The sequence below is a fragment of the Canis lupus genome, chromosome 3 (assembly GCF_011100685.1).
Source record: "Canis lupus familiaris isolate Mischka breed German Shepherd chromosome 3, alternate assembly UU_Cfam_GSD_1.0, whole genome shotgun sequence".
In the NCBI taxonomy this organism is placed as follows: Eukaryota; Metazoa; Chordata; class Mammalia; order Carnivora; family Canidae; genus Canis; species Canis lupus.
This window is the reverse complement of record NC_049224.1, coordinates 68,387,487-68,531,665: the sequence shown is the minus strand read 5'-3', so window position 1 is coordinate 68,531,665 and position 144,179 is coordinate 68,387,487. Positions and strand designations below refer to the sequence as shown.

Here is a 144,179-nt window from a genome sequence, read left to right as displayed (position 1 = left end):
AGCAGTGCTCATTTAAAATAGAAAACCAGGTTAGGCTGCCCTTCAATGTCACTGATTTTGTGCATGGCCTGATTTTCCTCCTTCCAGAGTTTTCTCTTTTATTCTCAAAGGAAACGGATGTGGACTTTGGATCCACATTCATCCCAGATAACCAAGGGTGGACCTTACTTACCAGGGTGGAAGAAACATAACAAACTCTTGGTTATGTAAAAGTATTTATTACTATCTGACTGGGGTAAAGGTGTGGTGGCTTTATCATCCTATTACATGTTTCCTATGACTAGAGGAGGAAGCATTCTCTACTAAATTTACTGTCAACATTAACCTTTCCTTGTTTTTCCCCTCTAGAAAAAGCTGACCAGACACACTATTTGTCATTAGGAGAGAGTGCTGTTTGAATTATTATATACTGAGGTCACCACAGTATAAAACCCAGAATAATTGAATAATATTTACTGAGTATCTTCTATGTTCCAAACACAACATTGAGTGTGGTTGAAGCAACAAACTTTTGTACAATATTTCTTATAATCAAGAAATGGTCATTCTTATAGAACAGACAGTACCCATTTATAGAAAACTACAATCAGATTTGACATGTAATCCATATCCAAGAAAGAATAGATAATACAATCTCTAGAAATTTAGAAGAGACTTTGGTCACTGGGGTTGTGATCTTCATTGATTAAAGGAGAAGATAATGTAGTTGAATGCTGAACATTGACTTGCAATCTAATGGAGTCTGGGTTGCCACATACCATTTTTTTGCAATTGAAATTAAAAGAAAAATACATACAGAGATCAATTTAAGCTTTTTTAAAAAATATTTTATTTGTTTATTCATGAGAGAGAGAGAGAGAGAAAGCCAGAGACATAGGTAGAAGGAGAAGCAGGTGTCATGCAGGGAGTCTACATGGGACTTGATCCTGAGACTCTGGGATGGCACCCTGAGGCTCAACAGCTGAGCCACCCAGGCATCCTAATCAATTTAAGCTTAAAGGAACTGTATAAATAAATAAATAAGCAAAATCAATGAAATTGAAACCAGAAAAACAATAGAGAAAACTCAACATAATCAAAAGCTGTTTTTTTTTTTCCAAAGATCAATAAAATTTATATACCTCTAGTAAAATAACCCAGGTGGGGGGGGGAGAAAAGTGAGAAGACACTAATTACCAATATCAGAAGTGAAAGAGGATCATTGCTATTGATCTCATCAACCTAAAAAAAAAAAAGATAAAGATAAAAAAGAACAGAATGCTGTGAATAACTCTACATACACGCAATATTATAACATATGAAATGGATGGATTCCTTGGAGGACACAGACTACCAAAATTCACACAAGGAAATACAGATTATCTATATGGGACTAAGCATCTTAATGGAACTGAATCAATAATTAATAAACTCCAAAAAGAGAGAAAGAGAACATCAAACCCAGGTATTTTTATCTCCTAATTCTTTCTCTGAGGCTAGTATGACATTAGTATTAAAACCACATAAAGACATTACAAGGAAGGAAAACTATAGGCCAGTATCTCTTCTGAACATAGATGCAAAAATCCCCCCCATGTTAACAACCAGAACCCAAGAATGTATAACAATAAGTATACAATATGACCAAGTGAGTTTTATTTCAGAAATGTGAGGCTATTTTGACATTTGGAAAGCAATTAATGTAATTAATAGACTAAAGAAGAAAAAATCAGATGATCATATCAATTGATGCATCAAAAGTATTTGACAAAATAAAACAGCCATTCATGATTTTTTATTTATTTATTTATTTTTTTCATTCATGATTTTTTAAAAAAGAAAGAAAAACTGTCAGAAGTCTGATAGAGGCAAACATCTTCAACTTGACAAAGAACATCTACACAAAGTCTGCAGATAATATCTTAATTAAGGATGAGAAACTAGATGCTTTCCCAAGATCAGAAACAAGGCAAGGATGCCTTCTTTCATCGTTTCTACACAAGATTTTCCTGGAAGTCCTACATAGCACAATATGATTAGAAAATAAGATAAAATATACAAGTTTCAAGACAGAAACAAAATATTTATTCATATATATGGTTGTCTATGTAAGAATTTTTTAAAAAATGGACAAAAATGCTCCTGGAATTACTAGGTGAAAATAGCAAGGTTGCAGGATACAAACTTAATATAGAAAATTCTGTTGATTGCTTATATATCAGGAGAGAATGATTTTGAAATTAAATTAAATTTGAGTTTGACTTTAAAAGAAATCAACACCAGTGTCCCAAACTGGAACAATTTGAGCAATAAAATAAAGTAATATTGAATTATCACCCAAAGTATAAAAAAAACATCTGTGAGTACACACTGATATAAATATATGACTGAATAAATGTGTGGGGGAGATGAGACAAATCCCTCAAACAGAATTCCAAGTAACTTATGAAGATTGTCCATGCTTAGAAGGTGCAGCATCTGCTCTTCCTTCCCATGAGTATGGTGTAGAGAGAAGATAGAAATCACTCTATAGTAGAGAAATCTGAAAATTCTACCTCAGATGATGAAGGTTAATATCAACAGTAATAAATCATTTTGAAGCCTTAGAAAGTATAGCCAAGAGGAGCCTTAAAGTGACTAAATATAATATGGCATCTTGGAACAGAAAAGTCACATTAAGTAAGAAGTAAGGGAATCTGAATCAAGGATGGGCTTCACTTAATCATAACTACAGTAGTCTGAGTGGTAACAAATTTCCACCTTAATGTAAGAAGTTAATAATAGGGATAACTATGTTGGCAAGACATAGGAACCTGTTCTATTATTTTTCCATTTTTTCTGTAAATTTAAAGCTGACCTAAATATAAAGTAAAACTTAAAAGAAAAATAAAAAAAATAAAAAATAAATAAAAAAATAAAAAAAATAAAACTTACCTGATGATTCCAAGACATGGTCAGGACTTAATGCTATGAACGAAGCTGAAAAAAAATCATTCATTTTGCAATAAAAGTATTTAGCTTTTTCCTTTTTCTGTTCCTTACAAGAATGATGACCTTGGAAAAGTTACTTAATATTTTCAAACATCCCTTTATTCATCTCAGGAATAATAACAACTGTATTTTCCCACTTCACAGAACTGTTGCGGGGATTAATTTATATAGTGAATAGGAAAAGTCAGCTGTGGTCATGTGGAGACATAGAGATACAACAGAATACAAAGTTCTCCAGGAGAATTAACACAGAAGGATTTAACACCAGCCCAGCAGAGTGAGAGTGAGTTAAGTAGAGAGGCACCCTAGTCTAAAAAAAAAAGAAAAAGAAACCTAAAGAAAGTCCCAAGCTATTAGTTATGTCTTAAAATAATTGCACTGCTGTGTGAGTGAGCTTGTTCTAATTTAACTTCTGCTCCAGAATAGTTTTATAACCTTCAGCAAATCAATTACCTTCTTTTGCTTTTCTTTACTCATCTGTAAACTGGACATGAAAATACTTTCTCCTTAAGCTTGACGTCAAAGAACTGATCACCTAGCGGTGTAAGTAGCAATGGTGTAACTTCTCTTGATGATAAGATCTGGCCCCACTCTTCTTATGCAAATCTTATCAACTCAATTCTCTTAATTTCTGAGAAATCATGCTCATTTCCTCAGGGTATCCCAGCTGTCCTTCAGGTAATTGAATTTTGTGTATGTCCAGAGTTTAAAAACAAATAATTGTTCAGACTCATAAAAGTTTTTGAAAATTGTTTTTATTTCATTCATTCAATCTGCATTTTAAAAAATGAATTATTAAGTTTAAAACACCTTAAAAATAAGTTGATCTTACAACCTATTGCCTAGTGTATAAGATCATAAACCTGGAATATTATATTCCTCCAGTGAATGAAATTCAATTTATTCTTCCACATTAAGCTTAAATATTAGCTTGTTCAGGAAAGATTTCTCATCTATCTCAGCATATTAAGATCCTATTCAGTACCTGTTGTAACCACAATTAATTTTCTAAAACCTTGCTCTAAGTTGCCATGTACTGTCTCTATTCTCCCCACTAGGGGGCAATTCAGTAACAGAGTGGGTTAGAGCTACTCTATACTCTCCTTAACCTTTTCGCACAAGAACGCCTAAGCACCTAGCATGCTTTCTACATACTGGTGTTGCATTTGTGGCCTAAGTGCCTGTTGAGTTTTATCATCTCCTGCTACTAAACTTTGGGTTCTCCAAGATGATCACAGTGATAGAAATCATGCTTTCATTTATTTGTTTGCTTGCTTGTATTTATCCAGTGCTCTTTAAAGTACTTGGCACATAGCAATCATTCATTATACATCTAAAGGATAGGGGGAGATACAAGGAAGTAAGAGAGTGAGAAAGAGAAGGTTAAAAGCAAGAAAAGGAAATTGCCCTGGAAATGACCCATCTTGTTAAACATGATTCTGTAGCACCAAGAATCAAGCAAAGAGGACTGCTTGGATCCTCACTTGGGCTGAAGCCTGGGAAACAATTTCTAAATGGGAAGCAGGAGAGGAGAGATGAATGTAAGGGGAAACATTTGGGAAACCAGTTAAATAACCAGGGCTGACCATCAAAACAACTAGACAAGGAAAACTATCATAGAAAGAGCCACACATCAACCCATGTTAGAAACTGGGAAAGCCAGAAAAGAATGAATATTCTGAACAGATCATGTGGCAGGGCCTGTTGACAACCCTGAGTTGGTCAGCACAGCCCTGCAGGGCCACTTATCCTAGAAGCCTGGGACAGGCTGTCTTAAATTTAGTGATATTAATTGAGAAACTGAATAACTGACAGGTATTCCTTCAACTCCATGAGATAAGAACCTAGCTTTCCCACTTCAAAACAACAGGGACACTGACAAGAAAGAATATCAAGAACTGAATGAACTGGAAATGGGCACAGTAGTGGTTAAGCTGATTAGGGATGAGCGACACATGGAGCCTCCAGGAAAGGGTAGCATAATCTCACATATTTACATGGAGCCATTAGAGGATTAGAATGAACTTCACTTTCCAACAAATGATAAGATTTTCAAGTGATGGGTTACATGGGTGATAGATCCTTTCATCTTTTGGGAAACAGAACTTGAGGACATACGCAGGTCTATTTGAAACTGAAATAATTGCCCTTTTTATCAGCTCTGGAAAGTTGGGCAAGCTGTAACTGCTATCTTTCAGAGGTCTAAAATCAAATTAGCATTTTTCTCCAAAGCAGGAGGTGTGTGTGGGGGGAGTGTAAGGAATGTCAAGAAGCCAAAGAACTTCTAAGACCCAAAGTTGAATATGGGGTGCTCTCCACAGTACTCTTCAAGGGTGAGTGGGGGTTGCTGCAGTGCCTGGATGGACCCGTAAGTGAAGCTCTTCCATAGCCAAGGACACATCTCACTATGGAAGACAGAAGCTGACAGATGGAAGTTTAGCTTTGTGTCCTTAGTGGTTTTGAGACAAATTGTTTCTTCATAAAACACTTATTGAACTTGCCATGGAAAGCAGAGAAAACAAGAATGGTCTTGGGCCAGAAGAGTTACCATCTGAGCATATTCATTCTGCTAATTAAATACTCATCACCAAAGTCTATGGAGATTCTACTTGGCAAGGCCATTGAAATATGCAAATTATTATTCATCCATAGTTAAAATGTTTATCACATCCCAGATGCAGCAGTGGGACCCTGGAAAAAAGATCTAAAACACTCTCCCAACCTTTTCTCTGTTTTTCACTCCTCAACAAGTGAACTAAGTATTTTGAGACATAATCCATCGTTCTTGTCAGATTTCTGAAATGTGAGTGTTGGCTTTCCCACAGGTGTTAAGAAAAGCTTTATTTTACCTTTTTGAATTTTTTTTTTTTTAATTTCAGGTTGATGAACACCTGTTCCCTGAATCCTGAATCGGTAAATCATAAGATTCAGTCCCATTCCCTTCTAAGTTTAAGCTTTACATTCAAACCAGAAAAGAAAAATTGACAAATAGACCCTTATACTCAAAGTACAGAAAGAATATTAATTATTTTTCAATGTCTCAAGTGAATTACCAAGCACAGTTTTAACCATTATGAAAAATGTTATTTATTGCAAGACAACTGTGAAATGAAGTATTTTTGTAAGAACTTAAGTATTATGGCTATTTTTCTTCTTTAGTAATAGCCTTAGTTCCAGAGAAATCTTTTGGTGTGGCAAGAATACAAGGAAAATATAAAACTAACAGGAAAAATACAAATGATTTTTTTTCCACTGGGCTCAGTTTAAATAACAAATCAGTTGCAGAATAAGAGCAGCATGTTGTAACTCTCCTATTGTTATATGTGCTGCTGTGAAACCCTGCTTGTATAATTCAGAACACATGACACATAATTGACAGAGAGATATAAAACAGGCTCATAACGGAGAATCACTAACAATAACAGGAAATATGGAATTCTCTCTCTCTCAAGCCTGTCACAGCACTTCTTGACTTAGTATTAAAAACCTCCCTCAGAGCTAATACCAAAGACTTTTAAAGAAAACAAGCTTCAAATCATAGAGTAGTAGTTGGTAGGTGAACTAGTAAAGTATGCAGGCTTATAAAAGAGAGGGAGAAAAATAAATAAATAAATCCTAGAAAATTCTTTTTCTGGATATACTCATTTCCTTTTCTTTTAAATTAAAAATAATTATTTGGGAAATATTTATTGACTGTTGTATTAGTAGCACCAGGCAGCAAAATGAAGCATGTAATATTTATTCCAAGAATATTTGCAGAACACCTGCTATATGCCAGGGGTCTCTCTAGATTCTGACAATGCAATATTGAAAAGTTAAATAAAAATACAAGTAAAATAAGGAGCATATGAAAGTACATTCAACCCAAACCTTCTAGTTACTTACTTCTTCTCCCACAATCCCTCACCATCTTTTTTTAATTCTGTGAAGCATTTCTCTGAGTGGAAAACATACTCATACAAATACTTGTACACAAATGTTCAGAGTTCTACTCAAAATACTCGAAGGATAGAAGCAACTCAGATGTCCATTGACAAATAGATAAATAAAATGTGTACCTATACAATGAATGCTATTCATCTGTAATAAGGAATAAAGTACTGACACATTCTACTGTTGTATGTGAAGTTTTACATTATAAGTGAAAAAAAAAAAAAACCAGGCAAAAAAAACACATACTGTATGGATTCATTTATATGAAGCCTCCAGAATATGTAAATTTCCAGAGACAAAAAGTGTATCAGTGGCTGCCAGGGGCTGGATGTAGGAGTGAGGAATGGAGAGTGACTGCCTAGTGACTAGGAAGTCTTTTTCCAAGTGAAGAAAACGTTTTACAATTTGATAGGGGTGGTGGTTTCATGGCGTTGTGAATCTACTAAATGCTGCTGAGTTATACACTTTAAAATGAGAGTGTTGTTACATCAATTTTACATCAATAAAAACATCAATTAAAAATAATGACAAGGGACACCTGGGTGGCTCAGTAGGTTAAGCAGCTGTCTTTGACTCAGGCCATGATCTCAGGGTCCTGGAATCTAGCCCTGAGCTGGGCTCTGCACTCAGTAGGGAATCTGCTTCTCCCACTCCTTCTGCCTCACACCCCGTCCCCCTTAGTGCTCTCCCTCTCTTTTTCTCTTTAAATAAATAAATAAATAAATAAATAAATAAATAAATAAATAAAATCTTAAAAAAAATAATGACATTATCCTAATGTCTGGTTGTGCTGAGAATATAAATTGCTTTGCCAACTAAAGTAGATCATCATACAATTGATTCAATAGGAGCAACTGTCAAGATTGTAGAAATCATTGAAATAGCCAAGTCTAGCTGGGTAACCACGTCTAGACATTGTCCCAGCCGGGAGTCTCTTTACTTTAAAATCATTACCATGCAAGTTGTTTTAGGGGTTTGGACTTGGCCCTTGGTTGACAAAATTTGCATGGTGAGGAGAATGTTGCATAGAAGGCCGGAGATAGCAATTCAATTCTAATTTACTTGAAGACTTCAAAGCTTGACTTAAAGCTTGGAAAAGAAGCAGTGATTTCCAAGAAAGAAATAAGCTATAACATAATTTGAGAGGCCTTCAAATCCCCAGTTTGAAGTAAATTAGTAAACTATTCATTCTACATGCTAAATATATATACATAAGAGATAAACGATCTTTAATTGGAAATTAAAAAGCCACTGCTAAACTTGTCTTTATCCATATAAATCATATCAATTTTTATTTCTTTTCACTGTGTAGATTCTTAATAACTGTAAAGTGGAGATAGTCACCTTTCTCACAGGGATTAGATGCCTATTGGAAATGACAAAAGTTCTTGGAAAGGACATACTTTATTAAGTCCATAAAATGATACTTAAAATCCAGGGTTTTTTTTTTTTAAGAGATAACAAAAGAGAGGAGAAACCAATTTGAGTCTTCCAAGTGAGACACAATTTGGAAAATGAAAGAGAAATAAGCCCCACCCTATTGATCTCTACATCTGATTTATGTTAGTTTTGTTCTATTTAGGCTCTCAGTGGATTGGGTATGATACCCACATTGGTGAAGGCATCAATCTACACTCAGTCCACCAATTCAAATGCAAATGTCTTCTTGAAGCACCCTCATGGATACACTCAGAATGATGTTTACCAGCTGTCCAGGTATCCTTACAGTCAAGGTGAGACATAAAATTAGCCATCACCATAGGTAAATAATCTTTACTTAGAAATTAAAATGTCAGTGCTAATATATGTCATGATTTATATAAATCATACCATCTACTGCTATATTTTGCAAATGTTAATTCATTTTGTCTGTAACCTGGTGGTAAGTGATTCCTTCATAGGGATTTTGTATATATTATAATGATAAAGTTCTTTGAAAATGACCCATATAAAAAAAATAAATAAAAAAAAAGAAAGAAAATGACCCATATTATTAATTCCACTGCAATACTGCTAAAAATACTAAGTTAGTTTCTTGAGTGATGTTAAATGTTGTATTGGTTACCCATGGCTGTTACAAATCACCCTCAAACTCAGCCACTGAGAATGAGAACTATTTATTATTTCAAAGTTTCTATGGATGGTAAATTTGAAAGTAGTTTAGCTGAGTGGTTCTGGCTCAGGATGTCTAATGAGTCTGCAAACAAGGTATTGGCCATGGTCATCTCAAGCCTTGACTGGAAGATTCTGTTTCTTTGGCTGTTGGTAGGCCTTGGAAGATCCTTCCAATTCACTCAGCTGGTATAAAGCCTTCAAAACTCTTCAGAGTTCACTCATGAGGGCCTCTCTACAGAGCTCCTTAATGGCAGGGTTTCCCCCAGACCAAGTAAACTATGAAAAAGTAAGAAAGAACACCTAATATGAAAGTCACCATATTTTACAATTTAATCTTCAAGTGGGAATCTATCACTTGTGCCACATTCTATTCATGAGAAGTGAGTCGCTAAGTCTAACCAACACTCAGGTGCAGATGATTACTCAAGGTTATCTCTATCAGGAGGCAAGTGTCACTGGGGCTCTCTTGAAGGCTAACTCCCACAAATAGAAAATATATGCTATTGATTTTAACAGCTCTTTGTGAAAAGAGCCTGGGCTTCGAATCCAGAATTGGTCACTAATTATCTTCTGAAAACTTGAGTAATTTTGTTAAACTCTTAGAACTTCTGTTTTCTTCTCTTATAAATTAGTATAATAATACACGTCACAAAGTTGATGGGAAAACCAAATGATGATCATCATGGCAGATGCCATAAAGTGATGGCAGAGGGTTGTCATAGGCAATCACCACCAAACAGAAGAGAGGCATCTGCCTAGTGAAATCCCTTAAATGTTTCCAATATATACATACCACCATTCTCAGAAGGAGGAAAGAAGTTTTCATGACCATCTGAGACTGGCTGCTGAATTATATAAGCCTTAAAAGGCTTGCTTCCTCATCATTTCTCTCGATCCTATCTCAGTGGCTGCACTCAGTCTCCATCTTTTTTAGCCGTTGAGTCATTTTGGATGTGTCACTGATTGGTGGGTAGACATACCATGCATTCACGCATACACAATAAATTTCCAAATTTTAAGAGCAAATGTATTGCTAGTGGATTCTCTGTGTAAGAATCATCCTTAAAGACTGGGAAAAATGGAATTTTTACTATGCCCTTTCAAACTCAGAGTTTGTACCACTGTGCCAGGAGACCTGCCAATCTAATTATTTCTGTTAAGGGAATGTTTACAAGCTCTAAGTCTACAAAAACATGTGTTCATCTAGGTTAAGACATGCTGGGGGAGTGTGTAAATGTGTTAGAAACATGGCAATGTTTTTATATAGCAATGATGTGGATGTAGTAATAGGCCTGAAATATCTCTGCCTCTAACTTTCCCTATCATTGAAAGCACTAGGCTTGGAATCCCTCTTTATTCCTATATTCTTACCTCCATTTAGTTCGATGAACCAAGTTCTAAACAGCAGCCTTGCACTTTACTGAGATGCTGTTCCTAGGAATGACCCTTCTTTTTCATGAAATTTAAGGATTGTCATGAGGTAGCCCAATCCATGCCTTGCCTAGTCTTTTGCAAAACTACTTTGTCCAGCTGCACAGCACCTATAATCTTGACCTACCCAGACTAAGAATCTCTAGGGTTACCTTTTCAGTGAAATCTGAAGATAGGACTTGAGTTGGGGAGAATCTTCTGCTCTCACTATTGCACTGATCCAACTGTACCCACACACAGGCACATCCTACAGAATCTTGAATTATATTGTTTATGTGTCTGTCTCACCATTTATTCAAGTCCTCCTGCTTCAGACTCTGTGCTAACTCATCCCTACCATCCACATGCTGGGCATTTAAGAAATGCTCAGTAAATGTTTTATCCAATGTAACTATGTATTGGCTATAAAATATAGCAGATGTGTAAAATAACTACAAAGAGCTTTATAAAATAAGGAAGACCATTGTAGAAGCCATAAGTAATGCACAAAAAGACTTCCATGGGGACCAAACAGAAAATAATTGCCACCCATATGCTTACCATGCAGAGTTTTGTGAGGATCAATAAAATAATGAAGAAAGAGGTGATTTTAAAACTTAAAAAGTCAGTGCCAGTTCTTGTGTTTGAACATGAAAAGTGACCAGAGCATCTCAGCTAAAACTTCCCAGTCTGCACACAGACAGCAACTAGTATCAAGCCATATTTAAAAGCTAGATTGATCTTACCAACCATTTTCCACTGATCAACACACAAATATTTGTAAACATACCATATATTTATAACCATAAATTCTCCTAGTGCAGCATTAGCCACAGGGTTTCCATACAATGTCATCTCTGTCTTTGAGAAACATTGACATTTTGGTCAGAAAGAGCCATGATTTTACCTCTACTTCAAACAACTTCTACTACTACTAATAATAACAGGAAGAAGAAGAGGAATAAGGAGGAGCAGGAGGAGAAGGAGGGAAAGAAGAAGGAGAAGAAGGAGAAGGAGAAAGGAGAGGAGGAGGAGGAGACAACAAAATTAGTAGTAGCAAACAATCCCTTGCTTATATAGAGCGCTACATTAAGGAATTTATATGGGTAAGCTCACAGTTACCTTACCTCTATGAAGATACTACTTTTCTAATTTACATTGGGGTTTAGCAAAGAGGTACCAGGTTAGCAAATTTAAATAACTTGGCAATGGTCAGAGTTGGTATCAGGATATAAGTATTCAAAGGCAGGCTGTCTGAATCTCATAGTACGTTATGATCACTTTACAGATCACTCAACTTCATTTTGTGGCTGAGGAAACTGAAGCTCTACACAATTGCTCAAGTTCCAAAATGCCAGGATGTGAAAGAGATAGCCATGCAACCTAGTTCCCTGGGACTCCCAAGAGAAAGCCCTTCCCCTACTGAGTGAGGCCCTTTATCTTGCCAATGATCTGATCGTAGGTTCAATGTTGGCTACCCCTTTCCAACACCTGGTGTCTTTACGATTTAAATGATCCTATGACAGAAAAGTGAGTTTAATTTGAAGCAGTGACAGTATAGGTTTGGAATCAAAATTTACTTCAAATTTTGTCTAAACTTGTTCAGTAGCTTTGCAAGCTTGAACAAATTATTCACATTTTTTGTGCTTCCACTGGCTCAGTGCATTCCTTCAACCATCTTGACCTGGTCCCAATTCTGTTTGAGCATCTTTGCAGACTCCAGAGAGCTAGCAGTAAACAAAACTAGGGCCTAGCCTCAGGCGACAGATAGGCTCATGGAACACATAAATAATAATATAGATGTTAAAAATGTAAAGGATATTTTAAAATAAAGAGAGGCAACGAATAAGTGAAAGAATGTAACTTAAAAACAAGATGGCCATAAAAACTGGTAACCCAAATACTATTATTTTACCTTGTGCTGAAATGCAATGGCAATAAACCATGGATTATGCATTTCCTTCTGTTTCTAGACTTGGAGGCCACCCTGTAGAGTGACTGGTTAAGGTCTTTCTGGAAAGAGAACAGTTGAGAGAGTTTTGAATAAATAGAAACTGCGAACCATGTGGTTATATGGAGGGACAGAAAAGAACAAACAGCAAATGGTAGATACTACAGTTTGTGCAAAAACATGTAAGGTGCCATCGCCTGAAAGTGAAGGGCTGGGGTGGGAGGGGTGGAGCATAAGTCAGGCAGGTGTGTGGGTCCCAGTGGCCACAGCTGGGTCTTGGGGTTTTTGTCTGTAGATGATGGGAAGTCACCTAACAGTTCTGAACATAGGAGTTGCATGTTCTCATTCCCTGTGCAAAATGAGACATTTTACACAGGAGATGATCGTTACTTAATTTTTAGGCTGTATACAGCCATTATTTGAGATAAACCATAAAAAAATGGATCCCTCCTCACTCCTGGCACAAAGAAGATTTCAGCAAATATTAGTTTTTGCCAGTCTCCTTCTCTTATTTATTCCTTAGGCTTAGATGTCTGTAGACAGGAGGTGGCATTTTTTAGAAAGGGGACACTCAGAAGTGCTGTTTCCTTTTTTTTTTTTTAAGATTTTATTTATTTATTTATTTATTTATTTATTTATTTATTTATTTATTTAATTTATTCATGAGAAACACAGAGATGTGTGTGAGAGAGAGGCAGAGACACAGGCAGAGGGAGAAGCAGGCTCCATGCAGGGACCCCGACGTGGGACTTGATCCCGGGACTCCAGGATCACGCCCTGGGCCGAAGGCAGGGGCCAAACTGCTGAGCCACCCAGGGATCCCAAAGTGCTGTTTCCTTAGAACAGAGTTCACTCTTCTTTGGCTGCCAGTTGGGCCTGGGTCTGAAAGAGTGGTCTTTCAGCACTGGCTTTTGCAAAGTCCCTGGGGAGACTGGCAAATGCAGGGCCAGGATGAGGACAAAAGTTGGAGAGGGATGTGATCCAAGCGGGAGGCAGAAAATGAGAGGATTAATTCAGGTCAAGGGAAAAAAAAAAGTGAGGGAGGGAAACACAGGCAGTGGATGTATATTGGAATGGTGAGTGACTGAATGTCACCTTCCCTTCTGTAGACGCATGGCCCACTAGCAGGGCACTCTGCAGTGGGCCACAGGGCCTACTGGAAAGGCCTATCTCTCAGGAGGAGGCAGGAGGGGTTCCAACAAGCATAGAGAGGTGGGCTGAACCCTCCTGCAAACAGCTGATGAATGGCAAAACTGACTTTCAGCTTAATAAAAGCGCCCTTGAGGGAGCTGATGGCTTATACAATTGCTTCCAAAAGGAAACTCTTTCCCTCAGATGATTACAAACTGGATCAAATTGAACTCTACAAGCTGACTACATTTTCAAAAGTAGTTGGCTCAGGGAAGGATGTTGCTTAGATCAGGGTTTGCAAATTCACGAATCCATCACTTATTTTTGAGAACTTTCTATGTGCCCAGAGCTCCCCAAAGGAGGCTGCAACTGAGTACGATTCAAAATCTCTACTTTCTTAGAATGGAATTTATTATATACTTTGAGGGTCAGGAAACCAACAAAAAACAGAGAGTATGTTAAATATGAGGCATTACCAGTGGTGATAAATGCTGGGGTTAAGAGAATTAGCAGGTGGGAGGGGTGAAGGAAGGGTTTGATGGAAACTGCCTGAGAAAGTGGCAACCTAGCCCCTGGGGAGAGGATTAGTCTTGAGCTCTCTGGGGGAAAACACTACCTTGGTTGAAGGATGAGCAGGTACAAATGAATGAGGTGATCAAAGGAGGGAGGCTCAGTTGAGGTCGGAAAAGGAAGAGCCACAGGTCTTGCAAGCATTTATGGAAGTAATGAGATAGGATCCACATTCGTGTGAGCAGAGCAGTGATGTGAGGCAGTCCAAACTTGCTTTAAAGGATGACTCAGGCTGCTGTGCTGAGAACAGTCTACTGGGGACTTTAGAGCAGAAACGCAGAGACTGGTTACAGCAATCTGAACCAGGAATGATGAAGACCTGGGCCCAGGAGTTGTGCTGCATGCAGTAAAAAAAAAGGGGGGGGAGGATTATGGAACTATTTTAAATTTAGAGACAACAAAATAAGTTAATCTATTAGATTGGGTATCTGAGGAAAAGATAGGGGCACTTCCTTGAGAGTAGAAGGACTCTGAAAGCAAGTTGGATGTTGGCATTGAAGGGGATAAGGAGTTCATTTGGAAGTCTACTGAGCTGGATGTGTCTAGTATATATTAGGGTAGAGGTTTTCTGAAGGCTGAACAGTGTTCAGAGGAGCTTCCTTCTCTCATGCTGACTCTGAAGGTAGGTAGGGCCGATCGGAGTGCTGGAGGTTCAGGATTCAGAAGACTCAATTTGCTCAGAAGGAGAAAGACATGGTGAAGAGCAGGGCCGACCATGGCTGTGGCAGTTGAGAATACTTGGAATGGGCATCCCTTTGTAAAATATCAGTCAGTCTTTTCCATAGATGAGTAGACTCAAGTAGTTTAAATTTTAGAAGTGTAATTTTGAGCTCCAGTGGCTCTAGGTTAGCCCATCTTTCCCAGTGAACCTATTACTGCTCAGAGCTGGATTTAAAGGAGAACTTTTTCTGCTCCTAAGCATATTTGGTAGTAGATACAGAAACCCCCTCTGACTTTTATCAAGCGGATGCCCCATCCCATATTTGTCACAACACCAGAAGCCTCAGCTGAGACACCTTACCCCTACAGAAGCTGTGATTAGAACTGATGATCTGCCTTTTGGCTGAGCCCCATTAAGCCTGTATCTTTATCTCCTGGTCTCCTAATCTCTCTTCACCAGCCCTTTCTCTAAGGCTACATAGAGGACTTCTCAGATTTGGCTTCTTCCAAATTCATTATAGTCTCACATACACTTCCAAGTCTCACGTACACTTCAGAAAGCATTGCCTCTCACTAACAAACTGGAAGAGAGCCCTGTAATTCTGTGCACCCCCAAATTCACCCATCCATCTACACCTGTATATCCCCTTCCCTACCCATTCTAACCTCCTTCCCTACTGCAATAGATTAATTTCCTCCTTCCTGTGAAGGGTAAATCCTGGATTTATGCAGCAAATTCTATAAGCAATTATTTACTCAGGTATTTCACTTCCATGATTATCTCTTTCACTCCTGCAGTATCAATATTTCTTTGCTCAATCACTTCTAATATCCCCTGTTGCATTGTACAGAACATTCTGTAACCTGTAAGCACCTGCCTCATTTCTAGCTGACTTTGAATAAATGATGAGGAAACCTAGCCCTACTTACTGTCTCCCCAACCATGCCGACCCTTCTTTCCTGAACTCACTCCCAACTGCTCTTTCCCTCCAATTTACCACTGGGACTGCCTTGGTCAAGATTACTGGTGACTTTCGGACACCTGGGTGGCTCAGTGGTTGAGCATCTGCCTTCTGCTCAGGGCGTGATCCTAGGGTCCTGGGATTGAGTCCCGCATCAGGCTCCCTGCATGGAGCCTGTTTCTCCCTCTGGCTGTGTTTCTGCCTTGCTCTGTGTGTCTCTCATGAATAAATAAATAAAAATCTTAAAAAAAAAAAACATTACTGGTAACTTCAACATGGCTAATGTAGTGGTAAGTTCAAGTTCTCACATAGTTGACCTGTTGGTGGTGTTAAGAGAACTAACCTCTTCCTTATCTAATGTATTTTATTTGTTTGATTTCTCCTGATTTCCTTCATATCTTACTGGCTGAATTTCCTCAGTCAGCTTTGTTGGGCTTCCTATATTTTATAGAAAATTTGCTCTTCTGAAAATAAAGCAAAGTGCTGTCCCTAAACTAACAAATATACAACATGATCAGTTGTCTCCACCCCATCCCTGTGTGTGTGTGTGTGTGTGTGAGTATGTTGATTTTATTTTGTTTCCCTTGTCTTTCATGGTGATTCAATTTATTTCTAAGCACTCCACTGAGCATGGATCTCCACTGAGTTTGGAGCTCATGTTTTGAAAGTTTTTTACTCTGCCTCACTGCCTGGATGATCTCACTGAGTTTCTGGCTTCTAAAACAACTAACTGTACACTTAACATTCATAAATTAAATTTCAGCCCATCATCGTTCACCTGAGCTTTACACTCAATGCACCACTAGTATTTTTAAGAGATTCCTCAAAATTCACATGTCCGAAGGAGAACCGTCAGTTAGAACCTTGCACACAACACTTTTTCTAGCACAATAAATGGCATCACCCTCCAATCAGCTACTCGGGTCAAAAATCTAGTGGTCATCTTCAAATTCCTTCTTTCCTTCAAAATCTTTATGCAATACTCACCATACCCCATGAGTTACATCTTCCTAATTTAGATTGCATTCAACTATTTTTTGCTATTTCCAATGTTGCTTTATTTCATCCTTGGGCTATCACAATATTCTTACTGATCTCTGCACTTCCACCCTTGCTCTCCTGAGGATTTATAACATAGCACTCTGTTTTCTAGTTTGCTGTCTGTTTTTTGTTAAACTAAGATGTAAGATGTATTGATGAAAATCACTTGCTTTTGTCTTCCAGTATATGCTCTGTGCCCTGAGGTATAGTGTGGTACACAGGAGGTACATAATATATGTGTTGAATAGATGCTTAGCTCATGAATGAATGAATATGGTTTGAAGATGGATTACGAAAACTTATTTGAAGAATAAAAACATTCAACATTATTAAGGTGTTATTTTTCTGAAATTGCTTGTTTAATTTTATTTACTTGAGCTACTGATACAGTAAACAAAGAACCATCCAGATATCTAGAAATTACAGTCTTAACTATGGTGTAAACTTGCCATTCAATTACAAGCAAAAATATTCATCTATCTGGTACTCAATATGCCTTTCTCTAAAATAAGAGGGTTGATTTCTCAGTTCCCATTCAGCTTTCATAACCTAATTTTGATTCAAATTATTGAGTCTAAGCAGCTTATATGTTTATAATTGTTCTTCTGTCTTACACCAAATAAATAAAACCAGTTTTAAGTTAATAGTTTGAAAAAAATTCTCACTACCTCTTTTTGTATAAGGAACTATAATTTCTGCCCTTAAAAAGTATCTCTATTGGGTGAGATGTTTTATTTAATAAATGTGGCTAAATAAATTATATATAACATATATCTTTAATATTTAATATATGTACTAAATATGCATTATATGTATTATATATACATATGTACTGTGTAAAATATCACTCAAAAGTTCCAGTGGCCTACTGTAACCCACTTGTTGTAGGTCATGAAAATTCATTGTTAAACATTTAGGAATTTGGGGAGCTAGATATCAAATATTAGTAGCTTGAAAGTAGCCAAGGAGGAAAACACAGAGGCCAGCAAACACTACAAATCAGGGTTTTTTTGTTTTGTTTTGTTTTCTTTTGTTTTCCCCGGAAGGCTGGTTTACCAGCAGACCACTGCCAGTGACTATTTTTGTTTTTGTTTTATGTTATTTTACTTTATTTTAATTTTTTGTCACTAAAGCAATTAGGGATATCTATCTTGTCTTTCTTTAGGAGAAGAAACACACACTCACAAACATACACATGCACTGAAAGAGAAAATTACTAGCAGTGTTTTAACTAGGTACTTTGTAAAGTCCAAACTTTTGACTTTCAGAAAAGCATAGTATATTATATGTGTTCATTATGTACATGTGGAAATTGAAGGCAGGAGACACGAATCATTCCCTCTATTGTGGTCTCTTTGCTTTCTTTCCTTTTCACCCTCCTTCTTTCCCTCCTGCACTTATCCCCATTTCTTTTTTTTCTTTTAACAAATATATTGTTTAGAGAGGAGATTGGATTTTTCTAAGACTTTGAATTACCATATACATTTTAAATATATATATATATATATGCTTAAAATCCAGAGCTATCAGTAGAAGTGGTAAATGAGACAAGGAGAAATTAAGAGAAACTATTGGAAATAAAGTAGGTGAGACACCAAAATTAAGATCAATGAGGGAAGGGATGTGGAAGGAGGCAGGAGAATCCCATTATCAAGGTGTGAACTAACAAGAGTAAGAGTGGGATAGTAAAGAGAGGACTTGCTTAACACTCTTCATTCATGCATTCAGCAATTAAATATTGCATATCTGTACTGAGTCTCTTTGACAATTGGGACATTTTGAGGTGTTTTAGACTTGGACCTTTTTCCTAAATAAATACATATATTTAGATAATAATCTGTATGAGACAGGCAATGTAAGATTTAAGAATGCTCTGTTTGATCAAGGATAGAATAGCAGTCAGAGTTTTCTAGATAACAGAAAATAGAACCAGTAGTTTTATTATAAGGGACAAACTCACATGATATGGAGGCTGAGAAGTCTCACAATCAACTGTCTGCAAACTGGAAAGCCAGGAAAACCAATAGTATAGGTTCTAGTCCAGACCTGAAGACCCAAGAACCAAGAGTGCCAAGGACAGAAGATCCAGCTCAACAGTTGGACATAATTAGTTCAACCTTCTTATGCCTTGCCTTTTAGTTCTATTCAGGTCCACTCACACTGGATTGGATTGGTTGAGGCCCACTGAAGAAAACCATCTGCTTTACTCAGTCTACCAATTCAAGTACTAATCTCTGAGAAATACTCTCACAGACACATTCAGAAATAATGTTTAACCAACTTACCTGGGAATTAACACAACCCAGTCAGTTGACAAGTACAATTAACATCATAAGTAAGATTCTGGGATGAGACTATAATAATGTTGAAAATGTTTTGTACAAAAAGATTAGAACTTTCCTGGGATGGGAACCTTTAAATCACATCTCAGAACAAAGGCATCAAGAAATCTGTGTTGTGGGTTCAGTGAAGTGCCTACTAGGAATCTGGATCACATACCACTACCCAGTAAGTACCATTGTAGTGGAACCAATGGGACTACAATATCCCTTTATATGGAATTGGTCACACTAAAATAATGTATTAGTTTTCTATTGCTGCTATAGCAAATTACCACAAGTTTTGCATCTCAAACCAAAACAGATTTATTATCTTATAATTTGGCAGGTCAGAAGTCTCACCAGGGTAAAATCAAGGTGTTAGCAGAGCCATGGTCCCTTCTGGAGTTTTTAGGGATTGGGACAAATTAAAAGAACTTATTAAACTCAACAGCAAAGAAACAAACAATCCAATCATGAAATGGGCAAAAGACATGAACAGAAATTTCACGGAGGATGACATAGACCTGGCCAACAAACACATGAGAAATTGCTCCGCATCCCTTGCCATCAGGGAAATACAAATCAAAACCACAATGAGATATCACCTCACACCAGTGAGAATGGGGAAAATTAACAAGACAGGAAACAACGAATGTTGGAGAGGATGTGGAGAAAGGAGAACCCTCTTGCACTGTTTTTGGGAATGTGAACTGGTACAGCCACTCTGGAAAACTGTGGGAGGTTCCTCCAAGAGTTAAAAATAGATCTGCCCTATGACCCAGCAATTGCACTGCTGGGGATTTACCCCAAAGATACAGATGCAGTCAAATATAGAGACACCTGCACCCCAATGTTTATAGCAGCAATGTCCACAATAGCCCAAACTGTGGAAGGAGCCTCCGTGTCCATTGAAAGATGAATGGATAAAGAAGATGTGGTCTATATATACAATGGAATATTACTCAGCCTTTAGAAATGACAAATATCCTGCTTCGATGTGGATGGAACTGGAGGGTATTTTGCTGAGTGACGTCAGTCAACCGAAGAAGGACAATCATCATATGGTCTCATTCATTGGGGAATATAAGAAATAGTGAAAGGGATTAAAGGGGAAGGGAGAGAAAATGAGTGGGAAATATCAGAAAGGGTGACAGAACATGAGAGACTCCTAACTCTGGGAAACGAACAAGGAGTGGTGGAAAGGGAAGTGGGCAGGTGTTGGGGTGACTGGGTGACGGGCACTTGATGGGATGAGCACTGGGTGTTACGCTATATGTTGACAAATTGAACTCCAATAAAAAAAAAGAGAAAAAAAAAAAGCATACCAAGTTGAGATTGGATTGCTAGAGACCCACAGTATTTGCTCACCTACTGTGTAATTATAGGAGATGGAGAAAATGAGAAAGCAGAGATGGTATGATGGATTGACCCTCTGAGCTTTTTGAGATGCAGGGAAAGTATACTTTGCCATTTCCCAGGCACTATTGATGTATTCACTCAGGTGAACAGATGAACCTCGGGCTGCAGATATGCTGCAGACCACTGCAAATGTGGGAAAAGCAAGCAGTCCAATCTTACAGAGCACCACTAGCAAAAATACTCTTTGACCAAACTCTTCTGAGGCTCTTTATTTTTAAAGATTTATTTTATTTATTTGAGAGAAAGAGTGAGGGCTGGTCAAAGGAAGAGGGAAAGGGAAATCTAAGCAGATTCCACACTCTGATGTGGGGCTCAACCCCCTAGATCAGGACCTAAGCTGAAACCAGAAGTGGGAACATTTTCTTAGGGTCTTCTAGTTTGTTCAAGTAGTCCTAATTTTTGGTCTTCATCTCTGTTTTGTCCAATATTAGCAAGAACCTTACTAAGGCAGTTTAGTCAGAATTCTCTATCCTTTGTGCCTGGCTACCCTTGATATGAAATTGAATTCCTCATCCTCAATCATGCCCTGGATCCAGGTTCCACCTGAAAACCCTGGACTGCCTTCAAGAAGAATCCTGTTAAGCCATTTTATTCAGATTTCCATCTCACCCCTGATGTGTCCTCTCAATATTTTCTTTTTCCTAAGTAGGCTCCATGCCCAGGGTGGAGCCCAATGCTGGTGGAACTCATCACCCTGATATCAAGACCTAAGCCAGGATCAAAGGTCAGATGCTTAACTGAATGAACCACTCATTATCATGCTCCTGCTTAGTAATTCTCCATCCACTGACTCCCACCCTCCCTCCTCCCTGGCTATGAACATTAATACTCACTTTTCCTTATTGTGTTTGAAGTTGAGCCTAAACTCTCTCCCTCACTTTGCAAAACACCATTACAGTGGTCCCTTTTGCTGTTGTGATGACCCCTCTTCAAAAAAGCCTACCTTACCTTTCTTTAACAAGTGTCAAAAATAGGGTTTTGTTAGCACCATCAATAACTAAAGAAAGGTAAATCACAAGTTTCTCATTAACAGGGCTCTCACTCACCTACAGTGAACCAGGAGGTATGAACCTGGCGATGCTCGATAGAGATCATTGTAAAGGAGGCAGATACCTAGTCACATCCACCATGCAGTTGAGTTTAAGCGTCACCATGTCACTGACTTCTTTCTCCTTTTCAAAACTGGACCAACCATAGAGAAAGGGGAGGTGATAGTAAAAGAGAGGATCATGCCTCAATCTATATTCTAGGCTGTAGTGAAGCCTGTGCTGGAAAGAAAAGAGTTTAGCATTAGTGGCCTCAACTGAGAAAATAAAGCTGTGTTTCTATTATAGAATTCAGTCTCTTCAGTTAAACTAATTAAAATAGGCAAGAGTAGATGGCAAAGGTGCACAAATAAGAGTGAATTAATAAGACAATAAGAAGTCAGACTGAAACCAGTTCACAGAGGACCCCACCTCTCTAGTTTAATAAATGTGATTTTGATGCTGTCAGCTACAAAGCTGAAGATGGAAATAATTGAAGGAGTGACTTTAGAAACAAACAACTGTCAGGATACCTGCATTCTTTTTGGAGCTCTACCACTGTTTAAAAAACTGGGGCCAAGTCATGGTCTAATGCTTAAATCATCTCTATTGTAAAAGAATGTTGCTATTGCAAAGAAGAAGGTCATCTCAAATACAGGCACGATGTAAGTGGCTGGCACAGGGGCTTGAAGAGGTAGGTGATGAAGTCAGAGGTGAGTAAGGGATCTGCGCTCTTATAATTTGGAAGAAATAGGTACCCACATCATCAGAAGTGACAGCAAGGGAAAGAGAGCCCCGGTAGAGAGATCTGGATCATGGTAGATAGGAACACACATCATGACTTTGAGATCTAAGTTTTGGGTGTTTTCTTACAGGACAATAGAAATTGAACAGTTAAATTTGCCCTCTGAAGCATCTTCACTCTCACTTTGCCAGCCAACTCATGTGCTGTTGGAGAGACCATGGAATTATATCGGGAAGGAATTTTGCACGTTCTCAAACAGCCTATTTTTGGGAGCATGAATAATTACTCCAGATGGCTGTTTAAATCTGTTGGCATTGTTTCTACTGTACATTCATTGTTTAGAGACCCATTTTGTTAGATCTCAAAGAGAAGTACAAAGTTGCAATAGTCGTCATATTTAGCATTGATCTCTTGTAAGCTTTTTAAAAAACTTCCACTGAGAGAAGGTTAACAGAGATGCTGATATGAAGATTTTTAATAAATTATGATGGCAGTGGAGCCAGAGAGCTTCTTTTATAAGAACACAGTTTTAAATTCTAATGGTTGTGCTGTGTGTGTGTGCATGTGTGTGTGTGTGTGTTTGCAGAGATATATAACACCTTGTATACTTCCTTTGATTTAATTTTTTATGAATTCAAACTATTTAGGATAATTTTATCAGGGTTATTCAGTAGAGTCACTGACCTTCTTATTTTCTGCATCAAATGAAAACATTATTTTTGTTCTCTCTATTTCCTTCCTTCCTTCCTTCCTTCCTTCCTTCCTTCCTTCCTTCCTTCCTTCCTTCCTTCTTTCCTTCCTTCCTTCCTTCCTTCCTTCCTTCCTTCCTTCCTTCCTTCCTTCCTTCCTTCCTTCCTTCCTTCCTTCAAACAATAGAATGTTTTCTATTCCTCCCTTTCTCCCCCTCCTCTTTCTTTCTTCATTTGTTCATTGGCTCATTCATTCCTTCATTGATTTGTTCATTCCGTACAAGCTTCTCTTTCCCACACACTCTAATTGGTAAACCATCAATGAAAGTTCATTTTTGGTAAACTATTAAATATGTAACAGAAAATAGGCAGAATAAATAGTTATTTCTTCTGTCAGAGCAGATTCAGGGCCAGGCTCTAATAGTATAGGATGAATCTAGATACTAGACCTGCCTTTAAGATTTTATTTATTTATTTAGAGGAGAATTGGGGGCCAGGGCACAGAGAGAGAGATAGAGAGAGAGAGAGAGAGAGAGAGAGAGAATCCCAAGCAGACCTCCTGCTGAGCACAGAGCCCAACTCAGGGCTTGATCTAACCACCCTGAAATCATGACCTAAACCAAAATCAACAGTTGGGCACTTAACCAACTGAGCCACCCAGGTGCCCCTGGAACTGCCTTTAAAGTAATGTCTCTCAACCCGTATCCACAAGAATCCTCCATTGCCTGATGGTTACATCTGAGAAACATGGCCAGCAAAAGCACAGTAACAGATGAAGTTTATTTTTTTAAAGTTCATACAAGCAGTAAATACCATTCAATTGTTCATACACTTGGTTCTACATTACAGGGGAGCCATCTCTACCCGGAGAAGTATTTGAAAGGATTTAGAAGCAGCATGACAAAATCACAAGAGCACTGTGACAGATGATAGTAGATGGATGAAAGCATAACTTGTTCTAAAAGAAGAGGGGAGGATAAAACCTACAAATTTATAAACTTGGAGACATTTAGTGGGAGAGAAAAGAGCTCTATAGTAGTCAAAAAAGTCTGCAGATTTTAACAAATGGAGTTTATAACCAGGAACTTGAGTAAGTAAGAAAGTATTTCTGCATAGTTCTGATGAGAAACAATTTTTAAAAAATGAGACAGTTTAAGACTAAAATAACAATACAAAGGAAGCCATCTTTCACCTATGTTATTGATGTTATTCAACATTTTTTCCTAGAAATTTTAGGTAAAGTAGGCAGAAAAAAGCCATACAACATAATTATTTAAGGTTAAAAAAAAAAAAAGGTCTGTGCCATTTGGAAATAATTGAATGCATACTAGAGAACTCTAATAGATTCAGCTTAAAAAAAAAAAAAAACATTTGCGCTAACAAATAATAGTGAAATGGTTAATTTTCAAGACAAAAAAAAGTTTCCTTTATTACTTTATAATCACTCCAAAATATAAGACCCTAGACACAGTGGCACAGTGGAAACAAAAATGTAAATAACTAAAAATAAATTGATCAGGAAATCTTCAGGGACTATAAACATAATTTTAAATATCAAAAGGCATTAAATTGGGGATATTCAAGATACATTAAGAAATATAGATAGAGTTTAGATTATAGACTTACTGTGAGAAGAATTAAATGACAAAGCTTTTAAATCTGTCCAAATTAATAATGTGTTTTTGACAAACAAAATATTAACTTAAATGTCAATGGAGATTTTGTATATATTTAACAAAAATATCTTCAAGCTTCTCTGGAAGAGCAAACAGTAGAAATGCAAAGAAATAATATAGGATGCCTTGTCTTACTATTATTAAAGCTTATAAAATTAAAATAATTAAAATTCTATGATAACTATGCAGAAATAAACAGGCAATTTAGAATGTGTTGAAGGTCACCATTCAAATGACTAGGAAAGAATGGACTTTCCAAAATACACAGTGGAATGATGTTTCCTCTGAAAAAGTAGTATTTGATCAGTATCTCAATATCTATACCACAATAACTTACACATGGACTAACATGTTTTTTGTTTTGTTTTATTTTTTAAGATTTTATTTAATTATTCATGAGAGACAGAGAGAGAGAGGCAGAGACATAGGCAGAGGGAGAAGCAGGCTCCATGCAGGGAGTGCAGTGTGGGACTCGATCCCAGGATCCCGGGATCATGCCATGAGCCAAAGGCAGATGCTCAACTGCTGAACCACCTAGGCATCCCCATGGACTAACATGTTAATGAAAAATGTATACAACAATTCTGGGAGAAAATACAGACATGTATGCATGTTAATCTGTAGGGAAGAATTTCACAAGTCACCTCCAAAGTCAGAAAGGAAAAAAAAAATGTGAATAGACTTGAGAAGTAGAAACATAAGAAATATTATATCATAGAAATCATTAAAAAGTTATAAAGTAAGTGATTGCTTAGAGGAATATTTAAAAGAAATGTCAGGAGAAGAGTTAATATTGCCCATATGCCAGAGAATTTTTATAAGAGGTGAAGAGATGAACTCCAATAGAAAAATAGACTACTGTTATGAATAGACAATTTATTATAGAAGGAACAAAAAGAGAACATTCAACCCATTCAATCATACGATATGGACTTATTGTCAAGGACATGGCTAGGTGCTAATGCAGAATGGAGAACATAGACAAGGTCTCAGCTATCTGTTTACAAAAGGGAATCAAATAAAAATACAAGATACTTCCAGATAGTAGTAGATGCTGTTAATGGAACAAAACAAGGTAATCTTACAGGGTCACTGGAAATGGAGCTGGGGCTCCCTTGGTTCAGATCCTCTGGGACAGGCTCTCTGGGGTGGTTATGTTAGCTGAGTTTTGAATCAGGAGAAGGCACCGAAATACAGCTATTTCAGGAAATGTTCCAGGCAGGGAAGGAGAAGGGCCATACCTTAAGAAACAGGAAAGAAGTTTCAATAAAGCTTGAGATTGGGAGTGGGAGTGGGGCATGACAGGAGTCATAGGAGGGAGTTAATAGACAGGGTGTGAAATTAGATCAGGCAGGTAGGAAGAGACTCTATCTAGTAGGAACAATTAGGTTTTATTCTAATTCTAATTTACTCTAGGATGAAGATCCTGTGGGAAGAAAGGAGAAAATACACGTGAATGGAGGGGAAAATTTAACCTACTAACCTAGCATCATTTTAAAACAAAGCTAGATATCTTCTAGCTAATAACCCAGCAAGGAGGGCTGTCCAGCTCTGTCTCCCCCATTCCATGAGAGATGAGAAGTAACAGAATTTTAATGGAAGACTTTGAGGAAGGCGATAAGGATGGATTCACTCTATGAAGAGATCCCTTAGCTGCTCTGTACAGAATGTATTCCCAGTGACAAGAACTGAAGTGAGACAGAATTAGGAGATAGAACTTTGGACCAGGCAAGAGATGATCATGACAAAATAAAACAACCCTGATGTATTTTCTGTCTTTGATATTGAAAAGCATTAACATAAATAATACAAGGAATATGAAAATGAATGCTCATGGATATATATATATATGCATACTTGTATATACTCATATATTTATATGTATATGTACATTCATTATTGTCATATTTTTAGACTTATTTACTTATTTACCAATATTTATCAAAGCCCTACTAAATAGGTGCATACATTTTGACCCAGAAACTTAACCTCATAAAGAAGAATCCTAGTTAAATAATTGAATTGGTTCCCAAAGATTTAATACCACAATTTCATCTCAGATCTATTTATAATATGGAAAAGTGGAGGTGCCTGAACTAACCTTCAAAGGAGAATAGGTAAATAAATCATGCTTTGTTCATTTCACAGATTGATTACTCAGAAGTCATTAAAAACGATGTTGCAAACCTCCATTTAATGAAGTGAAAGAGCATTTAGTGATCAATATTCTTAATACAAATGTCTATACATACATATTGAAAACATGAAATATTATAAACCAAAATATTAATTACCATAATTTATGACTAAGATCATTACCTAATTTTTAATATGTTTGCATTTTGTTATGTTTCCATCATGTAATAGAAATTTTTTAAACTTGTTTTAGAAGAATTAAGTTAAAAAAAATAAAAGAGTCAAGTTGTATCTAATATAATGGTATTATATTACTAAAGCCACATGGCATTGCCATCAAAACTCTTTATATTTCATGGATGGATATTAAGAACTTTTCTAATGACCAGGCTTAATAAGTAAATAAGCCTATCCTATTGGGAAATGGACTTAGATATGGATATTGCTTTCATAGCCAAATAATCATCAGTATTCTTTATATCGGTCAGATCTTACTGCTGGCTTATGTTGACCTCCATGATTATCTCTCATGCATGTTTGCTATGGCAATACTCCTGAACTTTACTTCTCTCCCTGAGAGCCCAGGCTGGATGACCCAGGACTTAAAATTACTGTCATCAGTTGATAAACTTTTCTGCCTTGTTTTAACTCAGTTCTAGGATTCCTTACTTCAGAAGGTTCTCTGAGTCCATTAAGGAAATGAAGAGCGCTCATGGCTCCATATTTCCTTTTATCACAGCTCAGCTTACATATCCTCTGTGTTAGACCGTGAAGTCATAGAAGGAGAGGAGGTGCTCTCAGAATCACCTGTTTCTTCAGTGCCTGGTGTAGACACTAGAGCATCAAAGCTACTAAGTATATGTTGGTTGAACTAAAATAATAGAGCATCACCATCACCAGTTTTATATATAAAATTATGGTGATGCTCTATTCTTTATATGTTTATACACATATATTTATTTATATATAACTGTGTATATACACACACATATATATAGTTTTGTATATATAAACACATACACACTAAACATATATATGCATATTTATACATATATATGTATGCATATGGTATTATTATAGGAAAAGCAATTTATACATTACTCTTTAAGAACAAATGAATTAAAAAATACCCATATCATATGACATTAGAGAGTTGCAGATTAAAACAACTAGATACCACTACACATCTACTAGAATGGGTAAAATCCCCCAAACTCTGAAAATACCAAATGGTAGTGAGAATATGGAACAACAGGAGCTCTCATTCATTGCTGGTAGGCATACAACATAGTACCGTCACTGTGTAAGACAGTTTGGCAGCTCCTTACAGAGCTAAGCATACTCTTACCATAAAATCTGGGAATCATGCTCCTTGGTATTTATACAAATGTGTTGGGAATTTATGTCCACATAAACACTGCACACAGATACACCTTTATTCTTAATCACCAAAAACCCCTAAGCAACTGAGATGTACTTCAAAAGATGAATGAGTAAACACATTGTGGTACGTCCATACACTAGAGTACATTTTTTTCAATGATAAAAAAGAAGTGAGTGTCAAATCATGAAAAGACATAGGGGATCTTTAATGCACATTACTTAGATAAGCCAGTCTGAAAAGGCTGCATACTACATATAATTCTAATTATATGACATTCTATAAAAGTCCAAACAAGTTGCAGTAGCAAGATTAGTGGTTGCCAGAGATTTGGGGGTAGGGAAGAACCAGTGTGTGTGTGAAGTACAGGGCATTTTTAGGGCAATGAACTATTCTGTATGATACCATAATGGTGGATAAATGGCAGTGCATTTGTCAAAACTCCTAGTACAGAACAACATATGAACACTAATGTAAACTATGGACTTTAGCTAATAATTGCGTGTCAACATTGGTTGATCAGTTCCATCAGTTCCAAGCATACCATTCTAATGTCAGCTGTTGATAATAGGGGAAATGTGAGGGGAAGAGGGGGCATATGAGGACTCTGCCTTATTTGATCAATTCTGTAAACCTAAAGCTACTCAAAGCAGTAGTCTATCAATTTTTTAAAAAATTGTTTTATTGTTTAACTGAGGTTTGTTCAAAGCTTTCTCGACCTTACCATTAATTCAAGTAGGAACCTGAGTGAATACAAGATTGGGTAGGAGTTACATTCTATAGTGTCTGCTGCTAGAGTGCTCTGTAGCCTAAAAAATCACATGTCCTGGGATAGACCATGTACCATTAGGTGCTTAAAATCGGAGTCTATTGCTCCTTTGTGTAAATCCCTCCAATGGTTTCCCATTGCACTTAGAATAAAATTGAACTCACCGGGCCTTGCATGAGCTGGGCATCTTCCACACTGCTCAGTGTGCTGCAGCCAATCAACTGTCTTCTTCTTCCTCTCCAAGCTCATATGAACATTACACTTGCTATTTGTACTTTATAAAAGCATCTTTAATCACTCTGTTGGCTCCTTTTGGTAGTTATGAATATGAACAGGATTGGCACATCCTTCTTTATCCTACTTCTATTCTATTCTACTATCCTACTGCGTTTTCTTCTTTGCACTTGTCTTTGGTCACACACATTTCATTTATGTCTGATGCTGACCACTACAAAGTAGCTCCCTCAAAAGCAGGAATCTTTCTTATCTTTCCACCACTGTTTGTGGAATGCCTAGGATAGCACCTATCATACAGTAGGTACTCAAAGCTTAACTTGTGAGTAAAAAAAAAATGGGAGGAAATATGAAACTGTGATTAAGGTCATAGAGCATAGAGGTCTGGTTAGGTAGTCTTGGGGTCTAGAATCAATTATCAATGTTACCACATATAGGTTAAAAAGTTTATGCAACATACTTTATCTCACTGAGCCTTAGCTTCTTCTTGTATCAAATGAAACTTTCAGACTACCTGGGATCTAAAGTCTGTTTTAACTCTAAAATCCTACATTCCTTGTGGTTCAAAATGATTGAGGTCTCACTAGAGAGCAGCTAATTCGATATATTCTATTAGCAGTGCAATTTCTGTGATGATATATGCCAGTTCAGCATACTGTAACCACCTTTCAGAGTGACATTGTCACACATCTGGTCGAATAAATTAATGTTCCCATCTGGATTGATGCTTTTGGCAGGGACACTGAGTACTAATGCCACATGACCTCTCCATCATAAAACAGAAAATGTGTTATGATTTTACACCATCAGGCAGTGAAACTGTTGACTTTCCATTTCCCTATTTTTTTTTTCATGGAACCATTGATTAACCTACACCTGGCACTCCAAGTCATATAATGGGATAGAAAATTTCACAGGTCTTCTTGAGGCTATGTGTGTGTTTGCTCTATCCTGTTTCTGTAGAAAACATTGGCATGTACTAGATCAACAATTATTTTAAGTAAATGTGTTCCAATATTACAAAAAGCAATGTCTGATTTGAAACCCTGGCAGAGGGGTATCTGGGTGGCTAAGTTGGTTAAGCGTCTGCTTTCGGTTCAGGTCATGATCCTGGAGTACTGGGATAGAGTCCCTTGTCATTGGGCCCCCTGCTCAGCAGGGAGTCTGCTTCTCCCATACTCTCTCTCTCTCTCTCTCTCTGTCAAATAAATAAAATCTTAACAAATCTTTTTTTCTTAACAAAAAAAAAAACCCTAGCAGATATTGAAAGGAGGCCAGATCATGGAAAGACCCCATATAATTTCAAGTTGTTGCTGCACTAGGAAAAGACAGACTTCCTGCAGTTCTGCTTTCTAGGTTACATGAAAACTTTCCTCCAGGAGGATCATGGACACATTTGTGTCTTTCCCTCACAAAGGTGGGTTCTGCTAGTAATGAGAGAACTTTTGGTTGTTTCCATCAATCCGCCTGCGTTGTGTGAAATCTGCTTCTTGCTTCAGTTTCAACTTAGATGATCACAAAAGACTTGAGCCAGCACCTAAAACACTGTCACATCCCGAAGACTGTATCCTTCACTCTCTTGCTGAGGGTAAAACAATTTGTGGTAGATGAGTCACTGGTAGCAAAATAATGAAAGCTTCATAAAGATAGTGCTGTCTGCTGAAAGCTCCAAAAAGCCCACACATCAGGGAGGTAAATGACATTAAGGGACCTTTCTAACAATGGTGTGAGATCATACTGTTCTCTCTCAACCAGAGCTGAATCAGGACAATACCAATGGTAAAAACATGAGAGGAGGAAATTGAAGAAACAGGATTAGCTCTTAACCCTAGTCAATTTATATGCCATAAGAATCACTTATATTTCCCAAATATAAATGAGAAATAGAAACTCCTGCAGGGAGATAAATAATATACTTTACAATGTCTGACACTTATATTTGCTTGGTAAACATTAGTTTTCTTTTTTATTGTAAAATGAACTTTGTATTCAATTTGCTTAACTCCAGGAGCAGCTGTGGCTTTTGAGAGCTTTCCATGCACTTTAACACCTGAGGTGGACGGAGCACCATTTCACAGAACTTTCAGGCTCTGGAGGAGGCACACATGCAAACATGCTTGAAGATTACATGAAATGGGTTCTGAACAGTGGTTTGGCAGGGCAACTTTAAAAGCCATAGGATGTATGATTAATGTGAATCAAGAAATTGGAGATGGGCCATGAAGAGATCTGGTCTGAGCTGAGCTTGAGGAATGCTACAGTTGTGAGCAGAAAGGTTAACAGAACAATGGGAGTGAAGATGGGATGGCGGAAACATACTAATTATTACATTTAAGTTACCTGGAGCAGAGAAGGCTGTTGGAATACCTGACCAAAAAAGAAGAAAGGAGAATATTTATAGTGTTAGATAAGCCTGGACAGTTAGGGGAGAGCTAGACCATGGAGGATAATTCATGCTGCCCTATGAAGTTCTAGTTTTATTCTAGAACTAAGGAAGAACTTAATGTAAGAGGTTTTATTTATTGTTTGTATTTGTTTACTGACTTAATGAGGGAAGTGCCTCCAGTTTGAGAGAGAAAACTTTGTTCCAAGATTGACAGCAAAAAAAAAGCATACGTACATGAGCATGCACACACCGTATCACAGACACATAAGCAAATTAGTTAAGTGTGTCTATTAAATTAATTTAGTGTGCTACTATTTACTTTATTATAAGATGTGTGTATTTACTCTCACAAACTGAGCTGCCCTAGTTACATGTTTCCAAATTGAGATTTCTAAACCGCCACAAGCCGTCAATGATGAAAGCTTGCTTCGTGCACTAAAGAACAGAATTTGTAGCAGACACTAGCTCTGTGGCCAGGAAGAGGGAGTACGAAGGAATGAGTTGACAAGGCACACTCCATATTAGTAGGAAGCCACCATGGGAAGTAGAAAGCAGGGTGAGGCCAGGGGTGGGTCATGGTGCCTGACTCCTGTGATAGGGCTAACATAGAAAGGTGGCAGCTCAGTGGACACTTGGTTTCTTAAATTTTCTGCATCCATATTCAGGGATGTGGGTATGAACAACTTCACAATCTTCTCAGACCATTCACTAATAAGAATGGAGCTCCTCAAGTCTTGTAAGGTACAATCTTGGTGGCTTCAGGGACTGAATGGGGTCAAGGAAGCCCATGAGAACCATCTGTATTCTATCTGGTGACTGTGCTGGAGGTAAGGGTAGAACTAGGGGTAACAAAGGAGTACAGGGTGTAATACATATTCTGTGAGCTCTTATCATCCAATTGAAGAGCTAAGACCTACTTTGACACAAAGCTTTTAGCACACAAGCTTTTAGCATGTACAAGTTCAAGATAACTTTTGTTTATACATAACTCAAGCTCTTCTTCATGAAATTTTGCTTTGTTTCACATCCACCGCACCCCTTTCCCCTACTTTTCCACAATGCCTTATCATTTATTTACAATTTACTCCATTTTCACATAATTAAAAAATAATGTAAGTACAGACAGATGCAACTTCTATTGCTAGGGAAACTGGCATGTGTGGTTTTGGTAAAGTCACTTAACTCAGCTTATTCTTTTTATTATATTTCCTGTTTATCTCACTCATACTTATTATAAACTTTATTCTTTCTATGTCCCCATGTTCTGACAAATCAATACAATTCTTCTGAATAAACCAACTTAATTCTTTTTATTTCTACTTGATAAATTTTGATTTAACCTTTCCTTGACCTCTCAATTGTCATCATAAAGAATCATTTGCATTTATCTTTAAAATTATGTAAATGCCTGAATTGGTTATTTTATATGCATGTATAGCTATATTTATATGGATACATAAAAGGTTAATGTATATGAAATTAGTCTCAAACTGAAAAGCATTAAAATTTTATATTTGTGATCAACATAGTGTGACCTCAATGTATTAGAAAGGGCATTTTTATTGGTTTATTGTTATTTATGTCTAACAAATTGACCACTATGTAAAAATGTCTCATTATATTTAATATACTAAGTACTGGTTAGTATGTTGGTGAGATGAAACTTAAATTTTATTCCTGGAAAACTTGTTTAACTGAAAAATTGGTGTAGCTTTTGTCAAAAAAAAAAACGTAATATGAAATGGTTCTTGAAAACTTAATATATATTGATTTTTAAAATCTGATTTCTATTAATTAGCCCTTAAAAATATAAAGGCAATATTTAGACTCATATTCATAGCATTACTTTTTAATTAATTCACTACGTGTTTTTTGAGTACATACTGTGAGCTGGACAGCGTTCTAGGATTTGGAAACAAACATCCATTCTTCTGTAGACCTTGTAGCTAGGGAGTCTGACAATGATGAGTGTGAACATATGATCACATAAAAGTCATTATTTTAGATATCAGGAGAGACTTTTCCAAAGAGATGACACCTGAGCAGAGATTGAACAAGATGACCAAGTGAGTCATGAGATATCTGGGGTTGGGGGGAAGACACTTATAATAACAAAAATGTGTAAACCACTCCAATATCCAACAACCATAGAATGGCTGAATAATCCTTGATATCATCACATCATCTTGGTTCCCATGTTGGTGTATACCTATCGGCTCAGAAAAAGTACAACAAACAGCACCCTATTTTGCTTTCATTAATGGTTAGGTATATATAATACATTTTATGGACATCCTTCAAAAAATGGATTCCCATATAATAAGTTAGGGAACTCTTTTCCTTTCTGACAAACCTTATTTCCTTACTTTGGTATCCTATACTTCCCCCTCTTCTCTCTAAATATACACTCTTACCAAGGTTCACAACACATCCTATTTTTTAAAATCCTCTTAAGTTATGACTTAATTCAATTCTTTGGTCTGAAAACTAACATGTTGTTTGTATTCTAGTCACAACAATTTCACTGAGCACTCGCTCTGAAAAGTGTTGAAGACACATAGAAGAAAATATGAATGATCCTTGCTTTCACAAAGCATACTATGTAAAGAAGGAGATGAATGGGGAAACAGAAGCTCATAATACAAGTTGAAAAGGGTCTATGATATGCAGAGGATTCCACTGGACCACAGGGCAAGTATTTCTAAATTGAGACAAGGGCTCTGAGAGGAGGTCACTATGAATATGGTAATATTTTGCATTTGGTTTTGAAGGACAAGTGCAATTAACTAGTTGATGAAGGAGGTGGGTAAACGATTCCAAGTAGTGGGATTGGAGTGAGTATAATATGCAGGAGAGCTCATGGTGTGGAAAAGCAAAGGTGAGTATTTTTGACTCAAGAAAGTGTTGGAGAGGAATAGCTGCAAAAGAGGCTGGAGACTCAGGCAGAGATCAGATAATAAAGAACACGTGTTGACTTTGTGTTTGACATTTATCCTATAGGTCTAGAGGATCTGTTATTTTATTTTATTATTTCATTTTATTATTTTATTTTATTTTAAATATTTTATTTATTTATTCATGAGAAACACAGAGAGGAGAGAGAGAGGGGCAGAGACACAGGCAGAGGGAGAAGCAGGCTCTATGAGGGAGCCCAATGTGGGACTCAATCCCGGGACTCCAGGATCACTCCCTGGGCTGAAGGCAGTGCTAAACCTCTGAGCCACCCGGGCTGCCCAGGATCTGTTATTTTAAACTGATGAGTGACATAATCAGAGTTTGGTATTGAATGGATTACTATTTTTAGCAAGTAGACACATAAGTTATCAAGTTCTCTTTTATTGAGCTATAATTCATGTATCATAAAATTTACCCTTTTAAAGTGTGTAATTCAGTGGTTTTTAGTATATCTACATATTTCCTCCCATGGGTATATCATATCATAGTTCTCAGTTATCTGAGCATCAATTGATGGAAATTTGAATTGTTTCCACTCTTTGGCTATGAATGTTGATGTTAGGAACATTTGTGTGCATGTTCTTGAGTGAACAAATATTTTCAATTATTTTGAGTGTGTATCTAGGAGTGGAATTGCTAGTCTATATGGTGAGTCTATGTTTAATTTTTTTGTATGGCCTGATGCTGAGTTGGGTTACACTCATTCTTTAATTATCCCATTGAGTTTTTGCACCTCAATGCAGAACATGACATTAATCCCAGTATTAGAAATATTCCTTCATCATCTCTCTCTATATATCCTACTGTTCTGTTTGAGCATTTATACTTGTCTACACTTTTCATGCTTGTTTATTTTTTCACTTGTTTTCCCCAACTAGAATACAAGATTCTGAAGGGTGGGTTACTATTTATTATTATTGTTACTGTTGTTGCAGTTGTTATTTTTATTCAATACTATATTGAGTACCTCTTTTAGTGCTTGACACATAACTCATAATCAATACTTGTTGAATGAAAACTTAAGCACTGTTATTATTCATATTATTAGTTTCATCATACTGTTTTACCCATTACATATATTTAAAAATTGTGTAGTTGCTATCCAAAATAATAGCAAGTCTTTTAATGGATCCATTATTATAATAATTTTTTAAAGATTTTATTTATTTATTCACGAGAGACAGAGAGAGAGAGAGAGGCAGAAACTCAGGCAGAGGGAGAAGCAGGCCCCATGCAGAGAGCCCAACGCGGGACTCCATCCCGGGTCTCCAGGATCATAACCCAGGCTGAAGGCAGCGCTAAACCGCTGGGCCACTGGGGCTGCCCTTAATGGATCCATTATTAAGGGACATGGGTTACCCATTTCTTTAATGCTGACTCCCTTTCTTTGTCTACCTCAGTGAAATTTCTAATGACTGGAAAGACAGCAAAAGTCAGACATCAAGAGGGAGAAGAGGCCATGGAAGATTGAATTATTCTTGACATGGATAGAATAATATAGAGGGACTGTGCATAAAGTCAAGGGAAAGGAAGAGGAGTTATATATAATAATCATCCCTTTGAATGGGTTTATTTTAAGTATCTCTGGTGTAATCCTCTGGAGATCATCTGACAGTATGGAGTTCTCAGACATTAGGGGACATAATTCTCATAGAGTCAAGAGGCATTATAGCCAGCTGTGGATTTTCCTACCTTGCTTAGCCTTCAATATGGCACAAATACAAATCCTCTGTACTCACGGCACAGATAGTTATTCTACAACCAGAAACACTGTTATAATTCACAGAATCTGGTTGTTTCCAAAAAAGAAATATACCACTTTAAAAAGTCTGAAAAATCTCAGAGATGAAGATAATATGTGAATCCTGAAGACCAATGTAGGTACCCCTTCCCTTTTTTCCTGAAAATGTTCAATCATTTATAGCTCCATGTTGTAAATGTCTGTTCAAATGATTCACCATCAATACATTGCTGCTCTGTATTCATGTTTTTTGGTGGGTTTTTTTTTTGTTTGTTTTTGTTTTTTTGAAAATTTGTGACTAATGTCCTAGGTTAGATTGAGGACACATATATTTTTTAAATTTAAATTCAATTTAATTAATATATAGTGTAATATTAGTTTCAGATGTAGAGCTCAGTGATTCATCAGTTGCTTATAACACCCAGTGTTCATTACATCATATGCTCTCCTTAATGCCCATCACCTAGTTACCTGATCCCCCAAAACCCTCCCCTCCAGCAACTCTCTGTTCCCTATAGTTAAGAGTCTCTCGTGGTTTGTCTCCCTGTCTTTTTTTATCTTATTTTTCATATTAATTAGATCAAAAGGAAAATACGGTATGCATCGTTCTAACCAGACCTATCAGAGTGACCATTGACATCCAGGTCCAACCCATGTTTGCTGAAGTAGGGACAGGTTAAGATTACTACATCTCCTGGAAAAAGTAAGGGAAGAGAATTAAAAAAGAATGAAAAGAGCAGCTTTAGAAGGGTTTAGAATCAAAGCTGAGTGGTCCCATTTGACCTCAATTTGGCAAATATAAGCTGTCTGTTATATGTATGATGATGTACATATAACATGGTTATGGTTGTTGTATGGTATGTACAACAACCATACTGATCTAAAGGGAATGAAAAAGTTAAACACTAAGATCTCAGCAAGAAAGAGACAGACAGCTTTAATTCCTGCTGTAGTGTCAGTGAGAAACAGAGGGTTGCAACACAAATAATTGTAATGTGAGTATAAGTAGCAGGAGAATCTCACTTAGGTGACATCCACCATGAAAACAAGGACTCCCCTTTGATAGTAGCTTAGTATGAAAGAAGAACTTGGGTAGCAGGCAACTGTATTGAGTGAGTTTTCTGGGGGGTGATGAGAGAAAAACATGGAGAAATCCTTGTATTTCAGCAAAACATTAGATAGTGCATGAGAAAGCAAGTAAGTAAAGCTGTGGCAACACAATTAATGACAGCTTTCCCTCTAAGCACAAGACTTGGAAAGAGAGGGAAATGGTTTCTTAATGAAGGCATATTCACCATGTGAACTGGGATGTTTCTTCTGTTCTTTAATGGGAACTTTGATATTATAGCAATGCTTCATTGCACTTTGAAGAAGTAGGATTTGCAGTATCCTTTCTTCTATCTAAAAGGAAAGAAGGGATGAATAATATGTTGGGTTTAGATAAGAGAGAAGGAGGCTGACACACAGAGCTCCAAATCTGTGGTTTTCCATATGATCTTTGTGTCAGGCCATCCTTACTGGCTAAAGGGAAGGAAAGTCAGTGCTTCTGGATTTGAATAGAAGGAACTGAAAAGTCAAAATTTTATGTGATATATCTCACAGTTCATGACATCTGGCCTTTGTAGAAATAAATGTTATTGTTGTTCAAGATTTTCACACTGTTTAATATAATAGCTTGGATATTGACATCCTAAGCAGCTCTGATTCAGATTTATTTACTTATTTAGCAAATTTTTGTCTTTGGAACTTTTCTGACCACTACAAATACAAATACAGTGAATAAAGCAAAGTCTCTCCCTTCAGGAATTTGATATGAACAAAGTCTATAAACAAAGGGGCAACTGCAATTAAATCAGAACATGGATACTGACAAGTGTAAAAAAAAAAAAGGTGTGGGGGGGCAAGAGGTGACTAACACAGGCACTGTTTCACATGGAATTTGGTGAAGTTCCTTCCTGCTCCAGCACCACCAGATACACTTCTTTTTTTTTTTTTTTTTTTTTTTTTTACTTCATTAAGAACTGATTTAAAACTAGTATTTTGAGCAGGAAAACCATGGTTAAAGTTGATAATGACTTTGATTTATCAAATCATCTTCTTAATCTGAAGGATATAATAATTTACTATAGCATATGTGTTTCTATGGTATTGTTAAATTTCCACATTCAACATAAACTTCCATTCAAAACTGGAAGTTTTGTGAGAACAGTGACTATGTCTATCCATTATTATACTTCCACTTTTTAGTAGGCTAACAATAAATTGCTGGAGGCATGAATGAATGAAACAATCTGAGTTTTACTGAGTTTTACTGTCATCAGTTATTCCATGGTAGCCATGAAGCAATAAATTCCACATTTTTAAAACTTAAAACATATTAAGATTCAATTTTCCCAGTGTCCTCACTACCCAAGGTTGAGAAGTCGATAATCAGATATTTTAAGGGCCTCCTCCCATTCCTAGACTTCTGTTGTCCAAGAAAATGAAAAAGAACCATTATTTGCACTACATGCCTTGGGGCTCATAGCTGGGTATCTCCAAATCTTTTTCCCTTAGTTTGGCTGTAGGGACTTCCACTTGGGTTCTCATGGCCTCAGTGCTAGGGTCCAGGGTTCAGAATCACCCATGTGCTCTTATCAGCTCAATGTGGATCAAGGTTGTTTGATTGCAGTTAGTTTATTGCCATTCCTCAGGGCTTTCCCAGGTGTTTCTCTACTAGAGTCAGTCTACTTGTTTAAATGTATGTATCTTTCCTTTTTTGAGACAACACAGTCTAGTGCTATCAAGAGCTCTGCTACCCCACCAACATGCATAATGTGATTCTGAAAGAAGGGACAGAAGAAGAATGAGGGTAGGACTCAGCAAAAACAGAGAAGTTTTTTTTTCCTCTTTGCTGGAGAGTCCAGGCCATGTTTGGAGAAAAGGTACCCCACTGGCCAATTTATGGCAGCCTGGCTTTTAGGTGCCTATAACCAAATTTGAGTTAATTTTCACTTTGATAGTTAACCTTATTACAGAGAAGATGCATTACGTTTGTAATTCAGAGTAAATTTAATGAAGTTGAGGGAAGTAATATAGTGCTAAAATATCAGTTTAATATTATGTTAAATTAATACTGATTTTAAAAAATGGAACCTAAAGAGAAATGGAAATATGACTCTTCATTTGTCTAAATAAACAATGATAGTAAATCAAAAAGCAGTAAAATGATACATTTAGGGTGAAGTATCAAGAGATTTAGCTTGGTTCACTTTATTGGCAAGAGACAATCATATCATTTCAAAATAAGATGAGCATAGAATTTCAAACAGAACAAGAAAATAAATCATGTGAAATGTGGTGCCCATTACTTCTGCAAAGCTACTGCATGCACCTTTAGAAACTTTTCCTAAGGCAGTAATTTAGTAGTACTACAAAGATGAATGTACAAGGATATTCATCTCAGTTTTGTTAATCAAGGCAATGGAAACAAGCTAAATGCACATCAATATTGGATAGGTTATATATATGACGGTTATTCAAGTAATGGGATACTCTGCAGCCTGTACAGAATTGGATGCATATTATTTTTTATACTGAGTTAGAAAGAATTTCATAATACATTTTTGAGTGAAAAAGCAATGGGGTAATCTTTAGATAAAATTAACTGCACTTGTAAGAGGGGGAATAAAGGAAGTACAAATAAGAGCCTGTTCAGAATGACAAATCAAACAGATTCTGGAACACCCTTGTGTTTGATGTCAGGTATCTTGAAATACATCATCTATGATTTTGTGGTTTTGAAAGGGTTTCTGCAATTCATGTTACTGCTTACACAGCCACCAAAATATTAATGTTTTTCTCACAGTGCTATGGACTGAGTTGTGCTGCCTTCTCCCCCAAATTTACGTGTTGATACCCTAACCCCCAACGTGACAGCATTGGGCGATGTAGCCCATGGAAGGTAATTAGGTTTAAATGAGGTCATGAGGGTGGTGCACCATGGTGGAAAAGACATGATCACTACTTTTCTCTGTCTACCATACAGGATCACAAGGAGAAGGTGACTATCTACAAGCCCAGAAAGGAGCCCTTACTGGACACCCAATAGGCTGACACCTTGATCTTGGACTTATCCTTCAGAACTGTGAGAAACAAATTCTTATTGCTTAAACCACTCAGGCTACAGTACTTTGTATGGTAGCCTGAGCTTACTAAGACACATACTAAGTAATGTATTAGTTGTTTACTGCCGTGCAACAAATTACTTCAAATGTAATGACTTGAACAAGAACCTGTCATCTCACAATTTGTGTGTGTGTGTGTGTGTGTGTGTGGTTCATGCATTCAGAAGCAGTTTACCGACGTGGTTCTGTCTCAGGTTGAAGTCTAGATGTCCACTGATTGGCGGCCATGTCAAGGCTTGACTGAGGCTGACAGATCAATTTCTAATATCACTAATGTGTCTGTTTGGCAGAAGCCTCCATTCTCTGCTGGCTATTGGCAGAGGGCCTTGTTACCCACCAAATAAGCATCTCCTCACACAGGAAAGCTTGCTTCCCCCAGCGTAAGTGATCCAAAAGAGAGAAACAGAACCAACAATACCATCACTTCTGCTACATTCTACGGCTCATCAGCCTGATATAACACAAGGAGGAACAGCACAATGTGTAACTATTAGGAGTCAGAGATCATGAGGAGCCATTTCAGACCTAGCTACCACAAAAAAGATCATTGTCCTATTTCACCTATTTTCTTTATTATGTTTATGTTATATTTGTGTATTATATATATTGTTTTATATTACTATATTACAGTGTGTTATGTATATAAACAAAACCTACATTTAAAAATAATGTAGACTTCAGGGAAGCCTTGGTAGCTCAGTGGTTGAGTGTCTGCCTTTGGTTCAGGTTGTGATCCAGGATCCTGGGATCAAGTCCTGCATTGGACTCCCTGCAAGGAGCCTGCTTCTTCCTCTGCCTATCTCTGCCTCTTTCTCTGTGTCTCATGAATAAATATTTTAAAAAATAATGCAGACTTCAGTATGTTAACATAGAAGTCACAAAGACTTCAGTATGTTAACAAAACCCCAATAATTCCAAGAATCCATCTTCATATATTGGGCAGCCCAAGTGAACATTGTTTTCCCTCAGAGCTCTAGCAATATTAGTGTACACACCCTGGGTCCTGTGGCTGCCACTTGCTATAAGCCTATTGTCCAGCTTTATTGTCATTCTTAAGTATGTGATAAATTTTTACCTTCATAGCTGCTTTTAACACATTTTCATGGTCTTTGCTATTCTCAGGTTTTGTTTCAAGGCACCAAGAAATAGACTATTTTTGTATTTGTCATTCTTTGTATGCAAAATCACATTTTTAATCACATGCATACAAGTCTTAGTATTTATCTCCACAAGTATTTTGTCTCAATTTCCTCCTTCTGAAACTCTATTTTCTTAAGCTTTTTATTTATCTATTGATGAGAGACAGAGAGAGAGAGACAGAGAAATAGGCAGAGGGAGAAGCAGGGTCCATGCAGGGAACCTGAGGTGGGACTCGATCCCAGGACCCTGGGATCATGCCCTGAGCCAAAGGCAGATGCTCAGCCGCTGAGCCACCCAGGTGCCCCATCCTTCTGAAACTTTAAATAAAAGCATGCCACATCTCCTCCGTCTATCCTCTCTCTCCTAATCTTTATTTCACATTACCTACATACTTATTTCTCAGTGCTGTACTTTGAATTAAAAAATAAATAAATAACATGATCTTTTTTATTTAGCTATATCTCACCTATTGCTACATATACTTTGAATTTGTCATTTCAGAAATTTTATTTTATTGTTTTTAATTTTTGGATATTCCATTTGGATCTTTTAAAAAAATATTTTCCATGCATTTTTAATGTTTTTTTTTTTTTATTCTTTAGTTCAGTTTTTGCTGGACTAAATAAGCCCAGCTTATTTATTCAATCTTTAACATGACAATTATTCCCTATTTTGTATTTGATAAATCCAATATCTGAATTCCTCAGGGAGGATTAAATCTGGTCTATTATTTTTTGCTCATTGTCACTCACTATTACCAATTCCTTTATGTATTCAGCAATTTTTAATTGTGAGCTCATAGTTTGTTGAAGGTAACCAGTAAAAACAAACAAACAAAAACACCAAAAAAAACCTACAAATGTCTTAATAAATAGGAATTTTAAGGTACGAAACTAAATAGAAATTTAAGGATATCATTCAAAAATTATAATTATTATTTAACCAACATATAGACCTTTCAAATATCAGGTAAACACCAAACTAAAAAAAAAAAAAAAGAAAAAAAAGAAAAAGAAAACATCATAATGTAATACATTTTAAAGAGCATGCAAACAATATATAATAAATTCACAAAACTAAACCTCAGCACATATGTATGTCCATAAATATAAATGAACTAAACATAATTTTAAGAAAAACTCATATTTTATAGTGAAGCAAAACCCAACTTTATGATGATTATAACAGATACACATAAATTAAATATTTATAGATGTTTGAATATAAATGTGTGGATACTTTGATTTCTAAGAATATATATTAGGCTGGATTCTCTGAAGAACTTTCCTGCTAAAATACACCCAGTACATGCAGAAATTACAAATTTGTGATTTCTAGAGTACTCCTTGCCTTATTAGAAATTAAAGACAATCTTTAAGGGTAAAATTTAAAAAACAAATAAAGCAATAATGACAACTATAACCAAGAAAAAAAAAAAAAAAAAAGAACATGGGAACCTAAGACAGGATCTTCATGGATGCCAGCACTGCTGTGAGCATCTGACCCTGGGCATTTGACCCTGAGCATTTGACCCTGAGCATTTGACCCTGGGCAAAGTTGGAAGGTGATTTGAGATTCTTCAACTACGCTGGGGATCCTCAAGCAGGATAAAGTTAATATCAGCATGAGACCCAGCAGAAGCAAATCAAATCCTCTCATAAAATAAAAATAAAGACTAAATATATAAATAATCCTTTGGTGAGAATCAACAAAAACATCAGGCATAAATAAGTATTAAATTAGAGATAAAAAGAAAACCATAAGTAGAGAACCATCTAATTAAAACAAGAAAAAAAGCCTAAAATATTGTATGAATTACCATATGCCAATATGTTTAAAAATTAGAGGGAACTCTAGAAATTATAAATTACTAAAACTGACACAAGAAAAAAAATAGAAATCCTGAAAAACACTTAAACCCTTAAAGAAGTAACCATCACAAATGTCAAATTAGTAGTTAACTAAAATTGCATGGAAAAGGAAAGACAAATGGCCAATAAACATAAATAGTCAAGAAAAGCATATGAAATGTACTCCAGTTCATTAGTAAACAGGGAAATCTAAATTAAGATCACAATTAGAATCATTTTGCACCATGAAATTGGCAAAAAATTAATGTCTGATAATATCAAATATTAGCTGTGAATATTCATTAATTTGAACTTTGGCACACTGCTGGTGGGATAGTAAATTAATAAAAGCATTTTGACAAACAATTGGGAGTTACAGATTTGAATGGAAGTATAATACACACCAGCAGTTTCATTTATGAAAATAACTTATAAACTCTTTTGAGTACAAGGAGATGGAGGCAAACATATTTACAGTAATGCAGCTCATACTAGCAAGAAACCACGAAAGAGCCAACGTGTGGAATATCGTACTACAGTGAAAGTGAATGAATTACAACAGCCCACAAAAAGAGTGGATTTAGAAAAGTATTATTGAGCTCAAATATCACAGATTACCACAAACAGTATGATTCCATTTCCACAGATTACAAAAACAAACAAACAAACAAACAAACAAACAAAAAATACTATATTGTACAGAGAGACATCAGTGTGATTTTTACAGTTGTTCTTAAATTAGGTATGGATTACTTCTAGATGGTTTATAGATAGATAGATGATAGATAGATAAATAGAGTTCCATATTACATAGGAATATTTTTTAAAAGGCTACATATAAAAATAGCAAATAATCTGTATTTAGGTAGAAATGTTTTTAATGTTAAATGCAACTAAAGGTTTCTTAACCCAGCCATGCATAGATTTCTAAGTGCTGCATAACCACATTTAGAATTCCAAGGTAAGCCTTCCAACAGATTTAAACTAATTATAACTTTAAAGCAGAGATCATTCCAATGCTATTTAAATTGTTTCCAAGCTTTTTATGAAGTGCATATAAGGTGACACTGAAATTGAACAAAAGAGGCAAAATAGAAAAAAAAAACTCAATTTATTAAATAATAAATATTAACTTACTTTTGAGAAATTACTATGGGAGAGGCACAGTCTTAGGTGCTGGGTTTTTGGCAGAAAACAAGAGATAAAATCTGTCCTTTTTAGTGTAATGAGAGGAAGGAGAATAAATAACAAAAAAATAATGAAATAAATGATTTGACACAAAAATCTTAAATTTGGTTTCAGCAGGCAGATTTTAGCAGCATATAAAAATTAGTAAATCATCATTCCATAGTATTAAGGAAAATAAGAATTATTCAAAATTAAGATGTTTTAATATAATCAATCATAAGATAATCAATCATACTATTATATCTTAGAAAAAAGTACATTTACAGACATTAAAATAATCTTTGAAAAAAATTAAACATATCAGTGTTAAAAAATACAATAAAACAAGAATATAATGAATTTATAGCAAAATATATATATTTTTTCACTTGCACCTCAAAGACAATAGACACAAAAGAAAAACAAGCGAATATTCTTACTAAAGTCTAGAACAAAAATGCTGAGAGTTAACTGTCATATTCCTGAAGAAGAGCAAACAAATATATAGGGGAAATACATTTAAGTATTAAAATAGTAAGTAAAAGTTAATACTAACACAGCTGGCAAGTAAGATGATTATTTACCTGGAAAATGAAAAATAATCAACTGAAAAAACACTGCAACCAATGAAGGAACCAGTAACATGGTGAGATGCAAAGTTGATACAAATGAGTAGAAACAGTGGATACTTAGAAATTATATGGTACTAAGGAAATCCTGTTAAAATCTAAAACACCTAGAAATAAATTTTAAAACTTTAAATGTCTTTGAAGAACCCTAAAAGAAAACTTGAATAAATGGAAGGCACATTGTCATTTGGGATGGGAACAGAACACTGTGGATAAGTCAAATCTTTCCAAGTTAAACTATACATTTAATAATTTGATAGTATACCCAGAAAAATACCAATACTTCTCTTTTGTCTTTTTAATTCAGTTAGGCAAGATCACTCTTTAAAAAAAATTCTTTTGGGGCAGCCCAGGTGGCGCAGTGGTTTAGCGCTGCCTTCAGCCCAGGGCCTGATCCTGGAGACCTGGGATCAAGTCCCACATCAGGCTCCCTGCATGGAGCCTGCTTCTCCCTCTGCCTGTGTCTCTGCCTCTCTCTCTCGTGCATGCTCTCTCTCTCTCTCTGTCTCTCATGAATAAACAAATAAATGTTTAAAAATATTTTAATGTAAAACAAATTAATCAAGAATGTCATGGAAAAATATGAGTAAAAAATAGTAATGAATATAGACTATCCCACCAGATATTAAAATTGTTACAAAGCCACTAAAACAATGTTGATGTGCTACATACATATGTCATTAAATAATTAGAATGAACATCGTCCTACAAATAGACCTATGTCCATACAGAAATATAGTTATGAGAAAAGTAAATTCTAAAATAATTGGAAGAAATGTTGGCTCTTTAAAAGCATCTTGGCATGACTGTGTAGACATGTGAAAATAAATACAAAATGAATATGCTTGTACTTTAAACATTAACCAACAACATTTTCAAACAGAAAACAAAAATTAAATGTACAAAGTCCTTCTAAATACAAGAAACAATATAATCACTGTATAACTTCTGAAATGGGAGAGCCTTTCTTACTGTGTAAATAAAGTTTCATAGAGTATTTACTTGCTAAAATTATATCAAATTTTAAAAAATATTGTGGGAGTTTCAGCATATTACACATTTATAATTCATATCACAGACAAAAGGCTGATTTTCTTAACATACAAAAGGTCCAACAGACTGATAAAGATAAAATAAAAACCACTCCCAAAGATGTGCAAAGAATCTCACTAGACTTTGTTAATTAAAAATCACTAATAGATTTTCCATATGCTAACAAAATTCTCAATTTTGGTCAAAAATAAAAGAAATTCAAATTCAGACTACACTAACATGCCAGCTTTTCACCTATGGATTGACAAAGATCAAAAAGTTTGAAAATGTATTACATTGGCCACTGTGGAGAACATTCTTTCTCAGTGCTAGCCACAATTGAAATTGGTACAACCACTATGAAGAGTACATTGAAAATTATATGAAAGCAACAAGTGAACAAGCATTTTAACCTAATAATTTTATTTCTAAAAATTAATTCTGCAGATGTACTTGTAATATATGTGAACTTGTATGAACAAGGTTATTCTTGACAACATTGCTAAATTAAAAAAAAAAAAAAGACTGGAAACCACCTAAAGGTACATATATAGGATTTAATTTAATAAATCCTGGTGAAAAATAAATAAATCCTTGTGTATCCATGCAATATTAAAGAAAGCTTTTAGATACTTAATAGAAAGCTTGCCAATATAGGGAAGGGAACTATAAGGGGCAGGGAAAGGACTACAGTGAGGGAATATATACTTATTTATCATATTTTTATATTATTTATTTATTCATTCATTCATTCATTTATTTTGTCTTTTTGAAACATGAATATATTACCTAGAAAATAAAATTAAATAATATAAAGACTCCAATTACAATAATAACAAAACCCTTCAAAGAACATGAGAAAACCCGTGCATGGAAGGTGGCTTAAATTTTCTGATGTCACCTGTCAAGATCCAACCAAGCTCTGATTTACTGAATCTACAGCTGTGTCTTTTATGATGTTGGTGTTCCAAGGATCACAGTGAGAGCCCCCGAGACTGTGGGATCCCCCGGCACTTCCCAGCTCTCCCCTTCTATTAATTGTGATTTTGAAAGGGATTCTCTACTGAGCAGTAAGCTGCTTATTTAGTAAGTGTTATTTTTTTTCTAGCAATACACAGTAAACTAAAATGACTTTTTAATAAGATAGTCCCTGTTGCCAGAAAATTAGGTATTTAGGGGATTTTGCAGAACATGCATTTGCTATAACCGATAGAGCAGAACAACTCTTATAATATGCATTCTCTGTATGGAAAAATATGCATTTGTACAAATGAGTGTTTACTAGCCCAGGGTTGAAAATGGGTCTCAGGTACATATTATTCATTAAAATGTTCTCTCCACATCCCAAATCTGGCTAGGAGAGAAAAAAAAATAGCTTTAACCTGGTCCACATTGAATTTGAAATCAGTAACAAAGTTTTTCCTCTTTAAAACATGTTTTTACTTGCCAAATGCAGTGTGAAAAGTTACAGCAGAGAAGGTTTTTTCTTTTACTTTACAGAAAGACATTTCAATAATTGATGTTAAGGATTTTCACAAAGCAGTTTAAATAAAAAAACATGAATCATAAGAATTTTGTTCATAAGAGCAAAATTTTGTTTCATAAGAATTAAAGAGCAAGTGAGTGGTACAATAACTTCACTTGGAAGTACAGGGGTTTTTGGATAAATGAGGAAAAGGAATAAATTTTGGTGAAATCATAGAGCTGGAAGAAATATGTAACTATGCCTCATATTATTAGCCTTTCTCCCAATTTCAGAGAATAGAAACAATTACTAATGCCAGGACAGTCTCTAGGCTCCAAGTGGATCCAAGTTCACATACTTGGGTTTGAAATTAGTCTCTGAAGAAATTTGAAACTGTTCTTGCCAATTTGTTATCCTTCAAATCAGGATAAGAAGAAATATCCAAAAGTAATTTATACAGCAATAAGGCGTATTCATGTACAGACACTATATTGCTCCAATCCTGGGACTTGCACTAAAGATTATGACATTTTGAAGCTGAAAATTATCCTAGAAGTTGACTGCTCAATACTTTTTCATTTTATACACAAGAAACAGAGATTTAGAATAAGAAATTGTTCTACATGACTCACTCAGTCACTGAGCAGAACACAGAGGCCTCGGACCCAGGACTCCTCAACCCTAAGCTCTTTACTACCAGTCTCCATTGCAAGAGTCTTCAAGACCAGATCCATCAGAAATTACACCATGATGAGATAGAAGTATGACAGAGCACAAATGGCTCTGGTACCCAGATTTCACTGTCACCCATCTTTCTTTTTACCTATTTTATATAGTAGATTTGTGAGGGAGAATTCACTGGGAGGTAAAATACTAGGGTTATTTTTTTATAAAATAGGATTCCTAATGACACACACAAAAATTGCTGATATACGATGAGTTGACCTATAAAAATCAAAACAAAGATACAAAAAATAATACAAGAAAGAAGAAAAGGAAAGAAAGAAAGAAAGAAAGAAAGAAGAAAGAAAGAAAGAAAGAGAAAGAGGAGAAAGAGAGAGAGAAAGGAGAGGGCAGGACAAGAAGGAAGGGAAGGGAGGGATGAAGTGGAATTGCGGGCATCGTAGTTCTATAGAGGCTTCTATGGTGTTACAGCTTCTCTTCTCGTTCTCTCTCTCCCCCTCTCCTCCTCTCCCCTCCCTCCTCTCCTCTCCCTCCTCTCCTCTCCTCTCCCTCTCTCCTTCTTCTTCTTCTGTCTTCTTTTCTTTTCTTTCTTTTCTTTTTCTTTTCTTTCTTTCTTTCTTTTCTTTCTTTCGCTTCTCTCCTCTCTCTCCTCTCCTCTCCTCCTCTCCTCTCCTCCCTCTCCTCTCCCTCTCCTCTCCTCGCCTCTCCTCTCCGCTCCCCTCCGTTCCTTTGCCTGTGCTTTCCTTCCTTTCACTCTCCTCTCCTCGCCTCTCCTCCTTCCTCTTAGTGCCTAACCAAAAAAAACCCATTGTAATAAGATTAAATTTAAAATGGATCTGGGAGGTCTTAAAGCATTAGGTAAAAGATGGTTGAAGCTCTCAAATCTTAACTTCAATTTCTTTCTTTAGTGATTTAATTTTACCTTAATCTCCTTACTAGCTTGATTCTATATTAATTTACTGACTGTTTCTTTCTGTAAGGGAGCAATATTTGCCACCCCAAAATGTGTCTCCTTGCATGAGGATTAATTCAAGCTGATTATTTTTAAGAAATAGAAAACTCAAAATATTTTTTTCTTTCTTTTTGCCTTTCCCCTAACTGCCTAACAGAATTTAGAAGACTTGCTTCAGGGAGGGAGTTATCCCCATAGAAAACAATATTATAATGTGAACTAGGGGTGGTAGACAGGGAGGAACTCAGAAAAATCTGCTTGTTAAATTCCTCCCTTTTACCCATGTTTCTGGATGGCCCAGCAAACATTTGTTTACAAAGCATTTACTCTTAGGCAGCCCAGGTGGCTCAGTGGTTTAGCATGGCCTTTGGCCCAAGGCATTATCCTGGAGACCCGGGATCGAGTCCCACATTGGGCTCCCTGCATGGAGCCTGCTTCTCCCTCTGCCTCTCCCTCTGTGTCTCTCATGAATAAATAAGTAAAATTTTTTTTTTTTTAAAAGCATTTGCTTTTTTCATGTTCCTGTGAATTGTCTTGCTTCTTTTGAAGTTCCAGGGCCTACCACCTACCTCTTTTTTAACTCAGAAGGGCATATAAACCTCAATTTCCTGACTATCTGAGGATTTCATATTCTTATGGAGCTCTGGTATATATACATAATCAAATGTGATTTTTTTTCCCTGGTTAATGTGTCTCATATCAATTCCATTCTTATACCAACCAGAATAATTTTTAAGGATAGATAAAAATGTTTCTTTCCCAACGCTTGTTCCTCAAACCCCTATTAATGAGAATTTGACATAACTTGCTGTATAAATAATCCTTCGCAGCAACTCACCCCCTGCCCATCCATCCTGATTACACCCCTCAATTCTGTCACATATATACATTGGGATTTAATGGTCTTTATCTCAGAAGAGATCCATCTCTTCTTAAATGCAAATAAATAAAATAGCCTTCCATTGTTTTTTGTTTGTTTTAAATATACATTTTTTAAGGATTTTATTTATTTATTCATGAGAGACACACAGAGAGAGAGGCAGAAACACAGGCAGAGGGAGAAGCAGGCTCCATGCAGGGAGCCCAGTACGGGACTCAATGCCAGAACCAGATGCTCAACCACTGAGCCATCCAGGTGTCCCTGTTTTAAATATTTCATTTATTTATTTGAGAGAGAGAGAGAGAGAAAGAGCAAGCAGGATGAAGGGCAGACCCAGAAGCAGTTTCCCTGTTGAGCAGGAAGCCTGATTCAGGCGCTGGGATCATGACCTAAGCCAAAAGTAGATACTTAACCGACTGAGCCACTCAAGCACTCCAAATAGTTTTCCTTTGGTCTGGCATGCTGCATACCTAAGCTGCTATGCAGTTACTTTCTTTCCCAATTATTAAATCTTTTGAAAGCACAGTTTCTGTCCATGTCCCTACACTGAGACTGCTCTCCATGGGAGCCAGTGCTCTTGAAGGTGGAAAATCGAACACCACATGCAAAGTCCTCACATGATTGTGTTGCTCTCAAGCACTGTTTGAGTTAAGGCTCTAGGGAAAATTAGTGGGAAATATGTAGACTAGGAATCCAACTGTATAGGTTCAAATCCCAACTGTTAATGATCTGTATGTAATATCTGGCAGGTTATTGAGCTTTTCTGTACCTGTTTCTTCTTATGTAAACCATGGACCATGATATCTACATAATAGAATACAGTTGTGAAAATCGTCATGTCTGAGAGATTTGAAACAACATTAACTTCACCTTTTTTTTTTGTTTATTGTAAAAGATAAATAGTACTGGACATGATAAGGATAGCTTCTATTCACGATAACTATTGCAAGGGGGAAAAGGATCCATCAGGAACTGAGCCCAACTTCCCTGAAATAAACAAACAAAAACCTGGACATTTTTTCAAGGCCAGGGGTGTACAAAGGAACAGCTCCCCAACACAGACCAAATTGTTCTTCAAGTGTCCCAGTGGATAAAGAATTTAGGTAGAGGATTGAATCCTGAAAGACCTACTCAAAGGCCATATAGTTCATGAGAACACGTTATTACCATTAGTGGGATGTGCCTGCTCAGATTTCTAAAGATTGTATTTATTTATTTGAGAAAGAGAGAAAGAGAACATGTGCACATGGGGGAGAAGAGGGAAAGGGACAAGCAGACTACACTGAGGATAAAGCCCTATGAGGGGCTCCATCTCATAACACTGAGATCATGACCTGAGATAACTCAAGAGCTGAATGCCTTAACCAACTGAGCCACCCAATTGCCCCCACTGCCCAGATTTTTAAATATACTTAAAATCTCACAAGCAAAACTTGGTTTAAGCTAAATGTCATGGTCTGCTTGTTGGAAAGGAAAAGTACTGATATTCCTGAACATCTTTTTTCAGGATTAAGATTTGGGTAGGTCTCTCTTCCAAGCCTGTCTGCAGCATCCAAGGGGGAACAAAAAGAGCACTGGCTTTGGGATCACACAGCTTTAACTGCAAAACTCACTTTATAAATTTCTTACTACTTGTGTGTTTGGGACAAAGCCATTTAAACTTTCTGAACCTGTATTTTTATCTGTGTTTATTGTATTTAATTTAAAATACCCAAAATAGTTACTATTCAAAAGGTTCATTATAAGAATTAAGAGATATGACACATTTATTTAGTAAGTTTGGCAAATAATGAAGACTTACTTTCTATTATTAGCTTATCACTTTATTAAATAATCATTTGTATACTATTTAACATATACAATAATTTTTGTTAAGTGTATCATATTGTTTAGTTATATTCATACTCAATATTGATTAAATAATTAAATATTAAGCTTCTCATTTTTATTTTACTATTTATGTTGATAAATAATATGCAACACATATTACCTTCTCAGAGATATGACTTAATGTCTTTCACTTACGAATCCATCATGTCTCTAAAATCAGGGACTTCCAGATTTGCAAATTCCCATGGCACATTAAATAAGTGAGAAAATACCTTTCTCTCTCTTCCTCTCTCTCTCTCTCAATCTTTCTCTGACTGCTTAGAATTCACCCACTTCAAATGTATTATTTAATGTTTTTTCTCTTTTAAAGGATTTCCTTAGACTATTTCAGGGAGATAAAGGAAATTTTATGACTATCTTTTTCACCCCAATCACCATAAGTGCTTTTTTTCCCAAGCATCAGAAGAAAAGAGGAAATATTGTCCAGTCACTTGTATAGTGAGCTACCACTGAGAAGTAGTAACCATCATTTTGTTTCCTATCCTTTACTTTCTTTTACTGTATCCATTATCTCAGGGGAATTTGTTCTCCAAGGAACAAAACCGTTTAATTACTGGCTTTTGCATTTCTAAAGCAGACATTCTGGCTCATGCAATGGAATTGGAATATTTCCTTAGCCAGCTCTTCTCTTGCCCAAAAAGAAATAAAGCCTTTCCAGAAAAAAAGACCATGGGTGTAGTCAGATTGGGAAGCTACCAGGTCAGACTTTCATAGACAGTGTGCAGATGGGACTCCTGCTCCTCCCTATCTGATTCCTACCCCAAAGCACAGCTCCAAGGGTGGGAGAGGATAATGAGATCTCCTGAAGAGATGGGAATCTACATGTAGAAATCACCAGTGCCATCTGGTCACCTGAGGTTCTTCCAGAAGTCTCCTTACCATCACAGCCAGGGAGTACACCAGGTAGATGTAAAGATGCAGCTAGGCTTAGTAGTCTCTGTTTCCAGAAAGTGCAAACCCACAGTTAGCTTTTCCAGGTCTTTGGTGGAGGTGCAAAAAACTTAGCTGAGAGAGAGAATCTGTGGCCTTTCAGGGGCTCTGTGATTAGGACAAGGTAATCCCCCTGAGGATGTCAACATGCATCCTGAAATAGGAAAACGGTTAGGGAGACAGTAGTCTCAGGTGATGCCTGCATAAATAGCTGAAGGAGAGAGAGCACCGGGCAGCACCTCTCATGTCAGCAGGTGCCAGGTGAGACAATAAGGCAGCTGTCCACCAGAGGCACTCTCCTCCCCTATGCCATGATACGACTTGGGGATTTAGATTGAATGCTAAATTAAATCCTCCTTCTCATCTACTTGGGAATTTAGAGATGATCCTACCTACAACAGGAAAAGAAGAATATCCAGCATTGAGGTTTTCTTGAAATAAGTCTCTTACCTGAAAAAAGAGGACAAACTGAAATCTAAAATAATGAAGTTATGATCTGACACTACTGAGTTTGATATTTGTAGGCAATTTTACCTCCTCATTTATTTGGGATTTAGTGATTATTGCTGGTAACACTGTGGAAGATCAGCTTTGTCTCTACCTGTACGCTCTTACACAAGCTACGTCTGCCAGGGATGTTTCCAGACAACTTCAAGTTTGAAAATTTCAGAGAACCGAGGCAAGGCCTTTCACCTGTGTGCACCTTTACAAAAGGACTCCCATCTATTTTAGTGATTTTCAGACAGTTTCCAGTTCTTCTTTCAGTGAGAATTTCTACCTTGCTGTAAGATTCAGGTAATAGCTTAGATTGCCAAGTAAACAAATTTTGTATGAAGGCCTCTAGAAAGTATCCCTAAAAAAAAAAAAAAAAAAAAAGAAAAGAAAAGAAAAGCAACAGTACATATACACACACACACAATCTAAAATCTAAGAATGTCAGAGCAGTACATGAACTTAGAGATGAAATCCAACTTTTTCATTTTATAAAGAATGAAATCTCAATCCAACGAGGTGTTTGAATTACTGGAGACTTCCGAGTAGATCTGTCTCAGGGTCCAACTCAAATGCCCCCCTCATTTGACCTGTGGCTCACTTTCCCCTACAAGGTGAATAGCATCCAGAGTCTCTAGCTCAAGATCTTGGCAGGGAAGGGTGATTTTTCCTGCTACAGTAAGACAGACATGTGGGAGATAGCAACCTCCTCCATATACTAGATACATTTAAACTACATTTGCATAAGCTTAAAAATGCTGTGGGTGTTATGTGCTCTATATAAATTATAAACAGTAAATGATGACTTTGGAAGAATGCCAATGCATCCAAATCAGCACTCAGTTCATTAGATTCCACGCTCTGTACTGCTGCTTTTAAAAAAAAAAAAAAATGTAAATGATAAGGATTATGAGATTTGTCCCTGGCTAACAATGGACACACCCATGTGTAGTCTCTTAGTTACTGAGTATAAAGAAGTAATTAACACTGTCATTTTATATGTGTAGAAACTGTCATAAGCTAATAAGTGACGGAGACAGGATTTGAATCTAACTTAAGAATTTGTATGGGATCATTGAACCTGGCCCTACAGCAGTTTTCTTCTGTCTAACAAGCATTATGTAGGCTTTCGAGGAATCATATGAATGTAATTAATGATTTTTCTCAGCTATAACTGCATATGCATAGGGTTTGGATTCTAAAATCTTGGTTCTACCACTTACTCACTCTGATCATGGAAAGACACCTTGCTTCCCAGAATTTAATTCACAGATTCATAAATTCAATAAGCTTATATTATGTGCTTCTGTGCTGGACACCACCAGGTGTTAAATCTACAACCCCAGGGAGGGGGTATAACAACATGGCCTCACCTAAAGGTCCTTGTTTTCTAATGGGAAGAATGTGTTATAACTGCCGCCATGCTCCCATGCTTACCTCAGAGGCCTGCTGCGTGAACTGAATGCTTCATAAAACATAATATAATATATAAATCTAAAGGGTCATTATGAGTGTACTTTACCCAAGGGCAAAGAGGAACATCCCACATGTTTTTCTTTATTTTCTAACCCTTATTTTTCTTTACTTCTAAAAAGACCTAAAATTCTTCAAGCAAGTTAAATAGGAACAAAACTGATTTTTTTTTTTAAAATGCAAAGTAGATTGTTGCTTCTCCATGGACTTAGGTATTAGCTTTCCTTTTGTCTGAAATTCATTAAAATATTGCCTCCAGAGGTCCAGATGTAAAAGATCTCTTACCTGAATTTGTGTATGATTTCTGTGCAGGAAAGAGAGACCACCAAAGTATTTACTGGGAAGAGATTCAACACAGAGAATTAGGTGCTTACAAAACTGGGGAGGCTGAAGAAACAACTTTGGAGGGACACCAAGCTTATCCCCTAGTGTTGCTATTGCCTCCATGAGCACGAGGAGGGCTATTCCAAGAGAAGTTCCCAGCAGTAAATAGGGTCCTGGGATCTGAGTCCTGGGATCAGGAAGTCACATGAGGAAAATTCCAGGGCTTCAGCTTCTCGACGCTGAGCACGCTGGAGAAGGAACTCTGATAAGCTGCTGTGAGAAGACCTTACCTGTCCATTGTCCTGTGAGTCGGCACTAATAGCTTGGGCTCCAGGGTGATGGACTCTGACCCAGTCCTGCCTCCCAGGTATCCCTGAGTACACACTGACCCCTCACAGCAAGGGAGGCTCTGCAGATGGAGTTGGTGGCTTTCTAAGCCTTTCCAATGTGACAGAAGGTAGAATGGTTTCAGCTTTACCATCTACAATGTGTGAGGCCTTGGGTAAATATATAGCCTCTGTTTTTCCCCCTGTGAATAGGTAAAGACACAACTTTCTCATTCTACCAATTAGTCATTTAAGGTCCAGGAAATTAACGAATGGGGGGTATGCTTTTGACAAAGATGGCAAAAAAGAAAAGTTGTCTGGGTTTTTTTGGTCACCCCTTTTATTTTGTGTTTGTATATGCATTGTCATTGTTTTTCTACTTGGATGTATGTAAATACTTGCATCTTTATTTTTCTCTTTGTTCTGTGCAGAGTAAAACAGAGCTCTGAGGTCAAAGGGTACCTGAGGAGCACTGGTTGGGAGAAATGGGGACTCTCACAGTAATGAGAAGTTTCTTAAACTTAATAAAGGAAGGCCTCCTGCCCAGCTTTGTGTCTGCCATAATACCCACCACAGTCCCTAGCATCAAGTAGGCAAAGACAATCCTGAAGCCATTTTGATATGGTGGACGTTATGCAAAATTGGATGAGCCTGGGCCCACCTCTCCTTAGGGGTAGGTTTTATAAGTAACCTATGCAGTAGGGTCAGATTTCTTCTTTTTTTTTTTAAACTTCAGTTGAGGGCTATTTTTTTTTTTTTTTTAATTCAAGAGAGAGAGACAGAGAGAGAGAGAGAGAGAGAGAGAGAAACAGGCTCCATGCAGGGAGCCCAACGTGGGACTCAATCCCGGGTCTTCAGGATCAGGCCCTGGGCCGAAGGCAGCACTAAACCGCTGAGCCACCCAGGGCTGCCCCAGATTTGTTATTGACACACAGAATGACAGTGTTTTCCTTCATAGGATTTCTGGAGGCTGAAATATGACCGCATCACAAAAGGGATCTGAAAGTCCAATACTAATTACATGCAAGGAAGTATGACTACTCCCTGAGAAAAAAAAAAATTGACACAAGAACATCAATCTGCCAGGGGAGAAGAAGGACACTGAAAAAGAGAGGGGAAGGTGTGTTAGAGGCAAGGTGCCCACTTTTTTTCTCAAGTGAGTCTGTGAATAACAGTTCTTGGGTTGCATGGGTCCATATGCAATCCCTTGAATGATGGTGAGGGGAGAGGTGGAGAAGAAAGAAGACTCGTGAGACCTCTTACATCCCTGGCACTGTGATTTTATAACTCATCTTTTATTCTTGAAATAGATGTGTGAGGTAGGTATAATTATCTTTGCTTTTTTTTGATTGTGGAGACCGAAGCTTTGAAATGCTAAGTGGCGCGAGGTCACTTAGGCAGTGAGAGGTGGAGTCAGATTCAATCAGGATCCATCTGACCCCAAAGCCTGGGTCCTTTATACTCCACAACACTGCCTCTGAGTGACAAAATGATCTCATTTAGAAGAGCCAAAATATCTTAGCAAATGCTCGAAAAGTATTTTCTGAAGGAAGATGCTAAATTTTCCTCTGAAGTAGAAAAAGTGTAGTGGGTGGTTGGGATTGCTGGCTTTGAGGCAGACCACCCAGTTCTGGATTCTGGCTCTGTGATTTGTCACTGGTGTGGCCTTGGGAAGTTAGTCAATCACTCTGTGTTTCAACCCCTTTATTTCCTAAGGGGAAATTTTTCCTGGTTCCTTAGGAACTACTCCATAGGGTTATTTTGAGGATTAAATAAATTAATACATAGAAAGACATGAGAGCAGAACTTGCCATATTATGAACTCTCCATAAATGTTTGCTACTATTATGAAAATAATAATGAGAGTAATACAATATATAGCTAAGAAGTAGCTCCGGAGTTAACAACATGGAACGACATTAAAGTCCTGATTTATCACAATTAGGAAGGGATCATTACAATGGTGACCCATAGCCTTCGTCAAAACCTATATTGATAACTCTGGGAGTGGAGGATTCTAACCAGAAGGAAACCCAGGCTCGGTCAATGTTTTTATTTATCTCAATTTCTCTTGCAAATTTGCTAACCAGAGATAAACCAAACTGATGGGTTAAGATGACTTTGTTCTGATTAATTTTACGGTAATTCTGAGGGCTTCAGTTTTAAATGAATTGTTTGAATACTAAATTATGCAGCTTTATGATCCAGGAGATAAGCAGCAGCTCTAAAGATGCCTCTGAGACTTGAAAGAGACGGCATGAAGCTCATTTTTGCCGGCACATTTAACATGGTTAAAGTAGGGGAAAATAGCCATTAAGTTAATGTAATAGTTAAACTGCATTAATTTGAAAAACTGCCCAGTGAAACGCTTACAGCAGAGGATCTATTTTTTTTTTCTCCTTATTCAGAGATGTGAAGACACCCTTAAAAAATAAAATAAAAGGCATTTCAAGATTCTTCCTTCCCTCCTCAAGGTGCTCTGCAGTTCGATGTTAGACTTTCTCCACTAGGGGTATGCTCTCAGCTCTGCCAAGAAGGACCAGAGGACCATCTGGGCAAGTTTATGATGGGTAAGCCTGGAGGTTCCACGTCAGCTTGGGTGGTCAATTCCAAGGAAGGAAAAGCATCCCCAGGGTTCTCATGGGAAAACTGCAGGGAGCGTGGGAATTTATATCACAGGGAAAGGCAAAAGCTTTTTAATCTCTTGCAATCTGAATATTTTCTTGAAAATCTAATAAAAAGACTCACCGATAATTCCTAAATGACCATTCAGCAAGGCATTTTACCGTTCTCTCTCTCCTTGGAAGCATCACATTTTGTCTGTTTGAAGTCTTGCTCTCCACCAGCCTTAATGTCAGTGTCTCTTCCTGTCTTTCCCCAATTCCTACTTTTTTATTATCCTGTTCATTTTGTTTTCTGGCCCTAGACAGCATGGCTTCTCAGGATAGAGGCATCCAAGACCATTGAAAATGCTAATTCTCTATCCCTCACCCTGATTCTGACTCTATGTTTCTGGAGCAGTTCTTCTAAATCTAGAATCATAATGCTTCTCACATAATTCAGATGTTGGACAGAAGGTGTTAACTTGAGTGATGCCTTAAGAAACACTAGTTTAGCAAAAGATAAATTGTATGTCAATACAGAGAAGAGCAGCACAAATGTGTGATAGGCAGGGGAGAAACACAATCCTCATCTCTAGCTTTTCATCAGTGTAAAACCACTTGCTGATCCCTGAGTGAACAATAAGAGAATTAAGTGTATGGTGACAAACTGCATGATTTATGTTCAAAATGAGTCACTTGGAGATAATGAATGAAAAATATATTTTTTATGTTTACTTGATTGATTAGCAGGTTTTATTACGTTGGTGAACTTAGAGTTATTGTCTTTTTTTAAGATTTTATTTATTTATTTTAGTGAAAGAGTGAGAAGAGTGAGAGAGAGCACAAATGGGGGGAAGGGCAGAGGGAGAGGGATAAGCAGACGTTTGCTAAGCAAGGAGCCCGATGCTGGACTCCATCCCAGGACCCAGGCATCATGAGCAGAGCTGAAGGCAGATGCTTAACCGCCTGAGCCACCCAGGTCCCCCAAACTTAGTTATTTTAAAAAAATGTTTTTAAATGTAAAATCCTTTCTAAGGACACCTGGGTGGCTCAGCAGTTGAGTGTCTGCTTTTGGCTCAGGGTGTGATCCTGGAGTCCTGGGATCGAGTCCCACATTGGGCTTCCTGCGTGGAGCCTGCTTCTGTCTCTGTCTCTGCCTCTGTGTGTGTGTGTGTGTGTGTGTGTGTGTGTGTGTCTTTCATGAATAAATAAATAAAATATTTTTAAAAAATAAATAAATAGTTAACTATGTTGTCCAGAAGTTATTTGTTTCATCAAATTTAGCTGTAGCAAAATCAGAATCCTTCTAAAATTCATTCCATTCAATGGAGAATATCAATCATCCAATAAAATATAAGGGCTCTTTGTAAATATTCCTCCCTGAGTTGAAATACATAAGGTACAATTATATAATATCAAAGTTAAGTATTAGGCTTGTAATTTATTTTGTCAAGTCTTTCCCTCAGTGTTGTAGAAATTCAATTTTTTGTTTTTTGTTTGTAAGGTAACAGTTGGCTAAAAGCCTCAAAATCTGAAGTTTTCTTTTTTAAGTTCCAACTATTTAACACTGATAAAAATCCCTAAATGCTTTGGGAAAACATGAAAAGAAAGTTTAAAGAATTTCTTTTAAATATCTTCATTTTTACCTTAGGATGCTTAGAGTTAGTTAAAAAGTGAATTCTAACATTTCTGAGCAGCAGAGGAACTACATATACTAATGTTAAGCAAATATTTCTTTTATTCCACACCAGTTTCATAACAAAATTTCATGGTGCAATTATCTTAAATTTTTTGTGTAAACGTATTTGTACTTTTGACAAATAAGTATAGCTTTTATTTCAATTGGTAAAATGTGGCTGTTTGTTTGGACACAATTACAATCTATAGATGTAGAACAAGCAATTCCAACTACATTTCTGCTTTGTAGATGTCCGAATTAAGTAAAAATTTTGTTTCTACCACGAAGTGGTGTTCTACAAAAATTTATATTAACATTACCACTATGAAAACATAATGACATTTTTTTCACTGCATTTTAACTGAATTTACAGTGACATTCACAAAATTGTGAAATGCTTGTTCTTAAAATAAATTATTTCAAAAGCTTTTCTTGATCCTGTGATACAGATAAAACTCATTGAACTGGAATTAACTGAGTTTCTATTTGAAGTCTTTGGATGCAGTTTTTGTAAAAGAAAAGCTATTCTTTGAAGTAGATGTTGACACATCTTCCAGCTTTCATATGAGCTGAGGTGCACCATGGCCGCATGGCCTTGGGGTGATCATACTTGATAGGCATTTTGTGAAAATTATTGGTTCATTGGCAAATTTTTGATACATGAAAATCAGGAAATTAATTTTTCATTAAAAATAGACTTTTTCATTTTAATTTTTCCACTCAATGCTGCCAGAGCAGCTTATTGAAATATAAAAGAAGTACTACCGATTACATCATTGCTTGATTACATTTTTAGATTCATATCCTCTAATACAGAAATAAAACCAGTGCAGCAAGGACATTAAGAACTGCTCTATATACCCTTATACTTGGGAACCCTCAGAATTCATTTTCTGTACATATTTCACAAATAGGAATCCTATAGCTTTACCCATTTGCTATAGAACTCATGGGATTGCCGCCTGACAACATTATGCTTCTCACCCACACGGGAAGGGTAAAAACAATCAGTATTTCCTGCTGCATCGAGGTGGCGGATGCACCCACCCTGAACATTTCTTCCACCACCTAATGCAAGGGGTAAGAATTGTCCTTAGCCATGTCACCGAGTTGCCCTGGAACCTGTCCTTGAGAGATAGATATTCATTTGCTTGACCTGGAAAGGCTGTGTCTTATCAGTTTAACTGAGTGAGAACTGTCCTCATTCTACACAAGCCTCATACACACTCAGAGGGGTCAGGACAGAAGCTTAAAGGATAAAGAAGACATTCAAGAAACCAATTCTGGTTTACTTCACACAACTATTAATACTAACACCTCATTTGAAATTTAAAAATTCTCAAGTTCTACACTGGACAGGATGCCATGAAATGGGAATAAATTGGTCTGAGTGGACAGAACAGGATTTGCAGTCACCAGGGTTACAAGCAATCAAACTCTTGGTCCCGGCATGTTTGCAAACATGGATCCAGGATACTCAGGAGAAAAGAGAAAAATCAAACAAAACCAAACATGGAATGGGTGCTGTGAAACAGAAACAAAGAAATCAAGAGAAGATTTAGTGGGATATCAGGTAAATAGAAAAAGATTTATTACAGGAAACTGATACAAGATTTAAAGGAAAGACAACCATGTACCTATGGTCATTAATAAAATGCATCAAGGTGGTTTGCCTATTAAAAAACAAATGAACCTCCATATTTATCCTCAGGGAGAAAAAACTGGTGAGTCAGATGATAAGCAGGTATAAGCAGATAAGGGTAGAATAACAACAATTGAGATACAGGTAAGGAAGAAAAATTATATAGCCATAAATAAAGTAAAAATTGCAAAGACATTGACATGCTGTAGCTATAACACATGTAAAATGCATATTGAACCCAAGCCAGTACTGAACAATACAGACTTAGTGATGCTACTGAAAAATGGGGAAATCCACCCCCCATATTCAGGAAACTAGGTAAGCATGGCACTGAGAAAACTCATAAGTACAAAGAACAGAGAACAGAAGTCCAAATTACCCAGAGAAGACATTCCAAAAGTGGAGGTAATAAAATAGAAATAGAAGCAATAATCCACCTTATAAAAGAAGATGTTTTATTTTCCAGAACAGAAAATAAAATGTGGCTATGCACACAACAAACTGGCTCACCATATTCTAGGGCACATTCCTGGCAGTATAACACTTCTACTTTATAGTTTTACTTATAATTATAAATACTGTGGTACACAATCAATTTTATTTTTTTCAAAATTTTTAAAGATTTTTGTATTTGAGAGAGAGAAAGAGAAAGTGCATGTGCAAGTGTGAGGAGGGGCAGAGAGAGAGAATCTCAAGCAGACTCCCCCTGACCACAGAACCCCATGTGGGGCTCTATCTCATGACCCATGAGATCATGACCTGAGCCAAAATCAAGAATCAGAACCTTAACCAACTGAGCCACCCAGGTGCCCCCACAATCTATTTTAAATCCTAGCATAATGATCCTAAAGTTGACCCACTAAGACATATTGAAGTGGGAAAATAGACCAGTAAGAGAATGATAGCAGTGACAGCTTTTAAACTTTGGTATAAAGCAATGATTATTTAAATAAGTTTGATGATAGTAGAGGAATAGATATGCAGGTAGATATAGCGGAATGGGTTAAAAATAAAACCCGGCACAAGGAAATAGCAGTATATAAAAAGAAATTTTAAAAACATGTAGAATGAGACAACTATTCCTAAATAAATTTGGATGATTATATAGCTATTTGAGGAAAACATTAAAGTTAGGTCTTCCTCCCACACCACACATCAAACTACATCCCAGATGGCAAAAATGGAAAAATAATAACTTAAGAAAATTCAGGGAAAAATATACACAACTAATGATCCAATTTGTGAATGGAGACATATTTTCTGAGGGAACATCAAGTGAACTAATCACAATAGAAAATATCAGTATACCTGATTCCTTAAAATGAAAAGAGAAGTTCTCTACATTGCAATGAAGAGTAATTTAGAAAGGCAAAGGCTTACCTTGAAGGCAATAACCACATAAAAGAATCATATTCCTAATATAAAAAAAAATTGTAACAAAATGACAGGAAAATTCCTAAGAACTATTAGAAAAGGGAACAAGGGTCATGCACAGAAAATTCATAGAGGAGAAATGTAAATGTCATGTAAAATGTGCAACATGATTCAAACTCACTCTTCACTGCTGGTGGGAATGTACACTGCTAATCTATTTTAGAAGAGTTTGCATTTTCTTTTCACATAAAACATTGGCATGCCTTAGGGTCTAGCAATTCCATCCAACTAAACAAAGGTCTGCAACGTACAGAGGGAGGTATATAGACTAGATAATTGCAACGCTATTCATCGCTAACTGAAATCTGGAGGAGGAAAGAAATCTCATAAAGATTTTATATAGATTTTTACATGAAAAGACACAGAGCTCATGAGAAACAAACAGACCAACAAACAAAATTCAAGGCAAGATGTAGAATGCACAAAACACAGGCTAGACTTTGAGGAAAGAGTTAATAGAGAAACAAATGATTCACTAGAGGAGCTATCTGTCTTAGTCTGTTCAGGCTGCTATACAACAGAACAATAACAAAATACTATAAGCTAGGTAGCTTCTAACCAACAGAAGTTATTTGGTTTTTGTTTTGTTTTGTTTTCTCACAACTCTGGAGGCTGGAAGTCCAAGAAGAGGACACCGGCATAGTCTGTTTCTGATGTCTGGTGAGAACTTTTCAGATAAGTGGCCAACTTTTTACATGTCCTCACATGGCCGAAGGAATAAGGAATCTTTCTCTAGCCTCTTTTATAATTAATCAGCTCCCAAAGTCTCCACCTACTAACCCCATCACCTCAGGAGTTAGGATTTCATTTTGTAATTCAATTGTGAATTTTGAATGGACATGTGCATTTGGTCCATGACACTACCATTTATACAAGATAGAGTTAATTACAAGAGATCAGAAGCTCTTGGGGTACATTAGACAATACTTTCAGAGTAAGCTGTATATTCGTTTCCCAGGGCTGCTATAAGAAACTCCTACAAACTGGGTGGTTTAAAACAGAAATGTTTTTTTCATAGTCTGGAGGCTACAAATCCAAAATTAAGATGTGGAGTAGGTTGCTTCATTCTAAGGGAGAATCAGTTCCATGCCAGTCTTCCAGCTTCTAGAGAAAATTGACTATGTTCTGGATGCTAGAAGTCCAAGATCAAGATGTCAACAGGTTTGATTTCCCCAGAGGACTCTCTCTTTAGTTTGCAATGGCTGCCTTCTCCCTGTGTCCTCACATGGTTATCCCTCTGTACATGTGTATGTCATAATCTCCTTATAAGGACACCACTCATGATGATTAAGGCCCATCCATATGACCTCATTTTACTTTACTTAACTCTTCAAAGTTCCTATAACCAAATACAGTCACCATCTGAGGTCCTGGGGGTTAGGATTTTAATAAAACACTATTCAGCCCATAACAGTAGAGGAAAAGGTTGATGATAGTGGACTATTGACACGAGCTATAAATGGAAAATCCCTAAGTCAATCTATAAATAGTCTACACTATCTTTTTTTTTAAGATTTTATTTATCTATTAATGAAAGATACACACAGAGAAAATGAGAGAGAGAGAGAGAGAGGCACAGAAACAAAGGCAGAGGGAGTAGCAGGCTCCATGCAGGGAGCCTGACGTGGGATTCAATCCCGGGTTTCCAGGCTCATGCCCTGGGCTGAAGGCATCGCTAAACCGCTGAGCCACCCGGGCTGCCCTAGCTTATACTATCTTTATGTAAACAGTAAAACATGTTAGAAGTGCTTTTACATATGTGTCCTATGTCTAAAGCTGTACCAGCTTGTGTAAAATTCTGAAAGAAATGTTCAAAATCAACCAGAAATGGTAGGAATAAATATTAAGTGAAAGAAAGTTTCAGGTCATCTGTAGAGGCTAGATTAGCCTAATCTTGTTTCATGCCTTGGGTGTTACAAATGCCTTTTCAGTGGAGCAACTCACACATCCTGGTTTAGTGCCAAAGCAAATGATTCTGTGGGGAGGCTCTACCCTCTAAAGAGGCAGTAAATAAGCAGTGATAATTAGCCCTTAACACTGGGCGGAGAGACCTCCGTAAATATACATTTTATTAATAAATCAATTTATTTGTATTAACTCGTGTATTTATGACTCCAGCTATAGGACTCCCCCCTTCAAATCCAGGAAGCAGTACTGGCGAATCAAAGGAGAATGAGGAACCTGTCCGGTGACATGGTTCTAACAAATCTATGTCCATTCACATGAACGGTATAACCAGTTATTTGACAAAAGCAATCAATCAAACAAAAGTTAAAGATGCATTCTCACTAATCATCAACTATGAGTGAAGTCCATGGCCCAGGGTCATCGTGAGTTCATTTTAGTGCACACATTCCTCATGTCACCTACTTCCCAGAGAGGAGTGTACGTGGCTTTAACTTAAAAACTCAGGGGACTTGGGGAATGTTTCTATGCCTCCACCAAAATCCTGGTGTCTTAAGAATGAAAGCTCCATTTACTCCTAAAGACTATGGTGCTCAGAGGATTAGCCATTGAACAGACCATTTATTGCAGTTGACTTTGAATCTAAGCCCTTTATTTTAGGAGTAATGGGACCCAAGTCCAGAAAGAGAAAATGATTTCCCTGAGATCACACAGGCTCTCAGTGGCAGACCTGAACTATGCTCTGTAGGAAAACTAGCTTCAAAATTCTCCTGGGAAGATCAACTGTTACGTTTTCCCTAGCAGGTCTCAAGTAGCTCCAAGTTAGAAAATGGTTTCCAAGGTTCCCTTTGATGAATGATGAAAATATATTAAGCGAGTGATTAAAAGAAAAGCTGTGTAAGTGATTTAATGACTCTACTCTCTATTTTCTACAGGGTAAAAGGTGAGAGTTTTGAGCTAAGGTGTAGCACCATTTTCATTTCATTTGGATAAACACTGAGTAAAATTAGGGAAGGGATAAGAAAAAAAAAACCCAAATGTAATTAATACCAATTTCTTTTCTGTTCCTCAAGAACACAGCACATCCCTATAACAAGGTTTTCATGTACTCTCACACACTGGTCTCTCTCCCTCTCTTTTTTTTTTTTTTTTTACACATTGGTCTCAATTAGCATTTCTTCATTGTTTTTGACATTTTTATATGCTTTACCTTAATTGCACATGAACTACTTGTCATTCCTCAAACATGTAGCATTACATTCTACTTCTGACGCTTTACATGTGGTAAGCCTTTAATTGATCTTGTTTCTCTCTACAGGAAAAATAATTAGCATGTACCGAGTACCCATCTGTACAGGTACTTTACCTTATCTTGAATACTTTAGTTCTAAAAAATAAAATTGGCTCAGACTCTAGTAATGCAACATTTTTTTTTAAATGAGCATTTTTGCCATATTTCTGTGCCCAGTTTCTCACTTTGTTTCTCAGTTTCAGTAACTAGGCTTCTCTCTTTGTTACTCAGTAGAAGTCTACCACTGAGCCACTTAGGTTTTCTTTCTGTTCACACCCAGGGTTAAGTGTCCACTCTCTGTCTTCAGACACTGCTCTCTGCTTCCCTTCATCTCCTGTATGTCATATAGTAAAGAACATGACATCATTTAGTAGCCAAAAGGTGTGGATTAGATTTCTGGATTTACCATTTCCTGGTCGGACAGTTTTTTTTTTTTTTTTTAATTGATCTCTCTGAGTATTGACTGTAGAGACTATTGATACCTACCTCACTGGTAGGTATGATATTATATGCAGTGTAGGTAAGACTGTGTCATAAACACTAAGGTACTATGCAAAAGATTGGGGGAGGGTAGGAATTAAGATGATATTTCCCTGCTGGATTCCCTTTTGAGGCTCTCCCTTATCCATCAGACTCTATGGATCTCTACCACATGCCTACTGCCAGCCATAGCCCAGAATCCACCTGCCTGACATGACTCTCCTCTCATAAGCTCCTGAGACCTCCTTGCAGAGCTCCCATTCAGGAAAAGATCTTATCTGCCCCAGTCCTTCTCTTGAGCTTATTTTAGATGTGTGCTTCTGCAGAATGTTTTTTGATGGAATTAAAGATTAAGAATAAAACCCACTTTAAGTTAATGACTTAAAAAGGAGGGTAGATGGGCAGCCCCGGTGGCTCAGCGGTTTGGCGCCACCTTCACCCCAAGGCGTGATCCTGGAGTCCCATGTCGGGGGCTCCCTCTGTGTGTGTGTGTGTGTGTGTGTGTGTCTCAGGAATAAATAAATAAAATCTTAAAAAAAAAAAGAAAAGGAGGGTAGATGACTTTAAAAGGACCATGGTCTTAAATTATTAAAGAAATGATATTAAAATCAAGACCTTGTGAATCAATTGATTTTCTAAGAACTAATCTGAGTCTTCATGAACTGGTTACTAAAATGACTCAAACAGGTTCATATTGCTAAGGACTGGCAACTGATAGTGTGCATCTGTCACCACTTCTCTATGACTTATTTTTATTTTTATTTATCTTTTTATTTATTTTTAATTTTTTAAAAGATTTATTTATTTATTTATTTATTTATTTATTTATTTATTTATTTATTCACGGGAGACACAGAGAGAAAGAGGCAGAGACATAGGCAGAGGGAGAAGCAGGCTCCTTGCAGTGAGCCTGATGTGGAACTCAATCCCAGAACCCCAAGATCACACCTGGAGCCAAAGGCAGAGGCTCAACCGCTGAGCCACCCAGGCATCCCTGGATGATTTTTTTAAAGGGACCACATGCTCTATAATTTGGAATAAGTCATTTTTACTTTCTGGGACTCAGTTTAATTAAATGTAGAATGATGATGATTTGTTTAACAACAAAACAACAACAACAAAACTATTGGCCACTTGCTAACTGCCAAATGCTGGAACCATTCCACGGAAAGAGTCCCTTGATCTGAGTCTTGAAAGACAGAATATATCTGTCAGAATGACAAAGGTGGACAGGGACCATGTTCCAGGCAAAAGGCACATTATAAGCAAGACAAGGATTGTAAAACAGCTTGGCAATTTTGAGTACTTCAAAGAAATTCAGGATGTGAAGAAGTGAAGGATGAGATTAACAGATCTTAAATGCAGCACCAACCCTTTCTGGTCTTGCATTTTGAATTTCCAAAGATGAGTTTTCCAAGCTTCCTTTCAAATTCAAATTTAAGGAACTTGGTTTCAGGTTAGCAGGAGGACTAGAGCACACTACCTGTGAGAGAACATGGTCATGATGTGTTTGGCATCCATATGTGTTTTGCAGTTGAAAAGACCTCATATGGAATTCACTGATTTAGTCTTTTTTTTTCTTTTAAAGATTTTATTTATTTATTCATGATAGCCACACAGAGAGAGACAGAGAGGCAGAGACACAGGCAGAGGGAGAAGCAGGCTCCATGCAGGGAGCCCGACGTGGGATTCGATCCCGGGTCTCCAGGATTGCGCCCTGAGCCAAAGGCAGGCGCCAAACCGCTGCACCACCCAGGGATCCCCTGATTTAGTCTTGATAAGTATTTGGGTTATAGTTCAGCAAGTATTCGTTTCTGTTCCTCTCCCATTGTGGAAAGAGCAATCCTTTCCACCTGTTGATGTAGGAATCTTGGGCTCAGCTAATTGTCCAGGAGATGAATGTTCCTCATTTTTCCAGCTGATCCAAAGAAAATAAGGAGTCATATGGAGGAGACCTGAACACAATCCTCGGGCAGGAATCAAACCCAGGTAGCCCACAATCTAAAGAGGAATCACTCAGCCTAGACCAGATGGACAGGAGAACAAGGCTTGTTATTGAAAGCTGCTGAATTTGGATGGTTTGTTATGAAGTATTATTGTAACAATGGCTGACTAATAGAGTCTTTTCTAAGATGAAAATGAATAGGGACATCTCCTGTACTTCTCCCTTTATTCCTTGTCCCCGACATCCTTCATTTATTTTCTAATTCAAAATGGCCAGGGTATTTTTCGATAAAACTAGGTGCAGTTACATAAAACTCAGTGAAATGACAGCTCCTAAAGAGTTCTGCAGTTAATTCTTTGCCGATTCATACATGTCCAGATATGTCCATGGGCCAAGCATAGTGAGGCACCAGGACAAATGAGCTTCTAGAAAACAATTTATACTCATGCCCCTGTCATAAGCAAGCTCACATGTTGCTCAATGAAAATGATCAGATGAAAAGTAAAAGGGAATTATGCTACTATTTAGCTCCTACTCCCTACAGGCACTGGAGGCTATGACAAAACACAAAGACCCTATTATTAGAACACTGGGGGTGCCTGGGTGGCTCAGTCAGTTAAGTGTCTGCCTTCAGCTCAGGTCATGATACCAGGGTCCTGGGAACCCCACTTAGGCTCTCTGCTCAGTGGGGAGCCTGCTTCTCACTCTCCTTCTTGCCCCTCCCCCTGTTCATGCATTCTTTCTCTTTCTCTAATAAATAAATAAAACATTAAAAACAACAACAACAACAACCTAAAGAATTCAGGAAGACATTTTGAGCTCCTGGCAGCAATGCTTTGTGCTCTATGCAATTGTCTATAAAACAGGTGATGGTGAATTATATTTTAAACACTTAATTTTATCCTTCTACAAGTTCAGAGCTCTGCTTCAAGATCTTGATTGTACTACATACACATATACACACACAGTTATAAATAAAACACCTTAGTAGTTTGCCAAAGCTCTAACATGGCATAGAAGAGATTTTATAATCTGATCTTTGCTTATTTCTTTGTCCTCATATGAAACCATTTTACCTCTTCTTGCATCTGTCAAATTCCCTTCTGCTTGGGGGCTTTGCAACTGCTGCTTTTGTTGCTTGGAGCTCTTTTCATCCTCCCTGCTCATTTAATTAATGCCTATTCATATTTTTGCTATTAGTTCAAACCTCCTAAGAAAAAACTCCCCTGAATCCCCAGCCTACATTTGATTTCCCTGGAAAACATTTCCACAGCTCTCAGTCCATTTCCTTCATAGTCCTGATCAGATTTTGTAATTATATTCTCATGTAAGTGCTTTCTTAACATATTCTCCTCCTCTCTGCTGTAATATCTGTGTGAACTTGGTCTGATGGCAACTCACTATTGTATATGTTGTGCTTAGTATGAAACCTGCTATATAAACAGGATAAATACACATCTTGGTTTGCCAAGAACAGTCATGGTTTGTGCATATTATATGGCATAATTAATGCTCTCTTTCATAATTAGCATTCTCTTTCATTCTTAAAATTGTCCTGCTGAATACAATAGATCATGAAGTCATGGCTCATGTAAATGATACCAGTAATAACTGCTGAATGACCCTCTTTTCCTTTAGTGATGATTTGTTCACCTAAGCCTCTTTATTCCTTCATAGATAATTGTTCTCCTCTAGACATGCTTAGATGTGTCCAAATTTGCAACAGACATTCAGTTCTTATTGTCACCTGGGCTACATAGCACCTTGAAAACAGTTGAGGTTACTGAACTCTATATTAAAAGGTGTTTCAAATCCCCATTGCCATTGTAGATGAAAATTCTTTCAATGTGCATCATAGATCTGGCACTCCCAACAGCATTTATGCATTTATATCTCAAGTCAGTAATCATGTACCCAGAGAAAACTGGACTATATCACATATTGGTTTAAGAGCATAGGCTCTGAGACCTTATTCCTGTGGAGTGCTGACACCAATGAAATAAACATAACTGGTGAAAATAATGGGGAAACAACTCCAGCTATTTAAAGTATATGGAAATTGTCATAAGGTCATATGGAAAAATTTTAAAAATATACTCAAGAAAATCTAATACTTGATGAGAAGAGCAAGAGACAAAGACATCACAAAAAGGAGATTTCAGAACAATATAAGTTATGAATATAGGTATAAAAATCTTTTTTTCTTAAGATTTTTATTTATTTATTCATGAGAGACACAGAGAGAGAGAGAAAGACAAAGACACAGGGAGAGGGAGAGACAGGCTCCATGCAGGAAGCCCAATATGGGACTCAATCCTGGGACTCAATCTCACCCTGAGCCAAAGGCAGACACTCAACCACTGAACCACACAAGCATCCCTAGACATAAGAATCTTTAATGAAGTATGAGCAAACTTTTTCTAGCAGCATAGTAGAAACATCATTCACCATGACAAAGTGGGATTTATTCCAGGAATCCAAAGTTGGTTTAAGACCTGAAAATAAATTCATATAATGCATCATATCAATAGAATAACAAACAAAAACCACATGGTTATCTCTACTGATAGATAAAAAAAACTTCTGGTAAAAACCAGAATGCTTTCTTTAATAAGAAAACACTCAAGAAACTAGAAATAGAAGAGAACTTCCTCAGCCTAAGAAGGGAAATTTATAAAAACCCAAGATAATATACTAACAGCCAAAAGACTGAATGCTTTCATCTTAAGATCAGGGACTATTAAGAGTATCCATTCTCACTATTTCTTAATATTATACTTGAAATTATAGGAATGGCAATTGCACAAAAGAAAATTTTAAGAAGTATCAAAATTGAATGATCAGAAATGAAATAATCCATATGTGACAATATCTTAAACTAAATGAAAATGTGACATGAAAAATTGTGGGATGCAGCAATGCTGTGTCACTTTCAGCCTATCATTAGTGATGCTGCTATTGGCTAGGAATGCCTGAGACACTTAACATGGGCCCATATTACTTGTGGTGGGGGCAAGACATTTCCCAGGTGGAGTCAATATTGTGGCTGGACTGGCCCTTCTGGCTCCTATTATGATTGCAGAACAACACACTTCAGTAAGAAACTATCAGGGAACATTGAAGAACAAGATTTATTACTCACAAGTCATGGAGAATACACAGCATGCATGAAGGCCACAGAGCTAGGACATGGATAGAGAGAAAGAAAGCACAGGCCTAAGGCCCTGCCTTTATTAGTGTTTGAGGATGAGGTACCTACTGTTTTGTGTGTTCACTCCTTATTGTCAAACCTAAAGCATGAGAACTGGAATTAGTGTGGGAAGAGAGAAGCAGGGTCACTCAAGTGGTCAGTTACCTAGGTCACCCAGAGAATGTTATGGGTGGGGATTGCCTGGTTCCTTACCTGGTTGTTTTGTGAGTCGCTGTGTCAGAGCTGGAAATAACATTTATTCAGGATAGATGTCTTTGAAATGAATGTCTCAGCAATCAAAAGCTTAATGTCAAGCACTTACATTATAATCGAAAAGCTTAATATCTAGCACTTGTGCTACAAGCAGAAGCAGCACTTAGAGGGAAATTTATAGCATTGAATGCATGTATTAGAAAAAGAGGGACCTAAAGTCAATTATCTAAGTCTCCAAAAGAGGAAAGTAGAAAAAAGAGTATCAAATTCAATCCAATGTAAGTAGAAGAAAATAATAACAATTAGAGCAGAAATCAATAAAATTGGAAGCAAAAAAATCAATGAAACCAAAAGCTGGTTCTTCTAAAAGATCAATAAAACCAATTAGCCTCAAGCCAGGCCAACTTAAAGAAAATAAATAAAATAAGAGAGAGGCCACAAATTTCTGATATCAGAATAGAAAGAGGGGACATTATTACAGAGCCCATGGAAATGAAAAGAACAAAAAAGAAATATCATGAACAACTCTTTGCCCACAAATTTGACAATCTTAATGAAATGGGGCCAATTTCTTGAAAAACACTATGTGTCAAAACTCACACAAGAAGAAATAAGCAATCTCAACAGGATTATATTTATTACAGAAATTGAATCAATCATTAATAACTTTCCAGAAAAGAAAGCATCAGGCCCAGATCAATTCACTCATTAATTCTACCAAACATTTAAGAAGAAATTTTACAAAAAAAATAAAAATAAAATAAAAAATAAAAAAATAAAAAAAGAAGAAATTTTACAAAAAAAAAAAACAAACAAGAAACTTTATCAATTGTCTGTAATCTTTCTCAACAGAGAGAAGCCAACAAAATACTTCCTACTCATTCTATGAGGCTAGCAGTACCATAATACCAAAACCAGACAAGCATTACAAGAAAATGAAACTACAGGCCAATATCTCTCATGGAAGTAGATGCAAAAACCCTGAACAAAATATTAGTAAATCAAATCTTAAAAAGTAGAGTAAGAATTATATACTTATAATAATATACTATTATTTTATATATTATGTATACTATATGTAATAAGAACTATATATAACCAAGTACAATTCATTGCTGGATTATAAGGCTGGATCAACATCTGGATATCAATTTATGTAATCTATCATATCAATTGATTAAAATAGAAAAACCACATGATAATACCAACAGTTGCAGACAAAGTATAGGTCAATCAAATGCCTATTTATGATTAAATATAATCTCAGTAAACTATGGATAGACAATTTTCTCAACTTGGTAGACTATCTACAAGAACACCTACAGCTAACATACATAGTAATAAGAAACTTGAAGCTTTCTCTTGGTAAAGTATAAGTCAATGATGTCTCCTCTTACCACTTCTTTCCAATGACATACTGGAAGTCTTTGCCAATGGAACAAAGCAAGAAAAAGAAATAAAAGGAAGACATAAAACTGTTTTTTTGTTTGCAGATAATATAATCATCTATGTAGGAAATTTAAAGAATCAACACAAAACTCCTGAAACTAAGTGATTTTTTTTGTCTAAAAAGACAGGCAATGGGCTGGATTTAGCCTGAAAGCAGTAGTTTGCCCCAATTTAAAACATAATCTATCATTTGGTCAACACTTAACATGTAAGTTGCTACTTGCTATGTGCCCTAGAGGTCCAGATGTAATCTCTGTTGTCATGGAGGTCTCGTCTTTCCTTCCTCTACATTTCCCTTTACAATTTTGATAATATACTGGGCAGTGATATAAGCCCAGATAAATACCCAGCCACTGGACTAGGTACATGAAAAGTGGATTTGGTCATAGGAATTGGCTAAGCCATTGGAATTTGGCTAAGTCAAATGGCTGGAGCTTATGTCAGAGACCAACAAGCATCAAATCTCCTTAGTCACTAAAATACTCTTTAAATACTCCACAAGCTATCAGTTGGGTCTCAAAGCCTGAAACAAAGCTGAAACAATCAAATGTGATCTGTGGAGTTAAGCAAGGCAGTGGGTCCTGATCTCTGTGAGGAAGCTCAGAAACTGTTATGCATTAATGGATGATATATTTCTATCTAAATTTTTTGGAAAAACAAATCTAAAATTTGTAACCCAGTATTCTAATGTCTCTAGAATGTTGTCTCCAACCACATAAACTCCTTCTTCCTAGAGTCAATATTGTATACTCTTCATATTACCAATGTGCATCCAGAACAGGGGCACATGGGAGCTTTCAGGTCATGAAACAGCAGGGAGGTATCTGAGGCTCAACTTTCCAGTTGCCTTCCATGACTACTTTGCTATCATCACTCTCTTCCAGTCTTGGTCCTGGAATATCTGCTGCCATATTTTCTTAGTGACAGTTGCTATTCTAGAACTGAGCACATACTTTGCATTTAGTGGGCTTTCTATACATATAATCGTTGAAATAATGAATGACTGTAATCTGGGCCAAGGGATCTAGTTCTGATTTCAATGTCCCAAGAAACAGACTTTAGGTATGCAGAAAAGTAAAAATAAATAAAATCTTTTAACCTTGATTTTTTAATCTATAAAATACGATTGATCTTTTATAATCCATCTAAGTCCTTTTGAGTTCAAAATTCAATGATTTGAATACAAAATATGATTTTCTTCATACATTTATATGCTGAAGTTTGCCACATACTTTACATTTGCATATATCTCTATAAGGATGGACTGCAAAAAATGGAGAAAAAATTGCAGACCAGGATAGAAATGCAAGTTAGCAAAGATCCATTTTTGCTTGTCAAAACCAAGCATGATGCTTATAGAATTTTAGTTCCAGTTGGATCTTTATGTCCTTCATGATTATTCAGAGGTTTGGTACTATAATCTTTGTCCCATGCTACCTAGAGTGTACAATGATCATTTAAGTCAATTCAGGTGTTATGGGCTGAATATTTATGTCTCTGAAAAATTCATATGTTGAAGTCCTAACCCATAATGTGATGGTGTTGGGAGGGGAGGCCTTTGGGAGGCTTAGATGAGGTCATGAGAGTGGGACCTTATAATGGGATTAGTGTTCTTACAAGAGCATGAAGGAAAGGAGGAATATTTCTCTCCATGCACATGCACTGAGAAATGGCCATGTGAGCAGACAGGGAGAGGGCTCTCACCTAGACTTCTTGCTGCACCCTGATCTCAAAAATCCAGCCCCTAAAACTGTAAGAAATACAGTTTCTTGAGCAACACAGGTTTGAATTTCATGGATTTACTTATACATGGGTCCACTTATATGTGAATTTTTTATAGTACAGTACTATAAATGTATTTTCTCCTCCTTATAATTTTCTTAATAACATTTTCTTTTCTCTAGCCTACTTTATCACAAGAATGCAGTTTATAATACATATGCAAAATATGTGTTAATTGACTGTTATCAATAAAGCATCTGGTCAATAGTAAGTTCTTAGTATTTAGGTTTTTGGAGATTCAGAAGTTACACATGGATTTTTGACTGTGAAGGCCTTTGGCACCCATAAACCATGCATTATTCAAGGACAAGGGTCAACTGTAAATGTCTGTTGTTTAAAGCATGCAGATAGTGGTATTTTGTTATAGCAGCCTGAACTAACAAAGACAGACATATTGTGAGAAGGAAAATAAGGCCAACTCATCCTGAGTTAGGACATTGTTCCCTCTTAGCCTATTATTTTCTTTCTCTCTTGAACCAATACTCATGGTTCATATGTGTACAAGAAGAGGTAGGTGCAGGGCTGTTTATTCTGACAACACATTTCTATTGCTCATTTCCTTACTGTGGTCTGTAGTTCCTGGGGCAGTGCCATGAGGTGCCCAAAGAACATTCTTATGCAAATGAAAGAAGCAAAGAAAGACACTTTTTCATCCAGAGAAGGTGGGCCAATGATTTGTCAGGCAGGTCGTAGGCTGAATTGTATCCCACATTTATCCTTTCCTAGGTGCCCACATTGTTGGTAAATTTGTCTCAACTTTATGCAGCAGTACTGGATATAGGTTATTATATTCCTGCTTTGCCTGAACTTGTGTAAGAAATTTCCTGTAACTCAAAAACATGTAATAGGATGAGAACTCAAGCCATTCCATCACACCACAGCTGTGTGTTTGTTGCTATCCTCCTATGGCACTTGTTATGCCATGCGACTACTGCTTAGCTGCATGAGCTTATGTATCACCTTGTTTCTGTTTCTGTTTCTGTTTTCAGAAACAGGAGTTTTATGACTCCTCCTCTTCACTAAACATACATATAAACACTGATATAATTGAATACACACACACACGCACACACTCACACAACCTCAGCCCTACATATACACTCAAGCACACACACTCAGATAAACTCACCCCCAATTTTGTCCTGCCTTACCAATCCTTTATGCTGCCTTTAGGGTCAAACGCTCACTGCATTTCATAGGATTGGAGTTTACTGTTTTTCTAATAAAGGTTGAATTGTCACTTTGTTCTTTGTGGCCCTAACTTCAATTCCAATACAAATTCATATGTTAAAACTCAGACCAGAACTTAGAGTTTTCTAAACCTATTCCAGCAAGTCACTGTTAAATGATCAAGCAAGTAACCGTTATCATCCTGAGTTTACAGATCAGAAACCAAGCCTCACAGGTTGCTCTATTTGTTGAGCATTGTATAGCTAGGAATTTGTGGACATAGGCCCAGGCACTTAACAATTTTTTTTTTACTTTAAAACTCATATTCTTTCTCCAATATTAATCTGTCATATTTAAGAAGCTCTTAACAAAGCTGCATGTTGTCAAGTAAAGTTGACAATCAAGTCAGTCTGGTTTACAAATATAATTGTTTCTATTTTGCTGCATATCAGTATAGGCATGAGTTAAACAATTCATAGAAATGATTGTAATTAATATTACATCTACATCTACCACATTCCTGACCCAACATTAAGAATAGATGACAATAATGCACTGATTGCATATCTAGTTTATAATAGTCAAAGGAGAAGGGAGAGGCAAGATAGAAGAAGAGTAGGGGTCCTCAACTCAGCTGGCCCCACAAACTTACCTAGATAACTTTCAAAACATCCTGAACACCTATAAATTCAACCTGATATTTAAAAAGAGAAGAGCTGGAATGCTACAGAGAGAAAAGTTTTCATTTCTAACAAAGTAGGAAGATGAAAAATAAAAATGAAAATAAAAACTAATAAAGTGGGGGAGGGGAACCATGAGTAGCCAAGCTAAAGCAGACCAGCGAAAGCCTCTGGGGCAGGAATGCCCAGCCCTGAAGAAGAGGGAACCTTAAAAATCCACGCCAGAGTTTTCCCTGATAGACAGAAAAGTGCTTACCAGGGAAATCGGGCAGAATCACAGGAGGGGCAGTGAAGCTTCAAGATTCCCAGAGACACTATAAGAGGAAGGGCATCTGGGGGAATGCTCACTGCAAACCACTATCTGATATTAGTAAAGGGCTGGAGTGCCTCAGCCCTCCAGAGCATTTGGGAGAAGCCAGTCAATTAGGTGGCCAGTTCTGGGTGGAGGTGGCTGTCCTCATTCCCTTCCAGAGAGGCAGTCCCCAGGAGCATGGGTCCAGTGGCACAGGACCCTAGATCCCAGGGCTCCCAAGCAGACAAAGCAGAAGATCCTTCCCTGGGACAGGCAGAAGCAGTAAGGGCACAGGACAAAGAGATCTCTCCTGCCAGTGGGTGCCTCTTAAGATGTGCAGATCAGTGCACCTGTGCTGCCCCAGGAGCATCTAAGCCAGTGTGGACTGAGATTAAGGTTAGTTACTCATGGGGAGCTCGACTCCAGGGCTGGAAATCTGGCCACCACCATTGTTGTTTTGCCTCTTTGTTTCATCTTCTACCAGGGAGGGGTGGGGCAACGAGGGAACAAAGGCTTCACAGGGTAAACAGCACCCACTGAGCCCCGGACATGACAGGGGGGTGGGGCTTCTCCCCCAGATACACACACCTAAGAATCAGCAGACCCCTCCCCAAGAAGAATTGCTGGAAGAACAGGGGAAGAGAAAGTTTACTGGCCAAGCAGTGCAGGAAAGCTCCAGGACTGAGAGAAAATAGCTATGCAACTAGAGGGTCCCCTTTTTTTGTTTTCTTTTTCCCATTAAGACTCATTTTTATATCACTTAAAATTTCTAATATTTTTTCACTTTCCCCACCTTAACAACAATATTTTAACAGCTCTTCATTTTTAAGTATTTTCCTTTTTGACTTTCATATTTATACAATTACATGTCTTAGATATATTTTTCATTTCTGGGTTACCTTCCACAATTTAGTTTTGGTAGATATACAAGATATGGGTTTTGTTTTTTTTTTTTTGTTTTTTCTGCCTGGTTTTGTTTTATGATGCTGAAAGTTAATACCTTCTAAAACACAACCAACATACACCCAGATCCAGGGGACCACCATGTTGGTTCTTTTTGTGAGATTATATTCTCTCTTCCTTCCCATTCTGTCCCCCTCTTTTATCCTGTTTATGTTTTGGTGGCTAATGTTGGGCTTTATATAAGAATCGCTGGTTTATATAAATTTGGGACTGAGCATCTTCTAACATACAGAACAAAATGCATTCAGAACCATGAGGACCAACCTCTAGGATGCCTCACGTAGACTAAATTCTCTCTCCACTACCACTTCTTCCAGTACCACCATCCCCCATTTTTTTCTTTTTCCTCTTTTCTTTACCTTTTTTCTTTGTCCTTTTTCTTTTTTCTTCTTTGTTTTTTGTGATTGACTTTTTATTTGTACTACTTTGTTTTAAAATTTGTTTTTACTTTAGTGGTCCTTTTATTTTGTTCTGTTATTTTTCTTTTAGTTTCTGGTCTCTGACCTCTTTGGAATCACCTAGAGTGTACTTTATTTAGGTCGTGGTTGATATTTTTGACTCAGCCTGCTCGTACAGCCACTCTGCACTAGTGGACAAAATGACTAGAAGGAAGAATTCACCACAAAAGAAAGAACCAGGAACAGTGCTCTCTGCCACAGAGTTACAGAATTTGGATTTCAATATCATGTCAGAAAATCAACTCAGAAGTACAATTATAAAGCTACTGGTGGCTCTGGGAATAAAAGCATAAATGACTCTAGAGAATTCATTACTGCAGAATTAAAATCTAATTAACCCAAAATTAAAAATAGATTAAATGAGATGCAATCCAAACTGGATGTCCTAATTGCTAGGTTTAATAAGGTGGAAGAGAGGGTGAGTGACATAGAAGACAAGTTGATGGCAAGGGAGGAAGCTGAGGAAAAAGAGATAAACAATGAAGAGCCCATGAGGAAAGGCTTAGGGAAATAAATGATAGCTTGAGAAGGAAGAATATACGTATAATTGAGAATCCAGAAAAGGCTGAGAGAGATATAGGACTGCAGAGTATATTTGAACAAATCATAGCTGACAAATTACCTAATTGGGGAAGGAAACAGGCATTCAGATCCCAGAGATACAGAGGACCCCCTCAAAAATCAATAAAAACCATTCAACATCTTGACATTTAATAGTGAAACTTGCAAATTTCAAACATAAGAGAAAATTCTTAAAACAGCACGAGACAAGAGATTCTTAAATTATATGGAAGGAATTATCAGACTTCTCCACAGAGACCTGGCAGGCCAGAAAGGGCTGGCAGGATATATTCAGGGTACTAAATGAGAAGAACATGCAGCAAATAATACTTTATTCAGCAAGGCTGTCATTCAGGATAGAAGGAAAGGTAAAGGGCTTCCAGGATAGGCAGAAACTGAAAGAATATGTGATCACCAAAGCAGCTCTGCAAGAAATATTAAAGGGGGTTGTCCTTTAACAGAAAGAAGAAGCCCAAAGAAACAATCCACAAAAACAGGGACTGAATAGGTAATATGATGCTAAATTCATATCTTTCAATAGTTACTCTGAATGTGAATGAGCTAAATGATCCCATCAAAGATTCAGGGTATCAGACTGCATTAAAAAGCAAGACCCATCTATTTGCTGTCTACAAGAGACTCACTTTAGACCAAAGGGCACCTACAGCCTGAAAATGAAGAGGTGGAGAACGATTTATCATTCAAATGGTCCTCAAAAGAAAGCTGGGGCAGCAATCCTCATATCATATAAATTAAAGTTTATCTCAAAGATTGTAGTAAGAGATGAAGAGGGACACTATACCATACTTGAAGGGTCTATCCAACAAGAAGATCTAACAGTCACGAATATTTATGCCCTTAATGTGGGAGCTGCCAAGTATATCAATCAATTAACCAAAGTAAAGAGATATTTAGATAATAATACACTAATAGTAGGAGACTTCAACATGGCACTTTCTACAAATGACATATATTCTAAGCAGAACATCACCAAAGAAACAAGGGCCTTAAATGATACTCTAGACCAAATAGATTTCACAGATATACACAGAACTTTGCATCCAAATGCAACTGAATACACATTCTTCTCAAGTGCACATGGAACTTTCTTCAGAATGGACCATAAACTGGGTCACAAATCAGGTCTCAACTGATACCAAAAGATTGGGATTGTCCCCTGCATATTTTCAGACCATAATGCTTTGAAACTAGAACTCAAGCACAATAAGAAATTTGGAAGAAACTCAAACACATGGAGGTTAAAGAGCATCCTGCTAAAAGATGAATGCATCAACCAAGAAATTAGAGAAGAATTAAAAAGATTCATGGAAACTAATGAAAATGAAGATACAATCGTTCAAAATCTTTGGGATACAGCAAAAACAGTGCTAAGAAGGAAATACATGGCAATAGATGCCCCCTTCAAAAAACTGGAAACTCAAATACACAAGCTAATCTTGCACCTAAAGGAACTGGAGAAAGAACAGCAAATAAAACCTACAGCAAGCAGAAGAAGAAAGTTAGTAAAGATTTGGGGAGAACTCAATTAAACAGAGACCAGAAGAACTGTGGGACAGACAAACAAAACCAGGAGTTGACTCTGAAAGAATTGATAAGATAGATAAACCGCTAGCCAGCCTTATTAAAAATAAAGAAGACTCAAATTAAAATCATGAATGAAAGGAGAAAGATCACAATCAATACCAAGAAAATCCAAATGAATATAGAAACATATTATGAGCAGTTACATGCCAACAAATTAGGCAATCTAGAAGAAATGGATGCATTTCTGGAAAACCACAAATTACCAAAACTGAACAGGAAGAAATAGACAACCTGAACAGGCCAATAACCAGCAAGGAAATTGAAACAGTCATCAAAAACCTCCCATGACACAAATGTCCAGGGCCAGATGGTTTCCCAGGTGAATTCTATCAAACATTTAAAGAAGAAATAATACCTATTCTACTAGAGCTGATCTGAAGCATAGAAGGGGACAGAATACTTCCAAACTCATTTTACGAGGCCAGCATTACCTTAATTCCAAAACTAGGCAAAGGCCCCATTAAAAAAGGTGAATTATAGACCAATATCCCTGGTGAACATGGATGCAAAAATTCTCAACAAGATACAGCCAGTAGGATCCAACAATACATTAAGAAGATTATTCACCATGACCAAGTGGGATTTATCCCCGGGATGCAAGGGTGATCTAACATTCATAAAACAATCAACATGATGGATCACATCAACAGGAGAAAAAATAAGGAATACATGATTTTTCTAATAGATATAGAGAAAGCATTTGACAAAATACGGCATCCAGTCCTGATTAAAACTCTTCAAAGTGTAGGAATAGAGGGAACAATTCTCAATATCTTAAATACCATATATGAAAAGCCCACAGTGAATATCATTCTCAATAGGAAAAACTGAGAGCCTTTCCCCTAAGATCAGGAACACAATAGAGATGTCCACTCTCACCACTGTTATCCAACATAGTACTAGAAGTCCTAACCTCAGCAATCAGGCAACAAAAAGAAATAAAAGGCATTCAAATTGTCAAAGAAGAAGTCAAACTCTCCCTCTTCACAGATGACATGATACTGTACATAGAAAACCCAAAAGACTCCACCCCAAATTGCTAGAACTCAAACAGCAATTCAGCAGTGTGGCGGGATACAAAATCAATGCCCAGAAATCAGTGACATTTCTATACACTAACAATGAGACTGAACAAAGGGAAATTAAGGAATCAATCCCATTTACAATTTCACCAAAAACCATAAGATACTAGGAATAAACCTAACCAAAGAGGTATAGGATGTATATCCTAAAAACTAGAGAATACTTATTTTTTAATTATTATTTTTAAATATTTTATTCATTTATGAGAGAGAGAGAGACAGAGAGAGAGAGAGGCACAGATACAGGCAGAGGGAGAAGCAGGCTCCATGCAGGGAGCCTGATGTGGGACATGATCCCAGGTGTCCAGGACCACACCCCGGGCGGAAGGTGCCACTAAACTGCTGAGCCACCCAGGCTGCCCTACGAAATTCTGAAAGCAATTGAGGAAGACACAAAGAGATGGAAAAATATTCCATGTTCATGGATTAGAAGAATTAATATTGTGAAAATGTCAATGATACCCAGGGCAATTTACACATTCCTGCAATCCCTACCAAAATACCATGGACTTTCTCACAAAGTTGGAACAAATAATCTTAAGATTTGTATGGAATCAGAAAAGACCCTGAATAGCCAGGGAAATATTGAAAAAGCAATCCAATGCCAGGGACATCACAATGCTGAATTTCAAGCTGTATTACAAAGCTGTGATCATCAAGACCATATGGTACTGGCACAAAAACAGACACATAGATCAATGGAACAGAATAAAGAATACACAAATGGGCCCTCAATTCTATGGTCAACTAATATTTGACAAATCAGGAAAGACTATCCACTGGAAAAAGGGCAGTCTCTTCAATAAGTGGTGCTGGGAAAATTGCACAGCCACATGAAGAAGAATGAAACTAGATCATTCTCTTATACCACAAACAGATAAAAACAAAATGGTTAAAAGATCTAAATGTAAGACAAGAATCCATCAAAATCCTAGAGGAGAACACAGGCAACACCCTTTTTGAACTTGGCCACGGTAACACCTTGCAATATACATCTATGAAGGTAAAGGAAACAAAAGCAAAAATGAACTATTGAGACTTAATAATGGTAAAAAGCTTAGGTACAGCAAAAGAAACCATCAACAAAACTAAAAGACAACCTACAGAATGGGAGAAGATATTTGCAAACAACATATCAGATAAAGGGCTAGTATCCAAGATTTATAAAGAACTTATTGCACTCGATACCCAAGAAACAAAAAATCCAATCATGAAATGGGCAGAAGACATGAAGAGAAATTTCACCGAAGAAGACATACCTATGGCTAACAAACACATGAGATGCCATCAGGGAAATACAAGTCAAATCCATAATGAGATACCACCTCACATCAGTGAGAATGAGGAAAATTAACAAGACAAGAAACAACAAATTTTAGAGAGAATGTGGAGAAAGGGGAACCCTCTTGCACTATTGGTGGGAAGGTGTGAACTGGTATAGTCACTCTGGAAAATAGTGTCAAGGTTTGTCAACGAGTTAAAAATAGACCTACCCTATGACCCAGCAATTGCACTACTGGAGATTTACCCCCAAAATACATATGTAGTGAAACACTGGGACACCTGTACACCAATGTTTATAGCAGCCATGTCCACAATAGCCAAACTGTGGAAGGAGCCATGATGTCCTTCAACAGAGGAATGGATAAAGAAGATATGGTCTATATATACAATGGAATATTATTCAGCCATCAGAAAGGATGAATACCCACCATTTGCTTCAATGTGGATGGAATTGGAGGGTATTATGTTGAGTGAAGTCAATTGGAGAAGGACAATCATCATATGGTTTCACTCATCCAACGAATATAAAAAATAATGAAAAGGATTATAAGGGAAAGAAAGTAACTGAGTTGGAAAAAATTAGAGAGGGAGACAAACCATGAAAGACTCCTAACTCTGGGAAACAAACAAAGGGTTGTGGGAAGGGAGGTGGACAGGGGGTTGGGGTAACTGGGTGATGAGTACTTGAGGAGGGCACTTGATGGGATGAGCACTGGGTGTTACACTATATGTTGGCAAATTGAACTTCAATAAAAACAAATTAAAAACGTAATCAAAGGAAACTCAGATCTCCATTATTCTTTTTCTTATTTCTACACTCGTTTCCCTTCTGTCCATTTCCTTTCCTGACTGTTATAAAGTTATATGCTGTGTTATGACTTCTTCCTCAGCAATTCTTTACCTACAAAGCCATGCACACACAAGACTGAGGTAAAGGTAAAAGCATACTTTAATTTATTCTATTCCTGTATGTCAGAAATTAGTATAGATGTGGAGCTTGGTAAGGAATGAAAGAAAACAAGTATTTCCAAAAAGAACTTGTGCAAGAAGAAAGAATGTGAACATTTTGGATTAAAGCTGGCAGTCACGGGCTGAATGTGTGTCCTTCCCCCAAATGCAAATGTTGAAATTTTAGCCCTTAGTGTGATGGCACTAGGATTGGAGCCCTTAGAAGTGATCAGGTCATGAAGATGGAGCACTCATGAATGGGATTAATGACCTTAGAAATATATCTCAACCCTTGAATAGTCAAAGGAGTCCTGAGGAAGAAGAACAAGGCAGGAAGAAACACAACTACTTATTTCAAGCTATGGTATAAAGCTACAGTAATCAAAACAGCATGGTATTAGCATAAAAACAGACAGGCCAATGGAAAAGAACTGAGAGCCCAGAAATAAACCCAAGTATATGATCAATGAATATTTGACAAGAATACTCAATGGAAAAAGGAAATCTCTTTAATAAATGGTGCTGTGATAATTGGATAATCACATGTAAAAGATTGAAACAGGACCCGTATTTTATGCTACTCACAAAAATTAACTCTAAGTGAATTAAAAACTTAAATGTAAGGGCTGAAAGCATGAAACCATTATAAGAAAACATAGGAACAAAGCACCTTGAGAAGGGTTTTAATAATGTGTTTTGGATATGACAGCTAAATTTAGCACAAGCAACTAACTAACTAACTAAATAACCCATACAACATCAAAATAAAAAAGCGTTTTCATGGCAAACAAAACCATCAACAAAGTGCAGAAGCTTTAGAAACTTATGGAATGGGAAAAATTATTTGCAAACTCTATATCTGATAAAAGGTTAATACTGAAAACATAGAACTCCTGTAACTCAATAGTAAAAATATATATAATTTAAATTTAAAAATAGCCCCATGAAAAATGTGCAAAGGACCTGAATAGATATTTTTTTTCTAAAGAAGATATTTGAAAGGCCAACAAGTACACGAAAAGAGGCTCAATATCACTAATATCAAGGAAATGTCAATGAAAGCCATAATGAGATACCAACTCACACTCGCTAGAATGACCATCATCAAAAAGACAAGAGATAACAAATGCTGGCATAGAGGTGAGAAAAGCAAATCCTTGTGCACTGTTGGTGGAATTGCAAATTGGTGCAGCCACTATGGAAAACAGTATGAAGGATCGTCAAAAAATCCAAAATAGAATTACCCTGTGATCCAGAAATTCCCCTTCTGGGAATATATCCAAGGATAAGGACAACAACTCAAACAGAAACCTGCATCTTCATAGTCATACATACATAGTCAGCATTTCTTACAATAGCCAAGACATAAAAACAAACTGAGTGTCCATTGATGGCTGAAAACAGAAGTTGTGAGATATACAAATATAAATAAATATATATTTATTATTTTTATTATTCAGCCATAAAATAAAACAAGGAAATCCCACCAGTTACAACACAGATAGACCTTGAAGGTATTATGCTATCTGAAATAAATCTGATATGAAGATAAATACTATATGATTTTACTTACATGTAGAATCTAAAAATAATGATGATAAATAACATAAACTCTTCGAAAAAGAGATCAAATTTGTTAGGGGGTGGGGGAGGGGAGGCAGGGGCAAGAAAAGGGGAACTGGAGGAGAGTGATCCAAAGGCACAGTTATAAGATAAAGAAGTGCTAGGAATGTCATATACAACATGGTGATCATAAATAACACTGATGTATGACTTACAGGAAAAGTTGTTAAGAGTAAACCCCAAAATTTCTTACCAAAGTAGAATCTTTTTTCTTTATCCCTTTCTTTGTTCTTTTCTTTTTATGGAACCTATATGGGAAGATGGATATTAGCTGAATGTGTTGTGGTCATCATTTCACAATATATGTAAATCAAACCATCATGTTGTATGCCTTGAACTTATACAGAGGTGGATGTCAATTATTTCTAAACGATAAATAAATAAATAATTTTCTAATGAATAAATAAATATTAAAAAGAAAGACACGGGGGGGGGGGAACCGGGGCAGGGGTGGGGGGAGAAAGAGAGAGATCTCAGAGACCTCTCTCACTCCTGTCAGTGAGGACACAGACAGAAAGCCACCCACTGTGAACCAGAAAGTAGACCCTCAAATCTATCTGTGCCTTGATCCAGGACTTCCTGGCCTCCAGAACCGTAAGAAATAAATGTTGTGTAATTTACCCGGTCAACGGAATTCTTGTTAGAGCACCCAAAACAGACTTAAGGAACTGGTCCTCTCTTAGAAAGTTGAAAGGAAAAAGAAAAATAGTAACAAAAAAGGACCATTCTTACTGAATGCTGGATCTTGAGTGCGTTTAAACCCTTGGGATAATGGGGAACATCTTGCAACAATTCCCATTAGAGAGGTCAGACGGTGTTGGAACCATTTTATGAATTAAGTGTGAACCTGACTCTCAGAAAAATATCTCTTCTTATTTCTATCTTTGGGAGTCGTAGAGAACAATTGCTAAATCTCTGTCACATGTGGTCATTCATACACAGAGACAGTAAAACATTCAAATGCACGATCATCTACATTCCAGAACTGCTAAGTTAAAATGTCATTTACACTAATGAATCCCCAATCAGTGAAGGAGACCAATAACTGTATTTTTTTTTTCCATTTTCCCTACATACAACATGGACTCATTCTCGAATTTGTCTCTCCCTGGTCTTACACTGAAACCATACTGAACAACACAATTGACTTTCTCTGTGCAATCTCTGTCCTCTTTAACTTTTGTACCATAAATATCACTTTATTCTTAGCCTGTATGACCCTTTTCAGTCTTTCTGGACAAAATTTCTTCATTCGAAAGTCTATTTACTTTTAAGAGCTCACTTAAAATATAATCTGAGAGGCAAGAAAAATAAAATCATGGACTTTGGAGCCAGAGATGGTTTAGGTTTCCCACTTACTAGCGACTTAATGTTGAGAAATTATGTATCCTCTCTAATCCTTTCAGCCCATGGCTCAGGTTTTTCCTTCCCATTTTTCACTGTATAAACTCTTTCTTAGATGATCTCATCCCGGCCAATGATTTTAGATGGTGTTAATAAGTTGAACACTCTAGTGATGCCTGAGTGGCTCAGCGGTTGAGCGCCTGCCTTTCGCTCAGGGCATGATCCTGGGATCCAGGATCGAGTCCCACATCGGGCTCCCTGCATGAAGCCTGCTTCTCCCTCTGCCTATGTCTCTTCCTCCCTCTCTGTGTCTCTTGTGAATAAATAAATAAAATCTTAAAAATAAAAAAAATTAAGTTGAACACCCAAATTGTATCTGCCAAACAAACATTGTGAATTTCAAACATACATACCCAGCTTTCTACTGAACATCTCAGCTTTATATTTCAAAAAAGTTGCTCAAATGGAACAATTTAAATCTCTTGTGCCATATATTTTTTAAAAGCAAACAAATGAAAAACTGCTGTGTCCACAGTTTTTTTTTTAATCAGTTAATGAAATTCTCACAGATCCAATTGTTTACACAGAAAATCCACAATTTATTCATTTTCCTCATCCTCCCAAATCCAATAGAACATTAACCCTGTTTCTGGAAACTACCGAAGTCTCAGATCCATCTCTGCTCCCACTATTCTAGAACAAGTTGACATCATCTCTCTCCTGGGCCACCTTAAGAGTCTTTATTTTTGCCCTCGGTCATCCATTTTCTGGAGAATAATAGCCAAAGTAAATTTTAGAAAGAATTAAATATAACCACTCTGCTTCAAACCTTTTGATGCTTCCCCACATGCTTGGAATGCAATGGGAGTTTTTGGCTGTTATCTACAAAGTCTTGCAGGATCTGCCCCCCACCCACCACCTGTCTAACTCCCTGCCTGGCTCCCCTTCTTCACTGGCTTCAGCCAATTTTCTGGCTTTGTTTCTCCTATCTTGTTTCTTTGTCTCTCTTCTTGTCTCTCCCTCTGCAGTGCTCTTCCAGAGTCTTCCCATCGCTGGCTTGTGTTCAGCCCTCAGTGTTTAACACAAATTTGGTTGTCTGCCTCCTTATATATTTAACGTTTTATGATCTGTTTGCACCACTAGAATAATAGGAGATTGAGAATAGAGGCTGTGCATGTTCTGTGCAGAGACACATCCTAAGCACAAAAATAGCGCCTGCCAAACAGTAGATCCAATATCCCTGTAGATCTCATAATAAGCACTTGACTTAAGTGCATGTGTAAACTGCAGCTTTGTCCCTGACACTAGGGATAATGGTAGTGCCTTTCTCAAAATGTGTTGTAAGTTAAGTGAGATAATGTTGCATATTAAACTATTTTAGGAAAAAAAAAATAAAAATAAAAAAATAAACTATTTTAGGGTATATATTGTCTTTTCCCTCCTCAGGGTTTGATCGTTTCTGGAACAACATGAGTGCTAAATATAATCTGGATACTTTTTTTTTTTTAATATTAGAAATGGAATGTGCTTTGTTTCTAAAATTATACCACATGTCTGAATGTGAAATGTAAAGTCCAAGTCTCTATAGACTTGTTATCATATTTAAAAGACTTCTAATTTTAGCTATATTTCTAAATGGCATCATTTTTTGGCTTTAATTTCAAAACCCAAAGCTTGCAATAAGCAGAGAAGGAACTCAATTAAGCATAGCCCCTAGTGCAAATATTTAATCCCATTTCCATCTTTATGCCATTAATAGGACAATCACCTGGAAATGGGGAGCTTGATCATTAGCACGTGGAATAATTGTGATGTGATGAAGAGAAGAGGTGGTATGAATATTAGGGTTTCTTAATTTGTGTTCACATCCCCTAGTTACAGCTTATTTAAAAAAAAAAATGTCTCCACTCTGCTAGGATCAACAATTCTTAGAAAGAGACTAGACAAAAGTGCCCTGTTCTCTTATATGTAAAAACAATTAATGGATCATAGAATTAAGGGCCCTGAATACATGAATAAGTAAAGTTGAAAAGCACTAAGTAATTTAGTACGTGGCATTAATTGCTCATTCTTTACAATTATCCAAAGGATTAAAATAATTTAGTAATGATAGTCATTCTTAGCACCACATAGTATTTTTGTGGGCTTTTTTTTACCAGTATATGTTAATTATATCAAAGGAATAATCTCATCTGATACAGTGAAGTAGAACAGAGCAGTTATTACTTAAATGTTTTAAATAGAAACAATGTGAAGTCTACCTATGGAGAGGAAAATAAACACCTATGGTGTATGGATTGCTCTATATTACAGTTTTGCTCTTCAATCCTCCTTACAACACTTCTAGGCAAGTAAGGCTTAGTGTTACTTTGTGCTTGTAAGACTCAGAGTTTTTAAACGACTCACTGAGAGTCACACAGTTCTTTTTTTTTTTTTTTTTTTGAGTCACACAGTTCTTTAAGAGGCAAGGCCTGGGTCAACATATGGGGAAGGTGGGAAGTACTGAGTACAGGACCATGCTGTACAGGCTCTACCCAAGCTCATAGCAGCTTCTGCAGAACTTTGCATCTTGTAGAATCCCACACCTCAAGCCAGACGTTAGTAATAGTAGTATTTCACAGATAAGGAAGATTAAAGCCCAGAGAAGCCAAGCTGTTTGCCTGACATCACACAGCTGGCAAAGCAGAGGAAGAGGTGTCAGATGGAGATCCTAAGTGAGGCTCCACACCTCCTGTTCCTCATACTAGCTCAGGTTGTGGGGGTTGTAGTAAGAACAAAGATAGGTAGGATGGTCTGAGTTCAAATCCTCCCCAATTATTTGTCAGATGTGTGATTTCATGCTATTTCTTAATCTCTCTGAAGTGATTTTCTTAACCCACAAGAGTGGAGATTAAAAACAAAACAAAACAAAAAAAACAAAACAAAACAAAACAAAAAAAACTCTCCTCAAAAGAGTCACCTGAGAGGATTGAGATAATGTGTGCAGTAGTCTTAGCCTGGCACCTGTGCTATTACTGTTTGATACATGTAAGTAACTATTACACACCACAAGCCAGTCTTCTCTGCTTCTCCATGAACTTTCTGGGGTCACTGAGTAAGGGCATGCCCTCAATAAAGAACCTTTTTTTATAACCGGCTTTGAGCTCCCAGCATTTTTACCAACTATGAAATTGCCTTATTTATTATTCGGTGTCATTTGGTCCTACTTCTCTGCTCTGGCACCAAACTGCTCCTGCACCACAAGGAACATTGCAAGAAACAATGGAAGTCACTTCCAAAGTCCTTGCCAAAGGCCCTGGAACAGTTGTAGAGACCCTGGAAATGCCCAGAGACATAGACGTAAGCAAACCTGAGGAGCCAAGTCCATGCATGGAAAAGATGGAGTACGCCCAAAATGAGAACAATCATATCTGGCCTGTTAGGAAGCGGTTTGCCACCACATGAGAAAGGGGAGCAGTGTGGCAAATTTTTCCTCACAGCTTCATGTTATTTGGAACCTCTGCTCCTGTTAGTCTGTGCAGAGGAGACAGTGAAGGCAAGCATTTGCTCGCCTGGCTGCCTTTCTCACTGTCTTCAGAGCCTCTTATCTCTGAGATGAAGTCTTTAAGGCACCAACATAAAAATAAAGCCGATGGTGCTGGCAGCAGCCCTGACCACAGGGACAACCAGAGCATGTCAGCAGTCTGGGAAAGTGAAAAGGAGTATGAAAAGAGGGGTCCAGACCTGGCTGTTGTCAGGCTCTTCATTTCCTGTCTACATCTAAGTCCCCATCCTGGTCCAAACCACCACGACCTCCTGCTGCCCTGCAGTGGCCTCCTTCCTGGTCCCCTAGCAGCCTGATTTGCTGTTTCCATTGTAATGGGATACCTTTAGAAGGAGCAAATCAGATGAAGTTACCACCTTCACCTTCCATGTTTCAAACCTGTGAATTGCAAGATGAACACCTACTGTGTGAATTGCAAGATGTGAATTGCAAGATGAAGACCCGGGATGGCTGACCAGTGCTTCCTGCCTCATCTGGTGCTTTATGCTCCAGATATAGAGCCATTCATTCTGTTATTTGAAAGTCCCTACTCCCTCCTGGCACTGGGCCTTCATATGTGCCTGAAAAGCACACCACTTTTGCTTTCCCTGTTGAGTCCACTCTATGATCCATGAAGGAGTAATAGGCCACTGCTTCCAGGTAGCCTCTCCCTGGACATTTCCCTGGGGCCCAGGGGTTCCCTGTCCTGGGTTGTCTCAGGCTCTGTGCTTTCTCGAAGAAGCACTCAAAGATGATGGTGCATCAACCAGAAACAAAGTGGAAAGGAAAAACCCAAACAAACAGCCAGAAATCCTTCAGATTTCAAAGGAGAAAATATAATAGAGATAATCAGTTGTACCAATGCTGCAAGAGCAGAGAATCAAATCAGTGGGAAGGGAGACCATGCACACACTATCACCAGCCAGGAGCAGCTAGGAACCCCAGATTGAAGAATCAAGGCAAAGAGTAGTTTCACTTGCAGGAGGAGATGCAGCCACTGCCACAGGCAGAGAGGAAAGGGAACTTGGCCTGCTCCTCCCTTTCCCACACCCTCCAAATTCCTGCTGCTGCCTTGCATCAGCCACATTCAGGCAGAAGACCTGCAGGATCCAGCGTCCTCCAACAAACAGCAGACCAGGAGCAGGTCCTTGTCTGGATTTAAGGGGCAGAAGCCCATGAGGAGCAAAGGCTGTTATAATGTTTATTTTTTTTAAAGCTTATTTATTTATTTGACAGAGAGAGAGAGAGAGAGAGCACAAGCAGGGGGAGTGGGAGAGGGAGAAGCAGGCTCCCTGCTAAGCAGGGAGCATCTCGATGCAGGGCTCAATCCCAAGACCCTGAGATCATGACTTGAGCCCAAAGCAGATACCTAACTCACTGAGCCACCCAAGTGCCCCTGTAATTATTTTATTTAATGTCACTCTCTTCAACTTCATGGAGCTTGCCGTGGGCTATGCTTCTGTGCACTCAGCATAGTGTAGCCACTTGCACAGAGTGGTTGTCAATGGACGCTGTTGAATGCATCTGTTCATTAATTCACTAGCTACATATGGAGTAACTATTACATACCAGACACAGTAAACCCCACTGACCAAGGCCCTGGCTTCATGGGCCTTGCAGGTTAACAGATGAGGAGAGGTAACAGACAATTATGTAAAATAAGTAGTAGGTCAGATGGTAGAAAGCCCCATGAAGAAAAGTAAGAATGAAAAAGGGCAGAGGACATTCTGGGTGAAGACAGGGTGTAGGAATCCCTGAATAGGTGAGCTCCAGACAGAAGTGGGAAAATTCCTGAAAGGCAGGAAGACGAGGTGGCTGGCACCAAGCAAATGGGAGTGATAGGAAATGAGTTCAGGAAGCGGTTTTGGGAAGCAGGGTGGTTGCAGATTGCTTAGGACTTGCAACTACTTTCACTTTGAATGAGGATGGAAGGCATTGAACTCATGAATTATGCACATGAATGAGTAAATGCAAGGAGGTGCCCATCGTGAAAGGACTACTGATGGTTGTAGAAAAGCTGAATCCAGCCCAACTTATCTCATCTATTAGCCCATGGATTTGCTGATGCTTCACCAGGTTAGGAATTGAGTCCCCAAAAGATTTGAAAATATCTGCTGAGACAGCTAAAGAGAAATAGTATTTTCCAATAATCCAGAGCCAGAAGAATAAGAAGGAAGAGAAACTAATAGCTTGTGGTACGTGAGAAGCAGTTTTCCATGCACTGATTTTCAAACTTTATTACATCACTACAAAAAAAATACCTTTGTTTTCCAGATTAGGATACTGAGGTTCAGCAAGTGCATGTGACCTGTCTAACAGAAGTCAGAACTACTGGTTTATGATTGCTTTTTGCTGGACACTCTACTAGATGTTATTGAACTTTGACAACACTCTTGGATGGGCGTAAAGTAACCAGGAAGAAAGACTAAAGAGAGAATTTTATAAAACAATAGAAAATCAATGAACAATGTAAAGGGAAAAATAGCATAACCGTATTAGCAGTGTTTCAAAAATAACCATTCATTCACCCAAAATTAATGATTCCTCTTTCTCCTAACATTTGGAGCATCCATATATACCAACAAATAATATCTGCTAGTATTCCTGCAATTATTATTAAATATTGACTGCACTCCATGCATTTATATAATAAATTGTTAATTAAAAGATTCTTCAAATTAAAAATCATTTTGCTTGTGTTCTATGAGATGAAATGCAGATGGAGAGAAGATGCTTTCCCAGGCTCACACAGCTTGCAAAGACACACTGGAATTTTGATCTGGTATCCGGAGGTACTTTTGATCCCTGCTCAAATCAGATCAAAAGGGCAATGAAAGGAGCAGGAGATCGGATGAGGTAGGTTGTAAGAATAGGCAATGGAGAATCTTCTTCAATGAGAAGGATTTAATTGGGACCTGACCACTGAATCCTTGATGAAGTCACTGTTGGAAGGTATTGGCACCCCTCACCTGTCTTCACCATCCATCCTCTTACCTTCTTCTCAGTGAAGGGGGAAGGTGGCTTTCTCAAGTTTTTTAGGTGTGAGGACTTAACCATTGTCAATTTTCTGTATCTGTGAAAATGCACAATCGAATGAAACAGTCATCATGTATTTGTTTTACTTTATAAGAGTTTTCCGGTTCCAGCATTCACACTCCTGAGATATATTGTCTTTTGTGTGGGCTCCCCATGGAGCAGGTTGTCAAACATGGGGTTCTATCCCAGGACCCTGGGATCATGACCTGAGCCGAAGGCAGACCCTGAGCCACCCAGGCACTCCAGTCTTGGACATTTTAAATCACCCCTTCTGAGCAGATGGTTTTAAATTTAATTTGATTACTCTTATCTGCAAAATAGAGTTTGTAATACTGACTGTGATAATATAGAGATTGTTGATGAACAAATGAGATATTTTCAGGTCAAAATACTTTGGGAAAATATTAATAGTATAATAAATATCAATTATTTCTTGTTTGAACTTAATTCAATTCCTAATTGTTCTCCCCATAATCTTAGTAAAGCTCAGGTCAATCATGCCAACTCCTTTCCCAAAGATTTTCCATTTTTTTATAAAATTACTGCAACATCCCCTGCCTGGCATTCACAATTTGATTTCAACATGTTTTTCAACTGCATGCTTGTTCCTTTTGCTCATCCACTGGGTTCTAACCTGACATTATTCCCAAAATACTGTTTGTACATTCTCTCTTCCTTGCTTTTGATCGTATTTTTATAGTATTTTTATCCTTCCAACTAGATTGACTTTCTCTTTTCTCCTTACTTGTCCAAACTGAGTACAATGTTGCCTTTGAATGCATCGTTCTGGAGTCTGTCTAGTTTCAAATTCCGGCTCTGCTGCTCACTAGCTGTGTGATCTTATTCATGTTACTAGCATCTCTGAGCTTCCGTCCTGCTGTTTGTGTCCCTCCAAAACTTGTATGTTGGAATTCTGATGCCATTTATTTATTTTTAAAGATTTATTTATTGGAGGGGGGCAGAAGAAGAAAGAATATCTCAAGTGGACTCCCCACTGAGTGTAGAGCCTGATGCAGGGGTTCATCTCAAACCCTGAAGTCATGACCTGAGCAGAAACCTATAATCAGATATTTAAACAGCTGAGCCACCCAGGCACCCATCTAATGCCTTTTATGATGGTGTCAGGAGGTGGGGCCTTTGAGAGATGGTTCATATAAGGGGGCACCCTCATGAATGGAATTAGTGGCCTGATAAGGATATTCTATAGAGCTAACTTGCTGCTTTTGTTATGTGAGAATACAAGAAATCTGTGATGTGGAAAAGAGACTCATTTGACCATACTGGCACCCTGATCCTAGACTTCTACCCTCTAGAACTGCAAGAAATAAGTGTTTGTTATTTATAAGCTACCTAGTCTTTGGCATTTTGTTATAGTAGCCCAAAGAGATTAAGACATGTCCAGTCACTTATAAAATGAGTATCCACTCATGGGGTTTTTATGACTACTAAATAAGATTATCTATAGAACAGACTTAGGATACTGTTTCACACATAGAAAACACTGTATAATTATCTACAACAATAGCATTGATAAATAATTCTTATTCTAGAATCAACTCTTTCTCAATAAACCAGTGCATGATAGCCATTCAAGTATGATTGCTCCGTCTTATGGCATCCCATAGAATTTTCCCTATGATTCTTTTCTGGCACTTCTAATTTCTCACTCTTGTTAAATATATTTATAGTAAATTATTCGATCAATCAGTCAGCAATAGTCACTTATGGATCACATACCATGTGACCCATAGTTTGGACAATGAGGATTCAGCAGAGAATAAGGGGACAAAATCCTTGCCAATAACTTAAAATGTGGATTATGGGAAGTCCTCAAAAAGAAGAAAATATAGCTAACATAAATAAAGAGGAGCACTTAGCTATATGGAAATCTGTGAAAACATACAATGAATGTAGAGAAACAGTAAGTGCAGATGTTCTGATTCAAGAACTAGCTTGGAATGTTTGAGGGATGAATGAAAAGTCTATTGTGGTGGAATGAGGTGAGGAAGTTGAAGATCAATGGTGGGGTTAGCTAAGAGAGACATAAAGGGGTGGGATCATATATGGCATTCCTGGTCATGGGGTGATTTTGAACTTTACTCCAATGGGAAGCCAGTATACCACTTTCTATAGGAAAGAAAGATACTGATTTTCAATATTGTAAAATCATTTTGACTACTGGGAACAGAATGACTTAGATAATCTGAGCGAGAACATTCACAGGCTGTTGCAATGCCTCAGATGAGGGATGACTATGACTTGTCCTGGGATTTTAATACCAGGTTTGAGAAATACATAGTTTTCAATTTCTTCTATTGGATTGTAAAGCGATATTTGTAGTAACAAATGTCTTACCAAAACACCCAGAACTCAATTTTGCACATAGTAGGTGTGAATACTTCCTTATAAATGAAGTAATGCATACTGAAGAAGTTAAAACTGGAGAATACAGGTGAAAACAAGCAAGACACCTGCTCTATCTCAAGATCAAAATATTCAAGAGACAGAAGGAAAAACAAGCCACTCAGTAACTCTTAACTGCTTCTATTTTTATCATTGCAAAAAATTTATGCACATCAAACATAAAATACGCTTGTCAGCAAATCTATCACATTTTCAACTTTTTCACAGAGCAGCTGATGTGTAAAGCAGTTGGTCCTGTGCCACAAAGACTTTTAAATGACTGACTTTTGGCAAAGGCTGGGAAAATAATCACATGAACCCTGCTGTCTTCCAAAGATCAAGTCTGCTTCATGCCAGCTTGGAGAGAAAATTAAATATATAGTCAGAGATTCAATATTCTCTAGGAAGTCTAAATTTAGGTAGAAAATATCCCGGGGTGAAGATACAGAAATCCACAATTCAACTCATTATATTTTCCCCCAAAGGGCTCCTCCTTTTGTGTTTCTTGTTGCATCGTGGTTAAAAACACCATTTGGGAACCAGAGTCCTGAATGCCACTTATTATCTATTTGACCTTGGCCAAGTTAATTGGATTCTCTGAGCCTCAGGTTTACAATGCATAACATTGATAAAATATTTATTGTAAAGATAATAGCTAGCATTTGTTTAATGTACACTCTGTTTCAGATGTCATCCTAATACTTTACATGTGTTAACACCTTGATAGTTACAACAATCTCATGAGTCCATACTAATATTGTGCCCCCACATCACAAATGAAAAAACCTGTGCACTAAGAAAAGTGGGGGGCGAGAGGGTTGTCACTTGTCCAAGGCATCACACCTAGTAAGTGGCAGAGTTGAGATATGAAGCCTTGATTTATAGTTTGAGATCCGAAGATTTTCTCTGTTGGCTGATTATACCTTTGGCTATGATGTACCACTACAGAAGGATGCAGACCACAAAGTTCTCATAGTGATTCAATGAAATGAGACAAGTACAGAAATCAAAACTATGGTGCAGAATACACATTGAATAGCTATTAGTTTTTAATTTGTAAAGAACAAGAATAAATGACATGTATGTAGTCTGACAAAGCTTGGTGTATATATATAATATATATTTAGTATATAAATTTTATTTTATTTATCTATTTTTTAAATATTTTATTTATTTATTCATGAGAGACACACACAGAGAGAGAGAGAGAGAGAGAGAGAGGCAGAAACACAGGCAGAGGGAGAAGCAGGCCCCATGTAGGAGCCTGATGTGGGACTCAATCCCAGGACTAGGATCATGCCCTAGGCTAAAGGCAGGTGCTAAACTGCTGAGCCACCCAGGGATCCCCAAGTATACATATTTTTAAAATATTATTGAACTCAATATATGTGAGGCATTGTTTTGGGCTTTTTGATACGACAGTTAGTAAAACATATAGAGATGTCTGCCCTTAAATGGCTAATATTTTAAGGAAGGAGTGAATAATAATTACAATAAATAAGCAAATTGTATTATACGTTAGGATGTAAAAAGGGCTATAGGATAAATAAACAAACAAAACAGATAAGACCAATCTTGAAAGCCAGGTTGGTGTAGTTTGAAACTATAGGTACATTAGTTGAGGTCAATGTCAGTGAGTGGGTTTGATTTGAGCAGAATCTTGACAGAAATAAGAGGGTTAAGCATTTGGATACCTGTGGAAACGATGCCCTAAGTAAGGGGGATCAAGCAGGACCAAGGTTCTCATTAGGGACTGGGAGAAAAGAGAGAGTCCAGGTGTCTGGAGTGGAGAGAGCCAAGCAGAGCATCCTCTGGCCCCCTACAGAGGGTAGTGGTCCCCACTGAAGTGAAGTGCTTGGGCATCTTTAGTAAAATGAGAAGCCATTGTAAGGTTTGAGCAAAGAAATAGCTTAATCTGACATGGTGTTTGGTGTCTTGGTAGCTGTGTGAGAATATACTACTAGGCTAGAGGGGAAGGAGGAGGAAGCAGGACAGTGTTCACAGGAGCCAGGAGAGGAAGACTAGAAAGGGCAGCTCAGACCAAGCTCAGCGGAGCAGAAAGGAGCAGTCGTATGATTTGGGCATAAGGTTGTGCTTAGTGTGGCATCATTAGGAGTTCCTGGAGAATTGGATACTGGGTGGGAGTCAGTGTTGACACTAAGGGTTTGGTTGAGGACTGAAGGGTGAGATTGGCCTCATCTGAGAGGGTGCAGTTATGGGTGGAGCAGATTCGAGGGACTCCTTTTCCTTACACACCACATCCAATCAGTCATATCCATGATAACAAGAAAACCCAGAGTCACACCCAAACTGATAAAAGCACCTAAGATTTATTCAGTGCATACTGTTTCTTTTCTTTGCTGAGCACTTGACTTGAATGACCTCCTTCAATGCCGATAGTAAATCACAGTTTTTATTATCTACTTGTTTACAGATAAAGGAAACTAAGGCTTGTAAGATAAAGTAACTTACTCAAGGTGACACAGACATCTTATAACAAAGTCAGGATATAACGCCAAACATTTGAACTCCACAGTCTGAAATCTTGACAACTATAATAAGTAAATAGGCATATTGAATTCTCTTACATGTTTCTAAATACCTCTGATGATTGTTAGGTTCACACCACCTCATCATTCTGTGGCACAGCTAATGGGATAGCCTCATATCTGATACCCCTTCCTCTAATCACCATCTCACATAAAACCAAACCAGAGATCTTAATAAAAACTTCCAAATTAATTACATCATTCCTTTGCTCAAATCCTCTGATACTTCCACATTATCTACAGAATAAAATAAATCTGCCTTACCAATTTACTCAGACCCTGTGGCTGACACAGCTGGTTCTTCATATGAAACCAGTCCTCCCATTCTTGTTAATGGCACCCTTATTTTGGCGATGTGCCCAGGGAAGTAAGCTTAGTCAGTCAATGATAGTAATTGCATCCATAGTTAGTTATCTGTGACTAGTCTAAGGGTGAGTTGTAACCCTGCCCTCCCTAATGAAACAAGGGCAGGATTCTGTGATGAAATATATAGTGCCTGGTTAAATCCTAAATTTCAGATGAATAACAAACTACTGCATTTGGTATCAGTATGTCCTGTATATTGTACTGAACATTATTCATTGTTTATTGAAAAGTCACATTTAACTGAGCATATTTTATTTTTAATTCTAAATTTGGTAACTGTAAACAAAAGAAGAATCTACTGAGAATTTAGATACATTTTATCTCCTTACATTAGAGAGAGCTTGAAAAGAGGGCCCTTGTCCTCCCACCTTCGCCCTCCGAAGATGGGATGCTGATCTTGGGCAGTCTAATGATGCTCATTGCTTTAGCAGCCATCTTGCAATAATGAGGGAAAAGCCAAGGAAATGACACACATGTGAACCCAGTGCCCTAATGTCTTTGAACTATTGAGTCGGATTTGGAAATCCTTACTTCCAGACACTAATTAGAACCCTGCGCTACGTAAGGCCCCATTAGGGTGGCTATCAGGTACTCATTGTTGCTCAGAACTTCTTAAATGATGAAGGCAGTTTATGATCTAATCTTTATTAATCTCTTAGTCCCCTTTTGACCATTGCTAACTATGAAAATATACCTTGTAGTCCTTTCAAATTATCTATAATCCCCAATATATAATGTTCACTTACCTAGATTTTTACAAAAGATAAAATATATTTTAGTCCCCTAACATATACTTTGATCTCTCTGATCATCTGCCACCTGTCACATACTCTTTAAATTCATGATCAAACAGTCATTTTTTTTTATCAATACATTTATTTATTCAGTAACCCTTTAATCCATTTGACACACACTTAGTGAACATGTATGTGGTTTCATCACTTTGTGAAATGCAAAGAGTAAACCACAAACAGTGAAAACACTGCCACTGCCCTCAGCAAGCTCACATTCTGATGGGGAGCCTAATGTTGAAAGAGACAATTATGTCATGGTTTATTTAAGTTCAACAGTAAAAAGTGTTAAAACAGAAAATGTATAGCGTATAAGAGAATAAATCAGGGTTAACTTAATTTAAAAATATTGAAGGGAAGGGCTGAATGAATTTTCTCTGAGGAAGACCATTTATGCTCATGGGTTAAGAGAGATAAGAATTTAGCCAAAGATAGAGTTAAAAAGAATTCTAGAGAGAGGGGATATTGGAGGAGGAAGAGGTAGCTGCTTTGAATAGATGAGAGACCAAAGGCCAATGTGTCAGGAGCATGATAAGTAAGAAGGTGTGGTATAGTTTTCAGAATAATGTCCTCTTAACCCAAGATGTCCATGTTTCCCAGCAACTGGGAATATGTTGCCTTCATTGCAAAGAGAGCATTGTAGATGTGATTAAGTTTAAGGATCTTGAGACGGAAGATTTCTGCAGATTATCCAGGTAAACCCAGTGGAATTGCAGGGTCCTTCTAAGAGGGATGCAGGAAAAGCAGAGTCAGAGATGGAGATGATATGGGGGAGTGGGGACCAGATGCAATTTCTGGCTGAGGGCCAACAACCAAGAATGTTGGCAGCTTCTTGAGATCGGAAATGGCATCAAAATAAATTTTTCTCTATAACCTCCAGAAAGAACACAGCCCCGCCAATACCTTTAGTTTCGTGACACCCATTTCAAAGTTCAGATCTCCAGAACGATAAGGTAATGCATGTGTGTTATTTTGAGTCCCTAAGTTTGTGCTAATTTCTTACTGCAGCAATGAATCTTCATATGCATGGGTAGGAGCTGAGGCTACAGCATGAGAGTAAGAGTCAGGACTCAGGAAAGAGTAACAAGGATGTTGTACTTATCTGTAGACCCCAGGGATCCTTTGCAAGGTTGAAAGCAGGGATGACATGATAGGAGGTTTTATTAAAAGAGTCCCTCTGTTTGGTAGATGAATAAAGACAAGAAGAACACAAGAGTGGATGCAAAGACATTGGAGTGGTCCATGAAGTGGTCCATGGAGTGGTCCATGAAGAAGTGATGTTGACAAGACTGAGGTGTGGCCTTGGAGAGACACTCAGGTGGCACCACTAGAGAAATTTAAGGAGTGCTGTGAACGGAACTTAGGGAATGCACAAATGATTAGTGGAGAAGGAGGTGCTACTTTTGACTTCCAGTTTCACCTTGAGCAAATGGGTGGATGGGATTATTGTTTGTGGAAAGGCAAAAAGCTACTCAGGACCAGACCTGGCCTAGAGGTTTCAGAGAGACCATAAGATGAACTCTGCTAATTTTGATAGAACAGAAAAATAGCCCAGAGAAAAATGCTTGACAAGCACCTATTAAGTGGTTCTGGACTTCAGAAGAACAATCAAGTCTGGGAACATACATTTGGCAAATAGAAAGCATTTGAGATCATGGGACAGAACACCTATGAAAAGAATACAGAGAAGGGAATCTCAAGATTGAGAGATTTATTATTTATTTATTTATTTGAAATATGATTTGCTTAGCATGATAAATGTACTTTTTTTTTCAAAGTTTTTTTTATTTTTTTTTATTTATGATAGTCATACAGAGAGAAAGAGAGAGAGAGACAGAGACACAGGCAGAGGGAGAAGCAGGCTCCATGCACCGGGAGCCCGACATGGGATTCGATCCCGAGTCTCCAGGATCACGCCCTGGGCCAAAGGCAGGCGCCAAACCCCTGCGCCACCCAGGGATCCCTTTTTTTTTTATTTATATGACACAGAGATAAAGAGCACAGGCAGGAGGAGAGGTAGGCAGAGGGAGAGGGAGCAGCAGGCTCCCCACTGAACAGGGAACACGATGCAGGACTCAATCCCAGGACCCTGGGATCATGACCTGAGCTTCAGGCAGGCACTTAGCTGACTGAGCCACCCAGGTGCCCCATGATCAGCACACTCTTAATCCCCTTCATCAGTTTCACCCATGCCCTCATCCCCTCCTCTCTGGTAACCACACGTCTATTCTCTGCATTTAAGTCTATTTCCTTATTTGCCTCCCCCTTTTTTTCTTTGTTCATCTGTTTTGTTTCTTAAATTCCTTATATGAGTGAAATTGTATGTTATTTATCTTTCTCTGACTGACTTCACATAGCATTATACTCTGTTTTCCTTGAGTTTTAAATGTATAGAGGCACCTGGCTGGCTCAGTGGGTAGAGTATGCGGCTCTTGATCTCATGGTCATGAGTTCCAGCCCCATGTTGAGCATGGAGCCTACTTAAAATAATAATAATAATAATAATAATAATAAATAATAAATAATAATAATAATAATAATAAATGTATGGATGTTCCTCCCTACTAAGTACTTGGGTACTTGGGAGATACATCAGCATTTAAAGCCCATGGAGAACAAGAGTAGACACACTACAACCCTCAGGACGAATCCAGACTGCCTCGAGGTTTTATACATAAAACTGTCTTGATCCACAGCAATACTCATGTTTTTACATATTGTCTATGGCTGCTTTTACTCTACAAGGAAAGAACTGAGTAGTTAAAACAGAAACCCTACAGCCCACAAAGCCTAAAATACTTACTATCTGACCCCTCACAGAGAAATTTGCCAAGCTCTGATGTAGATGAAGGGTAAATAAAAAGAACCTAGGAACACCCATAAGATAAAACCCCTTTGAAAGTATTTTACTGATCTCTACTTCAGAATTAATTGTTTCACCTTTTCCTCTTCCTTATTCTCACAGTGCTGTTCAGATCCCACTAGTATTTGTCATTTTATTTTAATTTCCTCATACTCACCTCTCTCCTAGAACAGACCATGAGCTTCTTGAGGACAGAGAGTGCATTGCTTTTGCATCAGCATCCCCAGAGCCTGACACAGAGCCCACGTAACACGGCTGTGTTTGCTTACTGAATAAATCCACGCTGCAAGATTAGGCATAATAAATCAATTAATCCTTCTTTACCCAAGGATTATTAGGAAGTAAGCCTTTCTTGACTGATGGCAAGAGAGAGTTTAGTGGAGTTCATGTCTACTACCCATAAAATAAGATAAAGGACCAGCCACTACAAAGAATTTGTTTGATAATAATAAAGAAAGATTACACAGACATCTTTGTGATTACATGTGATTGTTTTCGTCTCAAAGCCTGCCTCTTGGGGAGCTGGTGAAGAATTCAGGCTTTTGGAACAAAAACTCTGACCCTGACGGGTGATTTTGGGCATTTTCCCAGGGAAATATTTTCTGGAAAAAAAATGCAAACATGTGTTTTAAGGTAAATATTATGGAGAATAATATTTTAAATGCTATAGTTACAATTAATATTTGTATAAAAATGTAGGAAGCTAACATTCAAAATACAGACATGTGTGAATTAGCAACCAGCAGGAGTAACTTGTCCTGCTTAAAATTTTAAATGACGCATATTTATGTTTTATACAGGTGCACCTATCTACTTGGAGTCAACATGCAATAGATATTTTTGGAAATAATTCACTTTCCAGCTTTTTTTCTTTCCATTAAAAAAAAGAAGAAGAAGAAGAAGAAGAACCTTCATCTCAGAGTTTGTTTAGTGAACTCTCTGCTGCTGCAACAAGATTAGATGTATTATATTTGGATTTGCATACAACTTTTCAAAAACATGGCTGTTGCAGAGAGGATGATCCAGGCATACTACAGGTCCCTAGATATAAGTAAGAAATACTTCCCTGACATATATCCTGTTTCTTTTTTTTTTGAAATGATTTCTCCAGAACCTTTATTTTAGTTCTTCCAGGAACTCTTCACTGAGTATAAAGTCTGAAATAAGTTGTCTGTCACATTCCCCTTACCAGTGCTCTTATGTTCCCCTTGCACACCTAGCACTTGTACTTATCATTGCATTTATATCAAATTTAATTTTCACCTGTAACTCAATTTGTATTAGTCATTTACATTGTCACACAACTGTTGCATCACAACCTCAATGGCATGCAATAGCAAATGTTTTTTTAGTTCATGATCTGTAGGGTTTATCTGACCTATACTGGACTCACTCAAGCATTTGGGGGCAGCTTCAGGTAGGCAAGGAGGCTGTGCTGATCCTGGCTGGAAGTGAGCACCTGTCAGCTGATCTGCGATGCCCTTTGCCCTAATAACTTCCAACATGAGCAATCCCAGGCATGTTGCCCTGCCCATGGCAGAAGAATGAGAAAGAATAAACTCAGTCTTCCATGCACTTTACAAGTCTCTATTTGAAGCACCTTTTCTTTTTTTAAAGATTTATTTATTTACGTGAGAGAGAAAGAGTGAGAATGGGGGAAGGGCAGAGGAAGAGACAATCTTAAGCGGACTCCTCATTAAGTACAGAGCCTGGCATGGGGCTTAGTCCCACAACTGTGAGATCATGACCTGAGCTGAAACCAAGAGTCTGACATTTAACTGACTGTGCCACCCAGGCACCCCACTTATTTCACACTTTAAAAGACACTTAGGGCAATGCTAGTAACTTGGCTGAATCTAGAGCTAAAGGGTAGAGCAGCCCATACCCCTGGGAATGGGAGAGCACTGCAGGGTCATATTGCAAAGGGCATAGATGCAGATAATAAGTGAATAATTAGAGCAATCAGCCAATTGCAAGACTCCACTAATGATGAGATCATTAATGGCAGAGAGTGTATTTAAGCACAGACTTTGGAGCCAAACTACCTGGGTACAAAGTCCAGCTCCTCTACATAAAATCTGTACAATGTTGAGGAAGTTGCTTACCCTCTGTGTGCCTTGGGTTCATCATTTAAAAAATGGTAGATGATGATATTATATACCACATAGATTCGTTATAAGAATGAAATGTGTTCTTACATGCAAATTGCTCAGATTAGTTTATGATACAAAAAAATTCTTCATGAATATAGTTAGCAATAATGCAATAGTAGTAGGAAGACGAGAAGGAGGAGTATCATTTTGGCTTAGAGTTGAGCCTCAAAAAAACTAGATTTTGAATTAAATTGCAGTTGATATATAGGAAGAATTGAAAACTGTATCAGGATAAACCTGACTGCCCATACAAACTCCTAATTTTAGTAGGTAAGCATAGTGAAAGATTAAATCCTGCTCGTATAACAGTGCAGGTGTTTCTGATCAAGGGCATCTTTTGTCTATGCATCCAACCTAGAATCTAGCCCAAATAAATGCTCAGGGAAAACTGATCCCAGTCTCCATAAAAGGTAATATTTCCATTTATCAGAGTCTTGCAGATAATGGTGATATAAGGGACACTGTAATTCAGTGTATAGAGCCTTATTCAAAAATAAAGCTTCACACCCAGCTGCTTGGGAAGCTTCCAGCATACAACCTCTCAGCTGTCAGCTCTCCCTGGGGACTGTCTCACCTTAAGAGAGCTGCTTGCATAAGGTCACACCATTTCTTGGCTGGCCAGCTATCCAGCGACTGATCAAAACAGGTGCATGAAGACCCAAACCTCATAACCCAGCACAGAATAGCTTTTCTTTGTCCCATTTGCAGAGTTCCTGGCAGGGATAAGTCCTCCAGTAAGAGGGCATCACAGCTTACCCTCTACCTCCTCAGTTCTTCTTTCCTCCTCCAACTTCCAAGGTGCAGACTCCAAGGAGACCCCTGGTCTCTGTCCTGGATTCAACTCTCCATTTCAGAGTCAGCTTCTTGGAGAATGCCACTTACAAAAGGTTGTTGTAAAACCCAGTGAACCATTTTGAGTGAGAATCTGAGCATCTACACAGTGCCGAGAGCAACAAGTTTGAGGCACAAGCCCTTTCTTTGTTTTAACAGGCTTTATTTCACTTTATTTTTCTTATATAAAACTGGGTGGTGGCCACAGCTGGAGCTGGGTTCTCTGTATAGAGACTCTGGTGGAGTCTTTACAAGATGGCCAATAAATTCCTGGTAGGGAGACTTGGTGAACACAGTCTCCAGAAGTCAGAGGTGAGAGAGACATAGGTCTTAGAAATGTCATAAGTAGCTTTGATGACGTTGTCCAATATGGCAGTGCAGCCCCTGGCCAAGGAGTCACCATCGTCAATACTGGCCATCCTCAGTAGCTTCTTGGGCACAGGGGCTGAGAGGATGTCAGTGCCTCTGGGAGCAGAGATGTGGTGCACCAGCACAGAGCAATAGAGGCGGGTTACCCTGCAAGAGACAGTGTGGGGTTTGGCAATCTTGTTCCCCGACCAGCCTCCCCACGCGATGGCGATGGAAGATCTGTCCAGGATGATGGCCCCACGGATGGCAGTGGCTACCTCCCTGGACCACATTTAGACTGACATGTCCATTGTAATCCCTGAAGACAACAAATGCCTTGAACCTAGTCTGCTGTCCAGCATGGGTCTGACAAGCTCTTTTTTTTTTTTTTTTAATCTACAATGTTGTCCTCATTATAAAAAAAATTTCCTTGAAATGGCTTTTTTATATTATACTTTTTTTTTGTATGATTTGATCCTGATTCCTTTTCCCTTCACAGCAGCTAGTAGAGACATATCACCACTCTCGCCCTATTCTCTACGCTCACAAAGGGCAGGGACACAGTTGTTTCCACCCCCAATACCACAGTGCTTTTCTCAGTGCCTTATATACAGGGGAGCATATTGAATAGATTGGTGACTGACTATATTAACAAACTAACAGACAGTTGAATATGGGGTTATAACTCATGAGGCATTTTTTTAACTCCAATGATGTTTTTTGAGGTATAAAATAATGCACAGACACTGAAATCAAAACACTAAAGTAATGACAGTGTGGATGCTGCCTCACATACAAGATACCCTCAACTATTAGAAAGTAGCAATATTTTAGCAAAGGAATTGAAGAATAGGAGAATTGGAAGCAACATCAGCCTTACGGAAGCAAGATAATGTAATGTACAAGCACTTAAGCAAGCAATTATGCCAAATCGCAAAATGTCATTTTGACGTGCTACTTAAGATGCTCTTTCATGTTGACCTTTGCGTTGGAAGATGTGGCTGCTGGCAGTCGTGCATCTGAGGATTATGAATGCTAAGTGGAAAGGCCAGAGAGGCAGAACAATTCCTACCGGGCTTGTCTCTGGATTTCCATTGCTCAGTACGCTGAGTGATAGCCATATGCATCCAGTGGCTTTTAGAGACCTTGAAGTCCATCCACCATGCTCTTCATGGCTGCACATCCTCCACCATGACTTCAGTGTAAGAGAGTGAAAGCACAAAATTCAAGCAACCCTCTCCACTGACTGAAGTCCTTCACAAATTGCTCATCCCTTGCAGGCTAAAGTTGAAACGCCTTAGTGTATGAAAAAGATGCATCGAGATTTTACCCATCACTTTTTATGATCCAATGACATCAATTTTTTTTTTTTATATTTTCTATTTGTTTTACTATAGCCAGCAGTTCTTCTGGTTTCTTCTGGCAAAACCACCTATACTCCTTTGGGAAAAAGAAGCAAACATTTAATGTGGTTTCTTGAGGCTTGTCCATCTCGATGTCTTGTCAAAAACAAGTATATGGTCTAAGCAGGTCATGGGATTGGATTCAAGGTGAGTGGACATGGGCCTAAGTCATCACTGAAAAGTAGTACATGGTTGTGAAAAAGAATCTTTCTGCTTTTAGCTTGGCAACCATTAGAATTTAGGCTTTGAAGTACAAACGATATTTTTCATAATACGAAGTGATCCTATTTATTTAAAAATAAAGCCAAAATAGTTTTAAAAAGAGCCAAGGAAGAGAGAGAGGGGGAGAGATACATAGATGATTGATAGATAGACAATGATAATTAGAAGATAGATGATAGATTGATAGGTAGATAGATAGATAGATAATAGAAGACAGATTGATCAATTGATAGATGGAATCTCTGACAACATTTCATCAGGATTTCATCATGCCTAAAAGTAGATTCTCCCTCGGATGTCCTTGTACACATGATTCAAAATAATGTCTTGTGGGCTTAATCTGGCTAAGCTTTCTTTCTGCTGTTGGAACCTCTATGATACCTAATACACTCTATAATATTTAGTATCTCAGAGATACTGCAAAATCTACTTGCTCTTCTTGGGATGCTTTTCTAGTCTTTGACTATTTGATCAACTTCTACTCATTCTTCAAAACCCAAATCAAATGTCAACATGCCTGATAAAGCCTTTCCTTCCCTTCCTGCCATCTGTCCCAGCTGAGAGCTAATAATTCTCTAGCACCACTTCTGTCTTGCAGTCTCTTTTTCACTGGCCATGTTAAAAGATATCAGTGATATCTATGCTTCTGTGTCAGTTTTTCTCACTTATTTGGAGAAGCTTTGAAACTAAAGGTTGTGACATTTTCCCATCTTATGTTTATTCCAACAGCCTGGCAGAGAGAAAGGGTTTATGAAAGGTTCACTGATTTGAAATTTGGACTCTATCAAGTTGTGCATTAATTTATATTTATACTTTATATTTATATCAGGGCTCAGACAGTTACCTAACATGTGCAAGCACACATGCTGAACACTGAATGTGCATAAGGAAAAGTGTTTTGGCTGTGAGTACTACCATTTTACCCATGTTAAAACTAACCTAACTGGGGATCAGAGGAGTTCAGCAATGTATCCAAGTTTCTACAGATAGAAGATGGCAGAGACAGGATTCAAACTCAAAACACTTTGCTAGACCCTGGCTCTTCATAGTTACAGGGTTGTGTACTTTATAAGAGTAGGATCCCTCAAGCTACAAGAATGATAACCAGCATTCAGACAAATCACCTCAGTAAACGTAAGTGACACAAACTTTGCTGGTCCAGGAGAAGGACTGAGTCTGGTAAGGGTTGTGGGAGTATATTCATTTTCCAATGCCTTGTAACAACTTACACAAATAGTAGCTTAAACAACACTGGTTACTACCACACAGTTCTGTAGGGTCAGAATTTGAGCTAAGTCTTAAGTAAATTCTTGGGTCTCATATTCGAGGTATTGACCAGGTTGCATTCTTATGTGAAGACTCTGGGGGAAAAATCTCCTTCCAAACTCAACAGCTGTTGGTAGAATCAATTTTTTTTTTTTTTACAAGTGTAAAACTGGGATCCAAGTCTTGCTGGCTCGTGGATGGCAGTCACTATCAGCTCTTAGAGGCCACTCATCATCGCTTACCATGTGATCCCCTCCATCTTCAAAGCCAGCAGTGTAGACACTTCTTCTCAGACGCTTTCTCACCTTTCATATATCATTTCCCTGAAGGATTCCAGTCCCTTTGAAGGACCCATCTGATTGGTTGTAGCCATCAAGTATCATCCTATTTTAAGGCCAACTGATTTGAGAACTTAATTACATCTGCAAATCCCTTCACAGCAGCACCTAGATTAGTGCTTGATTGAATGACTGGCAGAAGGTGTGTATACACTAGAGGGTGAGAATTTTGAGGAACAGCTTAGAATTCTACCTACATAAGGTGATGCATCATTTTATTAAAATAATATTTATATTTTCCTATTGAAGTCATTCTACTATGAAACCTCTTCTGTGACCAATGATTGCTCAAAAATTACTGACAGAATCTGCAATGTCTCTAACTGCAAAATGGGGAGACCGACGGTATCAATGAAAGTCTTGCTCTGCCATCAGAGTATGATCAGGAATCAGCATTCTTTTTTGAGTAGGAGACAGAAGTACATAGAAAAGTGGCCAGATTATGATGATCTGCAGAAAAACGGATCTTAATAAATAAGTGGAGAAAATATGAGTGCCCAGCCTTAAGAAAAAAAACTGAAGACATTAGAAAGCATCATGGTGAAAGTGAAAGACCAGACCACTAATTTCAGAAGCATTGGTTTCCCAGCAGCTACCTCTAGCCTTTTTCTCACTTAGAACACCCTAGAGTCACTGAAAATGAAGTGGAGACTGCAGTATTGTGTCCCTTGCCTTCATTGCCATTCATTTTGGGGTAGCTCAGAGAGTGATCCTCATATTTATAAGAACCAAGTCTTTCCCAGCCACTATGAAACCAAAATCCAGTGATATATCCCAGTATGCTTTTTCTCTATAACTTTAACGTGTAATAGCAATAAAATGCAGGAGGTTGTGCATGTCAAGTAATCAATTTAATCCCTTTGGAACATCATATAGATTTCAGATGCAAACCACCTTCTGAGCTTTTCCATTATTTTCAGTTTTTCCTTTGGTCATCTTCTTATAATCTATGTAGCTTATTAGACTTAAACTCCATTGTTTCATGCACATTTACTCTCATAGCTCTTTTGTCTTCTACATAACATACACACAGAGCAACCGGAGATACTGAAAACAATTTCACTTAGACTTCAATAGTTAATGAAAAAAATGCTGATCAGACTTTGCAACCAGAAGCAAATGCTCTTAAAGAAATTTTGAAAAGAATAAAGTGGAAAACTGCAAAAGTTTCTTCTTCCAACATAGTGAGAATTCTAATTTATTTTTTTTTATTTTTTATTTTTTAGAATTCTAATTTAATGTGTATACCTAGATCTGATCCTTTTGGCATTCCACACTAATGTGATTATACTTTTGTTCAATAGATTTAGAGACATGGGTGAGTGAAAAAGTAAGTTCTCTGAATTTGCACAAGATCAAAAGCATAGATGCTTAGAAGCAATAATAGGATTCTCCTTTGAACTACTTAAATTTCATGAATGAGCTGAATCCAGACTTACATATATAAAAATATGTCATAGATATGCATATGTTTATATACATTTATATTGTCTATGTAATTTATATATCTATCTGTATCTATATTTATGTAAAATAGGCCAAATACCTGGTCTGGCCAGACATGAGTAGCAGCTTGAGTTAATATCTAATGCTTTGGGGAGAAGAATAAAGATTTAACATGATTATCTTATTTTGAGTTCCCCGATTATCAGAGTCTAAGGCAGAGTTTCAATTGTAATTTGTTGATTTAGGAATTGAAGAAACAAACCCCTGGTAGGTAAATAAGGGTGTGAAAAATGGAAGGGAAGGCAGGCTTTCAGGATGCCCTATCAAGCCAGCTTCGCTATGGGCAACTAACTAAAGTTTAATCCTGCTGGGTAAACTCTGGAAGCTAGGAGAGAGCACATGCCTCATAGTTATCCTAACTGAACATCAAGGGACTTTGAATATTTATGGTTCAAGTCCCATCAGTGCATCGGTGAGATATTCTTCATGAGGTGGGACAGATTAACTCCTCATAGCTCCAGAAGCCAGAACTTTCAGGCAAAAATGCAAGAGCTGGCATTTGAAGCTCAAGCAGGTGTTTTTGCTGAAATGATAAGGATACTATAACATGAGCAGGACATAAAAAAAGAGAAAGAAGAGAGAAAGAAAGAAAAGAAAGAAAGAAGAAAGAAAGAAAGAAGAAAAGAAAGAAAGAAAGAAAGAAAGAAAGAAAGAAAGAAAGAAAAAAAGAGAAAGAAAAAGAATAAAAAAGAAAGACCAGAGAATGAGTTCACTCTAAAATCTTTTTATAGTGAAAAAAAAAAAATCAGATGCTAAGAAAATACACTCAAAGTATTAACAGTAGGTTTATACCTAAGAGCTGAGGGTCAAGACAGAGAAAGATACGACTGGTAACCAGAAAGGAGCATCCAGGGCTCTTGCCTACAGGCATCTATATCTTTTCTTGAATGGATATGTACCATTTGAATAAACATGGCTCACTTAGCAAAATAACTAAAGAAAAGGAAGATAAGAAAATTTCCTGTCCCTTATTCCTCTCTGATCAGTCTAGTTCACCTTTCTGGAATGTAGGTTGCCCCAATATCTGCCTTCAAATAACCTACCCAACTGTAAACCTGTTACTTCTGCTTTCCTTATCTCATTAACTGTCTAAATTAATTTTCTCTCCATGACCAAAGTACATTCTGCTTATTTTTCTCATTGTCACAGAGTTTTACTTTTTGGTTTGGTTTGGTTTGGTTTGGTTTGGTTTGGTTTGGTTTGGTTGGTTTGATTTGCTTTGGTTATATCCTTCTGTCTTTGTCTCAGGATAGTGGCTTAAATCCTTAAGGACTAAAACATCCCTGTGGATCACACATTGCCTAGCACTTGGACACCCTATGTCAGAATTTCCTTTGCTCTCTTGATCTCTGATGAGGTAAAGATTACAGAGAAGATTGGACAGAACTCTGTTGTGGGTGCTTGGCCCAGACATGGGGATGAATTCCATCTCATCTGAGGCTGGGATGCATAAAAAAGAGGAACAAATATTAAACAGAAACCTGATGGATTCCAAGGTTAGAGCTAGGTCTGGAGGTCCAGATGAGAGTCATAAGTATTTCCATTCATTGAGCAAATACTGTTTCAAGTTTTCTCTGATCTCACCAAGCACTGGTAATTCAGAATGTAAAAATAAAGAAAACGAGATTCAAAAAGAGAAAAGTTTTAATGGGGGATATGATAGAGGTGAGTAGAAGTGCAGTAGTGTACATTATAACCATAATGAAAGCCCTGAATTTGTGGCTTTGATGTCTGTTTCCACATTTCTGTCTAAAGTAGTGAACTATGTAGACTTTCCTTGAGCCAGAAAATGACTCCTCCCCTCCACTTGAACCTGTTAATAAATATTAAGGTTTCAGAAAACTAATATTATTTCTGTAGGTCAAGTGCTCAAGCATAACTAAACTATATCATGCATCCAAGAAAAAATGAAAGCTATTTTATTCTTTATCTTTACTTCTGTACATGGCATCCCTACTAATTTTTCATTTTCAAGCCTCTGACATTATCTCCTAAAAGATAGATAATCTCAAAAATCTCAGTATTTGATTAATGATTTTCCTTTCTTTTGTTTTTTCAAGATTTTATTTATTTATTTATTTGTTTATTTATTTATTTATTTATTTGTTTGTTTATTTATTTGAGAGACAAACAGAGAGAGGCAGAGACATAGGCAGAGGGAGAAGCAGGCTCCATGCAGGGAGCCCAATGTAGGACTCAATCCCGGGACTCCGGGATCACGCCCTGAGCTGAAGGCAGACTAGACTCTCAAGTGCTAAGCCCCGCAGGTGTCCCTAATGATTTTTCTTTAAAATGATTCTGCTACTTTTCTAACTTTCTGATCTATAATGTTTTATTTATACTTGAGGAGATCCTCGATTTCCTTGAAATTAAAGATCTAGATGTCATGAAATCTCTTGTTGGTTTGGATGAGGCTCAATTACAAGGGACAGAAAAGCCAAAACAAACAAAAAACTAGTTCAAAGAAGCTAATATATATCTCTTATTAAAGTCTGAAAGTAAATATTCAAAAGTAGGGTGGTAAATCCCTTCCTTCTGTCATGTGGTCTACCATTAGATGCTACCATTATTTTTTATAAATTTATTTTTTATTGGTGTTCAATTTGCCGGCATACAGAATAACACCCAGTGCTCATCCCATCAAGTGCGCACCTCAGTGCCCGTCACCCAGTCACCCCCACCCCCCACCCACCTCCCCTTCCACCACCCCTAGTTCGTTTCCCAGAGTTAGGACTCTTCCATGTTCTGTCTCCCTTTTTGATATTTCCCACTTATTTTTCCTCCTTTCCCCTTTATTTCCTTTCACTATTATTTATATTCCCCAAATGAATGAGACCATATAATATTTGTCCTTCTCCGATTGACTTACTTCACTCAGCATAATACCCTCCAGTTTCATCCACGTGGAAGCAAATGGTGGGTATTTGTCATTTCTAATGGCTGAGTAATATTCCATTGTATACATAAACCACATCTTTTTTATTCATTCATCTTTCGATGGACACCGAGGTGGCAGCTTTGGGGTCCAGCGTTAATGCAGGGGCCCCATCCATTAAGACTACATTTTAGCCAATGTGAAAGTGAATAGAACAGAAGGCAGGCTCTCTCTTTAAGGATATACAGTTGACTCTTGAATAGCATGGCTTTGAACCTCAAGGGTCCATTTACACATTGACTTTTTAAATAAATCTATTTCAGGACTGTAAATGTATTTTCTCTTCCTAATGATTTTCTTAACATTTTCTTTTCTCTAGCCTACTCTATTGTAAGAATACAGATTGCATGCAAAATATGTGTTCATTGACTGTTTACATTATCAGTAAGGCTTCCAGTCAATAGTAGTCTATTAGTTCAGTTTGGGGATAGTCAAAGTTAATACAAGGACTTTTGATTATGCAGGGACTAACACCTCTAAACTTTGCATTCATTGTTCAGGGTTTAACTGCATTCCACAAGGTACCCTACATATGTCCTGTTGGCCAGAGCTTCATCACAGAGTCATTTTTAGTTGAAGGAATGATGAAAAATCTGATCTACTTATGTGGATTCTCATGTGTCCCTCTAAAAATGTGTGCTCTGTCTTTAAAGCAGAAGGGTACACTATGAATTGGCCTCATTTCCAACAAACAATAGAAAAATTTCCAGTTAAAAGATAATAGATTAAAAAAAACTTTGTTGTTCTATCCTGAAGCAAAGAAAAAGGGAATAATAACTAACTCAGTATGCAAAACTCAATAATCAGGAAACAAACAACTCAGTAAGAAATGGGTAAATGATGTGAACAGATACTTCACTGGAGAAAGCATATGGGAGGCAAATAAGTATATGGAAATATGTTCAACATAATTAGTCTTTAGGAAAATGCAAATTACAACCACAATAAGATACTACTAAAACTTATTAGAATGGCAAAACAGAACAAAACAGAAATAAAAACTTGATAATACCAAATGGTGACAAGGCTGTGGATCAAATAGAATTCTCACACATTGCTGATACAGATTAAAATGGGTCAGCCACTTTGGGAGCCAATGTGGCAGGTTGTTTCCTAATGTTAAACATACACTTGTCATGCAACCTAGTAATTCCACTTCTAGGTAGAATCTAAATGAAATAAAAGCTTATGTTCGTATAAAAACATACACACAAATATTTATAGAAGATTAACTTGTAATCATCCCAAACTGGAAACAAACCAAATGCCACTGAACTGACATGATGAGTAAATTGAAAAAAAATAAACAAAAAATCTGTGGCATAACCATGTAATAGAATAAAAAAAAATTACTAATAGAGGCAAGAAAACAGGTAAATCTCAAATGCACTGTGCTCGATGAAAGGAGTCAGTCTCAAAGGCTATATGCTGTATAATTTGTTTTATAGGACATTGTGAAACAGCACAACTGATTCAGAGACTGGGTAAGTCATTTATATGAGCTGGGCATTGGGGAAAATTTGACAAAGAATAAAGAAATAAGAATGTATGTATGTGGGATGCCTGGGTGGCTCAGTGGTTGAGCATCTGCCTTTGGCTCAGGGCATGATCCCGTAGTCCCAGGATCAAGTCCCACATTGAGCTTCCTGCATGGAGCCTGCTTCTCCCTCTGTCTATGACTCTGCCTCTGTCTCTCTGTGTCTCTCATGAATAAATAAATAAAATCTTAAAAAATGTATATATATGTGTATGTGTATGTGTGTGTGTATGTGTGTGTGTGCGTGTGTGTGTGTATGCATGATGGGACTATCCTATACCTTGATTGTAATGTTGGTTATATGCCCATTTATGCCTGTCAAAACTCAGAGAACTGTAAACTAACTATACTTTCTAAATTTTGCTGTATATAGTTATACATTAAATAAAACTGTAAAGTAAAATAAAAATAAATAAATTCAACTTTGAAGCAAAGTTAGAATAAGGTCCCATAACACCCCAAATATCTCAACTGGCTGAGTGTGTGATGGCAAAAATCAGATTAAGGATATTCCAACCTGGGGGATCCCTGGGTGGATCAGCAGTTTAGCGCCTACCTTCAGTCCAGGGCATAGTCCTGGAGTCCCGGGATCGAGTCCCATGTCGGGCTCCCTGCATGGAGCCTGCTTCTCCCTTTGCCTGTGTCTCTGCCACTCTCTCTCTCTCTCTCTCTCTCTGTCTCTCATGAATAAATAAATAAAATCTCTCTAAAAAAAAAGGATATTCCAACCCGCTACGTTTTTCTATTAGATAAAAAATTACTTAGGGCAATAATTAGGTTAAAGTCAAATGAAAAATAGAGTTATTTTACAAAAACTATAGTGTCAGTGGAGGGAGAAAGTGAGGGAGAAGAAAGGAGAGAGGGAGAGAGAAAGCAAGAACTAGGAAGGGAGAGTTGGCAGAAAATCAGTAAAATGGCAGAGCCTGGAACTTTTCCTTCAAAAGGACAATCTGGTAATGCTTACTGAACCATGGACCTGACTAGAATCAAATACATAACAAGTTTACTATTTCATTTAAAGACATTTTTACTGGCAAGACCCAACAAACTTAGACTAAAAATTCTTATAAGAAAGGATTTTTAAGCCTCAAGAATTCTTTGAGCTGGAAGGGAACAGAAAAAAACAGTAAAGATCAAGGAGGGCATATTGTGTAACACTCTTCAAATTCAGTCAAGAAGGATAATGGGGAACAAGAGCACAAGAAGGTAGAGTCAAGCAAGGGCCATGGAAAAGCATAGGTAAAGCAGATCTTTCTTAAGGTCACAATCATAACTTAATCAAGAAATAAGTCCATACCAAAGATAGAGGGAATTCATGGAGTCCAACCAACGGAATTGAAGAATTTTTCAGGACTATCACCTTTCCTGATGGGAATATTGACTATGATTATTCTTTCTCTGTTCTGATAGGTGCCAGGCAGGTGATAAATAGGCTTTTTGTTCATAGTTCTTCTGACCAAAAGAAGAATACCTGAACTTTTTTTTTTTTTTTAAGAATACCTGAACTTAATGCAACTATGCTTTTGCAATATGTAGGGATTCCAGACTTTGACCATGATGTGCTTATTGGTTCAAACTTGGAACTTCAGTTGCCTCCCCTGAGAAAGGTATGACTATACTCTGTATGAGAAGAGAATAAAGGAACATTTGACCAGAAAAACAAACTGTGCCAGAGCTGTAACCCTAAACACACATTCTATCTACTTACTCACATTTTCCAACCTCTTTTTACTTTGACAAGACTGTGACTTCATTTTATTAATGGGCTGTGGGTAGAAATGAGAATATCACTTCTTACTTGAAGTATATAAGAACCTAGTGCACAATCATATAGCTGTATCTTCTTCTGTCATGGAGACCCAGATGCTCTTGAATTCCAGTTGACACAGTGTGTCACATGAAGAGCATCTATCATCTGATCCCTGAGTGAATGGAGCAGATCCCAATGGAGCAATATTGGCAAGCAATAGACATGTAACAGTAAAAATAATCTTAAGTTATAAAGCCACCAGAACAGGGATGCCTGGATGGCTCAGTGGTTGAGAGTCTGCTTTTGGCTCAGGGTGTGATCCCAGGGTCCTGGGTTGGAGTCCCTGAAATGTTCTCTCTCTGCCTATGTCTCTGCCTCTCTCTGTGTGTTACTCATGAATAAATAAATAAAATCTTTTTTAAAAAATAAGCCACCAGAATAATATCTAACTATGCCAACTAAAACTTGCAATTGCAAAAAACATTATTTCCCCAAAGTACCTAATGTTAGAAAATGAATTATGGGTTTCCTGAGAATACAACTAGGCAAATAGGTTCTATTGTATTTAAAATATTTGTTGTATGCAAGGCAACTCTATTTTAAGATACTCAAGTTGATTATATGACTATGGCTTTTGTGACATCTGTATTCCCTTCACTGTAAAAACATCAAGACTCTATAGCCCACTATGACATCTGTGGTTCCTGAACATCATCAGATTGTTTTCCCTAGTACTTATTTTGTTACTTGATAACATAAAGTTTTCCATAGCTTCTATTCTAAAAATAAGCATGCTCTTTGTCCCTCTGAGACTATAAACTTTTTGAAAGGAGAACCATTTCTAATATAGCAACATGTTCCTTTTTTTTTTTAATTTTTTTTAAATTTTTATTTATGATAGTCATAGAGAGAGAGAGAGAATGAGACAGAGACACAGGCAGAGGGAGAAGCAGGCTCCATGCACCGGGAGCCCGATGTGGGATTCGATCCCGGGTCTCCAGGATCGCGCCCTGGGCCAAAGGCAGGCGCCAAACCGCTGCGCCACCCAGGGATCCCTAGCAACATGTTCCAAATGAATCAGATAAAATTATACCATAACAAATGTAGGGAAGATGGTGCTATGTTACTCAATCAAAGTAAAACAAAGTTTGGCTCTTAAAAGGCATATTCAAGAAATATTTATTGGGTACTTATAATTTTTATTCCTTTAGTTTAATGGGGGAAGTGGAGTCTGTTCCAACTACACATAGGTGGTGAGCTCTTTCATAAGTACATCTGTTTTTAACCATTAAATCTAAGACAGATTTGCACCCATCAATTTTTTTGGGGGAAAAATATCCATCTATCTGAGACAGAACCCAAATTCTTATAATATCAAACCCTTGAATTGATTTAATGCATTCAAGAATACAAAGTTTTCATTTGCTGTATAAATATGCTGAGACTCCATGCAATTTTGCCACCCAAAATTTGAATTGATTAACCTCATGAGCTCTGAAAAAACAGACTGAGTTTCCTTTAGGAATATAAAAGCCTAAGGAGAAAATATAAGTTTAAAAGATAGCCAATGAAAGGAGTCAGGTTTACTTAAAAAAACAGAGGAGAAGTTTTTAAAAAACTATCATTAAGTGAACAATTCCTGAATGTTAGAAACTGAGCTGAAATCATCAGTCATTTATTACTTAAATAATCCTGCCAGATAAGTGATATTATTGCTATTGTCAAATCAACTTAACTAAGGTGAATTTGCATAATACAATATGCACAGCATCAGATTTTGTACTCACCAAGGCTTTGTGATGTCCATGTGTCTCATTCTCTACATATATAATTTTATACATACACAAACATATGCATCCTGTTGGTTTCTGGAGAATCCTGGTTAATAAAGATTTTGGCACAGCAAAATGTGGTGCTTCTATAACAAACCCCTAAAAATGTGGAAGTAACTTTGGAACAGGGTAAGATTCACATTAGAAAAAGGTTAGATTGCCTTGAAGAGATTGTTGCCAGGAATGTGGGCACTCAAGGGAATTCTCATGGAGTATCAGGTAGAAATGAGGAACGTGTTCTTGGAAACTGAAGGAAAGATGATCCTTGATATAATGTGCCAAAAAACTTAGCTAAATTATGTCCTGCTGTTTTGTGGAAAGTAGAAATTATAAGTGATAAACTTGGATATTTAGTTGAGTAGATTTTGAAGCAAAGTTTCTCCTCACTGCTATAGTAAAATTGGAGAAGAGTGAGGGGGTGCCTGGGTGGCTCAGTGGGTTAAGTGTCTGACTTCAGCTCAGGTCCTGATCTCAGGATCTTGGGATCCAGCACTGCTTAGGGCTCCATGCTCAGTGGGGAGACTGCTCCTCCCTCTGCCTTCCCCTCCCTCTCATGCACTCTCTCTCTCTCTCAAATAAATAAATAAAATCTTTAAAAATATAAAAATTTCGAGAAGTGTAAGAAACACAGAACAGCTAATGATGCAGAAAGGAACCACAACATGAAGATGTGGAAAACTCGCAACCTATCCATATTGCAAATAATGAGCAAGTGTGTTCTGGAGAGACCACCAAAGCTGTGGCTGGATACCCATTCCATAAATTGAAATATCTGGTTCATAGGGTAATTGTATGTTTAGCTTTTAGAGGAACTGCCCCTGTTTGCACAGGCGAGTATTATGTGGGGAACAGAGGCAGAGGGAAATGTAGATGAGATTAAATTTCCTTATAACTTGCAGCCCACTGAAAACTACTTGAGATAGGCAGAATATAATATTCCTCCAGTAACTGCCAACTGTCTTAATGTTAATATTTTGCTAGAGGGAAAAACAACCTTAGCTTGACAATAGCTAGGTCTCAGGGGTCCTGTACTCTTTAGCATATAAAAGTCCTTTTGGAAAACTCCTTTGTCTTTACTTCCTCCAACTCCATAGTATATAATCAGTCATTCCTCACAACCCTCTGCCCCAGGTTCTGTCTTTCTCCTTTAATAAAGCCACCTTTTTGCACCCAAGATATCTCAAGAATTTTTCTTCATTGTCCCATCTGAACCCCAACTTTCCAAACCACATCAAGTGTGCTGTTGTATATTCCTACCAGCAATTCATGAAAGGCACATGTCTCATATCCTCACCAACTTTTGGGGTGATCAGACTTTTTTTTTTTTAAGTAAGCTTTATGCCCAGTGTGAAGCTCAACATGGGGCTTCAACTCAAGATCCCTAGATCAAGACTTGAGTTGAGATCAAGAGACAGACGCTTAACCAACTGAGCCACCCAGGCACCCCCTACTTTTTCATGTTAGATGTGTTAATAGGTTTAGACTATCATCTCAGTATGATTTCCTTCATGACTAATGATGTTGAGTATTTGTTCAAATACTTATTTTCTTATGTATGTATTCTTTGGTGGAGTGTTTATTCAAACCGTTTGCCCATTCATTTAACTGGGTTATTTTCTTAACTATTGATTGTTCAGATTTCTTTATATATTCTGAATTCAAGTCCTTTCCCAAACATGTCATTTTCTAATTATTTCTATTGGTCTATGGCTTGTCTTTTCATTTTCATTTAAATGACTTTCAAAGAGTAGAATTTTTTTTTTTTAAGATTTAATTTATCTAATCAAGAGAGTCAGTGTGGGGGCGGGGGAGTGGCAAAGGGAAAGGGAGAAGCAAACTCCCCATTGAGCAGGGAGCCTTGATGCAGGCCTGGATTCCAGAACCCTGAGAACATGAACTGAGCTGAAGGGAGACTCTCAACCAACTGAGATACCAGGATCCCCTCAAAGAGTACAATTTTAATTTTGTTAACGTTCATTTATCAATTTTTTTTCTTATGTGGATCATGTTTTTCATGTTGTGTCTAAAAACCTCTGCCTAACCCAAGGTCATTATTGATGCTAAGTTGTTTTTTTCAGAAGTTTTATGGCTATGGGTTTCACATTTAGGTCTATAATCCAGCTATAATTAATCTTAGTATGTAATAAAAAGTAAAGATCCAAGCTTATTATTTTTTTCCCATAGGAAAATTCAAATTTTCCTGTACCATCCATTCAAAAGATCGAAACTTTCTGAAAAATCAACTGTCTATTTATGAGTCTGTTTCTGCTTCTCTATTCTATTTCATTGATTTATTTATACTTCTGCCCAGAGTTCACTGTCCTGATTATTATAGTTTTGTAAGTTTTGAAATCGTGTGGTATAAATCCTCAAATTTTGTTCTTTAAATTTCAAAACTGTGTTTTGGATATTCTAGCTTCTTGGCATTTTCATATGAATTTTGAAATTAGCTTCTTAATTTCTACAAAAAGCCCTGCTGGAATTTTGATGAAGATTATACTGAAACTATAGAATAATTTATGGAGAATTGATATTTTAAAATATTGATTAAATCTTTCAATTCATTTCACCCTTTTAAATTTCTCTCATCAATGTTGCAGTCTATAGGTTGTCAGATGTATCCATAAATATTTAATGTTTTTGATGCTATGACAAATGGTACTATTTATTTTATTTCAATTTTCGCCTGACTCTTACTGGTATACAGAAATAGAATTGATTATGTTAATCTTGTATCCAATAATCCTGCTAATTTACCTAAAATCTTAATTTCTTTTTAAAATAAACTTCATAAGATTTCCTTCATACAGGATCATGAAATCTGTGAACCAAAAAAAACACCCCAAAAATATAGTTTTGTTTCTTTCGACTCTGAATGCCTATATCATTATTGTTGCTGTTGACTTACTACATTGACTAACAACCCAGTGAAATAAAAGAGATGAGGATGGAGCCTTTTTATCTTGTTCATAATCTTTGGGGAAAAGCCTTCTGTCTTTCACTCTTAGGTATCATGTCAGCTGTATGTTTTTCAGAGTTTGTCTTGATCAGTTTTAGCAAGTTTTCTTCTATTGCTAGATTGCTGAATATTTTATTCATGAATAGATAATTGAACTTATTATAAGAAAGTCCTGTATCTATTGAAATTATCATTTAATTTTCTCATTTCTATTAAATTGTTATACTACATTGAGTAATTTTTGGAATGTTATAAGCATATAACTTTAATTCTTGGCACAACCCTCATGTAAGCAGAGCATATTATCCTTTTTATGTATCACCAAATAAGATCTGTTAATATTTTGGTAAATTTTTACACCTGTGTCTATTAAGAATATTGGGTCACAAAATCATTTTCTTATCACATTTTTTGCCAGTTCGGGTGTAAGAATAATGTAGGCTTCATTAAGTGAGTTGGGAAGTTCCTCCTACTCCTCTGTTTTTAAGTTGTGTGTTATTCCTAATTTAAATATTTGATATATATTTGATAGACCTCTCCACTCAGGCTCCTAGAAGCACTAAATTTTGCCAGTCTTTGGTAATCCCTGGTAGCTCTTCACCTGATAGTCCTCTGATGGTTCTTTCCCTCGTCTTTTCAAATTACTTTCAATGCCAGTGCAGTTCATTCCTCCATAAAATGCTATAGAATTCCTGTCCACATTTTCGAAGTGTGTGTGTGTGTGTGTGTGTATGTTTGTGTATGTGAGAGAGAGAAACTCTCTTTTACAGTAGTCTGCCATGAATTCTAACCAATTCAGTCTCTCAGAACTTCTATATGTAATCTTCATAACTGGACTTCTGTTCTCTGTATCACATTCTGGAAGGGCTGTCCAGGCAGAAATCCAGGATGATTTACCTTGATTGTATTTTTTCTCTCAGGATTAACAAACAATACGTGTTTTGTATTGTCTAAAAACAGTGATTTCATATATCTCATGTGGCTTTCTAGCTAATTATGGGAAGAGGTAACATGGCCAGAAGTATGTGTCCCTTATGTTAATTTACTTTATTTTAATGTCTTAGTTGAATAAATAAATAATTAAAGAATATTCTTTCTTTCTGATATCCATCCTTCTGTTTTGTATTTCAGGAAATAAATTATCAAAAAATCTACAATGATAATCACCAGTTAGAAAATTCTTACCTTTCTCCAAGCATAATACTGAGTATGCAACATATAATATTTCCTTTTATCTTTTGATGATGTCATTGAGGGAGGTATTATTATCCCATTTTTCAGATAAAGTAACTCAAGACTAGGCAAATGGAGTAATAGTCCAAAGCCAAACAAGGGTCAAAATCAGTTTTTTTCTTGATCTTTACCCAGCTCTCAAAATGTATCCTGACCCATCTCCATGAATCAGTTCAGAGAAGGAATATTCAAGAAAAAAAATTACCTTGTTTCACTTCAGATGGTGGCATTGCTTAGTAAAACTTAATAAATTTACACACTCAAGGTTAAATTGGGGAGAACCTAGCAAAATTATGAAAAATGAGAGGCATTTCTTCCATATTATTCTTTTCTTCTATCTATAATTATTCTCCATTTCCCTGCTCACAGCCTCTGCTAAAACTCAATTTTCCTCCTCTATTTTCTCTCAGTAGGTGATACTAAGCCCAAAATCTAACAAAATTCCATATCCATTCTTTGTAATCCTACCCTTAATCTGTGATATAAGAGCCTGCCCTGCTTTCTGTCTTCTGCAGCTGCATTAGTTCAAGCCCGCATTATCCTTGGCCAGACACCTGCAGTAGCCTTCTAGCTATGGAAGCTTTGCAACTACTTCCCCTGCCTCCACTTTCCCAGCACAATATATTTTCCACACAAGAACCAATGAGATTTTGTACAATTACGTCTTATCATCTGGGTGCTAAGAAATGGTTCAGTGGTTGACCTTGTCCCTCCAGTATTAAGATATAGGAGTGACATGACTGATGTTCATCTCCTAAACTTCATCTCAATCTCTTTCTCACAAGTTTTATCTTGAAGAAATGAATGCATTACCACATCACTTCAAAAGAACCACTCCTAATAATCTACCTAGCTCTTGGCCATTCATCAAAGATAAAGAATGTCTAGGGGGAAGCCTTCAGCTATGCTGTAGCCCACCTCCCTTTCTCATTATGCGCCTGTATCTAGGGTAATGCTAAGGCTATTTCTTATACCGGGATCAAGCTACTTCTGTAGAGATGGTACTACAAGCACCAGGATATATATTATGCCATGCAGGTATTCCACAAAAGTTTAGGACACAGCAAGGGCCTCAACCTATAAAGCATCTACTACAAGTAGAGTAATCAGTCATTGTATTATCCAGCTCAGTCTATCTATACCTAATGCTTCTGCATAAATAACAGTAGTTCCCCTTCACTTGAAAAATATCCTAGTTTGATAAAGTAAGAGGTCATTTTTGCTATAAAGCATTTTAACTAAAACAAAATCAGCTTTATTCTTACCACATGGTAAGGTTTTTAGAGTGGTTGCCACAGAATGACCTTCAACTTCGCAGGAACTTACCCCAATGCAAAGATTGCCTTACAGTCTTAGAAGATATAGGAGCCTGAGTCCTGCGTCTGCCCAAGAATAGTCATGAGGGTCTCGTTTTAAATTATTAGCACCAGGCTTTACTAAGCAGCACTAGGTTGGTTTCCCATGATTCCATTCCTCACTTAGGGCAAGGTGGGGATGTATAAAGACTAATTTTGGATTAGGATCAGAAATCCTCAAAGAATTATGGGGTGACTTCAAGGTGATGCTCTGGTATTATAGGTATGCATTCAGATAGGACATATATCCTTAGGCCTACGAGATTTATGACATTAGAACTAGAAGCAAAGATGAAGGTTATTAACTGGAAGCTGTACTGGATGATAATAAATTGTCCTGGCCTGGGTTACTTGTTTATCTAATGAGACAAAAGTCTCCTAATGGGGTTATCTAACCCAGCTTGGTGGACAAGATCTATTTGAACAGTAGATGCATTTACAAGACTCAGAACTCATGAACTGAATAAAGTAAAAACAAAAATGCCCTGGGCAGTAAGCAAAGGGGAAATAGAAGAAATTCTGATATGACAAATAGAACTAGATCTATATGTGTTAGAGAAGGAAAGAACCAATAAACACCCGTGTTAAAGGCGTAGAACAGCAGGGGGAGATGCAACTAGAGAGGTATAGTCACTGGGGAAGGGAAAACCCAAAGATGTGGCAAGTAGTAGCACTCCTTGAGGGTTGGAACTGCCAAAAACATGGGATAGACAGTGTCTTGAGGAGCATTTGGATGAGCTATTGTTTACTACCCTCATCAAGGCACATGCTTCAGGAGCATAACTATAAGAATCCACCGAACAAGATTCTCTGGCTGCAATCCATGTGTGGTGAGGCAGTTTTGTGGGTCTGTGCTATTCCACTATTCCACACTCAGAGTTACTGACAGTTGCCCCAGTGGTCTAAGCCTGCTCATCATGCATTGCAGAAATTATGCCAATAACCCCAAGTTAATGCACAATGAAGAAATGAGACTTTAGAAACACACCATGTGCAAGGCAATATAAACTGATAAGTTTTAAGTAATCTTGATGTGAGATAAAAGCATCTGATCTGGGCTCTGGCCCTGTGACCTGAGCCCCTACATTGCAATTTTCTAAACTTAGCAAAAAAGGCTTTCAGTGCTGTTAAAACAGAACACGTTTTTCTTTGAAGGGTCAGGTGATAAGCGTTTCAGGCTTACCACAACATAAGTTCTCTCTATGTAGTCTTGAACTCCGTCTTTGTGGCTCAGAAAGCAATTATCTACAATATGTAAATACATAGGTGTAACTGTGTCCTAGTGATACTTTATTTACAAAAACAGGTGGTTTTGCAGGACCATAGTTTCTCAACACTTAGTTCAAAGAGAAACAGTATGCGTAGGTTGCTTCCTACTCTCAGATGTGGTAAATGAATTCTGCAAAATTAACCTCTTACTGGGATAGTTCTGAGACTGAATTAAAGGATGTAGTTTATAAATTTTGGAAACCTGATACAGACAGGCTGATATCCTGATAAGCATAAAACAAAACAAACAAACAGAACCAAAATTCCCTCTACTGTCCTTCCCACAAATACCACTAATTCTTTGAAAAGATATTTAGCAATACCAAATACTGGGTTCTGCAAATATAATTTAGCTCTAGGGTCTGCAGATCATCTTATTTTTAAATTTTGTTATGAGTACCATAATAATTTTGTATGCAGTAAAACCTCATTTGACTTTAAAAGTAAGACTTGGCATTGAATGCAAACATGTTCTGCTGCTGTGAAGAAACCATAGCCCTTCCAGGATGAGGCAGCCCAACCATCAGGAGCTCCACCCCCTGGCTGAATCTAATCAAAGCAAAAAAAAACTGGAGAAGACTTTGATTGCTTTGTAACTTAAACTGAAAAGGGTGACATTTAATTTGGAGCTATAATGTTCGTAGTATTTTGAAATCTTTGGGCTTTAACTTACAAGAGAATTTAATATGGTTTGGATTTTAATGTAATTCATGGGAATTTCATAACAGAATATTAAAATTTGGAGCATCTCTATGTCAGCATCACTGAGATATAATATTGTCATTTGACTTGATTTAATTGAAGAACCTCTAAAAACTGTTATCTAACAATGGCCAAATACATTTTGAAATGAGTAGCAGGATAATGATAAAATGTCAACTGCGTATAGAGAAAATAGTCTTGACAGTGATTGGATTCTCCTGTGGGTGTAAGCCTCACTCACCCACCGTGGATCCAGGTTAATAATGACAGTGACCACCTTCCCTTCTCTGCTTTCCTTTACCAATCCTGTACTGGGTTTTCTTTCAACCACCAAATATAATTTTTATCTCAAAGTTACATTTGGGGGAACACAGACTAAGATGATAAATTTGGGTTGAGTAAACAGATCAGTGAGCAAGTAAATATTCCTTATACTTTATTAGGGGAAGAAGGGAAGCTGGGTAAATATCAGGAAAAAATACTCCAAGGCAGGTAACAGGGCTGTTTCCATAAGGTCTTTTTCTCGGTTTCTTTTCATCTGGACTGCTTGTGCCCTTGACCAGCCCTGCAGAAGCATCTTGGATGATTTTGACTTTGTTTCCAGAGTTGCCCTGGAACTTGTCTCACTGCTTCCTTAATCTCTATTTTGTCTATTCCTAAAAGAATCATGGAGAAGAAAAGATCAGATCATCAACTTTAATAGTAACAATGCAACCCCTTCTTTAACCCATAGCTTCTGGGTATCATGGAAGCACTGCCCCCCACCCCCTTCAAACATTTGGGTTACATCTGACAAGCAAGCCAAACCATGAGGTCCTTCTCTGGTTAAATTGCTCCAATCATGGGCTAGAAATCAAAACAACTGACCTAAGAATATGCACCATGAAGAAGAGGGTCTTGGCCTCACAAGCTACTGAATCACATATTGCCTTCAGAACTTCTATTTATCCACCCTGAAGCAAATCTCTCATGAAAGCAAAAATAAATAAATAAATCGTGGCTGCAAGCTAACTTTACTTTGATATTAATTCACAAAGCATCATGTGACCTGATTAACCAAGCACACCATACAAAAGAATCTATCCTTGAAAAGTATTTTCCTTAACCCCCATCCCCCTTAGGGTACTACACTCAAGGCCTTTTTATGGTTCTTGTTTTCCTATAGCTTCCTTTCTTCTTTCTTTGAATCACACAGGCTTTGATTAACACCAATCCTCTGGGAATATTTCTCAGGAAGATTTCTCTTCTTCTCCATTCCCCCCCACCCCCACCCCAGGTTTGTATAAGTTACTAATGGTGGAGTTAATTATTGTTTTATGACAAGATGAAAAGTTCTTTTATTTGTTCTTTCCTCAGATTTTTTCTTCGTTGAGGGAGATGACACAAATCACTTTTTCTTCCCCAAAGGAGAATAAAGTGGACTTTAATAAAGGTCAGAAAAAGAGAGTTGGAGGGAGGGAAATTCATTTATTAGCTCCCTTGGCACTTTTCATTGCCTTTTGAAAAATAAAAGTCTGTCAAAATGAAGAATTTTAAAATAACATGTGTTCACACAAAAAAACATAAGTTGTATTAGCAAAATGTTGCTTTTTTTTTCCTTTCCTCAAGTGTTTTCTGTACTCGGCAGAGGTGATGGCTTGAAAAATATGCCTGGTGATCAGATATTATAAGAGCCAATTGCCATGCTTTTCTATAGAAGCTAAATTTGACTCATAAGATGTTTCGATTATGTATCCTTACATACTTTTCTCCTATATTTTTCTTACCCCTGCTCATTATAGATGGAAACATATGCAACCCTACATCTGGGCAAAAGTTTTTTTTTTATATCTCTCTTCACCCTAAGAAGAAAGGAATCATTGTACATTCAGAGGTAAGTCATTTACATAGTAGGAGGATGATTTGAATCCACAAGCAATAATGGGGGTGGGATTAAAAGCATTATAAGTGGGTAGCAGATACTTTTGCACAATAACCAACATACTGAATTAAACAAGTATTATGATGAAGAAGATTAATCTACTGGTTATCCCCATCAGTCAGGATTTGCTATGAAACAGACAACCACAAATTGTCAATGGCATTGCCTTGATCAGTTTGGGCTGCTATCACAAAACACCGTAGACTGGATGGCTTATATAATAAACATTAATTTCCCACAATTCTGGCTGGGAAATCCAAAATAAAGATGCCAGCAGATCTGGTGTCTAGTGGGAGCCTGTTTATTTGTTTACAAAAGGCCATCTTCCTTTTTTTTCTTTTCAAAAGGCCATCTTCTTACGTCCTCCCATGGTCTTCATTCATATATATTAAAGGAGATCTTATGTCTCTTTCTCTTTTTATAAGAGTGTTAATCCCATGATGAAGTCCCTACCCTCTTGACCTACTAACCCTAATCACCTCCCAAAGGCCCTACCTCCAAACATTATCACATCGGAGATTAGGCTTTGAAGTATGAATTTGGTGGGGGCAAGGTGGGGGAATACAAACATTCAGTCTCTATCAGTCATGTACCATGAGTATTCACTTGTCTCTTGCACATTTGCCAGTCTGCTGAGATTTGGTTGATTCTGGTACAGCTAGTTGGGCTTGCCTCCAAAATGAAGGTTGGGCTTGGTTCTGTGCCACATGTATGTCATTCTCCTCAGATGAGGGAGTAGCTGAGACTTTTTCTTCTCATGATGAAAGTCAGGAGCTCAAGGAAGCAGGCCCATTTACCCTTACAATCATCTCTGCTAATAACTACTTGCCAAAGCAAATCAAGTTAACCAGACTCAGGGGCCAGGAAATATATACCATCCAACATGGAGAGCAGAAATAGGAGAGAAAGTGAATATATTTTGAAGTATCATCTGATCTATGAAACTTACTTAATTCAGGAAGCATTCCCTGGCTATTCTAATTCTTCCTCTCTATAAAGTCAGAGTCTTCATGTGCCATTTTTTCATGTTTTATCTGTAAGATTTTTCCATGTGCATGCAATTGCACATATTGTACTCTGCAGAAATAATGTATTTATGTAACAGTCTCTCATTGTAGAGTTCATTAAGAATGTTTTATGATTCTCTATATACACAGAGATCAATACATTCCATAAATGTATATGAGATGCATGGACCACAAGGTGTGTGCAAATAGTATTTCATGCTGTTGCTTTATATTTTAACAAAAGCAATACATAATTATTTGATATTTTTATAAATCCCACTACCTCATAGGTTTAATAAGAGGATTAAACTCAATAGAGTGTTCTGAAAACTAGGCATCAAAAACACATTAGCTCTTCCCATTGCTATTATTATTGTTAATATTACACGTAAGTTTAAAAGGTTAAATCTGAACTTTATATCATTTTTTATTTATATAAGTTACTTATCACTATCATCACTTATTATGCCTATTATAGAACAGATTATCTTCACTAATGGGTTGCAGAAATCAGATGGAAACCAAAAAAAGAAAAAAAAACTGAAATTGCGTACTAGTTTCTAAATGTTTACACTGTTCCCCACATCAACCTGATTTTCTATGTAAAGCTCTAGGTTTATGGGAGCATAACTTTTTTCTATAAAAGGAAAAAATGGTTTGATTTTGGGTCAAAGCTTTTTGACATAATCATAATCATAAATATGATATGGTACATACCATGGTGTGGTACATAAAGATTATGTACAATGCAGGGTAACATGGGGTTCTGTACTGCTCCATTTGGGAAACTGAAGATTATTTACAACTTCCCTCTGGATGTACAAAAGGGAGGATGACACTGAGTAATGAGAAAGAAAAACTGACAGTCTTTACTGATGAAATGTGCTCTGGATGACACTATCAGGTACAAAGCTGAGATGCTGTTAAATATGCATTAGTGAGAGTTAGAAAATTATTCTTAACTGGTTATATAGGTTAACAAAGATGTTTATTTATTTGTTTATCTTAAGCTTGTGACTCTTTTGTCATGGGGACATGAGAGTATGCTTAAGCCAAGCTCTATTTTAAGGAAAATAGAGCTCAAGCAGAAAGTAGTAATCTTACTGGGATGAGGAATAAGAGGTTAGATTTTGGGAATGTCAGAACTACTGGAAATTCAGGGAAGATACACCAGAAAGGAAGATGGGTCAGAAATGGCCCCCAAAGTCTGCATATAAATTCATCTCAATTTTTATCAGACTCCAGAAATGCATGTGTGCAGTGAATTCCATAGATCCAGCTAAAAGCCATAACAAGGAGACTAAAGAGTTGAGCAGAATTGGTAGTAGTTATCCTGTGCTTGGGAGAGGGTCTTGATAAAACGCTCAAACTTCCCATACAAAACCCTTACGGGCCATGATTCAGGAGTAAGGGCATCACAGAACTAAGCTTTAAACCCTAGGATTAAGGGAAAATTTAAATAGAGTTCAAAAAGCCTAAACCCAAGTTGCACAGGACCGGAGATGATCCATCAATAATTTAACTGCCTGCTAGACCCAAATCAATCTCTCTGCAAGTGAAGATAAAAGAACTCCAAATCTCTGAATGTATACTTCACAATACCAGTACAGAATAAAACACTATCTGGAAAGCAGAAAAGCAGACAAAATACGATGCATAGTCAAGAGAAAATTAGTCAATAAAAACAGACCTAAACATACCCAAAATGTTGAAATTAAAAGACAAGGACTTTATAATAACTATAAGACATATTTTAAAAGTGTTTGTAGGAAAAGATGTTCAAGAGTTTTCAGGAAAAGATGGAGGAATTCGTAGTGACATAGATATACTTAATAACCAAATAAAACTCGTAGAACTAAAATGTGCAATTACTGAAATAAAAAAAGATGATGGCATCAACAAAGTTGGACAATGTGTAAGAAAAGATTATGGATAAGAAGTCAACATAATCAAAATAATTCAAAGCTAAGGGAAATGATTGGGAAAATGAGCAAAATTTTGACAAGTTACAGGGTAATAGCTGACAATGTCATACATATGGAAGTGGAGTTCCATCAGAAGATAACAGAGAGTGGGCAAGATAATCTATTTCAAGAAATATTACATGAAATATTTCCGATTTCATTAAAACCACTAACCTCTAGTGAACGAAAGCCAACTGGGATCAATATAGAGAAAATATATGCCAGAGCATTTCATAGTCAAACTGCTGATAATGAAAATGAAGAGAACATCTTAAAAGCAGCTATAGAAAAAAGAAAAAGATGTATTTCATACAATGAATAAGAAAATGAATAACGGTGGACGTTTCATCAATGCAGTCTAGAAAACAATGGAATCACAAACAAAAATCCTCTTGTGTTAGTTTCCTGTGTCTACTATAACAAGTTTTCTCAAATTAATGGCTTAAAACAGCACAAATGTATTATTTTATACTTCCAGAGGTCTAAAATCTGAACACAGCTTCATTAGGCCAAAGTCAAAGTTTGTTGGGTTGGTTCCTTCTGGAGGCTCTCAGAGGAGAATCCATTTCCTTGTCCTTTTCATCATTTTGTGGCTCCTTATGCTCTATGATGCCCGTACTCCCATGTTCAAAGCCATCAGTACAATTTACCCATCGCTGCCTCTTTTTCTCTCTCTAACTCCTCCTGTTTTCCCCTCAGGAGGATCACTGTGATCACGTTTGAGCCAATCAGTTATCACCCAGAATAATCTTCTATGTCAGGATCATTCACCTAACCATGTATGCAAAGTCTCATTTGCCATACTAGATCATCCTTCTTATGCAAAGGCCAGACTTACAAAGTACATGGATATATGGCAGGTCCACCACTTAGGTACCCTTTAGTTCCTTAAGGGTGGCACTGATTTTAGCTGTCTTAGTCAGGATATGGCCAGGAGGAGGAAGGTGGAGTTTCATTAGATTCTACTTGGTGTCCTGTAGTGACTCTTACTCTATCAGCCAAGGGACTGATGTGAGGCTTGCACCAACCATCAACTATGCTAATTGCAATTATCTACCTAAGGACTGGGTAAGTGATCACTGAGTGATATCATAGACCAATTAACACTGACTTTGGCTAGGGCTCCAGTTATTACCTGCTCCCAATATGTACCCTTCTTACAGAAGAATTTAACAGATAATGCTTCAGGTTGCTAGTTACCAATATCAGCTCAGGCCTCTGAAATGTTTTCCCAGTCCCCTTTTTCCCAGAGGGCAGTTACTTGAATAAATGGTTGAGGTCCCTGTGGGGAAAGAATGGGAAAATCATCACATCACTTTACCATAGTGTGGCAGGATCCTTCTTCCAGAGGGCCAGACTCCCTATTAGGCATCATGTTTCAGATTTTAAAACTGCTAAATGTTTAGTTTCTGTAAACTTAGACATAGAATCATTACTTAGTTTCTGTAAACTTAGACATAGAATCATTACTTTGTTTTTATCGGACAACAGTTCCCACCCTGCTGGACATGACTTTTTAATTTTTTGTAATGATAAAAGCTGAGTATTGATCCTTATTGGCTATTCCACTGTTTTGCCACTAGGGATGCATTTTGTAGAACACTCTCATGTTTGTGTATGTCAGGCCTCCTGGATACCACTCTAATCCTGCCATTCATGATAATTTTATCTACCTGGTTTCTAGAAGTTAAGTGTACCTGTGACTACTGTTTTAGGATCTTAATGAATCCATTGCTATCAATCATCCTAGTTTTACAATGGCCTTTCTTACTGTCAGTGGTGGTTTACTCAGTGGCCAGGAAGGATGTGAGGGTAGATCCTAAAATGGTTGTTGTACAGATTATATTAGAGGGAGAAGCCTCTTCATCCTCTTCTTGCACCAGAGTTGTGTTAGATTTTGTTTTGTTTGTTTGTTTTTAAATTCCAGTCAGTTAAGCTAAGTGAAATAAGTGAGTCAAAGAAACATGAATACCATATAAATCTCACTCATTTGTGTTAGATCTTAATAGAGACATATGGGCCATTTTGGCAGGTTCAGAAGAGTTTAACTTTTCAAAGCATAAGAGGACATCCACCCTTTGTCCCCAATCTAGTATCAAGATGCCATTATTTTACAACCAGAATCCTAATTTTAGTACACCAGGCCTGCATTGGGTCCATGTTTAACATTCTCCAGAGCTCAGCTACTCTGAATATTAAATCCTGGGGACCTACTTAGTGCCAGCACTTGTTTGCACTATAGTACCTACCAATGGTGGGTCTTTATGACCAACTAAGTGACAGATAATTCTGCTTCAAATTCAGTCTTCACCCTTGATTTCTCAAATCCTTCCTGGTACCAGTGATCATAGATAGTGTTCTCTGATTGCAGATGCTAAGAGATTTTAGTGTACAGTTATATATTAGTAATTGACACACGTGGAAAGAAGGAAGAAAAAACAAGGATTGGACAAAGTAGTAGCCAAACTGTGATGCAGATCTGAAAATTCTCATCCAGTCCTACAGGGAACTCTGAAGTATATATGATACATTAAGCCCAAATGGTCAAGCCTTTAAACTCTATCAATCACTGGAGGTAGTCTGCCCCTGGGAAGGATGTGCTCCCATGCCAGGTAGCTCTCTGCAGCTAAAGTAAACATTGAGCTGGCTGATGTCTTCACCCAAAGAGGGATCAAATGGCATCTGTTTCAGGTCTACCACGATATTCAACCCAGATGGGTGTAAAAGGGCCAAAGACTTGAATAAACCATCAATGAGAAGATATAATACTGTCCAGTAAATCTATGGTAATATAACCTGCTTAGTCACCAGAAAAATGCAAATTAAAAATGTCACAAGAAAATATCTCATAGTCATAGAATGGCAAAAAGCCACAACTAAAACGAAAATCTGACAATAGCAAATGTTAAGAAGGAATGAAGCAACATGACTTGCACATGTTGGTGGTAGGAGGTAAAAAATAAAATCACCTTTCAAAATTACTTGGCAATTTCTTGTAATGTTAAATATGCACTTACCTCTGTCCAAAGAACTCCATTCTTACGTTAATTCCTCAATAGAAAGAAAAGTGTGTAATCACAGAAATACCTGTATGGAAATGTTCATAGCAGTAATCATCAAAATAGCCATGAACTAGGTGGGAACTCAAATGTCTATCAACAAATGCATGACTTTAAAAATGATGGTATAGTCATGTAACGGAACTTCATTCAGAAAAAGAAAAAATTCAATAGAACAGAATAGAGAATCCAGAAGTGGACCCTCAACTTTATGGTCAACTAATATTCGACAAAGGAGGAAAGACTATCCATTGGAAGAAAGACAGTCTCTTCAGTAAATGGTGCTGGGAAAATTGGACATCCACATGCAGAATGAAACGGGACCATTCTCTTACACCATACACAAAGATAAACTCAAAATGGATGAAAGATCTAAATGTGAGACAAGAATCCATCAAAATCCTAGACGATAACACAGGCAACACCCTTTTTGAACTTGGCCACAGTAACTTCTTGCAAGATACATCCGTGAAGGCAAGAGAAACAAAAGCAAAAATGAACTATTGGGACTTCATCAAGATATGAAGCTTTTGCACAGCAAATGGACAGTCAACAAAACTCAAAGACAACCTACAGAATGGGAGAAGATATTTGCAAATGATGTATCAGATAAAGGGCTAGTTTCCAAGATCTATAAAGAACTTATTAAACTCAACAGCAAAGAAACAAACAATCCAATCATGAAATGGGCAAAAGACATGAACAGAAATCTCACAGAGGAAGACATAGACATGGCCAACAAGCACATGAGAAAATGCTCTGCATCACTTGCCATCAGGGAAATACAAATCAAAACCACAATGAGCTACTACTTCACACCAGTGAGAATGAGGAAAACTAACAAGGCAGGAAACCACAAATGTTGGAGAGGATGTGGAGAAAGGGGAACCCTCCTGTACTGTTGGTGGGAATGTGAACTGGTGCAGCTACTCTGGAAAACTGTGTGGAGGTTCCTCAAAGAGTTAAAAATAGATGTGCCCTAGACCCAGCAATTGCACTGCTGGGGATTTACCCCAAAGATACAGATGCAATGAAACGCCGGGACACCTGCACCCCGATGTTTCTAGCAGCAATGTCCACAATAGCCAAATTGTGGAAGGAGCCTTGGTGTCCATCGAATGATGAATGGATAAAGAAGATGTGGTCTATGTATACAGTGGGATATTACTCAGCCATTAGAAACGACAAATACCCACCATTTGCTTCGACGTGGATGGAACTGGAGGGTATTATGCTGAGTGGTATTAGTCAATCGGAGAAGGACAAACATTATATGGTCTCATTCATTTGGGGAAATACAAAAAATAGTGAAAAGGAATAAAGGGGAAAGGAGAAAAATGAGTAGGAAATATCAGACAGGGAGACAGAACATGAGAGACTCCTAACTCTGGGAAACGAACAAGGGGTGGTGGAAAGGGAGGTGGGCAGGGGGTGGGGGTGACTCGGTGACGGGCACTGAGTGGGGAACTTGATGGGATGAGCACTGGGTGTTATGCTATATGTTGGCAAATTGAACTCCAATAAAAAAATAAAATAAAATAAATAAATAAAATAAAATAGAAAAAAAAGAAAAAGAAAAAACAACTTAAAATTACAAGCTATCCACATGTACAGCTACATGAGCTTAAGAAACAATTTGGTGAGAAAAAGAAATCAGATACAAAAGTGTATGCAAGCATGATACTATTTAATAAGTTCAAGAATATGCAAAATAAATGTGTGGGGCTAGAAACCAAAATAGTGGATGCCTTAAGAATAGTGGATGCCTTAAGGATGCCTTCTGATGGATCGGAAAGGGGCACACAGGTACTTCTTGGGCTGATAGAAATGTGGATTTTGATGTAGGGTCTGGTTACACAAGTATACACAATGTGTACACTTAACAGCAGTATGTTATACTAAGTTTGATTTACTCCTCAATTTAAAAAAAAAAGGAAAAGAAAGTCATCACTCTTGCCTCAAAAATACAAAGTGTAAGGACAATCCATATAAAAATTATGCATAGATAGGACGAAGTCACAGTAAGATAACTGGATCATACATATAAGGCAAACCCTAAGAATACAAGGACTATGAGATATTAACTATGATAAATTCAGTTCAAAAAGAGATTAAGACACTATAAAATATAAAAAGGGGCATAATACCGAATGGTGAATTTAACAAATGTTTAGGCACCAATTATCATCATTCATTACAATATATATTGCAGAAAACTACAGGAAATACAAGAAAAAATTACAAAATTAAAACAGTATTAGTAGAATTTATTTTATCATACTCAGTGAATGACCAAACAATGCACAGAACTAAGAAGACCCAAATTACATGGTGGAAAACTTAGATCTAATTGAGCTAAACAGTTTCCCTTCGAGGATACCTGGATAGTTTACAAAAGTGCTGATGTTTAAAACATCCTTATCACCATCAATAACACAACAAGACAATAGACTAAAGCCACTTAAAAAGAGAAAGCATATGGTACAGCGGTTGGCTCAGAACAAACTGAGTACAAATCCTAGCTTACTGACTATGTGGCTTTGGGCCAATTACTTAATCTTTCTGACTGTGTGGCCTTGGGCCAATTACATCAATTTCTTTATCTGTAAATGAGGAAGAGTCATAATAATGCTTATCTCATAGGCCTTAGGAATATTGTGCAATTTAATTAATATGAAGTGCTGACAGTAGTGCTTCATGTAAAGTTCTCTGTAAATATTATCGTGATTATTACTGCACAGCACCTTATTTATGATGAATGATTGATACAACTTTAATTAGATAATCCATATAGGGAGAAATCCCACCAATAATGGAAACTTTGATGTACTCAGCTTCTGGTTGTTTGTTTTTTCTTATAGCCTTTACCACTCACAAGGTGCCTTTACCACTCAAAAGGTTTCTTTACCACTGTGTCCCTTCTCAAGATTGTACGGCAGTTGGGATAGATTTTGTCTTGAATGTACTTCTCCCCAACTCACTCCCCAATTCATCTCTTGCTTTTCATCACTGATATAAGATCAATGGGCTACATGGTTCTTGGCTGCAGTTTGGAAGGGCAGGCTTTTCAGGGTTCAGAGTACTGGAGTCCTGGCCCCTGCCCTCTAGTTATATAAGGCTGGGACATGTAACTTACTTAAACCTCTGATAAGGTTTTTTCTTGTTTTGTTTTGTTTTGTTTGTTTTTTTTTTGTCTGTAAAGATATTTTTGGTACATATCAAGTTTTGTGGAAATAGTTAATTTAGTGAATATAAAATAGCTGGCAGAGTATCTGGCACGTGATGTGTATCCAGACCCTCTTAGCTAATGTTAACACATTTCTTTCCAGCTCTGGTTACACAACCAGACTGCAATCAAGGAGCCAATCGGTGTATTCAAAAGAAGAATCATCATCAATATGTTTCTTTGGCATTATCTTGAGAATGAATTCAGCACTCTCCTCTGGACTTAACTCTAACAAAGCCTTCACTACAACAAAAAACACTTTCTTGGGATGCCTGGGTGGCTCAGCAGTTAAGCGTCTGCCTTGGGCCCATGCTGTGATCCTGGAGTCCCGGGATGGAGTCCCACATCAGGATCCCTGCATGGAGTCTGCTTCTCCCTCTGCTTGTGTCACAGCCTCTCTCTCTCTCTCTCTCTCTCTCATGAATAGATAAATAAAATCTTAAATAAATAAATAAATAAATAAATAAATAAATAAATAAATAAATAAAATGTGTTTTTAAAAAACACTTACTTAACAAATGAAATAAAATTTGAACCTGAGTTCTAGACTGTCTCTACTTCTACCACCATATAGTAAATGCTAGTTGAATGAATGGATCCATTTGTGACCTGGCTGTTTACAATTCTTTTGTGTTCTAATAATAGTGTAAGTTTGCAAGGCACTTGCATTTATATCACGTCGTTTAGCCTTTAAATTGCCCTTCCAGGGACACCAGAACCTGCAAGTCTATTGCTGTGTGATTTATGGATTTAGTATGTGAGACAACAGAGAGAACAACTACTGAGTCTTTATTATATGTAAAGAATTTGTCTAAAAAAAAAGGTATTGTTCTAAATATTTTACCAGCATTAATTTAATTGTCCAGCAATCCTGTGAGACAAGTACTATTGTTATCCTCTTTTTTTACAGATGAAAAAAACTAAACCATATGAGAAGTTAAGAAACTCACATTGTAAAGACAGGATTGTGAGTGCAGGCCATGTCCTTCATTCAAGTGCTCACCACTGAACCAGAGGCAGCAGGATCCCTATGTTGAAGGGAAATAGGGGCATTGGGTTTTAATTACTTTGTTGCCTGTTTTGACATTAGGGCAAATATTAGTAATTATAAAATATACTGAGCAAATATAAAATATATAAAACATAAAATATACTGTCTGGCAAATAATGAATATACTAACTCACTGTCACTGGTGCTCCTGTATAAAATAATAATCTGTTCAAAAGTAGAATAAAAAAGATCACATTTCAACAACAACAATGGGGAAAAACAATCAAATGTCTTCAGGACTTTGGGGATTCAGAAAACACATGAATGAAATTTAGGATTCTATTGAGGAACATAACAAAAGACAAAAATGAACGGAATGACATATTTCGGTATTGGAAGGGAAGCGTTGAAATAGTTAAAATGATATTTCTTTCTAAACTAATTGGTGGACATAATGCTATACAATAAAAAAGGAAAATAATTTTCTTTCTTTTTCTGAAAACAGGTGCTTTGATTCTCAAGCTCATATGGAAAAATCTATACTTGGCATTAGTGTTTTAAAGATTGGAGGGGAAAAGGGTGAGAGAAGACAAGCCTATTAATTATCAAAAGTGTGATAAAACTCCAGCAATTAGAAGAATTTCGTACTTTAGACATAGAGAGATAGATCAGTAGGATAGAATATCAAGTCCTAAAATATTTCTAAATAAGTATAAGGAGTAGAGAAAAGAACAGATAGCATTGAAACAAGGAGCTGCTATCAGGGTGGGGGTGTATCCAAAAGTTCCAAAATAAATACATGAAACATCAGAATCCCAATCTATTTTTCTTCCTTTATTTCTTACATGAAAAATACTCAGATGAATAAAAGATTTAAAAATTAAAGAACAAAATAATAAAAGAGCTAAAATGAAACAAGGAATAATCATTGCAAATATTGATGGAAAAGACCTTTCTGAACCTAAGGGCCAAAAAATGCATAAAAGGACATATTGCTAAAATCAATTGCAAAACATATAAAATGTTCTGCATGTCCAAAGAACAAAATATCAAGTCAAACACAAACATCAAATGGGGAAGTTATCTATCATATATATGACTACTAGTTTCTACTACCATTACAAAATTCCATAGTATAAAGGGCTTAAGCTACAGAAATTTATTCCTCACAGTCTGGAGTCTGAGAAGGCCAAGATCAAAGTGCCAGACCATTCAGTTCCTGGTGAGACTCTTCTTGCTTTATAGAAGGCCACCTTCTCACTTTATGTTCACATAGTCTTTCCTCAGTGCATCCACTGAGAAAGAGAGAGAGAGGGAGAAAGAGAGAGTGAGAGAGAGAGAGAGAGAGAGAGAGAGTATTTCTGGTATCTCTTCCCATAAAAACACTAACTCCGTCATGAGGGGCCCACTCTCATGACCTCATCACAACCTAATTACTTCCCAAAGGCCTGTCTCCAAATACTGTCACCTTGGGCTTTAGGGCTTCAACATATGAATTATGAGGGAACACAATGCAATCTATACAAAGTTAATTTTCTTTAAAATCAATTTAGAAATTTCAGCAGTCCTAGGCAAAAATGTGTTGAGGATCTCAAAAGTGAATTTGGTGGAAAATAAATGAAAATGTCATATGAATATATTAAGGAATGTTAATCCATGTAAAGAAGTACAAATTAGAACTTCAACATACCATGTTTCACTTATCAGGATGACATATTTCCAAACAGTTTATGGTGTAGAGGAAAGGGGAATGTTTGGAAAACCTTACATTGTAGGCTGTAATAAAAATTGGTATAATCACTTTGGAAGGTCATACGGTAAGATTTGAAAGGATAGATAGATAGATAGATGATAGATAGATAGAAAGAATATACCCACCTATATCTATAGAAATAGCTATATATTATCAGGAACCAGTCATTTCAACTATATAAAACTATCCTACAAATAAACTCACATCTCTAAGGGCTAATTCTGAGAGGCAGAGAGGTAGTAGCCTTACTCTGGGTAAAACCATTGGTGATGTCCAGCCCCCACATTCAAACTCAGATCTATTCATTTCAATTTTCATGCTGCATACATGATCTCAGGATTATCATGAAATATCATGATAATAACTGGTTACTTATCAGTTGTCTGTTACTACATAACCTGCCACCCCAAAACTGAGTGGTTTATTTCTCACAGTTCTGTGGGTTGGCTAATCTCAGAAGAGCAAGCTAAACTTTTATGGGCTCACCCATGCAGCTATCATCATCTGGAGATTCATCTGAGGCCACTTGAATTAAGATGGTCTCATCAATTTTATAGTCTTGATGTAGGTGTTAGGTGGGCATCTCTATCCACATCATCTCTCATTATTGAGTGGCTTAACTTGATATTAATATTTTCTTAATATTTGAGAGGTTCCAGAAAGAAAAATCCCAATGCACAGTTAGTTATTAAGTCTTTGTTAATGACATATTTGCTGAATTCCCATTATGTGAGTTGGTCGAACCTAGAATCAGTCTTGGATGGGAATACAGAAGAGAGTGGATGGGCAGGATATGCATCCTCAGGAGCCATGAATGTAACAGCCCACCACAGTGCCATAAATGAGATGCATGCATCAGATGAGCTTTGAAATATGTAGCTTATTTTATGATTTGTCGCCCTCTCTAATTTTGTCATATTTTATTCTTCCCTCTCTTTCCCTATGATTCTCTTTCTTTGTAACTTCCACATATGAGTGAAATAATATAACTGTCTTTCTCTGATTGACTTATTTCACTTAGCAAAATACCCTCTAGTTCCATACATATCATTGCAAATGGTAAGATTTAATATTTTTGATGGCTGAGTAATTTTCCATTGTATATAAATACCATGTCTTTTTTATTCATTCATCTTAAATATATAAAACAAACAGAGGGTTGCTGGAGGAGAAGTGGGGGGGCAACTGAAATAGGGGTGTATTAAGGAGGGCATAGGATGTAATGAGCACTGGGTATATATGTATGCACATACAGATATGCAACTGATAAGTCACAAAACTCTACCTCTGAAACTAATAATATATTATATGTTAATTAATTGAATTTAAATAAAATTTCTAGGGGATCCCTGAGTGGCTCAGGGGTTTAGCACCTGCCTGCAGCCCAGGGCGTGATCCTGGAGTCCGGGGATGGAGTCCCATTTCAGGCTTCCTGCATGGAGCCTACTTCTCCCTCTGCCTGTGTCTCTGCCTCTGTCTCTCTCTCTCTCTCTCTCTCATAAGTAAATAAGTAAAATCTTATAAATAAATAAAAATAAATAAATAAATAAATAAATAAATAAATAAATAAATAAATAAATGAAATTTCTAAAAATGAAATAAGTAGCCTAGGGTAAGGGTCAGTAATCTGTGGCCTGTTTTTATAAATAAAGTTTTATTGAAATGTTGAAACATAGCCACACCCATTTATTTAAGTATTGTCTGTGGATGCTTTTATGCTAGAACAGCAGAGTTGAACAGTTGTAACAGGACCATCTGGCCCACAAAGCCCAACATATTTACCATCTGGTCTTTTACCGAGAAAGCTTACAGACCTAGGAGGTCCAGGAGGTGGCATTCCTTCTGCATTTAATAGTTCCACACCAAATTTGCATACTTGTGTGATCCAGTTCCCTCACTAAAATTCCTTCCCAGCCTTCTTCTTTTTTTTTTTTTTCCAAACACCATAACTCATTCTTGTTGTTCCATTCATGAGAACTATTGTTTTTAAATCTTATTACATCTTTATTTCACTAGGCTTTAATCTTAAAGTGGTACTCAATTTCAGCTATAATCACTGCAGTTGGGCACCAAAGATTATACAATCACTTTACAGCAAAGATGCTTACAGGTATTCCCTATGGTGACTGTGACTGCATGCTGTAATTCTGAATGGAACTCTTAACTTTGGAGCAATAGACAAACACAATGAGAGAGCACTTTGTTTAGAGATTCATTTCGATGTTTTGCATTAAGCTCCCTCTAAATAGCAATCGAGCTTCAGCAAATAAATTACTTTCTTTCAATTTTGCTCTAGGCCCTAGTAGACAAGATGCATTTAGAGGAGAGTTTATGAAAAGCTCCAAGAGAGTGAAAGACTCCCTGTGCTTTCCTAGAATGATCTGTAGGCAATACAGTGACTGAAAACTATAAAAATGCAAAAGTCATTTGTCTCTTTATGGCAACAGTTTTTTCTGGTATCATATTACATATTAAATCATCAGCTCAATAAAGCACAAATAACCCCACTCCACTCCATATTACAATGTAGTAAGAATTAATGTTTGCTTGTCAGCTGCATGATTTTTCCTATTCTTTTAACCTAAGTGCATTCTTCTATTTTAAAGCATCATTTTGTGATGCTGTTCCTTCTGCCTAGAATGCTTTTCCTTTGTGGCCACTTAATACTAATCAATATCTGGCTAGTACCTTGCCTCTCCTCTGAATTCATTTTTGTTGCCCACACATAGCCTAGGATCATACTCTGGCTCTGTCAATTGTTTCCATTCAGTCATAAAAAATTAGCCTCTTTGATCTTCAGTTTTCTATGTACAAAATAGGAAAAATACTACTTCTCCTTTAGGACAGTGAAAATAAAAAGATGATGTTCAAAATACAGTAAAACATTGCCTTTGTGCAGAGCTAGAGTAGATAAAGATATGTGAGTTTCTAGCCCCTCTCTGTTTTTCTTATAACTTTATATCATTTTCCCATGTGTCTGCTTCACTGCATATCTTTTTCAATGTTATAATCATTTCACACAACTTTTTACATGCCCTTAGATTGTGGCATGAGGTAATAGATCATCATTTAATTTATTCTTATAATTGTCACCTTACAGGCAAAATACATTGTAGGTACTAAATTGTTGATGGATGGAAAGGAAGTAGTAAGGAGAGTGGGAGGAAGGGAGGGAGGGAGGGAAGGGGGAATGTGGATTGTGCAGACTAGAAGAGGGAATTTGTAGATTATTAATGTACTCCACATTAAATTGTGCCTCTGTTGAAACAGAACTGCAGTTGGCAAAGGAAACTCTAGACTGATCAATATTTTAAAGGGATAGATGAATAATTCTGGAGAAAGTTTTAAATGACTTCCCAACCTTCCTAAAATTCTAGGACTTAATCATCTATTTTAAAAGCTCTCCATTCCTGCCATACTTCAGTGCTTTAAAAAATAATATTCGGTGGGAAGATGGAATAAATATTCAACTGATTGGCAGCTGAAATGGAAAAGCCATTCTTATGCAGGGTAGAGGCTATAGAAAAGGCCTAGGAAGATGGACCTGACCTTCAAAATGCAACATGTCTTCTGTTTGAATTCCCACTTTACCCCCAATTTCATCAGCCTTGCCACACTGATCCATTCATGGAGGCTTTCTGAGCACTGATAAGTCTGGCCTACTCAAAGTATTGGCACCAGGTCTTTCTTCCCTGTAGGGTCCTATATGTCCCCAGTTAAACTTTCTCTCCTCTGAGTGTGAACAATGTTATGATCATTTGTGATCCCTGTTTCAGCATCTTTTCCTTCAAATGAGGCTGTTTGGCTCACTGAACCAGTCACTCTTCAGTTTCTCTTCCTTTGCTG

At 37.3% G+C, this 144,179-nt stretch overlaps 2 long non-coding RNA genes across 3 annotated transcripts; both read left to right on the top strand.

The window, feature by feature from the left end:
- Positions 1-40,062: 40,062 nt before the first annotated feature.
- Positions 40,063-101,170, top strand: LOC111095271. 2 transcript variants are annotated; one of them, XR_005357240.1, is made up of 6 exons: positions 40,063-40,163; positions 40,248-40,346; positions 55,283-56,293; positions 56,579-56,939; positions 58,029-58,190; positions 101,099-101,170. It is a non-coding gene; the product is annotated as an uncharacterized LOC111095271 (long non-coding RNA). The 2 variants fall into 2 exon arrangements; XR_005357239.1 differs by lacking the exon at positions 101,099-101,170 and having other exon boundaries at positions 58,029-59,052.
- Positions 101,171-103,371: 2,201 nt separating this feature from the next.
- Positions 103,372-137,954, top strand: LOC111095385. Its single transcript, XR_005356407.1, has 5 exons — positions 103,372-103,824; positions 107,503-107,655; positions 127,769-127,844; positions 128,194-128,285; positions 137,693-137,954. It is a non-coding gene; the product is annotated as an uncharacterized LOC111095385 (long non-coding RNA).
- The last annotated feature ends 6,225 nt before the right edge of the window (positions 137,955-144,179 follow it).